Genomic DNA, 144,179 nt, shown 5'->3' with positions numbered 1-144,179 from the left:
TCACTAATGTAGAGTCAATCCCCTTGAATCTATTTAGTTGTTTCTTTTCTCAGCCCCCCTTCTTCCTTCCCTTACTCCACTACAGGGTCTTTCGCTCTCATTTAAACCTTCAACCCAGACCTAACATTGACTGGACTCCGTGCTGACCCCTCAACATTCCTACTGCCCAATCAAAGCATGGCTTACTGACCTGTCTGTATCCCCTCTTGACCAATCAAAACGCCTGTGAGCAGCCAACAGGAAGATGTCAGCATTCCTCTCCTCTGCTGGCAGGAAATCAGTCTCCTTAAAGCCCTGCTGGGAAACGTTTTCCTTCTTGCCATCTTTTCCTTTTTCCCTCTCCTGACAAACAGTGATAAACTGGTCATTAATATGGCTGCCATTCTGCCAAACAGAGCCTTCTTTGTCAACTCTGAGTCCCATGTGAGCGAGAGATCTTCCAGGGTATGTCATTCTTCATGTCCCCTCTGTCTGAAACTCCCCACCCTTGACCGCTCAGTGGTGCAACCCCACACAGCAGGAACATGTCAGCCATATGTCTCATTCTTTACTTTTTCCCATTTTTCTCCTGGCTGTCTGCAGTGCTGTCTGAGCTCTCAGGATAATCAGGACTTACCTGGCTGTGTTAAAATCATCTGTGCTGCTGAAAAGACAGAGGACAAGCATGTTTCCATGTAGTCTACATGAACAGTCTGGACAGCAGCAACGACTTGGCAGATTAATCTGAAACATTAACTGCAGAGTGGTCCCTTCACACTCTGTCTCAAGATCTGCTCATTCAATTTTCTTTCCCCTTTTTACGTGAGATGTTTACTTTTTATGGGAAGGGATTGGTTTGGGTTGGATAGTGGTTATCACTGCATGGAATAACAAAAAAACAACAACAACAAAAAAACATTAATGTCTCCACTGTTAAAGTAGTCTGCCAATAGTTGTCATCATTTGTGAAAGTGAAAAGATGTTTGAAACTATGAAGTGACAGCTCCCCCTTTTCACCCTGGCCTATCAGAGTAAAGTTACAGTGTTACTCAGCTTTTTAGGAACATCGAATAGTGCTGTGTCAAACACAATACTTTATGAGGAGCAGTGGGTATCTTTGAGTATTGTATCTGATGGTCAGCTATAAATGTTGAGAGGGTGTCTTAAGCCTATGGAGGTGGTTTGTGTGTGGGTGTGTGTGTATGTGTGTGTGTGTGTGTGTGTGTGTGTGTGAGTGCTTAGCGGGCAGTAGAGGGGCTTGGGGCAGTGCCATGCCCCCTACAGTAGTTTATCTTGGGCTTGTACATGCCCCCCTTGGCGGGGTCGATCCTCAGGGCGCCCTGCCCCAGCACAGCTCCATTAGCGGGTGTGCTAACCTTGCAACAATGCTGTGACACCCTCGTTTTTCATCCGGCCCTGCCTTCAGCCTTCTCTCTTCCCTCAGCCCGACCCCAGGGCTTCCCCGATGAGACAGAGGTGAGAGGGGCTCTCTGGTCTGGCTGTGAGAGACAGTCCATTGCCATGCCACTCAAGACCCTTAGCTAAGGAAGTTGGAAAGGAAGTGTGGTATAGTTTGTTTTCCAAAGAAGATAAGAGAAATATACTTAACATATTTAATATTGGTTTTGTACTGCACAACCTATCAGCACATTCATGCTCTGAGTTACTATGATAAATCCACCAATTACACGTATCTTTTAAAAGGTCAAGTACACACTCCATACTGTATTTTCATAGAGTTTCAAGTAAGAGGTTCAGGTAAAACAACAAAAAATAGCTGCACAGGTTCTTGATTTGCATGTTTCTTATCTATATTCATGAGCAGTGAGTGTCATTGAATCTGGATGAAAGAGCAGTTCAACCTTTCCATGTATATTGGAAAAACTGACTGCTCCCTATGTCTTCATCCTCTCATAAAAGAAACATAAAAGGAGCTGAGCTCCCCTTTATCGAGATTGTCTTTTCAAGTGTTACAGAATTGCTCCCTGCTTGCTCCTCTTCCTGTTACCTTGTTTTTCTCTCTTTCTCCTGTCTCTCCCTTCATCTTTGGTAAGGCGTGAGTCCTTCAAAATCCCAGTTTTAGACAAAGAGCAGTTAATTTGAAACTAGAAGGCTTCTGTTGGGTGAAAACACACATTCTGTGGTGTTAAAGGCTTGACATGTGGTACAGCACTCTTTGAATTGAGGATAAGAGACATGTTTACATTTTCGTACTGAGAGCAGCTACTCGTTCTGTAAATGAAATGCAGATGACATGTCCTGTAAAATCGATTTAAGACAAGATCTCTAATCATCATCAATCACATCATCACTGCGGAGATGTTTCTGGCAGGGCTGTCTCACAGCTCTTTTTTTTTCCATTCATGCAGATCACACTTCATGAATACATTTATCCAGGATGACCTTAATGGCCCAGTTTCATGTGGGTGTAAAAGGCTGTGAGTATTTTAACTCTGAGGTTAAATAAGGCCTAGGGCATCAAGACAGATACGTGCTCAGAGATCATGATGAGATTTTAAACCCAGTGAACACTTTATCATTTTTCCATGTTTTGGTATTCCTTCTTAATGACCTGCTTCCTTTTACAGGACTGTCATTCTGGATCCTCTAACTCTCTAGCTGTGCAAACTCTGATATCCTCTGACATTTCACCTCAGTTCTCTGATGAACTTTCACCTCCACTCTCTCTTTGAAGTATGAGGAAGCTGTCGCTGTGTCGGTTTTTTTCTCAACACTCCACAAGTGGCAGAAGATATGAGACAACAAATTTGGGTTTGGAGCTGTGACTTTTGTGTTGCTGTGCTATGGAGCCAGATTTTCCATCAGTACTCTGCATACTCAGAGCTATTTATCTGGGTAGCTAAGCAGTCATCCATTCTTTTCTCTCTGTCTTCTTGCATGCTTTTTGTGTATCAGTGAAAAAGCTTACTGCCTCCTCTTCTTGGCAGGTGTTTTGCAGCTATGCTCGCTGCTTCTCCGTACATAATCAATCTACGCAAAGCTTTTGAAGGCGGCAGGAATAGAGAAAGCAAGGCCCGCCTGCCTTCGTAACACGCGCGGATGATTAAATGGATGTAATGTATATTCCTGCCCGTTTTGGCCTCACTGTATTTTGTGTTGCATGTCTATTCATCCCAGACACCACCGTGATCCATCATATGCACTGCTGATGGATATCCATGCCCTTCCTAAGCTGCCCTGGACACATACTTATTGTATCCTTTTACTGAGGCGGAGTGATGAACTCATGTGGCCCTGGTACTACAGTGGCAGATACTCAATAGGTGAATGAGCGAGGGGGTTATAAAAAGCTGAATTACAGCACACGATACCCGAGTATAGAGCCGGAGTGCAGGAAGAAAGAAGGATGAAGAGACATGAGTAACATGACAAATCAAAGTGCTCTGAAATGGCAAAATCTCAGAGGAATTACATGGTTGTTACAGTTCTTTACTTGAGCAGGATGAATGAATTAGTTTCTTTTTTTCCGCCACTCAGGATTGTCTGTGATAAAACATTCAATCAGAAGTAGCCCTGGGTGATACTATTTTAGTGCTGGGTGCAGTGTCCTCCTGCATTCTTCTTTCTAGGGAATTTAGCCTGATTTATGGTGAAGCCTGGGCTACATAGATGAGGGCTTTCCTGCTGGTACGATATATCCATGTATGGCTATAATGAAATTCTCCCGCACACAATTCAAAATTTGTCATTGAAATGATAAAAGAACTAATTAGAGCAAGACACAGTTTTGTGATTTGTAAAAAAAAAATGCACCTCCATCTATTAGTCTCCATCATTTTTTAATACATGAAGCATTTACAAGGGAAAATACTTGAACACTTTAGTTGCTACTGTAGATAAATTAAAAACTTAAAATGAATATGACCTGTGCTGTGAGGAAGGATTTGCAGCAGGGATATGAGTCAGGGCTAAGCCTTTTATCTGAGGGCCTGCCACCCACTAGCTCTTATCAATAAAATAATCAGATCGAGATGAAACACTCAGATCTCTCTGCATTTCACACAAAAACCCTTTTCATTCCTTTAGGCGCTGGATTTAGCACATATATCTGACTCTATCATCCACAACTATTACAAATAGTGGGGAGGTGAGGGCCAAATCTAATATTAGTGTGCTGTCTCCATCTCTGTTTAAATTTAAGAGAGGAGAAGCACCCTCATCAGCTGCAAATGTAGATGTAAGCCCCCTAATAAGGAGGCTTAGGGAGCGATGAGAGAGGGCCACACAATGAATTAGCTCCTGATTATTTGGTATCATGGCAGTGTAATCTTTTATAAGCCGCCTTTTTGCCTAACCCCGTGCCGAACCTTGCTTTTACCCATACTGATGGGGTGACCCGACTCTCTGCTTCTCCTGCCTGAGGGCATTAGCTGAACTGATGAGGGGAATGGTATGTAAAGAATGAGAGGGAATACTACTACTGTATATGCTCAGGAATTAGAAAGAGTAGAAAATCCTTCTCTACTCACACCGACTTTGTGTTCTTCACGCTGTTTGCCCTTCGCAGACTGGCAAATCATGCATGTATCCTGTATGTTGCTCCATCTGGGGGGGGGGGGGGGGGGGGGGGGGGGCTGTTCCACAAGCATCTATATGTGGGTGAAAGGATGAGAAGGACAGGTGTGGCTGGCAGAGGACCCGGGTGACCTTGGCATGCCCTGGAGAGTGTGGAGTCTATGTGGGCACAGGTGTGGTTGGCACTGAGCTGCTGTGTAACAGTGTGTCTCATGCAGTCTCACTAGCTGGCGTGCCCTGGCAAGGAGCCGCGTCCTTCCCCTCTTCTGCCTTCATGGCCACAGATGTATAGAATGTGATGACTTAATTCTTGCAAGCTGTGTGTAATTAAATATGCTCCAATAGTGGTATTGATTAAGATAGTACAAATTCATCTTGTGATATCCATAGTCTTCCAAAGTATAACACATTTAATTGAATGGGGTGTGTGTGTGTATTTGGTCCTTTAGTACTGATGTTCTCACTTTGAGTCCAGTACTTTAAGTATAAGATGACGTAAAGGACTGAAAGAGAAGACAAGGTTTTCAGTTTACTTCACTGTGACAGTCACAGTTTTTGTTTCATGGACATAGCTGTAACAGTCTGAAACAATATAAGTGTCCAGTTCCTCAGCCAAACATTATTATGCCAAATTTTTTCATCCATTTTCTGCCCCACAGCTTTCCAGCAGTGTTACAGTATTTCTCATTTCTTAGACAGGGGTTAACATTAATTATGGCACTAACAATTAATGACTTTTACAGTGACATTTGTTCTCTGCCTGTGTGTTTTTTCTTTGTGAAAGACAATATCAAAGTGGGATAGTCATTATACAAGAGCAGCCCAAGTGTTGTACATCAGAGATTTAAAATGTCCACAGGGGATTTCCTCTTTGCTAAAGACACTCCTCACATCTAAAACTTCAAGGACACCCTTTTATTTAAAGATCTGCTATAAATGATTAATTTAATATTGATGAATATTTAACATTTCTTAATAAATTATTATGTATGCTATTAAGCACTACATGTATCTGCATAAGCAGGACTGTGAGCTGTTTGGATGGCTGACTGTTTGGAGCATGTGTATCTGCAGTTTGTGTATGTGTGTGCTTCATTGTGTGTGTGTGAGAGAGAGAGAGAGAGAGAGAGAGAGAGTGTGTGTGTGTCCATGTATGCACCACGGGAATTGTCTTGCTCCGGTTGTATTTTGACATTTGATTTATGTTAGTGTGAAACCATTTTCATGCAAGCCATTATGCAATCTATAAAAGCAAGCGTGTGGTTTTCACTGAGCATGGGGACCTGCTGCCGCATCGCTGGCATACCAAGTGGCTCTTCTTCGTAAATTTCATTACACTATAGACACTGCTGCAGCTCTGACCATAAGCTAAAGGTGCCATTGGCTAATGAAGGAGGAGGCTGCGGCTAAGTGCAGATGGATGCTGGCATCACCGTTGTGGGGTGTTATAAATATGTGTGCATATTTCTGCAAGATATGAGAGTAGCCTGACACTGTTGCTTTGTCCACAAGATGTGACTGCACTTTACTGACTTGTAAATAAAACAATATCAATTTGCATAAATAAAAGGGGTTGGGAAGAAAACCAATGAGTCCATCCAAGTATGGATACAGTGTCTAGTAGACCAAAAAAAACAAAAAACAGTGGACTCATCATGATTATGAATTAGAAAAAAGTGTTCTAGAGAAGTGATTTGGCCATGTTGAGATCTGTACAATTTGACGATTTTATCAAGGAAATTAAAATATTATAAAATATTTAATTAATCTATGGATTAACAGGTCATCATGTTGAAATTAGTTTAAGGAATGTCTTCTTTTCATATTTAATCATGAAGGAGGTTTAATATATACTGTGCTGAATAAGATTAAACTGCTCAACAGAGATAAAGAGAGTGGCCGATCACCTCCTGCAATTAGAAACGTACAGAGCGAGTCCGCTGTAAAATGGCCCTAGGATAAGTAGAAAGAAGAGCGAGAGAGAGGCGTCTCCTTCCCCAGATGACCTTGACTCATGACCTGAGATTAATATAGATACTTTGGTCGTTCTTTTTGTCTCTCACCCTCTTTGTCTTTCCTCCTTTGTCTTTTTCTTTGTCTTTCTTCATTTTGCTTTTTCACGAGCTCTGCATGTTGTTATTCTTGTCAAAAATTCTTTTTTCTAGCATTTTCAGCATTTTCTAGGTAAATAAAAGTCTCTCTGCAATAACGATGATTACTTTTCTGAAGTTTTTCACATTTTTAATAGGTTTGTATTTTGAATCCGACCTCTTCCACTTTTAAGCAGATTCTTGGCACTTGCGTTAGTTTGTGTAAAGATGCTGTTGAATTGGGATTAGATGGAGATGTTGGGCTTTGATTACTCCGCTGCATCATTCCAACAGAGCTCTATTGTGAAGCCTGAATAACACCACTACTCCAAAGTGCATCTTAATACTATACTAGACTGCTTTAAATCAGTTTAAAGTCGCCTACACAAGCCTCAGACCTATTCATCTACACTCCAATCCCTTCATGATACTGAAAAGAGATGCCTTTTACATTTGAAGGCAATACAATGACAATTAGATTATGGTGGCTGCACTTTGGTCGTCCATGCGGCTGCTCTGACCCCAATGATTGGTTAAGCCCTGGCTGCGTGGCTCAGCTGGGAGACAGAGGTGGTGCTCATGGCAGATCCATTGTTCAGTGGAGAACTTCTTTATGTGCAGCTGGTGTTGCCTCTGATGTGATTTGGCCTTTCTCTCTTCCTCACTTTGGATGATAAAAAGCTTTCCTTTAAGGGCTGACTGGAGTGGCTCACAGGCCTGTTGAGAGATGAAAATTAGAGGAAAGAGTGTGGTCAGAAGACGTGGAGGTATGGTTGCCCACTGATACTCTTTGTGACGTGCAACTCAGCTTCTAGGTGGAGTTAACATCATTGTTTTGACCAACCGTGAGCAATTTTTCCCCACCAATTGAATTGGTAATGTTCTGTCCGTGAGACTCTGAATGAAAAACTTATTAAGCAGTTGAACAGTTTGTTGATCTTCCTCCTCTCTGAAAGCAGATAAAGATTTTTTTTTTTTTTTTTTTAAAGACAGACCAGGTGAAATGCCATGAATGTAGTGTTTACTAAGTTTTTTGTTTTATGTCCTCAGTGAGTCAGTCCTTATCTACATTTGTCTCAAGCAAATATATCTGATGAAGAAAAATAAGGCCTCCTCTCTGATGCTCTACATTTACATGCTCCTCCTAACACCTACCTGCACACACACATTACCACAAGACCGAGATAAGAGAGCGTTGTTAGAACCAAGCCCTTCAGTTAGGTCACCATTTCCCCACTACTTACTCAGTATCATATCACTGAGGTTCGGAAACAGAAAAAGCCCCGTAAACAGTCTCGAATAAACCACATATAACCGACTGTCCCTCTTCAGTTGTAGAATATTGTTTCTTACTCAACCCGTGAGGGTTTCTTAGATTGGCTAAGCATCTGCCTGTGGTGCTATTTTGTATCTGGTGCAGGCTGTTCTTCCTCTCCTGTCAAACATACAGCAGAACACATAGGCCTGCTGTCAGGGAGTATTTTCCAGCAGCCAAAAGGTTTTAAGAAAGAGAGACAGAAGCCTCCCAGCATTCAGCCTGTTTGCTCCACACCTCTCAGAGCTCCACGGTACGTGGGAGAGAGAAGCTGTCTGACAAGACCACCTCTCCTGCCAGACTCGGAGAGAAGGTGGGGGAGGATGAAAGGAGGGGGGGGGGGGGGGGGTAGAGGGAGAGAGAGAGAGAAAGGAGCCTAGAGACTGTTTCCCTAATCTTTATGTATTAACAAAAACAACATATTCACTCAAGCTTGCCAAAGCTTTCACAATCTCCTGAAGGAGGAGAGTCATGGACAGGATTTGTTTATCTATCCGATAGAAAGAGAGAGAGAGAGAGAGAGAGAGAGAGAGCAACAGAGAAAGAGAGTGTAGCATGACTTTTTATTGGTTTGAGTGTGTCTAAGTTTACGTCTATCAAAATGCATGTGTTGTGTCCAGACAGCTGAGTTTTAGACTGTAATTGGTTCATGTTTTTGAACTCTGGTGCTCTCTGAATGGCGTCTAGGTAACAACGGTGTATGAATTTTTCATCGCGGGGAGCAGCCGCTGCTTCTCGCTCCTCTCTGGGCAGATCTGTGTTTGTCTAAACTAAACCTGGGGTGACATGGCATCTGCATCTGGGTGTCAACAGGAGTGTGAGAGTGTGGGAATTCATTACCTCCCCAATCCCAATCCCTCTGCCTCAGCATCAGCATGGGATACTTGATGCACCTCATCCCTGTTGAGCTTGTTGTGTTGTTACTCCAAATTACTCTTTCCCTATTGGCCAGGGTAGTTTTTACAAGCCGCTTAAAAAAACAAAGGAATTATGTTCAGAAATTAAGTCTTATCTTGAATGTAAATATGTACTTAATCTATTCTCCCCACAGTTCCACCTCTCTTGCTTTGATTTTTATCTACCTCTGTGTCTCTGCTTGACTGCATTTCTTTTTTTCCTCTCCTACCCTTTCCTTGTCTATCTTTCTCTGGCTGTGGCGATTCTCTGGGGCTCCTCATGTTATCCAGTCAGTTGATAGTGTATGCCTCCATGCATCACAGCTCCTAAGCTGTGATTGAAACATCAGACAAGGAGGACCGGGCCCTAGAGATGCTCCTGGCCTGACACGGCTCTCAGTGCCAAGTTTTATCATACCCGGTGCCTGGCTCCCACACACATCAGGTATGCTCTGCAGCACCAATGTATATTAATCAATGACAATATGATTACCTCTGAATGGGCCGTATACATTATTTAAAGCAGTGTCCCCTGGCTTACAGTGCGTCTGCCTTTCAAATTAAACTCAGAGTCAATAATTAATGTTGAAATTAACTGAGAGCACCTTCAGAGGGCAGGTGTTGAGAGCACATGTATGTTGTGTATATGTGTGTGTGTGTGAGACAGTGGGAGAGAGACACAGAGAGAAAATATGTATGTGTGTGTGTGTGTGTGTGTGTGTGTACGTACGCAGCCTATTGACATGGAACCAGTCATGTGGAGGAGTGATCATGATCTTGGCTCCGTTCCCTGGGGGATCATCTCTAACAGCCCCAGGCAGAGACTTTAAACTTCCCCACTTCTGTTTGGAGAGACAAAATTCCCTCCCTCTCCCGGACATGTGGATGACACTAACAGAAGCTGAGGAGATGGTGAGGTTTTGTTTTTCTCACAGTGACGTGGGCTGGGGGGAGTTATCTCCATCTTCCCGAGGCAGGGGGTCATATTGTCTGAGCGAGAGCCGGGGCTTTCTCACACGTGGATGGACTCTCTGCATGGTTCAAGGCCCCTGAAATCTGTCTGGGTGATAAGCTGCCAGCGCAGAGGGGAACAACAGCAGATAGGGCTTTTAAAGCAGTTCAGCTCGACTGGAGGGCTTCTGTCTGCCTGCCAACACCCTGATTACTCAATCCAGCTTTTCCGTTGCTTACAATCTGGCCAAAGAGCTTGCAGGGGTTGGAGCCTTGCAGCTACCTGTCAATACCTGATACTGGCATAAATACTTCTGCTCTACAAAAACGGTTCATGGAAGGTTACAGGAAGTGTAATCTCATGTAGCAACACCTTCGGCTCTAAACAACCTCAAACCCAACAGCTGAGCAGAAAAGGCTATGAGGTTGGCTGTTTTCAGTCAAACCAGTAAACTTTCAGCACTGCTGGCACTCACAGTTTACTGTTGTCAACCTAACAGTTAGTCAGCTCAACAAAAAGGGAAAGGAAAAAAAAAAAAAACTTTTTGACAACAAGAGGCGTAATACAGGTCGCTTAATGTGTGGCATCCTGTATATCTCCGGAAGAAAATCAAACTCTACAGGCTGAATTTGTGCAAGAATCAAACTTCCACCAAGGGAATTTTGTCTTGCTGACGAGAATTTATCTGAACCTCTGGCTGTCAAAAGAGGTGTGGTTTCACTGGTTACAGTAAGTGCAACCTCAGACTCCCGTAAGCTGTACAAAAAAAATGTCCCAAATTACAGCATATAAAGCTTCAGTGATAAAATAGAGGGCTACATTTTAAATGGATAACTGTAATCCCCAATATAACCTTTGAGTAAAGTTTATTTGAAAATACTTTATTCTCATTTTTGATTATAAAAATGTGAATTGATTATCATTTTAACCTCATGCTCATTTACAAAAGCATCTCAATAAACTGCCCCTCAAAATTAAAATATGAGGTCTACAAACAAGAGGGCATGTTAAAGCAACAGAAAAATTACAAAGTGATTTGGTGTGGCTGATTTTAATAAGACCACACAGCTGAATTGACAGTCACAGCCACCAACAGGAGGCATGTTCTGTTTCAACAGACCAGGCTGCAATAAAAGGCCAAACATCTCAGTCAGTGGTAGTCTGTTAGATAGAGGCAGTCAAACATGAAACACATAAATCTTTTGAGAACACATCCATTATCATTCCCAGTTGTTTCATTACCTGCACAATTACAGTGCTCAGTGCAGTGATTTAAGTAAATTGATTTTGGCTCTTGAAAGTAAAGACTGGGTTTAACAAACAAATACTCTCCACATGTAAATTACATAATTTTCCACAAAACAGTCTTGAAACTGAAGGCCAAACCCTGGTTTAGGGTTTTGGTGATTTAGATTCTTAGAAAAACATTATTCTTTCCACAATGTGGAAAGCAAAATACATTCGCAGACACCCCCTCGCCGCCCCCACCTTCCACTCCTTCACACACACAAATCCCACACACATACCTAACCACGCCACACACACACACACACACACACACACACACACTTACTTGTGATCATCTCTCGGATGACCTCTGCTTTCAGTGTATGATGGATCATCCAGAGTTCCAGGGCATCTATTTTCCTGCCCAGAAAAGAGACACCAACTTTGAGCTGGGACAGTTAGGACCAGATGTATGACTTTGTTGGGATGAACTTAAATAACCAGAATGACCAGTAAGAGCCTGTTTTTTTTTTGTGTATAAATGTATTCAGTTCAATTCATCCCTTTCCAAAAATGAAAGTTAAGTATAAACAGCAGGCTAAAACAATTTAGGATTAGATGTAGATGAAGTTCACTGAAGTTGGTGAGGTTAATTTTAAGCCCTTAAATGATTACTTGAAAGGAGGAAGATGTCACTTCAAAAAATGCCAAAACAGTCATTATGCACCATTATGTATCATTACATATTGAACATAATGACTCATAATGAAAGTAATTTTAGTATTTCCATGCATGCGCTGAATCATTTTTATGTGTATTTCTTCCCCTAATAGACTGATTTATAGTTTGGCTCTTAAAACAAACATCTGAGAAGTAGGTCAAACCATGGCATGTAAAAATATTATATAATTCTTCTTTAATGTGGTCTAGCGAAAGGGTGAAATGTCAGCCAGCCCACACTTCTAAAAACGTGATGAGGACCAAGTGATAACGTAAACACATTACAATGAAGAGGAGAAGAAGAAATAGCTTCCTTTTCTCACCAAAAAGGTGACACAGAGCATATTAAAGGGGAAACACCGGGGCTGTTCTTAACATATAGAAGGGCAACATCTTCCTTCCACTGAGAAAGCTAGAAATTAGAAATGTGAAGATGAATAATTACTGTACTACCGCAGTACTACTCACGCACTACTATATCCCACACATGACTGACTTCAAAGTCTGCATGCAATTTGTAATGTGAATCAAAACGCATGTTGTTTTTTTTTTAAGATACGCAGAATCCCATGTATAATAGAGAGCAGACTTGTGTATCAGTTTCAAATGGGGTGTTAATTGACAAGTTGATGATGTGAGGTTTTCGTCTAACTTTCACATTATCATGTCACTTCTGTAAAAGCATAAAAAAAAGGTTAAATGGCAATATTTAACAGGACAAAAACAAAAAAAAATTGTGTGTTAGATGAAAGCACAAAAGACATTTCAAATCATTTAATTTCTATACTTGCCATGGGATCTTAATGTTTTTCAGTAAGCCTTATTCTACATCATAAATCATTTAAAAATATGTTAAGGCTTTTTTCCTGACATTTTCACGTGATGTTCAGCACATTTCGACATAATTATGCGTGACCTCTATAATCGATCAGTGGAAATATGTCCTCTGCTTGTTTGCCTTGCAGAGAGTGTTGACAAGGCTTGGCGGAAGTCTGTAGTGGTTTATAACAGTGTATAGAGGCACTATACACAACATGCACAATTTTCCAGGTTTCTTCCCCGCCCTGCTAACCTATTTTTTCGATCGCAAAGGTATGCTTGTGGTAGCAAAACAGACAAACGGCACATCTATTTTTGACTAATAGGACAACAATTGTCCCATTTATTTGTGGTAGCAGAATTTTCTGTGAAGGCTAGCATTTCTCAGCTGAGGAGTTAGACATCGTGGGGCCCGTATAATTGCATAACACAATACAGGCAGTTGGCAATGATGCCTTGTTGTCCTTTTTATCTCATCTTTATGCTTTTCTGTCTTTTGTCTTATTTGTCTTCAATGAACCTGAAGTGAAATATGTAGAAGTGAGAGTTTTTTTCTCCTTCCACTGTAAATCCTCCAAGATACAAACAGCTTAATGCCAAGTTATGAAGTCATGTCTATGCCATAGACAGCATGTGCTGTTATTTTATTGCTGTGTATCAACATTGGGACTGGGCTGATCCCTGAGCACTTCAGACCCTTTCCCTGTAATTACCTGCCTCTCACATTGTTCTGGAAGAGTTGAGGTGAGCTTCCTCCTGCTCCTCCTGCACACTTTGGGGCATTATCATAAATACGGCACATTAACACTTGTTCCTGGCTTGTCAGGATATAAATTAAGTCTGCAGGTGTCCCACCGAGGTTTACCCCTGATACTAATTAAGGCATGATAATTAGGTTTGTTAAATTCTGTCCTTTCAGCCCTGATACCCCCCTTGGAATACAACAATCGCAGATTGCAGACAAGAGAAGGGCTTAGAGGATCCTCCCCTAGCTAACACGAGAACAGACCAATGGGTGCCTGATAAAGTCGCTCCCCAGTGCTGGAGGGAATATGTGGGCTTGTAATTATGATTTTGCGCGTGACAATTCTCATTCATCTGACTTGAATGTGGTCTCGTTTTGTGAAGGGAAAGAGCACAACATTTTGATGAGGTTCTCCCTCTTCATCTAGAGAGAGATAGAACTATTCATTTACACCAGAGAAATACCCCCCAACCCCCCTTCTTCTCCTCTCTCCTGTCTCCATGACCTTGGCGGCTGGCATGCCTTATCAAGCAAGAGACAAGAACAAAGAACTAGAAGAATAACAGAAGGTTATGGCAGCTCTTTAAAGCATTTCAGAGGCTTAAGCATAAGTTCTGAATCTTATAAGAGTGAAAACAAAGTCAGTGTTGCCAGTGATGCTGAGCTCATTAGGTGAAGCCAAGATGTAGGCGGAGGACTGTGCACCTTTACAAAGAGGTCAACAAAGGACAAAGTTCTGAATATCATCAATCACTACTTTGCCTCCGCAAAAGCATTCATGCTTATTCTAAAAGAGAAATGTTATTCATATTTACTGTATTACATTCTGGAAAAGACACGTACAAAAAGCTTTATTTCTCAGTAGACTGGTTGATGTTTTTCCATTCTGGAAAGTAACTCACTGTGACACTCAGCACTGATTAATGACCTGAAGGTTGTTGTGATGTGTCATCGTGAACTGCGACTCTCCTCTGAGACTGCACATGTAGTGTGTCCCTCAGCTCCCTCACTGAGTAGCCCTGCCAGACTGGTATGAGGGAGAGGTGAACTGAGGAGAAAAAAAATGGGGGAGAAAGTGAGGAAGATGAGAAAATGAGGGGAACAAGGGGACAGTCCTGCTGCTAAAGAGTCAGCTGGCTCAGTTGTAGAGCTGTTCATCATCCTTTCCCTAGTGACTGTGACCTGTGGACCCTTCTGTGGAAGGATGGAGAAAAGAGAGGAGAGAGGGAGGAGAGAGAGTGGGAGTTACAAACAGAGAGAGAGAGTGAGTTAGAAGGAGAGGTTGTAAGATTTTTTTTTTTAAATCAGAAAATTCAGGAATGATCCCTCCCTCCTGTGTAGTCCAGATGTCAGATTGTGTGCAGGCCTCCCAGTACAGGCCTTTGGGACAGGCCCAGCCTGGTGAAGCCTACTGACAGCCCAGGGAGAACAGCTGTGCACAGGTCCTTGGCTCTGCTGCTCACAGCTCAGATGTGGGACAAACAGATACCGCTCTTTGTTTACACATGGTTGTTGTGTACGTATTATGCTTGTTTACTTGCTTTCTGTGTACGCGTTGTTTTTTGATGGTCTCCCACGACAGTCATTGTTCTGCATGGTCATCATTTTTTGAAGTTTGAGCGTCTGGCAGCTGATGGCCCTCCAGAGGTATTATGGGTGCACGCCACAGTGAGCATTTTGAGGAGACAGCTACATTTTAGGCCTCTTATTGAACAAGACTGCACCTGATGTCTGGGCCTCTGATTCCTCTATCTGATATCTACTGTCATTGATTGCAGTTCATGGTGTATTCTGTTTTGTTTTTTCTGTTTCCTTATTTTAGTTGCATTCAGTGTTACAGCCATACATATTAACCATGGTTAAAAAGTCATCTGGCTTCCATAACTTTAGTTTGCTCATTTGTGATACCTTATTTGTTATCATTAAGCCAGTATCTGGAATCCCTGTGTCTTTTTCTTTCCAAAAAAGAAAGAAGAGAAAGAAAAGAAAACTTAATCTGTCCTCATAATGAACATGGTGACATCAAGTGGATTTTATGTCTGTAAGTGACTGCTGCTGTCTCAGAGATCCATAGCTGGATTTTCAGTCATTGATAGACTCTTGGTGACAGCAACCCAAAGAGCTATCCATTATGAATGAAGCAGCGAGAAAGAAGACTGAATTGAGTGAAACTGAAGAAGGCCAGGCAGAGCGCCTCACATCACTGCACACTTGACTGAGACCAGAGACAGGATTGCTTTAGTAATGTCGTACAAAGAACAATGAATGTCTACACTTTCCCCTTATGTACTGGAATGCGATGGGGTCAGACGGTCCTGGTGCCTGTTGCAACACTGTCTCCTGGGATTCCTTTTCAAGTTTAAATGCTAAAACAGTTGTGCAAGTATTAAAACCATAATGATGTTTTGGTCATTTTTGTTTTATTGCATTGTTTACAGAGTGGAATGAAAGGAAATGGGAAGCAGGGGTGGGCTGACCTACAACAGAGGCCCTAGTCTGAACTTGAAAGGGTGTCAAAGTTATACAGTTAAAGCACCCAAACAGTTGAGGATGTCTGAAGAACAGGACTAACCTTTTATTTAGGTATTTCTTGCATTAAAATAATTTAGTTTAGTCAGTGAATTGCTATTTCTTTTTTTCTATCCAATATATACATCCAGTATTTTTGCATGCAGGTATTTTTGTGTATTTCAGTGTTTATTAGCAGCTGTGTATGCATGTATTGTAGCAAACTTTACACAGTGCACAAATACATACAGTATGCAGCTACACAGTAAGTGGCTGGAGAGAGAGGAGAGAGACCAAGAAGTGCATTGTTGCAGCTAAATACCTTCCCTAACCATATTATCAGTGTGTGTGCAGGACCTGAGTGGTTCCTGGCTTTCTCCTTTTCAAATGTGATAACCTGTCCCACCACCCCCACCCCCTCCCCCCATGATAACTCCAAGGTCTGAGGGGCTCTGCCAGCACCGCATCCTTACAAAAGAGGGGGGAGCTGGGCCACAGGCATCCTGAAGACCGTCTTTATGGAGGGGAAACACAAGCGAACAAACAAAGGGGTCTGCAGCCAGGAAGCCTTAATCACTGCCGCTGCCATTAGAGTAATGAGGCCTGATGGACGCACAGTCTAGAGAGAGATTGGGGGGTGGGGGGTGGGGTTTCCTCACAGATGAGGGCTGATAACCTCCTGCCCCCCCCCCCCTTCTTCTGCTACTGCCACCGTACTCTCAGGGGCATATTAATGAAACAACAGTGCCCCCCCTCTCTTTCTTTTAAGGGTTTCTTTTTCTTCCTGAGATTACTAGGGTATTGTTTGAAGGAGCGCTGTGTTGTTTTAAAGGAGGCCCTGGTGAGACATGTCAGTGTAGAGTTTGACAGAGATGCATATGAGAGAAAAGGTCCCACCTGTCATCAGAAAAATCAAGATCACAGTCACTATTAAAAACTCTGACACTTGGGCTGGAAAAAAACAAGCTCTTTTCTTTTTTTTTATCAACGACTGACAAAAGCATACCAGTATGTTAAAGACACTATTGATTTTAGCAGTAAGCTTCAGAAATAATGCTTAGCTGCTGTGATATGTGACCATAGAGCTTTGTGAGCTGTGTTGTGACCATCACTATCCGGGGACTGCCACTTGCGTACTCTCCTGTTTATGGATCTCATAGCTCTTTACAACACACTTCAAAAATTAATCACCCCAGAGTCCCATACAAGTCTCTGGCATGCATCTGCTGAACTGTTCTGGCCAAGCTTGCACACACTATGATGCAACTGCCAGTGAACAAACTGCTGAAACACCGCAGAGCCTTTTCATTAGAAAGTGAGAGAAAAAAAAAATGCAGATATTGCTCTTGTTATATGAAATAAATAGCAATTAAATCACCCCTGAATTAATAAGACTCTCATGTGTTTGGGGTAATGTCACAGAGCAGAGCTGACACTGACGGCTTGTCACAGCACTGTTTGCTAATGCTGCGTGCTGCTGGATCTCCTGTCTGCCTGTGTTGGCTAATATTTCCAGCAGGTTTCAGTTTTAAAGCCCTCAGGTGGGCCTTTAAGCGGTTGCTCAGACGACGGTGAAGGCCTCCCTCCGATTTTCCATCTCTCTCTCCTCCTGTCCACTGTCCTTTTTTAATGGCTGATTTATGGCCCACATAAGTGTGCAAGAGACGCTGAGATTTCAGAGGAAGTCATAAATAGAACAAAACCAAGGAAGAGAGGAGGGAAGAGGAAACAGACTGAGGAGGTGACAGGGACATGCCGAGTGAAAGCAAGAGCGTGAGAGAGAAAGACGGAGAGAGAGAGAGAGAACTTTTGACTGATTATTTCAGTCACTTTTGCTGTAGAGAGAAGGCTTTCTCTGCTGCTGTATCTACTGTACTTGCTGTCTGTCTAGCTGCCTTTTTTCTTTCCTTCCTGTCAGCTGACCTTTGAACTCCTGATGGTGGGTATGCCTCCCTGTGGTTTGTTCTCCTAATTGGAGTCAGGATGCAGATGCTCTGGCAGCTTGAGAGCGGCATATATACACACCTTCTTTTTGAGACTGAACCAACACAGAGGAGGGAGGATGAACAGTGTAGGAGGGAAAGTAAAGGAAGATGTGAAGATTGAAGGGTGGGATATGTTGGTTTGTTTACATTGGCAGGGATTCCCCCCCTTGCATACCACGCAGGTAAATGCAACTTTTTGGAAAGCAGTTGGCTTTCTAAGAAATTATGCTGAAGATCCCCTATCATGAAAAATATGATAGCCTGTGGCACAGAGAAATCTCTTGCAGATCAGTTAAATAAATGTGAGTTCAGATTTTTTTATGACTTCAAGAAGAAACCAATTCACCTTGAACAACCCTTCAAAAATGGGCTTAGCCTGGTAATGATTCCCTGTTTCTGGACTCAGAGAGACAGTTGGCTCCATATCACTGCGCCGAAAAAGGGTTTCACTATCAGATAACCTCTTTATCATAATGATGAGGAGGCTACAGCTCCTATGTGTCCAATAAAGCCATAACTAGCCCACCTATCATCTGTCCCACTTAGGCCCTAATCTAGGGTGGTGGTTAACAGAATAGCTGGTAATCACTCACACACACACACACAATCTATGTATTTTTCCCTGTAAAATAGGCCTGGACATGAAAGTTCTTTTACAGAATTGTTTGTCTATGTAAACACATGCTTCCAGGTCTGTGGTAAAAGTATTAATGTACTGCATATCCCGTTAAGTTAGAAATTATTACTCATTTTCAGAAGACACCACACTTCAGGCATTTTTTGTGTTGAATAGTGCCGAATATTCTGCTTTATGTGCAGTATTAAGAAGTTTAGCATGGAAAACAATACCAGCGACATTCCACTTAAAAACATCTGACCAGTTGCAAATTGCAAAATGTGTAATCCTGTGATTTTCAGTGTAACACAGCAGTAAAATTCTTACCACTTTAATACTGATTTATTTGTGCTTCGAAAGCAAAACCACCTGTGCAAATCAAGACAGAAAGAGATACCTCTGGCACACCAACACCTTGCTTATGAATGTGGGAACCTGTAGGTCACAGTGACCTTTTAATGACCTTTTTATAATAAACAGCTCTGTTCTGCATGAGAGGAAACTGCTCTTCCTTTTCTTGTCTGGTTCATTTGCAGCTGTTAAGCCTGTAGCTTGGTCAAAACTAGTGCAAAGATATGCTTTCTCTTTCCCTCATGCAAAGATTCTCTCTTAACCGTGCCTAGGAGAACTTTCACCTGTATTGTATTATATGGTGAACTGTGTGCTGAATGCATGTATGGATTTGTGTGCACATTGTGTGAATGTCTCTCCAGCATCTTTGATTTATGGCTTTACACTCCAATCAACTGCATTCCCTGCAGAGAACTTTTTCAAAGGGAAATGTGAGTTTTGTGAGCAATGATATTGTCACAGTGATTATTGTAAGATCATGCAAAATTCTAATCTCCCTCACAGTATCAAACACCAGGTAATGTATTTCATTTATATTGGTAATTATAGGCGTAAAAAGAAAAATAGAAGACTACTTCTGTAGGTTGTTCTGTGAGGTACAGATTTTTTTTGTTGTTTGTGTGTTACTGTTTTGGTGTATGGTGTGTGTGAGTGTGTGTTTGTGGTGCGCAGACGGCCCATACATCACGTCCTCTTTACAGTGTTTCCCTGTGAGTCATTTGCATGTCATTACAGCTTTGTTTTATAAGTGAGTGGCTATTAAGGAAGCTGCTCCATAAAACGCCTGTTAAAATGGAGGAAGGCAGCAATACGGATCTTAAAAAGCCAAGAGCATTCTCCATTTTCTCAGCTTATGCAGTTGATGAAAAGTGTGTGTGTGTGTGTGTGTGAGAGAGAGAGAGAGAGAGAGAGAGAGAGAGAGAGAGAGAGAGAGAGAGGGAGAGAGAACCCAGATGTCTTTCCTTTGGGACTCACACATCTGTTGGGTTTTTTAATGACAGCAAAATTCATGCAATCCCATTTCTCTTCCCACTTTCTCTGCCCTCCCTCCTGCTGCAGTCCCTCTGTTCTTCCTCTTTTCACACATCTGGACTTTGCTGTGTGAGCCCTGGTGTGGTCCCCATCTGTGAAGGACGACACAACTGTTGGCAGGATTCTTATGAGTCAGGCCCAGGATTGGACAGGGCATCTGGGGAGTCTGTGCTTTCAAACTGTTCCACCTTGACAATTTAGTTGTGTGTCTGCATTAATCTGATTCTCAGTCCTTCCGGTATCGAGTATTGCTATTATTGTTGTGATTAAAATATTTGTTTTGTTCTTTTTTTGTTCAAGTTTATCTTTTTTTTTTTAGAGTAAGAGTTTTGCCATAAAATGCCTTCTATAATGATACACATACCCATAATGACTTTTCTGTAGTGCATGTGTCGGGACTCCTACATGTCAAGTTAGAACTTGAATTATACAATCGCTAACAATGTTCTCGTACAAGGACTGGATCTTTTTGTGCAGTGTACAAGAATAATAATACTTAAAAATCTAAAACAATCCAGAGCATAATGAGCCCACAACATATTTACTATGTACAGTAACACAACTCAAGAGCACAGGAACGCAGACTGACTACATATCTACATCTCTCATATGTTTGTTTTCTTGTGAAAGGCGAAACCCCTTTTGCTAATGAAACACCAGTGACTGGAGTGTGAGACCTGATTCCAATTGTCAAGGGTTAGGTGGTTTGGGGGTGTAGTAGGCAAACCTCAACTTTGGATTGGAAGCATGTGGCTCACATCTGGATCTGCTTACAGTGTCAAGGAGGGCGCCTTCGTGACAGCCAGGCACGTGGCAACAAAGTAAAACCTTTGCAGAGAAAATGTCCCTGTAACTCACTCGTGAAAGAAATGTTAGTATGGCAAGCAATTTTGACAAGCTTAGCATTGTATTTATAACAGACAGAGGAGGGAGAGGTTGCGCAAAGTTTAACAACTTCTGGCACGAGAAGGACAGCTCTCCACTGCCAATGCAGAGATATGAGGTGTCGTTTTTGATTTCCATAGCAGATTCTGTTTCCATCATACTTCAATCCAGCACACTAATTAAAATTGTCTTACTCCTTATAAACCTTTGGATGTATATTTTGAAATTAATTGCAACAGTGTTGCTGTGTAACAAAAATACTTTGAGAGCTCATGAATAATTATGTGCAATCTTTTGCCTGCTGGCCAATACATGTTGTAAATATGTAACTACAAATCTTGTGGCCTTAAAACAATACTCTCCATGATTATACATATGTTATTAGGTGTAAATTGATGTCACTGGGATGTCTTAAGTGCTGTTTTTTCCCTTAATGGGCCTCTTCTTTCTAATTCCTGTCTTGTCGGAGAGCTGTGGTCAGAACAACTGGTTCTCATTTGTCGAACAAAGACTGGCCTGTTTGCAGGGGTGTATTTGTGAGATTACATTCCTTTCCATCGTTACATGCTTATGGTGTATTAAAAGAGGGATTTTAAAGGGTTTGTTACCCCTACAATGCTTTTTCCTCCCTCAATCATGTGTGAAAACTCTTGTTTGTCGGGCCAATACACTGCTGTGTGTACTACATACTATTCATATGTCTAGTTTACACTTTGTCCTTTCATGACTGTTCTTCACTAGCACTTTCTCTTTCTCCTTCCTCTCCCTCCAGCTCCTCTGTCCTTCTCTCAGTCCACTCTCTCTGAACACTGTTTCTCACAGCTATTTCTTTCCCTCCCCCTCTTGCCCCACTCGCTCTCATGGACATGACAGTGTGGGGGGATAAGGGAAGAGTAATTATGGTTCAGTGAGGCTGCCAGGTGTGATAAATGACTAATAAGGGGAGCGGAGCCCTGGGTCCTCTAAGGAGGACTATTACAGTCTTATCAGCACAGGGCTGCAGCTCACAGCCTGGCCTGGGACAGAGGCCCTTGTAGCTGTGCTCGCTCCTCTCCTAACCCCTTCACCTCAGTCATCCTCCACAGCCAGCATCAGTCCAGCCCACCCCAGAGACAAGCTCCAGCTTTAACGCCTTAGCTGCTGGTTCTGAAAAGGCTTCTGAAAGTGCACATGCATTCCTTACCAGTGAGTTTTCATGCCACATACATTTTAGTACTAGCAAATTAAGGTGAGGAGACACTATCAGTATGGTTGTTGTGCTGTTCATCTTAAACCTAAGAAAATGGGGTGAGATCCATTCATCCAGTGTCCATCCGGTACTACGAGTTAAGGTGTATACTGTCTTTTAAAAACGACAGGCTTGAAGTACTGTTTATGTGAGTTTGCATGTCTGTGGAAGTGTAGAATAGTGTTTTCCTTAAAACTGCAGATACTACCTCTGATAAATGGAGAGACCACCCTCTGTGGCATGAGCACCTCCAGCGAAGCAGTGCTAACATTTTTATTGGCCTTTTAAGAGCTTAGATTCCTTGCAAATATATAAAGTATAATCTACATTACCAATGACTTTTGCTTACGAGTGACCTATTTTTTCCACTGGGTGGTTATCATGTATCTCTGGCAATTACTACATGGAATAGCATTCATTTTCCATCACTTTGGTAAATTAAATTATATCTCTATTTATAACTGTTGAGAGCCTTGCAGCTTGTAGCCCTTAAAGGAGATTTATAGGTTGTGAATGACAATTGAGTAGACGACACAACCAACTCAGGCTGTGGAAAATGTCCCTACAATGACCTATTGCATGCAGCAAAAGCATGGAATACCTTCACATTCAGCCAAATTGCAAAAGCTGATACATTTAAATCACATGTTTCCTGTTTATGCCAGTCAAATTTTAATCTCATCTCATGGTAAACAGCAGGAAGAAATTTTGTTTTCTCTTGTGCCTCTGATACAACTAAGCCATACAAGTTCCCCCATGCAAAATGCTCATGAAGGGACTGCTGCTCAGGGCACACAATGTGTACATTCTTAGGCAACTGAATGATATCACGTCTGGTTTAAATTGCCTTGCTGCCAGTTTTATCTGATGGTAGTATGGCTTTCTCTATGCATAACAACAGAAAGATGGTGTTAAAACATGATAAGGCCTCACTAAAAAGGCTTTCAATGTGACTAGTTGTGCTGTATATTCATCTGCGTCTCCTCCCTTCAGTCCTCACAATAAAGAAATTCATATTCCAACCAGTATGTGCTTTTTACCAACTGAAAACAGCAGGATCATTCCTTAATGATGTAATTTCCTCTGTCATTAGCCTTGCTCTACTCCCAAAAGTCACATGTTGTTATAACTGAGGCCAAGGCTCCAATATATACAGCTTCATAGAGCCTACATTTCCCCACCACAAGCAAATCTTTAATCATTCTTAAAAGTCAGAATGAGATGTATCTACAGATTGTAGAACGACTTTTTAAAATTGTTTTTATTTTTTTAAACATAAGACAATTTAGAAGTTAAGAGTAAATGAAAAAGTAAGTGTGTGAGAATGAGCAAGGCAGAGACTAAATCAAATGTGAGAGACAGATGCAGCAAAAAACTTCAGTCCATCCATTGATTTTCCACTGCTTTTGCTATTCCATGCTGGCAGCACACTAAGCAAAGTAGCCCAGACGTCCTTTTCCTCTACCACATCATCCAGCTCCTGGGAGATCCCAGAAAGAGCTGGAATTATCCCCTCCTCCTCTGAGTCTGTCCTTGGGTTGACATCAAGTGGGATGTCCCCAGAATACCTCCAATTCATCTTGATTATGTCTTTATCACCTCAACTGTGTCTTTTTTGAGTCCAGTTGAGCTTTTGCATGAGGAAAAACAATAATGTGCTTTTTGATTTGTTCAGTCACTGTGGAAAGCCTACACTCATGTCACCCAACTTCCTTTTTTCCTCGCATAATAATTACTACGGCCATTAGAGGTTGCCTTAACTGCTTGCACTGACGACCTATGAGCTTGTTTTCGCAGAAGAACTACAGGAGATCTAACACAGAGAGAGAGAAGTTTATTTTGCACAAAGGTTGAGGGACACTTACTCTGTGGTGGTTTGTTCAGTAGTTATTTATTGATGAAGCATGTTTCAGATACTGTTGGGTGTTCATACTGTCATCTCTGTCATCTGGGGAAAGAAATGTGTGTACACCCTTCACTGTTTCCCTGGTTTCAAATGCCATCAAGTGCCAATGCCTTCTCCTTTAACAATAGGTTTGAGAGCATAAAGTCACTTATAGCATCCTCTCTGGGCTGATGTTTTCAGAAGGAATGAACGACAAATGAGTTAAACATGCGCCCAATCCTTTAACCCCCCATCTAAAACTCACGGCTAATTCATAGCCCTGTTGATTACCCAGGGGAATTCTTTTATCTCCCCCATTTCATTGCTGAAGCGCTCGGCGGACATTTTAATGGCTGCACTTTCATCGTCTGTCAGATATTTAAATGGAGAAGCGCGTGTGTGTGGCGAGGAGTGAGGCAGCGTGAGGGCCCTCTCAGATTCTGCATGTCAATCTTTAATGCCTAGAGATATGGACGGGCTCTGACCTCTTACTCTGTCATTCTACCTCTCCCTTGCATAAATTGACCTCCTGATAATCATTTCCTGCTCCTATCTGCTGTAACGAGTGTTCCACAGTACTTGGCAGTCACATGACCCAAAGAGCCATTAGGGTTGAGAGATTGACCCCTCTGCAGTGGGTAGGCCATAGAGCTTCCCTTTGACATATGGACTACACTAAGACTGTCATGGCAAGTGAATTTCACTCTGCCTGTTATGACCATGAACATCACAGAATTACATGTAATAGAAGGGAGAACCCATTGGTATAATGAAACTGCAAGAGCAAGTCATTCGCCATCACTGCTATCTGTCAGTAGTTAGAGCTAAATGATTGTTGGGCTAAGGAAACTGACTGAGAGGGAGAATGAAGGGTGAGTGTGTAGTTTGATAAATGTTAAATTCTATGTCAGAATTGTGGACGTGTTCATATTGTTTGCATTACATTGCTATTGCTGAGGTATTCTGTAATATTTTTGCATGAGTACCACATGGCTTTTAAGAAATTGGCCCCTGATGTTGCTTCCTACTGAGGACTGCTGCTTACTTGGTTTAGCACCAGTTTAATGAGGCCCTAGTTTCCTGTCTTTCTCCTTCCTAGGCCACGCTGCTGCAGCTGCGTGCATATGGTTACACACCTGCTCCGCAGCAGTGGCTCTTCACAGCTGACCACACACTTCCAACAAGGGCTAAGGCCAGCATAGCCAGTGTTAGCTCTGTGTTCTTTTTTTTTTTCATACCGACTTATCTGTCTCTCTCTTTCCTCCCCGATGATACCCTTGTCCACAAAGGTGTCCATATGCTCTGTTTGACATTTTGTGTTCCAGCCACAATCCTTTAATTTCAGCTGATCTGTCACCTGATGTTACAAGCCTGCCTCTCTGGCTTTAAAGCCACAATTTTAAAGCACACCATTTTACGCCATCTGAATGGTAAGAAGGGAGGATAAAACAAATCCTGATCTCTGGATCTTTCCCATTCTTGAAATGTATACAACCACTTAGCTCCAGATGCAAATTCTGTTTAATTAGTTTACTTAATCCTTTCAAGAGTAATGGCCACATGCCGGTGGTCCTCAAATGAACATTTAATCCTTTTGGGGCACCTCTAATCTTTTCATATTAAAAGCTAAATAGTCGAATGTGAGCATTGATCTAATTACACGTGGAGTGCTCTGGAGAACACTGAAAATTAAATGTGTTCACATGTAGCACCCAGACCCTGTTGATATGTCAGACTGTTGCCAAAACTGTAGTAATACTGAGCCAGATTGCATGGCTAGTATTAATTTAGACTTTAGTGCTAATTGAGCTTAATTGGGAAAAAAATAAATAAAAAACTTTACTGCTACCTGCATACATATTGTATGAATTGCTATATTTATAATTTATAATTATAATTGAAAACATGCACAATTTATTGTCAGGTGTAAAATCTATTGGATAAAATGCTGTCTTTTTGAGGATGATACCCATACTAATGATAGAAAATGAAGAAATCACTCACTCAGGTCTATAAAGAAATTAAATGGATATTAAATCAAGAATCAAATAAGGTATATTGAATTTAAATTTCTTTTTAACCATATACCTTACACTTAAGATACACTCACAAATATGTCTCCAATTTCCTTCCCTTTTACAAATATGTAGATTTTACAATGGTTTGTCGAACATGGTGCTTGGTCGCCATCTTGAAAATCCCAAGATTGACTGAGTCTGTGGTATAGAATGAAACCACTGCTAGAGAGTTTGGACATGGAATATGCAACATTGCCTGATTCATTTGTCTTGATGTGATGACTTTTTGTCATTAAGACATATTTGTCTTTTACATTCCTTTTGACTTAATTACGGTCATGAGCATGAGGGACGCTTGACCCCTTTCCTCCCAGTGAATCCACTGGTACATTTTCACATCATTTTCATCATGTCATGAGTGAACTCTGCCTCCGGTTTTATAATGCTGTATGTAAAGCATTTTGCTGGATATACATTAATTCATCCAAGCATTTGGCATGAATGGAAGCTCTATTGAGATTGTGCTGTGCAGATTATTACGTTGGCTTTATATGAACATTTTTGTGACCTCTTTTGCCTTGGTCACATCACAACAGCAGAAGTATCTTATAAGATATAAATATCAGTCTCCTCAACGAATCAATATCAGCTCATGCACAGTGTTGCATAGTTTATCAAACTGATTTTGTTTCCTTTGTGTATAAGAGATGAAGATTGAAATAATACTTTTATTCCAGTGATCACAGAGGGCCAGAATAAGGTTCACATTTACTCTCTCTCTGCATGTTTTACCTTGTGCTGCTGCAACCTTAATGTTAATCTGACTGCTTTCACTTCACACTTCAGTGTTGTGTTGAAAGTGGTAGGAAAATGTTTCTAGGCCATACTTAATGAGATTGCTGTTGTGACTTTTACATAAAAGTGATTTGGGTGCTTGTTCAGACGTTAGGCTGACGTGTTAAATTGTCATCACATTGACATAAAGAGGCACATGTCTGAAGTGTTTATGTGAAATTGTTCATATACGGGTATGCAAGTCTGTATTCAAATAGCCAAGGACTTACAAATAACGTAGGGGATTTTGTTGCCTGTGAAACATTTTGTGCAGTGCTAAAGGACACATGTTTTGTGCCCTTGGTAGTAGGTGGTGCACTGGACTGGAAATGTAATTGGTTTTGTTTATTTTGTTAGGAAATGCAGTTTTGTGCTTATGTAAGTGAATAATTTTTAGACAAATATATACCCCCAACTTGGCTGGCTCATAGGAATACCACAGCTGTGCTGTTGAAAAATGGAAGCTTGATATAATCGCTGAGTGAGAATAAAGCGTAGAGGTGAAGCTCAAAATCTTTTTAAACAACTGTGTTTGTTCTTAGCAAGAGGGCCAAACGCATCAACTGATCTGGTAAATGATAGCAGTGTTTTGAAAGAACATTTGGTTTTCTAATTCAGTTTCACCTGATCTGATAAGTGTTTCCTGTTATGTGATCGTGTATGAATGTGTTTTCATTTGTTTTTGTTTGAGTATCTCAGTGGTAAAACTGTGTGCTACCAAGACTTACTGTATGTATATCATGTGAGAAGAACATAAGGCAAGGGGGATGACAAATACCTCAGTGCCAGTGTTCCTGTCTGACTGTTTCCTTTAGAATCAACAAAGTCAAGTTCAAACACAGGGTCCAGTGTATTCTCTATCCACAAAGCCAGTCGAGGAAGCTGTGTTTCAACTTTACATTTTTGCTGATCATTTTCCAATGTGTAGTATACAGTGTAAGAATGCTGGATATATTCTGTATCTTTCTGTTCTCGATGGCTGGTGGTTTTCATTCATTTCTGTATAGTGTAATAATCAATTTGCATATTACTGAAACTTGCATGTAGATATGCAACAAATAGTCGATTGACAGAGAATTAACTGACAGCTATTTTGCTAACATTTTTCAAGCAAAAATGCCAATTATTTGATGATTACAGGGTCTCAAAGCAAACTGAATATTTTTGGAGGTTTTGTACTGTTGGTCAGGCATTTAGTGACTTCATTTTGTGCTCTGGTGCGTTACAGTGGACAGTTTTTACTGTTTTCTGATGTTCTGTAGACCAAACAATTAGTCAAGAAAATAACCTGCATGTTGTATATTCCGTAATGAAAATTTGAAAACTCTTCCATGTATCACCTCATGACAACAATTTAGTTGTGACAAAAACAACAGCAGATCTCTGTGATAGAATACACAGTTCAAGAGTGTCAGCTAACTGATTTTCATACAGTACAGAAATTAATGGAATGAAATCAATGCTTATAGTGGAAGAAAAATACATTTACGTCTTTAGAACACAGCAGAGTGGTTTGCAAAAATGATTCACTGTGATGTAGAGTGTATGCGAACTGTAGTAAATGGACTATGACATGCAAAACCACTAGTATGGTCCTTTCAAGATACCAACCATGGGATGCTGATGAGGTCTGATGGGAGTTGTGAGAAGTCTGCAGCTTTAAACTGTTGATTCTTCCAGCCTATGAGAGCTCCTGGCCTGTCAGTGTTATCTCCTTCTCCCTGGTGGGAGGAGACATACTCCATGGGAAGGGCTATCACCACGGGCTGGTGTGGAATCAGATTCTCCCATCACAGCCCCTGACCTCACTGTTATATGATAGAATGTGAAAGTTAACCTGGATCAGTGCCTGGGGACAGTGTCTGCCTTTGTCGAGGGAATATGATGTTTCACTGAGTTCTAAGACTTCTCTGTCCTCACACTGTCGGGCTTGCACTTGTTAGAACGCATACACAAACAGACACATACATATAACATATTTGCCAAAACTAGACCAGTCTAAAGAGTATCTGAGTCATTGCAGGCCACACTCCTCTGTGCACTTAATTATTTGTCAAATCAAATTATGTCTTTCATCACACCCTGCTTACTCACCAAAGGACATACCTCTTTCAAAAAAATGCTTGCTCATGGAAAAACTGTCTAAAACCACTTGTTTTTATTGCCAGTTATTTCCTTACAATAGTGATTCAGCCTTTAAAATGTTGATATTTGGTGCTTTAAACACCCACAGTAAGAGTGGCACTTCTTTATGAGGTACAAATCTTCTTCACAAAAAGGGACAGTAAAGGATGATCCAGCTTGTTCTGCTTAGTATCCTTGAGTTTGGCTATTGTTTACTAGCTGTAGTCTTTACTGAGTACTGCTATTTATGTCGGGCAAGTGCCGCAACTGAGTGCAGACCACAAAAGCAGTGAAGGTTATCACCAAAGCTGCAGCCAAAATCTAGGAAAAACAAGAAGAATGCAGTGGTAACTTGTAGATGTGTGGGAGGACTCGCTGCTTATAATCCACTGGGAGGATTTGTACATGCACTGTTCTGTATAAAGGTTAATGAAATTGACCAGGGGGGTTGGTACTACAGCTGCAGGTGTCCTCTCACACATAGGCACACTTAACAGAGAGATTTGCAGGCTGCAAAATCTGCACATCTCATGGTTTATACTTGCAGCACAATAAACTGGACTGAAAGAAGGGAATAGACAGAGCTGCTATAACTGGTACTGTAGACATGTGAGACTGTGACACTGACTATTCCCATAATGCCTTGATGACAGCAGATGTTTGTGCAAACTGTTCATTGTTTCCCTTTAGTTTCTGCTTTCTCTTTCTCTTTACCTCCTCTGTTGACCTTTCAGACCTTTTCAGAGAGAGTATGTGTGTGGGTGTGTGTGACAACTTGACTCATCAGTGACATGTTACCATTCGCATGTTCTATGTAGTGCTAACAATGCCACAACTAGGAAATGTGTGCAAAGTATTTTCAGTGTGTGTTCCACATCATCAAGGTCCACTCACATTAATTCAGTGATTAACTTATCAAAAATATATTTAAGCCAAACATAATATTGAAAACATGGGAAAGTAGCTTTTTTACAGGCCACATGTTTCATGATGTTTTTCTTGGTGTCTTAGTTTGCTGCAGCAGGTCAAAGGTCACATAGTGATGATTGTGTCTGTACCCTAGTGGGTAAGAGTGAGCCAAGGATTAGAAAGAGCCAAGATACGAAAAAAGACAGCAGGACAAAGATATTTAGTTTCACTGTCTTCAGTCTGTTCTCTATTCTTAAAGCTGTTTACAACTATGTCTGATCCCAGGGAACAGATGGCAGCCCTCCCCCCGCTCTGTTTTTCTTTTTTCATGTATATCACCATTTGCTCATGCGTGTTCAAATGTTCATATGTGTCTGTGTTTTTGTGTGGATTGTTCAGTGTATTTATTACAGTTTTTTAATTATACTTTTTTAGAGCTCAGAATTTTTAGAGCTTGAAGTTTAACTGAGATCATTGTTACACTGAGCCACTTTGCTACAGATGTATTAAACAGTTTTATATTTGAATCCAATGTATAATTTATTAGCAGGAAGAAACATTTAGCTTCACGACATGAGGTCCAGAGCAGGTGGGAAAAATAAAAAGAGAAAGTGAATTTACTTTCACAGACAAGACTCTAGCAGTATGTGATGCAATAGTTGATGACGAATTAAAAAATGAAACACATGGCATTGCGAGAAAAAATAAAAGAGATTGCAGAAAGCAAAAAAATGAATAGATGGAAGGGGAGGGTGGTGAAAGCAAAAACAAATGAGATAGAGTTGCATAGAGAGATCGAGTTAGAGACAGGGAGGGCTAGAGGGATACAGGCAGTGTTCTAATGACTTCACACCCCATTAGCCACTTAGTCTGATGCGTCACACCTCATTATGCTGCTGGGGCAGCAGTGCATGAACGCGTGAAACCGTCCACTCAGCCAGACCTGTCCACCCGCTCCAAACGCTCACTCACTTACAGCAATTAGAGTGTGTGTGTGTGTGTGTGTGTGTGTGTTTGCGTTTCTGTGTTGTTTGCATGGTTGCATGTGTGTGTATGTTTGTGTGTTAAGTTAAAATCCAACTGCTCTCCCTGTATCTGAAAACAAACGGTTAAAATTGATTGTTTAAAGTCCAATGAAGACCTTCTCGACAGAGATGTAGCTGCTCCCACTATGTGGCATTTCAACACAAGTTCGCCATGGCTACCCCGCAGCTCAAGCTGGAAATGCTGTGGACAGGCCAGAGCAGCGCTTTCTTTGTCAGCCTACATAAGGGAGGAGGACCGAGTAGCGTGCTCCAGAGGACTCTCCTTAATCACTCTCCCTTAAACACGCGAGTGCACATGCACACACTCTTGCACAATGATGTGCGCACACACACACACACACAGGGATAAAAAGATGGGAGAAAAGAGAGGGCTCCCCATGCCATTCCCTGCACGGGCAGCCCCAGTTGGCAGAGTGTGAAGTGTTCCTCTCCAGGACAAGGCCTGCTAACTCAAATCCCTGGCTAGCAGCCACACTCCTCTCCATTACAAACACTGGGCCCATTTATCCCAGTGTCCCCACTCTCCAGTCGCATTGCCACCCCAGGGGGAATGCCACATAATGGCTCTGTAGCCACTGTAACTGACATCTCTATTCAGCTAATGTTTATTGTTTTGCTCTGCTTGGTTTGTTGATATTCAACAACAACAAAAAAAGAACAGCACACAAGAAAAACCAAAATGAGTAAATAATTCTATCATTGTGCCAAGCTTTGTATAATTCATGGATCCCGGACAAATATTCCATATTTAATCTGAGTATAGTCTCCTGTTTCCAGCCAAGTTAGACTGTGTTAATACCCAGGAGATGATATTTAATTGTCCACCCTGAATGTTGTTCACCCCCATGCCAAATCTGAATGGCTGTCTCATATGGCTTACATTTGGATTTCATTCATATGCCAGTTTGATAATATTTAAGCATTGTTTGCCTGATCTCAGCTGCCTTTGCTTGCTTAGCTCATGCTGTGAGCACGATCCTTCTCTATCGGGCTCCTCCCAAGGTGACTTTCAGTGTTTTTTTTGGTGTGATTTCCCCCCCCCCCTCATTCATTCCTTTGTTCTAATTGAGGGTTCAGATTTGTTGGTGTCCTTTGTATTATTTCCTAATGTACACTTAACTTGATGTATCCTGCCATCAGTTGCACTAAAGAGCCAGTTAGATTGCGTTCATCAAAGTACACATGACCTGGAAACAGGAAAAACCTTGCTCTTCACACAGTGCATAGACTGTACAGTATACACTCATGCACAATGTTAGCTTTGACTGCATGTAATGACAGTGAAATGCATGTTAGGCTAACATTGGTGTATGTGATAACTGTAAAAGATACGTTCAGAGAGTGACTATGTGACTGGCACAAAACAGTATGTCATTATGTTTTGACATTATGTGACATTATGTCTGTGTGTATGTGTGTGTGTGTGTGTGTTACGGTTAGTATGTAATAGCGTAATGACTTACCCTCAACTGTAGGTGTATCGTGTGTTGGCAGAAGAAATGATTTGTAAAAGTCAACGTCACATATTTTGCCTATATCCAAAACCACAAGGCGTAGCATTTCTAAACATGATGGGTGAATCAAATCAAAACTCAGAGCACTTTTTTGAGGATTCAGTTCAGTCTTTTGGTAAAGTGTTTGGTTTCGCTCGCCAGCTGGGGCTCTCCCCTGACCTTCAGCAGCGCACCAAGATAATGTAATCATGGTCAGGGAGTTGCTGCTGTCAAACACGTCTCCTCCCTGTGATGAACGCATGCTGTGTGAGCATGTCAAACATCACACACCTGAACACCTGTCTGTTTCTGTCTCCAGCCCCGTCTCACCCCCGTCGTACAGGACGAGTGAGGGAAAGGACAAAATCGGGGGGGAGGGGCTGTTCAAAAAAATACAATGAAAGAGGTAAAATCCTCCTCTGCACTCAGAGCCAAAAAGGATCTCAGCACACAGTAGATTACAATGCATAATTATTGCATTGTTAATTTGCTGAAATGGAGGTTTAATTAAAGAGGCTTCATCAGTGTGTGGTTCACATGGCGGGGTACATGAGTATCGTAATTTGTCAGTTATCAAACCTAGCTGACTGGCAGCTGTGACAGTGAGCACAGCTTGGAGTGTGTTGGCCCCTGTGGTGTCCTGTTACTGGGTCACTGAGGCCTCACTGCGACGCTGTGCGCTGCAGACAGGGGCTGGCCTTTAGTGTCAGAGTCTGGTGTGACCTCCCTCTTGCATCCTCCCCTCCCTTCACCCCCTTTATCTCTGCATTCTGACCTCAGGGATGAAATAGGGCTTTCTCATATCAGCTGGAGGAACTGGCATGCAAAACATGTCTCGCATTTCACGCTGGGATAACAGTTTAGAGGGGAGTGGATTGATTGCAGAGCGCGCACACGGATGCATGTCTGTTGTTGTGCAAGTGTGCGAGTGTGTTGAATTGGGAGTGTAAAAAGATAACGGGGTGGAATAAGTGGTATCGTGCTCTGTCATCTCCAGAAGTCCTTAACACAGGCAGGCTGTGACTTCTCAACCTCTGAACTCAACCGTCGCTGCTGGGAAGATCCAGCATCAACAGACATGTGATGAACATGCCCTTGCCCCATCCAGATGTCCACAGAATAAATATTACACTTTATTTTGAAGACACAGGCGAGTGGGGGTGGGGGGGTGATAACTTACGATGGTCAAATATTCTCATTATCCCTCTCAGTTCATTATTCCCTCCACTGCCTCCATTCAGCGACCCCAAGCCTGCTCTCTCTCTCTCTCTCTCTCTCTCTCTCTCTCTATCTCTCTATCTCTCCACCTCCCCGCCTCTCTCTCTCTCTCATTCACTCTCTTACTCTTCCTTTCTCTTACTCCCTCTTCTCTTTTGGACAGAGGTATGGGTAAGATCATAATTATGTTTTGACACATGGCGTTAGCCCCTAGAGCGCTCGGATTTTAACTCAAAGTGGGAGTTGTCAGTGCGACAGCCCTTACTGCTCTTAATTGGAGGGGAGGACCAGGAGGCCCGCCCACAGACCAGGGTGGCAGTTTTAATGAGGTTATGTTTGTACAGGAAGTCAGAGTTGTGACAGGAGGAAACTGTCATTGGCCCGTTAAAGAGAGCGGCTGACATCTCAAAGCCTACTGTGTTTGTCAGTGAGAGGGGAAAACCTCTCCACTCCTCTCTCTACAGGTGGAAGCAGGCAATTAAAACAGAAATGAGTAACTAAAAAACACCCAGGGCAGCCACACCAACTGGAGTACATCGCCAGTAAACACCAATCAGAAGAGGAAAAGCTGCTGATAGAATAATAATTGCTAAATGAAATACTTATTAACCCCCTTGGCCTTACTTCAACAGGACTCAGTTGAAAAGAAGCAATAATTACCCCAACTAAATGGCAATTAACACAAATCAGCAGGAGAATGTGTGTGTTTCTGTCTTTTCCCATGCGTGCACTGTTCATCTCTGCATGTCCGTGCATTCTCTATGTTAATATTTCTATAGGTATGTGTATGGTGTGTGTGAATGTGCAGTTTAGGGGCTTTACAGTAATGTTTTTCAGCCTTTGCTTCAGTCTCACAAAAAGGAGGAGAGAAGGTGTTGAAAGCAAATCTGCAGACTTCTCTGGCCAAAACACTGGCCTCAGTGTTCTCCAGGTGCACCCTGTTGAGAGAGGGTGCTGTTGCCAGAGTTTTGTGGCTGTTGGTGTCCTGCCCTAACAAACAGGCAGTGCGTAACCTTTGATCTGCACCACCCTCAATGTGAGAATCCCCCAAGCTCCCACTTCTACGAAAAGTCCATTTACAAAATGTATTCCGTTCTTTCTCTCTGTAACAACCAAAGCCAAAATACTGGGCCCAACCTTTCATTTCAAACAGACATTTATTTGGAATGGGAGCTGTATTTATTTTCCTAAGTAGTTTTTGAACAGGTTTGAGTTTCACCGGTGCTTTTAAGCACACACACGATGTGTGTTGGTGTCCAACCAAAATCATCACAGAGATCATAGCCATTTCCTCTTGGCGTGTCCCTCCACAGACCTCTGCATGTTTCAGGCACACCAGTTTGTTTTGAAGACAAGACTAACTTTGCAAGCCAGGAATTTTGTGGGATGTAGAAAAGTGTTATTACAAAAATGAAAAAGAAAAAGAGATGATCCAAGTTTCACACTGTTGGTGCTTTGTTGGGTGTCGTTCAGTTTGTGGGTATTTTAAGAGAGGGATAGTTTCCTTTGTGCCTCTTCATTAGCCATAAAAAGAAAAACAATTGTGGTATAAGTGGAGAAATTTGAAGACAAATTTACATGGCACATATTTGTAAAAGTACACACACACACACACACACACAGAGCTGATGCCAGCTGGCTTCGTTTTGACATGTCACCCACCATCTTTGATTTGCTTCACCTGGACCTTATATCATGAACGTAATAGGATCTCTTTGTCCACTGTGACAATATGTGGCTTCACACAATTAGAGAGGACTCCTTCCTGCCATACCATAGATAAGCATCACCTGCTGGCTGTATAGATTGGAACAGGCTCTCCAAGGTTGTCTGGAGGTCTTTCTGTGTTCAGCTCCGCATTCACACAAACACCACAGAGCTTGCTCCTTGGAGGAGACAGAAAGGAACATGGGAGGATATGTCATGACCTTGTGTGGCATGGGTCATGAGGGGTGAGGCAGGGATGAGGTAAAGCATTTGGTCCCAAGCAGAACAGGGACAAGGTCACCATTTTTTTTAATTTTTTTTATTTTTTATTTTTTGACAGGCTGTAAGAGGCTGTTTAGTTAGTTGATGTGGACCACAGCAAATGGGCTTATCAGGAGGTGTGGACACCAAGGTGAGAAGGGGCAAAGTCCTATTTAAATCCAATCTGAATTTAATGCTATGGTGAACATGACTCTTTCCCATGTTGCACATCAAAGCCTTCTGTGAGTGTTTTCCCTGTGATCTGATCTGAAAAACAAGCGAGCAAGGTGCCTTTTAATAGCTACTCCATCTCATAAGATCTAACGAGCCTATTGAGTGGCTGCTACCCTGAGGCACGCAGGCTCCAGTGATATCATTTGGTTTCAGCTTGTGACCAGTGTTCTGCTGTCAGCCTAGTCTGTGAGAATTAAGAAATGTGGGGATGTGACTTTTGAGGTGAAACTGCAATCATAGGGGGCGTATGCCACTTGGGCTTGATGTGTGTAAAATCAATGTATGTGTGTGCCTGCATGTGAGGAACTCGTCCCACCTACGAGGTATCTGTCAGTGCACTGTGATCAGGTCTGACTGTAATCTTACCACAAATGAAGCACTCTGCTCTCATTCACCCCCGGAACATTGTCATGAGTTTCAGTGGAGAGCATCATTACCTAACTGAGTGAAAATACAAATGCTTGCTGTGAGAGGTGCTAGATCGTGAGAACTGACATGCCAATGCTGTTGCGCAGCACTTCCTCAGTGTGTCGGAGACGGAAACGAATGTGCTAGAAACACGAACACCAGTATTATGGAAAGTTCTGAATGCTTAATTTACTTTACAACAGGTGAAATAAAGAGCTCTCAGCATTTGTTGTTTGACATGATCAAGAAATGGTTAAAAAAGTTGTAACTCAGCAGTTGCAGTTGGAAAAAAAACACCAAATGTCAGGGTTTTCTTTTTTCTTTTTTTTTTTTCACCAGGAGTTCAGGTTGAATCATTGCAGATTCATTAGTCTGAAGGTTTCCAGCAAATCCTTGTGTCACACTGTTGTAGAATCATGTTGTACAGTCTAGAATTTGTGAGTCTCTACAGTGATCACCTCTGGTTAAACCAAGAATCTGTAATGCTCTAAGGTCCACTTAGCTCGGCTTCTCTAACATTAATAATGCAGAACATTTTCCTAATGAAGGAACATATTTTTTCTTTTCCATTTTTCTTTCAACATGTTGGATAACTGTGTTAATCAAGGCTTTACTTTCAGATTTCCTCTCTAATGGCATATCCAGTGGAGGGAAAAGGTCATGGTGGTAATAGACTGATCTGTAGTCCTCGGGGAGATTCTCGCACTCTCTCTTTTGCTCTCTCTCTCTCTCTTTCCTTCCTCTCTGCACCTCTCTCTCTCTTCCTGCTCAGTCCCAGACAGACAGTCTCCGTCCCAGACATCCTCATCTGCTTCCCACTGCGCTCGGCCCAGCTCGCCAGGATTTCAATCACAGGGCCAAGTGAAATTATTAAGAGGTGTTAAACTTATTAATCATTAAATTAGCTAAATGATTCTCCAAGTACAGCCCAGATGAATGACATGTCATTCACTAATGCAATTTGCCTCTCCGGCAGGTGAAGGTCAGGAGAGGGCCCACGGCGTGGCAGTTGATAGCTTCTTTTTTTTTTTTTTTAAATTCTCATTTCATCTCATTCTCTCTGCGTGTCCACTCTGAAGCTTCCTCTGAGCTATGGAGGAAGACTGAGAAAAGGCACACAACACAAAAATGCCTTGAAAATGTAAAACACAATACCTAAATATGGATGCACACGTAGCAGCAGAAGCAAATAACAGCAGAAAACATTTATTTTATAAATATCTGACACTTCCTGTCATCATTTCCCTTTTGATTGTAGGCACGTACCAAACCAGTTTGAGTTTCAGTTTCCTTCTTATCTTGATTTGATTGGTGGGAAAGTAGATGAGCATATATGAAAGACACTTCCTACTTAGCACCTAGTGTATGTTCTTTGTGTTTGATATGCGGTGACATTCTCTCGATATCACATGTATAAACATCCCATGAGAACTAGAATACAGATACCACTGAGCTAATAACAGCTACCTCCTGATGGCTGATTCACCTTTCAGGAACACCAGGTGTCGTCAAGCACTGATGTGGGTTTATGTGGTTTTAGACATGCAACATTTTAAGGCTCCCCTGCCAAAATTACTTAGTTGGTAGTGTTTCATTCAGTCATTTACACAATGATATTGTGGATCTTTTCTCCTTTTACCCTCCCTTTTTTGATTCATTCTCAGTGTAACACAGCAGAGCCATTCAAAATACAAAAGTGTAGAGCAATCAATGGCATTATTACAGAATTTACAGAAGGCTAACAAAGCGTACCTCTGCTTCACCAATTACAGCCGCAGTTAAGGTCAGTGCTGTGGATGAGCAGGCTGAGTGGATGGGGGTTTGAGGAGGGACACACAAGGTCAAATCAGCCAAAACATTAGAGGCTTTGTAGCCATTTACAATTAAGAATTTTAATTTCAACATCAATGTAACAAATCATAAAAATGTTGTGTATAAAATGCTTGCTAATTGTTTTTGTTGACAATACTACAGAGATGTGCTCTTAACTCTATAGCTCCACAGATGTCCTTGCTTAAGCTCACAGGTCACATGAATATTTCTGCTTACCTGCAAATTACACATCTTGCCACCATCATCCATTGCTTTGCAGTGTTAGCTGGTATACCTCTGTGTGTGTGTGTGTGTGTGTGTGTGTGTGTGTGTGCGTGTGTCTGCATGTGTGTGACATACATGCCAGTAGTGCAGATTACAGTCCTGAGGGATTTAAATATCATTTTAATTAATCTGCTCACCTGAATTTAATGAGACATGTCCAAGGGGCTGTATGCATGTGCGTCCATATACAGTATGAATGTGAGTACTGCATATGCATGTGTGTATGTATGTTCAAGTGTGCGTGCCTGTGACTAATGAAGTTCATTGCTGGACTTCAAATGACCTCCTTCATTTGGTCTCTTCAAGGTTTTTTACCTGAATCTTAGCCAGAACGACAGAGACGGGATGAAAATGGAATCAATAACGAGGAGACTTTCTGTGTTGACATTAGAATAAGAGCTCCTCCACAAGGAAAGCTACGCTAATTTTATATAACAAAGAAGTATCCAGAAATCAATTCCATCTGATATTAATACTAGTATGATTATGTAATTAGTCTGTGATCAATAACACATCGATTCCAATGCAAACAAGGGGATTAGAGCTCCCTGTGTTCTCTGGACAGTTCAGCAGACATGATCTGGACATGTTCGACAGGCTGACCACCTGGCCTGTACAACCTTGACCAAGTTTACATCAATACGTCATTGAACAGGACACAGAGGTTATGGGAAAATATAGAGTTGAAGTTACAAAAAGCAAATGTCTTTTTAACATCGTGTCAATACAAATTCAGATTGGTCTAATTATATGATATTTACTGATTGTATGGTTCATGATAGCATGAACTCTGTTGAAACAGTCATAACAAGTGAAAAGTTGCAATGCAGATCATTGCTGGCATTTGCAAGATTTCAGCCAACACAGGCTTCTTTATAGCACTTTGTAAGATTGTGAGATCTGCAGGTGTGCAGGTGTCTGCAGTGTATTTTTGCAGATGAACAAATGATCTATATTCTAGTAAGAGCTCGCTTTGATATTACCACAATAAAATTGGTTTGTTTTTATACAATTCTTTACCTTCCTCTTGAAAGATGCAAAATCAAGGGAGGGGAAAGGAAGGAAGGAAGGAAGGAAGGAAGGAAGGGAGAGAGAAGAGAAGGCTGTTGATAAACTGATGCAAGATTATTGATAATCATTTAAAAGATCTATCCAACATGGGTCATGGCAAGAGATAACTTGCACCTGTTTGCTGTATGTGTGTGTGTGTGCAATTTTTTCTTATTTCCAGGCCTGTAACATTCTTCGCTCTCTCTCTCTCTCTCTCTCTTTCTCTCTCTTTCTCTCTCTCCTTGCGTGTGTGTGTGTGTGTGTGTGTGTGTGAGAGTGAGTGAGTGAGTGAGTGTGTTTCTGTTTGTGTTGAGTGTGTGAAAGACAACAACAACCATGCAAGCACATTGCCAGACATTACACAATAGGCGCGCACAAACCCTCCCTCTCTCTATCACAATTGCCTGTTTCTCTCTGTTCTGCTTTTGTTTTGTCCGGCCTCATTTGTGATGGTATTTATGTCGGTAAGGGATACAAAAACCTCGCTCTTGTCTGAAAGAAGAGTCATTTACAATCATTTACATTAACAAAAACTGTATTTTACCATTACAATAACCTCAAACAATGGCATATATCTGCCTCGTTCATTTTGTGCAACAAATGAACAGAGGTACACACGCCTCCATTGTTCTGGGTAAAATGTGCCACAGACGTAATCATCTCCCCCTGCACTTGGTATATTAGATAATGAGAAGATGCTGATAAGTTCCTCAATACAATCTGCTCCCCGTTGGCTAATCCACATCATTCAGTATTGTGAGGATCACAATGATGGTTTATTATTACTCATTCAGAGCTCAACAATGATTTAAGCATTTACAATATGGGAACAAACACACTGTCTCAGATCACTCATCCATTTAAGAGGATGCCAGTTCTGCTTAGTGGCAGCTGTGTCTTGCTTGGAGGGGCGCAGATGATTGTTAGTCTCAAAGCTCTCCAGTTGATACCTATCTTTGAAAAGCTGGATGATGGACCAAGAGAATGTTTTATAAAAAGAAACCATTCCAAGTAGGCCTGCTATACTGTACAGTAGGTGTGCCTGTGAGATGAGGTTCAAGAGAGCTTAATTATACACTTGAATACATATAGATTTACAGCGAAACACAGAAAATGAGTCAAGGAGGGAACTTGGACATGATGTGGCCGCAGTAAATGTTCCCATTTCCCCAGGATCTTATAAAGAGAGAACATCTTCTGTTTAGCTCATCTATCCCTCTTCTGTCAGGCACCTGGGGTATTGAATTTCACTGACACTCGGGCCCTTAATGAGAAGCAGAACGACACCTTCATATTATAGCTTGTGCCCTACCTCTCTCCATTTCTATGACTTGCTTTAATAAATTACTGTCCAATAAGAACTTTTATGATCTTGGCATATGTTGCCTTTTATAGGTGAAAATAATTGCGTTCCCAGATCACCCTGCCCATTCTGAACATGAGAATGAGACTAGCGGAGCCTACAAAATGAGATAGTTTCACAGTGTCTGCACAAGTCCTTCTCATTTGGGTCGTTACGCCTCCCCCTCCTTTTTTCTCAGTTTCCTGGCATACCTTCACAAGCACCATCCCCCCCTTCGCCACTCTCAACTCCACTCATGCCTAGAGAGGCCTCCGCTTGCATGCCAACAGGCACTCTTAAACCCACACCACCATCCCCCAATCGACTTCACATGCATATACACACACACACACATAGAGAGTCTTGTTTTTGAGTTCCCACTGAAGTGTGACAGAAGCCACTTGACAGGTGACACACACACACTTGATGTTATCGGGTCAGGGCCAGAGATTCAGCCTCTTGAGTGATGAGAGACTGTCACTCGCATTGTTTATCTGTGCTAGAGGAGGGGAGAGAAGGGAGTGACAGAGAGAAAGCAAGTGCTTCTTTCTTTCTTTGCCATATATCACTCAAGGGGAAAGGGTGGGGGCAGAGAAAAAGACAGAACTATGTTCCCCACAGAAACCAGATGAGCCTACATGTGAAATTTCTGGCCACAACCAGTGATTCAAGCAACTTTTGAGAGATAAAGTCTGAAAAGATTCTCATGGTATATATAATAGTACACGTTAATTATATGGGCTTCTGCTAAAAAGCCTGAGCAAACAAGGACTCACTGGGGCCTAAAAAAGAAGTGCTTTTCAATCATTTAGAGAAATGTGCTGGAGTTGGCTCACAAATTGATGTGGCTTTGTTATCGGCATTGTCAATTGATTACACCTAGGGCGTTAATGAAATAACTAATTGAATGTGTCCTCTTGTAAACAATTTGTTGAAACATACAAAACACAAACAGCCATGTCTCTCCTCTTTCTATGAGAGTGTGAGTGGCTTTTAATTAATTGAAGACTGAGTCTGATAACCTTCACAAAATTATTCGCTAAGCTTTTAGTTGCAGGCAAGGAGTGCATATATGACAAAATCCCTATTTGTATCCAGCAAATAATCTAATGTGTGGTGTCATGTTCGGTGGTTGAGCAGCAAAAGCGAGATATAATAACTGACGACAGTCTGTTTGGCCATGGCCAAGGCGAAGTGAAACTTAACCTCTTTGCGGCATCTTACGCAGCTGGGAGCCAGGGGTCAAAGGTCATTGTGTCTGAGACTGTGGTTTCTTTGTATTTCATCATGGATATAATGAGTGAAGAGAGCAGTTTACCAGGACACAAATTCCCCTAAAGGCTCGTTATAACTAAACCTCATTTGTTTCTCTCTGTCTCTCAGTCTTCATTAATATTATCCTTCAAGTCTGTACAATATCACCATGGGAAATATGCAAAGAGAATAGTTCAGAGCATGACACAATGTGTTTTCTTGTTACAATAATTATTTATTAAATTTAAAATATCTTTAGCACAGGTTAAAAATTAGACACTTCCATCTACCATGAGCGCCTTGGGATTTAACACGGTTCTAACATGGTTGAAAATAAACACTCTTAGAAACCAAAAAGATTTTCTCCTCACTTCTTCCATCTCTTATCTTCATAAAACGTCACATTGGAGTTGCTAGGGCAGAGGCAAATTTGGCATATAGATAATCGTTTTCACTGGACATAGTATTACAAATGAGAAAAAAACAAAAACTGTCAAAGTTTTCAAAAATCTCTCCCTTGCATCATGATTTGGAGAATTTGGAATGAGTCACAATTGCTTGTTCCAGCTTCATAGTTTAGTTAGCGGTTTTGCATTCACTTATCAGAAACAAACGTATGCCATTTTAAAATAACAGCACACTTTAAAGCTGGTGATACGTCTTTTTGGTGAGATAACTCAAATGGCAGCCCATTCTCTACTGCTTTTAAGCTAAACGGTTTTGCCATGGCATTTTATTGGCTGTGTTAGACACTAAGGATATGTAATTAATTATTAAGTGAGTGCATGTGAACGTGCAGTGGCAATGGAAAAACTACAAAGAGTATGGTCAGACTGCCATCCTTCCCCTCATCATATTATTCCCCAACCCGACTTTTCCACAAACCAGTGATTTATGGTCCTTTTTGCCTCAGCCCTATCTTATGAAACATAAAAAAGATAACAAATAACATGAGCAGAGCACTGTAGTAAATGGCAGGCCAATGCATTAGTCATCAGTAAGAAAACATTAACAGCAAAGACATATATTTTCCAGTTTTGAAGTTGTTTACAAACCATATCTGTGTTCACAATTTATTATGTTTTTTCCATGTTTGCTTTTTTTCGTCATTACATGCCATATGAGAAGTCTGGATTACAAAAGTACCTGAACAAATTGCTTGTATATTAGCATGCATAGCTGTTTGGTATTTACATCCTATTTACAGACTTGAACTAAGAAGAGGAAGATCTACAATACATTTTCTTTCATGTGTTTCATTTACATTTCTAGGATGGAGAACAAAAAGCAGCCTCATACCGCTTTGCAGAGTACACAGGACATGCACATAAAATAAAACGTTTGTTTGACTGAAGTATGTTTTATTCTTTGTCACTGAGGAAGGGAATAGCTCAATTCTGTAACAGGCTACGTCTCTGACCAGTGCTACAGCATTGCATAACACTGATCTTTTTTTCTTTTTTTTTTCCTTTGTCTATACTGCGCACCAGTCTCTGAGCGCAGGGGGACTTGAAAAGGTTAATTTACGATGTTAACCGTGCCGTGAAGGGAAAAGCAAATAGGAAAGAGCATGCACAGCACCAGAGAAGGACATTAAGCTGCGGCTACATCTTTCTCTTTCTCGCTCCCTCTATCTGTCCAGTGACAACAGTAGGGCCCCCTGATGTGTACAAAGACACAGGGCTATCACCATCCATCACTGCAGACATACTGAAAGGATCTTTCACCAGTGATCAGGCTGGAAGCAGGCACACACCACCGACACCTCTGTATTCTTTTTTTTTTTTTTTTAAGCCTTGTGTCGTTCATAGCCACAGGAAAATGCCCATATCAATGTAACACGTGCAAGGAACTAAAAAAGACATCCATTTGACGATTTAGTCCACAGAATCAGCATTAACACAAAGGAGAGGACAGTAAAGGAAGATTCTGTTACTTACAATACACAGTAGTGCTAACAGAATAAATAACTCCAAAATATATTGTTGCATCATATCTATAAGAATATGTTATGTTTCTTATGTTTAGTGTCAGTTTTTGTAGAAAGAATGGAAGACGTGGATATATTTAGATTGCAGACAGTATTTGTAATCCAGGGGTTAGTAACCTGCTCATGGGGTGCTGCAGTCATTAAAGATATTGCTCATTTAGTGAGAATAATGTCAGTATCGCATCCTCAGTTCTCCCCATGACTACAGGTCCTTTGTCCACCTCCAGCTCATTTACACTCAACCTCTAATATAGGCAATCAGCAGCACTATACCCTCACTGGGGGTCCATAAACACTTGATTTCATAGAACTGCCTTTGATAAAGGAGGGAGGTGACTGCTAGAGCATGTTAATGTGCTTTCCCATAAAGCTTATCTCTGACTGGGGTCACGGAGGCCAAGTGGCAAGGGGCTGATCGCCATAGCAATAAGACCCTTGAAGCCGTTACTGCAGCTTACGACCCCTCTGACAATAACAGAGCCAACCGTGGCCTACCTTTGGATAATCAAACCCCTCATCCAGGCCCATGTGGGAAATAATGTGGACATTTACTACAGTACAATTGAAATGAGGGGCGAGCACAAATTAACCTCTGGTAACAGAAGGGGCTCATTGCGATAAGAATCATAAATTTTTAATTGTCCACCAGCAGCAGTATTTTAAAAGCATGTAAATACAAAATCATGAGCTGACCCACGCCACTGGGACATGATCAAGGTTTAAACAAAGTTGACACAAAGTAATTCCAGGCGAAATGTAAACACCCCTCCACTTTTCAAAGGCAACACTTTTCGTGAAACATATTTTTTAAGAAATGTTTTTTGTGTGTGTATGTGTGTTTGTACACTGAGCTGCGTAATTATGTTTTTTTCTATTTTTGTCAGGTATATGTGATGATACTGTATAATTTAGTGGACTAAAGATGGGAGCTTTGAAGAACACTTTGATAGCATATGGTTATCCCCTGCTGTTTCCCACTCTCCACTCTGTGGGGGGCCCATAAGGGATGTATGCGTAACTTTCTGGACTCTACAAACTTTTCACTTCTCTAAAACTGAAGGATTACACCCTGTTCACAGCAGGAGGAACAGCATGCATCCTAGCATCTCCCCTTGAGCCACTTTAAATCTCCATTTTACACCCTAAAGACAAACCCTAAAGTCCCCCCCCCACCCCCACCCCATAACAGAGCCAGGCTCAGATGGAGAGTAAGGGTGAATCGCATCAGTGCTGTTGCTTTTCTGACTGTGCCTTGCGCCTGACCCTAAATGAGTATGCACAATCTTTGTCTGATCACAATAAGCGTGGTACAGCTACCAGAAAGTCCATTCTGTACATTAGCTTCATCATTGTGTTTCAAAGCAGGCAAATTGGAATCTAGTTAAGCTGTTTTTCCTGCCGTTAATTTTCTCTCTTTTCTGGCTCAGGTGCAGGAGACTAAATCAAGCTGTCAGAAACCAGACTGCACAGCTAAATGGTGCAGACTGAAATGCCACCTGTCCACAGCTTCTGGCGATTTATTATTTCCCCATTTATTTATTTCTATAATGGCAACTTGGGTATTTGTAAAAGTCCCTGCTGCTTATAACAAACTCTACTTGTATGTGTTTTGATGCAAAGGTTGGGCTATCTCACCACAGCTAATGGTTGCTAAAAGGATGTGTTTTCCTCCTTCCTAATCAGATGTTAAAGATTTGGTTTACAGCATTTATCAATGGTATTACACTGGGGGTCAGCCCAGAGCATTTATTCCAATTGAGGCATTTTGGTTAATCCGATTCTCTCCATTCCTCCCCAAATCTTCTTGGGAGCCCATCTCATCTCAGCGAGGGGCTTGATGGCTGGCTGCTCACCCAGCTCAAGCTTATGTGCAGGCCAGAATGAGGTGGGAGTAAGGGCTTTAAAGGCTCTATTATTCATCCCTGTCATTAGCTATGTGACATAAGGAGGTCTGCTCTGTCTTTGCTTCTGTCTGGCTATTAGAACTACCCTAATCCAATGTATCTCTAGAGCAAAATCCACGCTACTTCACATACTACATTTCAAACATTTTTACAAGTCCTCTTTAGCCCAAATACACGTTTCTGTGAATAAGATGGTTATGTACGCACAATATGTTGTGACTCATTTTTCCAGAGTCTCAGGTTGGCTTTGAGGTCAGGATTAGAGCAGAGCAGTTGACAGGGGTTGCCTCACTGTAAGCCTTTCACCTTTGGCCCCACACCCCACCACCCCAACCATGTCTGGCTTGAGGTCACTGTTAATCATGACACCCCACCAGACACAGACACACACAGGAACAGCGGTGTGTTTGTGTGGCCATGAGAGAGACAGAGAGAGAGAGAGAGAGAGAGAGAGAGAGAGAGAGAAAAGACATTGAAAAAGAGAAAAGAAAAGACATGAAAAGACATGTTTCAAAGTGGAAGGAGCAACGTAAGTGTTTTTTTCCCCCATTGTGTACTTCCATTTCAGATTTGTCTTTTAATAATATCCTCAACATTATTTAACATGGAACCACAGGATAATGTACGATGCTATAAGTTTATGTTATAGCCACCAGTTTTAATTATTACAACTCAAATTCTGCAAAATAGTGTCACACAGTTTTACATGGTGGCCTGCTCTAAATACTACAATACCCATGAGCACAGTAACACTTATAGTTGCTGAATTCATCCAAAATCAATCTACAATCCAAACGTGAATTCATTTAAGCTGCAAATTATATTGTCAGTTATCTGAAGTTATTTCATGGGAAAAGAATATATTTTCAAATGCTGTTGTTAATCCTTTGTACTAATGATTCAAGCAGGGGAGTTTCATGTCCATTCAAGCTGCACAAGTGCTCCAACTGTGAGTCACATAACACTGTCTGTGGGAAAAGAAAAAGAGTGAGACTTTTACTTCCAAAACAGGAGAAACTGTTCCTCCCACTTCACAACTCTATTATCTTTTGTGAAGTGAATCTATTTGACTCACCTAAAATGCTACAAATTTCTTGTACATCTTAAGCCAGTCTTGACTGTTGCTGTCATCATCAGACCTAGCTACCTTTGTACCTATTGTCTGTCTTACAGGTTGTTTTTCTACCCAGTGTTCTGCCTCTGTGTTTACTCTGTCACTTGGCCCCAAAGTGTATCTGCTTCAGTGGTCCACAGATGTATGCAGTACACACACAAGCTAGCCAGTGATGACACTAATGGAGTGTTTAGTCAGGAAGACATGGACTTATTAACCAGTTGAGAGAATGGGCTAGATGGTAATCAAATAAAGTGGAGATAAGTTAATAAGCTGTATGTGCAATGGAGTAAGCTACACAGGATTTATCCTGACTGACACAGCACTTGTATCCTGCTACTCATTGAGACGCATGAGCATGGCACTTTCAGCGTAGTTAAGTGGAGTGTAGAATGAGCTCTATCAACTATGTAGCTGTTTGATTTATTATATTTTTCATAGAGATATACACATATATATGTGCATGATATATATATGAATATCTCTTGATGCTACAAAACACTTTCTGTCTTTTCCTTGCTCTTTTCCTGTTGTTTACAAATCAGGCATGGATGAAGGACCTCAGTGGTCCTCACTCAGAACCCTCTTTGCTTAATCCAGAAACAAGATTGTAGAGCTGCTTTATCCTGCTACCACACTGACCACAGAACTTTGCTGAAAGAGATTATATCTATCCAGAACAATAGGGAAATGGGAGGGGAATGAAGATAGGAAAAGACAGGACTGAGGTATTAGATGGGGAGACATGGTTAAAAAAAACAAACAAACAAAAAAAAAAAAAAACAAGGGAGTAACCTAGTGTCTAAGAAAAAGGTGGGTGAATGGGGGAAGGAGCAATAAGAGAAGGAGGGTGGCTGATTAAGTGGGGCCAACATGAGGGAGGTAGAGGAGAGAAAGGCAGCGGACGGGCCCAATAGGGGGTAAATCTGAATCGGTAGAGCTCTATATCCTTCATATCCCTGCCCCCTCCTCTCTCCCACATATCCATCATGTTAATATACCTACAGCGTGGCCCTCTGGGTAATATATCTTTGACCTGTGATTACGCTAACAGCTTATTGTTTGCACACTGAACAATCCCATTATGTCGACGATCTGTTTACATACAGCCTTGCTGTTTAGATTAGCATGGTGTGTGTATGTGTGTACGTGTATGTGTGTGTGTATGTGTGAGAAAAAGAGCATGAGGATGTGCCTCTATTCATTTTTGTCCACTTTCACACATTTTGTATATGAACACATACATCTGCGCATGTTTACGTACATGACCTAATCCTGGTCAGGGTCATTGCCTGATAAAAGCACACTCGCTGACTGACTATCAAGGCACAATAACACAATACTACTTGCATTCGAAAACATATGAAAACAAATCCACCTGTCACAGATTGCCTGCAGCTGTGCAGAAATGGGGCTTTGTTTCACATCTAAGAAAGTGGAAAGCCTTGAGGCTCAAAGAAGATCAACACGTGCTCAATGTCTTGTTTCTTACCACATACAACGTCTCGTGTTTGAGTGACATCTTCATCCTTCCTGCATTTTAAATCTTCTTTAACTAATCACTTCTCAAGTCATACGTCTTAATTTCAAGTTTGTTTACATGTTGACTGTAAATACGCTCATGAGATTCAGTGTGCTCTGACAGTATTTGATTTAAGAAGATTTCTTCATATAAATTGGATGCACAAGGGGACATTCAAAGTAGGTAACCATGTGTATTCTGCTATAATGACTGTTCTCCTTGGTGTGTGCTGATTAGATTTTAATGCACTTGAATTATTTTGAATCAAAAAGGAAACATGCATGTTATACAGAGCTTTAAGCTGCAATTCTTTCCTCAACAACTCATTTTTAATTTGGTGAAGTTGTTAGGGTAGCTGTGTCCAGAAAGAGTACAGCTGTAGCAGGCAGGCGTTAAAGAATCACTGGGCCAGAAGGGTAACCACAAGGCTGAACATCTGGTTGAGCTGAGGGCCATGCTCATTCACTCAAAGTTAACCTCAGACAGGACGTGAGGTCATGACAGCCCAGAGAGCTGCATGATGGGGTAACAGTTTGAGGTCAAGGGGTTACTGAACTCTTCAAGAAAAGAATATTCTATATGTGGACAGACCAGGATAACACTTTGAACATAAGCTCAGTACAACCTCATAGTTTGCGTAAAAATCTGCTCTTTTTCTCTCCGATCCTTTCTCCTGAGCCTCGCTTCCTTTCTCTGCTCTCCTCTGCTCTGCTCTGCTCTCGGACTTCTCTGGCAGCGCGTAGACTCATTGAGATGTGCAAATCCCTTTGACATAGGATGAATAGACAGTTGCTGGCAGGATGCCCCATGCCATTTTGTGCACTGCCACTTAATTGGTGCGCCCCAGTTTGCCTTCCATCTTCTCTTCTCCTACCCACGCTCACTGTGGCCAGGTTCTGTCTGACATCAAAGGCGAGGTTATGTGTCCCTTCAAAGAGTTTAAAACCCATCAGTGATGCTGTTTGGCTGACGAGGACCCTTTCACCAGAGGTTTAGGAGCGGTAAAACTATTTCAGTTATGTTAGTAGTAAGTTTCCTGAAAACAAAGTAAAGAGATGTAAAACTGACAAAGAGCTTGCACTGGTTTAGAGAGTTGATCCACTGACTAGGCCTACCTGCACAATCTTTTCTATGAATAATGGTCAGGTTCCATCTACAAGTCAACATGCAAAGTATAGCCTCTGGGACTATACATACTGGATATACTGTACATATATACAGCAAAATATTTGAGTGGCGCTGTGTATGATTGTGCATCTGTATGCATGCGCTTGTATTGTGTGAGTGTGTGTGAGTCAAAGTGAGCAGGTGTTTGTTTTGTCTTCCCCATTGCCATTTATGTCCACCAGTAGCATTCGATGCTGAGCGACACTCCCCTCTGTGTGACCCCCCCTCCTGTCTGCACAGTAGGGGGGGTCACCGAAAAGTCATGGATTCCACGATGCACAATAAACACTGAGAGGTAGAGGATGCACAATGATGGAGATGAGGTGTACAACCAGCTAGTATTTTCCCTGTTGTCCATGCAAAGGTTTTTCTGTCTTCACCAGTGAGGGGGGAGGCGGGGTTACCTTTGAGGTCATCTGTTCAGTGGCTTGGCTTATTCTCTGTCAGTCTATTTGGTTATCTTCATAGTCCATAGAAGACTGAGGTCAGCGTCCTCATGTCTACATTGCAATCAGTGAGGTTTTCTTTTTTCCCCATGTGTAGGCTCAGGATCAGAGCACCATGCAAAGAAAAAAAGTGGCCCTCTCAGGCTAACAGCTTCAGCAGTTCCAACCCAAACATGGGGAAGGAGAGGGCAATTATTATTGCAGTGGGAAAGAATAAGTAGGTAGATGCTGGGAGAAAATTGCAAATCATAATGTACACAAAATTTTTAATGTTACAAATAATATTTAAGAAGTGCCAAGGTGGACTCATGGCATCTGTGAATTGCCTGTTTTTGCTCTTCAGTTTGACCATTTGTTTCCTGGTGGAACTGATTGATGATACCAAAAGAATTGCTGCCTTATAATCCTTGCAAGGTACTCAAACAATAACATTACCTATAGCTACTGCCTTTATGCATCTATTCAAATACATAGGAAAATGTCCAGATACCTGGGACTATGTCTTTAACTATCAGAAAACGAGTTCAAGTATTTTAAACTTTTAAAAAGGTTGTCTGAAATATCCACATACTGAGATCTGTGATCTACTAGGGGAGTGGTAAATATACACTATAGTCTGTTCCATGCTGTTGTCTTCATTCATCTCTATTTACATGTACTAGCGTGGATATTGGAGAGGAAGACTAGGCCATTTTGTAAAGAGAATAAGAAGAATAGGAAGTACAATTTTTACAGTCCAACTAACTCCAAAGAGTAAAGAAATGATATGGGAAATGATAATTACATGGTCTCTGAGGAAGTAAGAAGAATACTGACTTCATATGGAAAATATTGAACCATGAGTACTCTATCCACAGTCATGAAGGTTTATGAAGTTGGTGAGAGCGACTTGGTATGCTTCCTATATTAGGAATAAGAATAGGGTTTTATCATGATCTATTTACAGAAGCATGCATCAGTGATCTCCCCACCAAAGAGAAAATAGTCCTTCCAGTGTCTGTCGTTGTCAACCATCTCATGAGTATGAGTCTGTCTGTTTTGTTTTGTTCTTTTTTTCTTTTTTTGTGTTTTGTAGAAAAAAGCTGGAGGTAAAATATCAGGGAGGGAAACAGGAGTAGTAAGAGGCTTTCAAGAATTTCACTGTAGGGATTTTGAGGGATTTCAGCGGGTCTTGTCTTTTGTTCTTCAGTGAAGTCATTTTTGAATGTTGTGCTTTGTAGGTGCCTTCGTGCGATTGGTCAGCCGCTCTGATGTCGTCACTGCTCAGCCGTTAGGTTATCTGTTGACGGAGAGAGAAAAGATGAGGAGGGAAGAGAAGGGAGGAGGGGGTTGGACAAGAAAAGAGAAAAAGAAAAAAAAAAGTCAGTAAAGTGTGAGTCAGACTGCACTTCTTTCACACACTTTAGTGTCATGCATAGACACACATAACGTGCACTATTAGACGGTGAGTGAAGCCCACACTGTGAACTATACAGGACCCTTGTCTAAACTCCCGTGCTGGGTTTATGGTGACACGCAGTGAGTCACAGCCACAGTATTTGGGGGGTTGGGGAGGGCTCTGCTGTCACTGTTGCCAGTGTAAAAACAAAGGCAGAGTGACCACCCTGTGAGTGTACGCGGTAAGCCCATTCGGCTGAGATTCAGAGTGACAGTGGCGTCAGCACGGGGGGTGACTCTTTAATCAGCTTCAATTAAGGCCAAGGAGAGACGAGCAAATTCACTAACAGTGTGGGTGAGTCTCCTCCATGCCCACATCCCTTTACATTAATCAATCTGTTCGTGTTTTACTCCAGTAAAACACAAAAAATAATAGGTCTTTGCTTTTGTGTCTTGAAACGCACAAAGTTTGGTGAGATGCTTTAGCAGTGTGTGCACTGAGTAAGAATGAGTCGTGTAGTTAGGAGTGTTTTGTGGGTGTGACATTAGACCCACAGACTATAGTGGAATCCAGCTACAATCTACGGGATATCCAATTGCATGACTCTACTGTAAAGATGCCTCGCTGCACCCATTATAAATCAATATAAACAAAGCAGGTGCTTCACTCACACCTGTAAAAACTGAAGTTATTATCTTAGATGTACAGTTTTCGCTAGGTTGTTTTATTTACTTGTTACAGGGGTTACCAACCTTTTGTCTGATTTACCCCCACAGCCTCATCACACAAGCTTCATTATCACCACTTGTTATGTTCTAAAGGAATTGATTTTCTACAGGATCTTATTCAAAACTATTAATTATATAAAGCTGATATTATTATAAGATTGTTTTAGAATACGAGACAGAGTTAATTCAAATGTACATGTTACTACCATTTTGAGTGGCAGAAGCTGGATATTTTAACTATCTCTAGCTATTTAATTGGCCTCTGCTTGCTAGCTAACTAGTTTTCAAGAATTCTTAATCTGATGTTAGAATAGAATAGGCTTTTATTGTCATTGTACAGTAAAGTACAATGTACAATCTCACACCAATTAGTTCATTTTCTTTTTAAATACAAATATGTAGGTATAGATATTTTGACAAACCATAATTAAAATTATTTCTCATTTTAGCCAAATTAGTATTTCAGAATATGCAGAAAGAGCTATAAATAGTTTGTGCTGTGTTGATAAAAGAAACTTTCAAGACTATAATTTCATTCCTACTGTTACTTAAGAACTCTAGACACTGACTTGAGATATTATCGTTATTTATGTATCATCACACACACACACACACACACACACACACGATCCAGCAGTGTCAGTGGCCTCTCTCCATGTGACACTGTCTGTGTTTGCCTTACACTACTTAACAGCACAAATCACTGCGAGCTACATGTCTCTGTTTTGTCCAGCTTTTGCGCAGCAGTGAGCCATGCTCTATGAGCTAATATTCTTACAACTGAGATCACAGCCATTGCCCCGGGGCATGCTACATCCACTCTGAGAGAACAGCAACAGTCAAGTCTGCAGCCCTTCAAGACTGAATGCGGTCCCAGGGTGTGTGATAACGGAGCATGTGATGGGAATGCAGGGCTATTTGGACCTCCAAAGCCAGGTGTTAGCACTTCAGATCACTGCCTCATCAATAATTGACAGAGGCAAACCAATCAGAACAATTTGCTCCCCACAGCGAAGTGCTAGAGCAGCCTAACACCGGTGAATCATTAATGAGGCAATTAGATGAAATGGTTAGACGGTTAGCCCTCGCTGGCAGCGCTCTTGTGAAGCTACTGCGACAGGGTCCATATACAGGAGCTGCACATGATGGAGTGATGTACGGGCCAACACAAGCAGAGGGGGAGAGAGAGCAGAATCACGCAACAGCACTTGGAGACGGAGCTGAGCCTCCTTAAGGTTGGAGTGTAACTTGTGTCAGTGGTGCCAGCTCTCCATCTGTTGACCACGGCTCAGAGGGCCAATAATGGGAACAAACCCAATTGGCCATTACCATGGGAGATTGACCTTTATTGGTTGTTGTTACCATTGCACAGACCAACAGAAGCCATCTCCCGGGTGATTCAAGTGTGGGAGAGCCTTTATGGACATGGATAAAATCGACCTCAGTGACATCACTCAAACATTGGGGGGGGGGCAACAACAACAATAACAGCAAAGATGGAGTTTGCCTTTGAAGAGCGGAGATCCTGGATTGTTGTTTGAGAGGAAAATCAAAGTCCCAAGGGAGCCGCTCACAAAGCCTCATCGATTGGCCATATTGGAACCATTTCATAGTTTATCAATGCTCCTCTGCCTGCTCTCTCAGCCCTGGGTCCAGTACAGGCTCAATTAAACCAGCAACCTTGATCTCAGGAACAAACCATGCAAACCCTACAATCTGCATGGATTATTCCCAAACACACACTCCTTCACACTCTTATCTAAAGCAAATATTTTACACACTGTCCATTTTGTTTAGTCCAGATGAGATTAAAATGAGGTTGTTTACAGGTTCTCATTTACAGCTTTCCCCTGCGGAGAAAAAAAAAGAAAGAAAAAAAAAAAAGACAATTTCCCTTTAATGTTTTAGCTTCCCAATCATCCTAATGCATTCTCAGTTTCAGTATATCTTTGTGATGGAAGGATTCAGAATGAGAGTGGAAGAGCAAGAGAAAGGGAGGAGGCAAGACTGAAAGAGAGGAGGGGGAGGAGTAGATGCCAAACTCTTAGGGTTCATTGCTGTGCAGAGAAGGTCCACGAGTCTGCAGGTTTTCACTCTGAATAAAGACTATAGAATTAGGTTTCAGTAATGTATACTGTATAGCATGCTTTCACTGGTGGCATGTAAGAAATCAGAATTGGTTTGTACCAACTAGAAATGCGAAGATATTCCTTGAGTGCAGTACTTTCTTTATTTTATTCCAAGCATGCATGCTCACTTTTTCAACTGTTTTGTGTCTTTTGCAGTGTGAACATACACCATACTAAAACAATTTGAGTTACTTTAAATTGAAGTATGCCATTTAGCCAAACAGTGATGATGACAACATCAACCAAAGTGAAGAAAAAAAACAAACACAATCAACTGTAGAATCACAGGCCTTCATGTTGTGATCAGCTACTTTGAAGATATCACAAGAACTTTTGGCCTTTGGCTGGCTAAGTATGTGATCCTTCACTAACACACTTCTATCAGATTAGTTATGATGACATATTCTGACGTCATTGTAACAATCTTGGGCTCAATTTCCTGCTTTAGTTAAAACAGATCTGGTAAACCTGCAATCATTCCAATCATTGACTTTGTCCCATTTTGATTAGATTTTTTCTGATAATGTCTCATACGATAATTAATTGTAGCATCTTTCAAGGATTAAAGCAAAACAAGGACTAATTTTTCAGTTGACTAAACAGACAGAGAAAAAAAATCAGACCATCTGGAAAATTAAACAGCTTTTTTTAAAAAAACTGAAAATTTGATTGTTGTTTTATTGAAGCACCGATTCGCTTTTTACTCAACAAAACCTTGTTTTTGTTTTTTTGCATAACTCTTTCATCTTGTGTTTGTCTTGATAATGGTAGCCTTTGGGGATGAAAAAAAAAAGAGTACAAGTAATTGATTAGTAGCTGGGTCAACCTCGGTTGCTGATATTGACACTTGTGCAGATATTGTAGACAGCTAGTCTCTGTTTAATGATTGCTATTCACTTTTATAGCCCTCTCAGGATGCCATCCTCAATAAATATTTGCAAACAGGAAATTTGCAGTATGACTTGAGAGAGTCATAACTCTGGCACCTATGTGTTTTGAGATTAACATGTAATTAAAATAGTAAATCAATATTTATTAAGCAGTAGTACAAAACAAATGAGAAATGTAGTCAGGTCATATAATGGATGGAGGAGGGTTGTTAAGGGTAGTGTTCTTAAGTTAGATTTATTCATAAAGATATAATCAACTTAGATAAATACAAAATTACTTTAATAAAAACCTTTGAGATAGACCTATTTTAAAGAATATGGTCTAGACCTGCTCTATATGAAAAGTGCCTTGAGATGACCTTTGTTGTGATATGGCACTATATAAATAAAACTGAATTGAATTGAATTGAATTGAACTAAACTAACACCCTGCCCCACCCCAAACACACACACACACACACACACACACACACACACATATACACATGCATGCACTTCACACTTAAGCACAATTGCAAATGCAGGTACAGAAACCTCACCTCACCCTGAGACCCCCTTCCTTTCCAAACCACACTGTTTAAATGTGGAGTCTACACTTTTTCATTTACTCACCACATCTTTCCCACAGTTATCGTCTTAAGACTTTCATGCTTGCAGTAGCTGCGACTGTGGAGAGAAAACACCCAAACCCCCTCCACCCCACCTCTCGCGCTGACTACAAAGCACAGAGAGAGAGAGAGAAACAGGCCCCGCTGCCCATACTTTCCAGCATCTACTGGAGTATGAAAAAGAGAAGATGTTAAAAGCTTAATGGACTGCTCCTCTTATTGTTTAAAAATTGCTCGACATATAACTGGCTGAAGAAAACATTGGTTGGCCTCAATTATGCATTGAAAATAAAGTTATGAGCTAGTGGCTGAATTATTGATGCTGGCACCGGGAACAAGAGCATGTTGGCAATGTGTCACCGCTTTTTTGCTGATGCTTCATCTTGTATCGATAATTTTTCATCTAAAAAGCCCATGAAGTCTTGATCTGTGAAAGATGGAAAAACACACCATGAATATTGGAAATCTAATGCAATGTTACTGGAAGAGGAAAACAGATAACATCAAGTAACATAATGGAAAAATAAAAATAATAAAAAGAAATATGTAGCTTAGAGATGGGACTTAAATCGAGCCTGTTTGAGCAGCGTAAGCTTCCGGAAACTCTGCGTTTTCTCCATTTACAGAGCTGAGACAATACATTTTCTAACCACTGCATTCCATGCCTCACACAGGTGTTACATTAATGTCAGTATTACTCAACACTATGTCTGTATTCTGTATGTGCTATATATAAAATAGGGCATAAAAGCAGAAAAGGCTCTCGGCCTTGGGACTGTCCCGTATTGGCTGACACACTTCCTGAAATGCAAATGCTTGTGGTTCTTCTGCCGATAGCCTCTCTCTATCCTATTTGTTTCACTGACTGTCTCAGTTAGGTATGCTTACACACACACACACACACACACACACAATATACACAAGCATAAAGCATGTGCAGCACAAGAAAAGAAATGTACTTGTAAAAAGAATAAATAAATTGAACGCTTGTAATATGACTATTCTTACACAGATAAAGGCATGCAAAAGAATTAATTGTGACTCACTGTGATTCCCGTTGTCATCACATAATTTTTGGACATTTTTGCATACAGAAGTTACTACTGTTATTTCCGTTTGAACTGTGATCAACACCGGCAGACATGACAGAGTAAGGAAGAGAAAGAAAACAGAAAAACGATGTTTGATAATAATAGTTGTGTGTGAACTCCTGTCATTTTTCTGCAAAGTGAACTAAATTTGCGTCTTACAGCAGCGAGGTTGGTTAAGCAGATGATTTCATGTGTGGAAAATTCCAGATGACCTTCCACTGATCTCTTCAATAAAAACCTCTTAGAGTGCGACATTTACTGATGAAGTAGTTTTCCTCTTTTTTCTCAGATTTTTTTTTTTTTGTCTTTCGAAATCATCACCATCTCTGCATGTTAGAGTGCACACAGAGGTATATACGTAAATGCACGTTGTGCTGTTTATGTCCTCGCTGACTGAGAGAGTCAAACAGTGTCTGAATCTTCGAGTGGGAAAGCAGAGTTTTTCAGTCCGTGAGGTCAAATCAAGCGTGACTCTCACTGCAGGGAATCGTGTACTTTAGCTCGCCTTACTGACTCTTTGTTAGTCATCCTTTTAAGGTCACCAAATCTGTTTTCCCCTTAAAGTGAATCACATGACCCAAAAATATCACTGATTGGATGAGATAACCGTTACTTATCATGATGGACTTTAGAGGTCCACCTATACAACTGCTGTGGAAATTCCCTGTTAATATTAGTAGTGAGTCAAGGAGTACTCAGCTCTTATCTCTGTGGATATTTTGAGAGTTTTTCTGGAGAGCTCTCTCCAGTTCACCAGGGTAAATTTACTGTTCAGGAGACCATAGTAGAGACACAGATTACCCAATAAGATCATATGTTTATAGACTAAGCCACAATGAGAGCGGCACCGCACTCATTTAGTGTTACACAATCTGTGGCCGTTTAGCAGAATCTGCACAGCCAAAAACGTTTTGTCCTTTTTGTGGTTGTTTAATTTTATTTTTATTCAGTGCAAACTGAGCTGCAGTTTCTCCAGTTTCATTTCATCCTACACAGTTTTTGTATGTCGAAACATAAAAGCAGTGTTTAATTAAATTTCCCACATATGCATACTTTCTAAGTTATGATAAAAATACAGTGTGTATCACATTTCTCTCCCTTCCAGTTCAGTCTAAAAAAAAAAAAAAGTAGTCAGCATGATTATAGAGGCAAATCTGCTGTTAAAACAGTCAAGTTGTGTCTAAGAGACTTAAAATTCTATTTCTTTGCAAATTAGAGAACATTTACTTTTCTTTTTGTTTTACTGTGTATCAGTCTGCATGAAGTTCATTTTTTATTTTTATGATCAATTAGAAACACGCTGTTATTCATTAAAATTGAAATAGTTTTTCATTAATTGTTTCTAAATTTCTAAATGCAAATGTCTTTCCTAAAAACACTTTCTGCTGTTAATTATACAAATGTATACATTTAATTATATGATCTTGAATTTTAAAATAAACAGCAGTCATGTAAAAGAAAAGAGGCAGGTACAACTGTGAGACCTAGGCAGCTGACATTTTCAGCAGGCATCAAAAAAAGCTCAATGAATCACCTGCCAACGTTTAAACACAGAAAGGTTAAGAGATTGACAAAGACAGGGAGATCAAAAGGAAAAATACAGAAGTGAAACCGAGCTGTGAGGCAGGCGCCTGCCTGCAATATTTCTCACGAAGCATTATGACTGGCCTCAGTCGGCAGGCCGAGTTTAGGCCAGCCACAATCAAACATTCAGAATATCTCCTTGCATGATTCACTGAGCACCACTTCACGGTTAATGTGGTGCTACAGGCAAGAGGATGCTATGGTGGATGTAAAACAACCACAGGTCACATCTACGTGTCAGTTGTACGTGCCCATACCTCTCCAACCTACTCATGTGTGACTTTGGATGTGCAGCACAACTTAAAAAAACAGTATGTGGATATCTTTTCTGCTCTGTGTCAGTTTCATGCTGCTGTGACTCAACTTCTGTCATGCTCTGGCCTTTCATCTCCATAACGGTGACTGCTGAGATACTCTTTACTTTTATTTCCGATAAATGACTGAATTTATGTTTAACTGGCAGTCGGAGGCCACTGTTAACCTTTCCACACCTCCGCAACAGAGTGTTTTTCACCTCATTTGTGAGGTGTGAGGTGTTTGCTGGTTGAGAGCCGCCCACTCTCTTCCCTTCCAGGATCCCATAATGGTACCCTGTGGAGGAGCCGCTGAGGAGATCAATACCCATCAGACTGCTAAAATAAATACATTTATCACACCCTGATACTTGCTACACCATGCTACTACAGCGTGTTACAACTGATTGGAGGCAGAGATAGAATCCACCGTAAAACTCTCGGCTACTGTCACTTAACACGCGGGTTGTCATTTTCTATGGTATGGAAGTGGAAGATGACAGGCGTATGGCTCTCTCCGACAAAAAAAAGGAACAATACTTTTCAACTGCGTGCTTCGTCTTTTGCTGTGGGTTGAGCGGGCTCTCCGGGTTTTAAAATCTCATCTGAAGAAAATGTTCCTTCTGTCCTCCCTCTGCTGCAGATAAAGAACAGGCGTTTGAGTAATTATGGTGCATTATCGCCAAGGAACGTTTCATTGCTACATTTTAAGCTGTGTAGTGAGCGGTGACAAACGAACGACCATTTTAATTTCTATCAGGAGGAAAAACACATGGCTGGAGCCAATGAAGTCAGCTCTCTCATTCTGCCACTGACTGAGACCATCTGGACCAAATAAAGTTTTTCCCTTTGAATCAACAGCTGTTGGAAATTACACAGGAACACTCCTTCTCAATATATCACTCTTTTTTCTTTCTTTCTTTCTTTGCACCCCTTTGAAAACCAACCATGTTTGTTTTATGGTTTTAGTTTAGTGCCAGATTTGATCAGTGCTCACAGAAAAAAACAAAATAAAACATGACTTTCTAAATGCACCTGTTTCCCCTCATTCTCTCTCTCTCTCTCTCTCTCTCTCTCTCTCTCTCTCTCCATGCATGTCTTTCGTTCTTTATCTTCACCCTGCCCTCTCTCTGGTGGTGATCGAAGGGCTGACCATGTCAGTCAATCTGTCAATGGCTGACAGTTTTACAACACATGCACTACACTGATGGGTACCATCACTCACCTAACGATTGCCCTCCTCGGTGAAACCAAAAGAGGAGTGAGCGAGAGGGTTGGAGAGGATTGAAGTAACGGAGGTAAAGGCAGTTGAGTAAAAATAATGGCTGTGTGTCTAAGAGAGACATACAGTGAGAGGAAAAAGAATCAATTTTATCTCAGTTTCATCTATGAAACTGTACAGCCCTTTTTTTCTGAAGATTTTCATAAGGGTTTGAACTCAGAGGTAGATTTTTCCCTCTGTGCTGCAGAGATGGAATCACAGTGGTTTTCTCTTTCCACTGGCCAGAGAAGAATTTGTTCCACTCTGTTGGCAGATATTATGTTTAACACTTCATTTTGTCCTGCTTTATCAAAATAAGGCCAAGTCATTAAAATATTTTTTGGCAATAATTTTCTTGAAACCCTAAACCATCTCATGTTTTAAATCAGAACTATCTATGTTAAAAACACTTTTGCATGTTGAGCATTTTTTTTTTTTTTTTACTATTTAATTCCTGATTCACTCTGTAAACTGAACTGAACTGAACAAAAGCTCAAACATGAACTGAGACACTGGGCACATACATCATTTATACTGTTGTGTGTTCCTCTAAGATGGCTCATACAATAATTCTGTCCACATATACATATTTTAATCGTTTTTTTAAATGGCATATTTTTTTCCCACCTGCTGGTTGACAGCAGACAGTGACGGGAAAAGGTTCTCGGTCAAACCTGACGGCACACGTCCTAGACGGCTGGGTCAGCAGGAAGCCACAAGTATGCACATTTGAGCCTGGAGATTTACTTACATTTAAGCCATTTTGAGGATATAAATGACCTGAGGGTTTTTCAGAACAAGAAAAATATGTTTTTTTGACGATTTAATAGAAAAAAGAATTAACATTTAGCGCACCATGAGGAAGTGGACCAATGTTTTATTTTTGCATCAACATCAACATTCAACCTCTTGCCGACTTATTTATGTTTCAAAACAGGAAAATGGAATGTCTAATATGTAATTCAATTCATGCTCATTTTATGACATTTAAGAAACTTACCACATACCACATCTGTGTGTTTGCACAGGGGTCTGGGATAGGTTCGTGTATTTATCTCACAGGGGACAAAAAAATCTACATAGTTTGCTCCTTTGAGGAAAATGAGATAAAGGATAACAACTATTTAACATGCAACAAACATGCAAACAGTTCTTTGAATGAAACATTTTTTAATTATTTAGAACATTTCAATCTGTGAAATTCCTAATGAAATAAGTTACATTTTGAATCACAGCTACTTACGGACTTAATGGTTGAGATCTGCTTTCAAAGTGAGTTTGACAGTGGTGTAGATTAATTAAAAGAAGCCGAGCAGGAATTGAAATACGGTGCAAGCAGTAGTCTCTCTAGAGACCCGGGGGAGGAAAGTCCTAAGTGTTCCCCAGAAAGCAGGAGGCAAAAGCTGCCCAGAGGAGAGAGGCAAACGAGCCAATCTGTTTGTCTGTTTACGGAGAACGGCAGCAGAAGCATCCTGCCACCCCGCACTGTCATATGGGAACCAGGCTCCCACAAACACATGCTTAATGACTCGATTTATTCACCCCGTCACTATCTCTTCATCTTTGCCTCTCTGTTTTCTCTAATGGTCCTGCCCATATGCACCTCCAGTTTTCCCTCCCCTACGGTATATTCAAGTTATGGGTGTGAGGTCAGTGTCTTGCCTAGTGTCTGTAAAGTGTGGAGGAGCTCTGAATTTGAAAAGTGTGCCGCTACATGTCCCACTACAAACTCAGGGCAGGGGTTTCTGGTAGTTCCCAGAGCTGCGGTCACAAAGGGGTCGGTTGTGTTTTGAGCGGCCGTGTGATGCGTGTCAGTGACATCTGGGCTGGCGTTGCCAGGGCATCGATCAGACTGTAGCTCTGGAAGGTCTCTCAAAAGCTTTATTCTTAAATCTATGCTGACAGGCGATGACATGATGGAGACGGGGCTGCTGAATTGATTGTGTCCTCTCTCTCCTTTCACTCTCCCGCTCGCACTCACACTTCCCTCAGCCTCTCTCTTCTCCCTCGTCTCTTTGTCCCATCACTCTTTGCCTTCTATCTCTTCTTCCCCTCCTGCCTCCCCCTTTATTTTTTCCTCCCCTCCCTCCTTCCCTCCTCATCGCTTGGATGTGTTGAGCACAAGATGTCAGATTATTTCCCAGCAGACACTGCGCTGTGTGACAGAGGACTGGAGCTGTATATCACTGGATGACACTTCCTCTGCCTCCCCCCCTTCTCTCCGCAGACAACATCAAATATCGCCGGGCCTTTTTGATCACTTAAAAGGCTTGTATTAGGAGAGGAGCCGGTGCTTAAACAAAAGCAAACAAAGTGTTTCATCTGTCATGTTTGTCAGTGGGCCATATGTGCGGCGTAACAGCTTTCCTATCAGAGAGGTGGTAAACCACATGATATTATGGGATTCCAGAAGCAGCTCAGCTCTGACACTCTGAGATGTCAGAAGTAGCAACATGGCCGTTCTTCAGTAACTTATATTTCATGCCTGCATTAACTCTTATGTGATTTTTTTCAAATTTATTTTATATGAAGCAGAGAAATCTTTTGAAAAACGAAATTCAAACTTAACTTGTAATGATAAGACATATAAAATCCCTTCAGCCTTCAGGTTTTTTATGTTCACTAAAACTGGGCTTCAGTCCATACCTTGTAATTCTAATTGAATGCACTGAGGGCTTTGGCACGGGTGGGGTCGGCCCAGTATCCAGGCCAACCGCTCAGCATATTGTTTCTATGGCACCTGTCCCCCCAGATTAATAACTCCAAGGTCTGCGCTGGCAAAGCATGCATGGATACCCGAAATTACAATACTAATTCAGCACTAGGGATTTATACACCAGCCTCTCCCAGGATTTATGACAAAGCGAGCAAGAGATCAAGGGGGAGAGAGAGAGGGAGAGAGAGGAAGAGAGACTAATAATGCTAGCAAAAGTGATTAGCTCAATGGGAGAAATTGTGCGTTTGTAGTCCTGCGATTATTATTGTGTTTCTCATCACATAATGAGTTTGAACAATGCAGTTAATGGTATTATTGGCGGGCCACCAGAAACGGGGTGTATATAAGCTTGATAGCACTTTTTCATCAATAAATCACTCCAGTGCACATGGCAATATTTAAATCTATGTTATTAAAATTGTTGGAACAACACTATCAGATTTATGTTCTGTTATTTTATTATGGATTGATTATCATCATCACAGGCATATCTGATTTGCGTGGAGGCAGCTGGAGCGTGGTTGGTTTAATCCATTTTGATTGCTCTGCAGAGGAATGCCACTGCTTTGCTTGAATGGACAGCGACTTGCCGCGTACCTCTAGTGATTGGCTCAGAGAGAAATAAAATAAACAAAGCGTTTTTCTTTCTTTCTTTTGTTCCCACATATTTGTATTCTCCTCTAATACAAATAGATGCGATAACCTGTTATAAAAATCATGGAAATATACCCATAAATCCAAAGTAAATTACAAATGAGAACACAATACTGAAAACAGTACATCTGCTCTTTTACTATACTGTAGGTCATTTATCTTGGTAAGAGTTGAGACATAGGGAGTCTTTATAATCATTATTAGTTTGATGAAAGCATTATAAATCATTAAGAAAAAAATCCAAAAGCCAATTGTATTCAGCAGAAGGAAACAAATGGAAATTTTTTGTGTAAAAGGCACACTGGATTATCAAAGTAATTTCAGTTGCATTAAAATGGAAAAAAGACAGTGGGAAGAAAATGTGTTAAACTAGAGAGACACAATGAGATAGAAGGAACATTAGTGTGACCGCTATATAGACACATACTCTACTCTCTGTTTACAAAGCAGTCTAATGTGAATGTGTTTATAATCAGTTTGTTTATTGTGATTTGAGATGAATTTCTAAAAGAAAGTAGTCTGGACAGTGAGGGAACAGATCAGTCTCAGCACAGAGAGGCATTCAAGTGCGTACGCTCACCGATACGGCGGCGGAATTACCGGCTCTCAGGACTGTGACAGCCCTGAAATTACAATTGAGTTTCACTCTTTCCCGCTTTCACACCTACCTCCTTCTCCCCTCCTTGTTCTCCCTCCTTCTCCAACACTCCCTTTCTCTTGCTCTCTCTCTTTCTCTCTCTCTCTCTCTCTGACGGCTCAATAACAGGTGCCATGCTAAGAGAGCTGTTACAGCCGTCCCTGAGTGGTTGTGTCAGCAGCAATGTTAGGGTTGAGCTTTCCAACCTGCTCACCATGCAGGAAAAAGGAAAGAGAGAAGGAGGAAAAAAAACTCTCTCTGGTCCCCAAATGATGCCCGCTGGGAGCCATCGTGCGCTAAATTTCACCGGGTGGTTCTCCCCTGTTTTCTGTCTTGTGGCCCCCGGACTCCGATTTACAGACAGAGCCATATTGAGCCTTTCTGCATGGTGGGGCTCAAGCAGCTGTGTTCAGCAGAAAAAAAATGACAACAACAAAATAAAGAAATAAATAAACAAATCAACAAACACATAAGAAAAGCTTATTTCTTTGCAAATGCTCGAATAAGGACTTTTTGTGTGCCATCTGCAGAAAATGAACCGTACAGTCGGACCTTGATTGCAGTTAGACAGGTTTGGCCTGACTATTCAAAAAAGCCCTAAATGTTGTGGAAAATCCACTTAAGTATTGGAAGTCCTCCCATCTGCATCAAAACAAATTCATAAAAGTTTTTTGTGTGCCTTCCCTGACTTGAAGAGCCAATTTACCGCATGCGATTGGGCTGATACTGATATTGCCTTCCTTTAACACAAACAAGGCGATCTGTCGTTGATGATTGCTCGTCTTTAACTCCTCTTTAAGCACACCCCTTAAGATCTGAGAGGTACTTGGCAAAATCTATGCAAATGAAGCTGCTTTGTGAAAAGACGCATCACAGTGCATGAAGCCTGAAGCGGGCAATAATCACAGACGGATTGTGTGCAAACAAGAGATGCTAAGCACCTCAAACCTCTGCGAGCGACAGAAACACAGAGAGAGAAACACACCACAGGGTGAAAGAGATAAGTCAAACAGTCAGGTGATTGCTCAGTTTTTTTTTCTTTTTCACTGATGTGAAATGGTGTTTTGTTGCTCATTATGTTTACCGTTGAAACTTTCCAGTACTGTGCATTGACATTCTTGAAGAAATGTGCATTATTTTAAGTACACAGCTGCAAACACTGTGACTGGGAACAAAAGAAAAAGACAAAGTCAAATGTCCAAGATCAGGGTTTTGATATTACCTGCCACAAGAACATGAACGTATGGACTCAGCATCTCAGCATAATTCATTAACCGTTTTTTCTTCTTTTTTTGAAGGGACGAGGGGTAGAGATATGTTAGCATATAGGTACTCTAAATTTAGCTTCCATACCATCATGGGGCGTTTCATTTTACGCGCACAAAAAAATGATAAATTTCAAAGGTGACCTGATGGGTTTCATTACAGCTGATTGATCGGCTTTATGTGACGGTGTCACGAAATGGACAGAGCAGACACAGTACACCTTCAGGATCCTACACTGGACATATAGGCCATCTAACCATGGCATCTATGTAAGCCACTGATATACAGCACATCTGAATCATATGTCTGCAGGTTTCTTGATGCTTGGCTTTTCTGAAATACTTGATTTTAATAAAGTCATCTGACATTTTATAGCTGAAGAGTTTCCATAAAAAACACTTTGTTTTACTATGTGAAATTCTTATAATAGTTTTAAATCATTTTCAATTTAAAGCAGAAAAGCTATGATGCTGCATTGCATCACAAGGTAATAGAAATGTGTCTCTGATGTGACTCAAAAGTAACATCACACAGTACACAGAGTGAAACATTTATACAAAACCATGACATACCATCTTAGGAAATAATTATTGCAACATTAAGTGTCTGGTTTTTTAAAAAAATTTAAAAGGTGACACACAGAAGTCAGGATAGTTCAAGTATTTATCATTTCTAAGCAACTATCCCAGTTGATGGAATAAATAAACTCATAGAAAAAAGCACTTGTACTTTTACAATTAGGAGTGACGGTGAAAGTTCCAGAGCAGTTATTTTTATGGATGTCTCTGCATCTTTTGCGAGTGTTTGGGAACAAAGCAGCGATCTGTGCATCTCTCCTATGAACTAGTAAATAACCCCTGCAATTCATCATAAAAACAAGAAGGAAATGTCAAGGGCACAGGAGTCCCTTTTTTTTTCTCGAGGTCACACACACAAAACATAAACAGCAACACGCATGCAAAAAACATACACACACATTCACATGCTGCATTGTGATCACACTGCGCTACATAGAAGTTGAGGCATTGACAAATCACTGAGACCTGAAAGTGGGGCCGAGGTGGGACTAATTGAAATGAACTTTAGAAAAGGGGGGACACCTAATTAAAGATGAACTTTCTATCCCGTGTTTGTGTTGACATCATGGGGCCTAAATTTAAGCACATCTTTGTTTGGCCAAACCTGGTGATGCAGGCAAAAGGATTCTGTATGTGAACACGGAGAAGGAATAAGGTCATTGCTTTTCCTCAGTGAAAACATATTTTTTCTTGTCTCAAGTCACTTGCGACACTTTTCTGGAGTGTGTGAGGGGGCCCATTCATTATCTACTGCTTTTCCTCAGAGAGACCGCAGCGCATATGGTATCTTGTGTTGTGTGTGTTTACGTGTTTATCTGTGCTTGTTGGAGATGGTCATCACGAGCGCTATGGTTATTGGCATACATACAGCGCATCCTTATGCACCCGTGTATGTGTGAGTGAGTGTGGGTTGAGGATAGACGAGTGTGTGAACGCGTGCATTTGTTTGTTGCCGTTTATTGCCTGTTCTATTTTCTGTATTACTTAGTCGGGGACACGGCCCAGTGCAGGAGCTGTGAAGTTTCCCAGTAACAGGCTAATTCCTCAGTGGCTGTTTAGAGTGTCTCCAGCAGTGCTAAGTGTTCTCCTCTCTGTGCCTGATCAGAAAACAGGACCACTTTAGTCAGTTTGTTTAAGGTCCCCTGAGAAGGCTCTCATATCCTCCCTCTACTCACCCCTTCCTTTTCCCTGCTCAGTCTCTCTCACACTCGCACACACACACAAACACACACGCAGTGCTACTTTCATGCTCTGTAACTTACATTGCAAATTAAACTGACAGAATCTAATATGTGCAAATAACTCAGTTGATCAAGTTTGTTCATATTTTAGCATCACCCTTTTTTCCCCTCATATTAAGCTTTGTTTGAAATAAATATGAGGGAGGAGAGAAAAATAAGACCATGATTTTTTAGTTTGTAAATCATTGTATGCTTATTAAAGCTTGATTTGCTTCAACACAAAGCATAAATACAGATGGTGCTACACCAACAGAGAAAAAATCAGATGTGCATCTTGTAAAAGCAACTATTTAAGCACTACATTTAAAGCAAAGCTATGAGTAAGCAATGTATTCCCTGAAAATAAGAAATCTTAGTATGAGGTTTAGAACAGACTGCAGCTAAAATTTATGCTGAAGATAAATGTTTATGTGGGGTATATTAAACAATACAACAAGACATAAAACGATGCATAAGCCTTGTTTTACTCAGTAAATTATACTCCACAGGTGTTTCTTTCCCATAAATTAACAGTCAAAACTGGTAACTGTTACATTTTTTGTCTCCGATCATGCTCTTATTACAAATTAGAGCCTGGTCACTGCAAAACTTCATAAAGAAACAGGTAACAATTTAAGATGGAGAATATCAGATGTATGCTCCTAGCAGGTAGGCATGATAGCAGCCCTGTGTGAGGACCTGGCTCGTGAGTGCGTAAGGACTATTAATGAAAAACAGTTGACATCAGGACATAATGAATTTCATCAAGGTGGAAAAGGTGCTGTTTAAGAAGCAGGTTTAATGAATTTCATGTTTATACTTCCCTTCTCCCCCTTATTGAATTAGATACCACCTGACCCATTGTGTGAGAAGTGTGTTTACACGTATATGACAACTTTACCCTATTTCACTCGTCTCTATATAGTGCGGTAATATATAGTGCCCTGATTACAGCTCCCCCTCACAGCTCCCTTACACACATTTACATGCCTGCATGTATGTACACCAACTTATTCACTCACAAAAAAATGCAAGTAATTTAGACATTCATTTATTTGTGATTTTGGTAATATGCACTGTGTAGCTGTTAATTTAAGGGATTGGCACTTAAGACTGTATGTTGTTTAAAAAAATGTTCAGTATTTGAGTGTAAATTCTGCTCTCTTTTAGTGCAACTGAGAATAGGATATATTTGCAAGGGAAATTCTCTGCATAGAGAATTTATTCCACAACATGACGACGTATTCTCTCTGTTTTCTATGGCCTGGCCTGTTCTGCTATCCTTGTGTAAAGGTGAAGTTTCCTCACAAGAGCTGACAAGTGTGAAATTACGATAGGAAGTGCTTCATACCCTGCCATTTACCTTCATTCATTACCAAGCTGTACACATACACACCTATGCACACACATACCTACACACTCCTTACAGTCCACAGCTGACTGGCTGATATGGCAGTCATTGCTTTAACCAGGAGTCTAGGAAAATATCACAGATATTATACATGACAGTTTTGCCTTCTAATTCTCTCAAACTTTGGTGGAGTTCTCAAAGGCATCAGCTTGCCTTTGGAGTGGTATTGAATGCAAAGGTACAAAAGTACAAAGGTATTGGAAAGGAGGTTGGAAGAAGAGAAAAACCTACATGGATTATAGCTCATCTATACATCTATACCACTAGTCTCTAGCCCGGCAACTAGATCCATATGACGTTCAAAGGAGCGCTGGACCACAGAGGTTTTCTACCCAGAGGTGAGGCAGGTCACAGGGCATGACATTGTCCTCTGAGGAAACTCACTCTGCCTTTCAATTCGATTGAAATTCAGATTACTTAATTGGAAAAGCTGCAGAACTAGGCACACAAAGAGACTTAATGTGGTGTATGGTATAGCAGTTCATAACAAAAGTGAAAGATAAATCATGCATTGTTTACAGTGTCATTAGTGTTAATCACGATGTCATAAATCACATTGTGCTCACGTGTTGTATTTACAGGCTGTAGATGTGGTATCATTCTGCTTTCCAAATAGGGAAGCAAGTCTCTCAGAATGAATAAAAATCATCATTATGTCTTTCTCCTCCCTAGTTAGTGTGTGTTGTCTGAAGGTTACCCTGCTGACTCTGTGGCCAGAGGAACTGAGGAGACACTGGGCGGTCATAAGTCTTTGTCTTTGAAGACCGCACGCTGTGTCCATATCGCTGTTGCAGCGTAATTGATACAGGCTCACGCTGTTGAGCTTAACGGAGCCCCATCATGGCCTTACACTCAGATCTCTCACAGCTGTAGGGCTCAGACTACTGAGCTCTCAGAAAATCACACGATTGTGTGCAGGCACACACACACACGCAAAACACCCAGCTGGCTTCTGGCGAGATCACAGCTAAAGAGATCCAGAGCGGAGCTGGTTACACTAACACTAATGGAGATGAGCTGCCTGGTTAGCTCAATGGAAAATTGAGCGGAGTTGATGCTTATTTCATCACAGCAGTTGTCTGTTCCCCAGGGAATACACAGTCAACTTACACTGATTTTAAATCTTTCTGAAATGCAGAAAATTGTAGTGTATATTGTAGTGTTTGTGAGGGAGCTGGTTGGCCCACTACAGAGAATGCTTTATAATCTGAAGTGTTCTAGTATATGAAAACGCATGTGATGGATGATTTTCTTCTAAGTAGCTTGCACAAAGGATACATTTGTAAGGGCATGCTGTGCTCAATCACTACTCTTCCACTGACAAGGAGCTCTTCTCACTTGGCTCTTTAGTAGCAAGTGCATTAAATCATGTCACCAGCCGGTCCGGTGAAATCTGGGCCACACCTGAGTGCATATGTCCTGCCCGGCAGCGCTGTAGCATAGTAAAAACTACGGAGGATCACTGGCAAGCAGGAGGAGGTCCTCTGCTTTTATCCCTCCGCCTGACATTCTGTGACATTTAAGAAGTCGTTAAAGGTATGAGCATGTGGAGTGGGAGAGCGTAGCTCCTCAGGCAGAGAAAGACCCTCAGTGCTGTCACCAAATAAAACCTTGTTGGATGAACTGATTATGCCGTCAGAAAAATCACAGCATTACATTACAGTCTGCTGGAAAGATGTGTTTACTGTGTTGACAAATCATTTACGGTGGTGTGCACTATAAAGACGGCTAGATGCCTGCGGCAGTGTCGTATTATAATTCTGCCCTGTGGCCCATGCAGATAGGAGGATGCACTGCAATTATCAGATTGAGTGCAGCCCATCTCTGCACTGGACTGGTCTGGTTGTGTTTCATTGTGGTCAGTGCTGGCTGTGACACAAACACACAGGGTCCGCAGAAGATAAGAGTCTCCTCTTTTATGAGCCTCTTCCTCTCCACCAACAAACAGCTATTAAAGCGCAGCCAGATCTGGCTCCTGCTGGTGCTGCTGACAGCTAATGTCCTGCTATTTGTCCATCTCTGGCATCTGTCTCCATAAAGGCCTTGCTGTAAAAAACCCTGCTGACCTACATCGTTAGGGGCCGACCCTGTCTTTACAGCAGTAAATGTTTGTTTAGGGGCAGTCCCCTGTTCTGAAGTAGCGATTAGCCTCTGGTAGCGAGAGAAGCCCTCAGGTTCAAAGCCCTTCCTCCACTGAGAGGCTGTCAGCTCCAATACAAACAGAAAACACAGACAGAGAAATGCAGAGGCAGAGACAGGACAGTGATTACCCAGCCTCAGCACTCTGCTCTGGGCCCTGTACTGCTTCTCTGGAGGAAATAAAAAACACTACTCTGCTCAACCCAGTGAACTGACAACTGGATGTGTACCGGCACTGCATTGGGGAAGTGGAAGGATTATCTCTACCAGAATAGGTAGGTTGACATAGTTTACCCTGCCAGTACACCAAAACACACAGATCTTGTGCATGAGATTGTGAGAATGCTGTAGAATATTTGTAATAATGCTGCTAAAAAGTATCCACAGACCAAAAATTTCACACACTCTCTCACCAGCATCCCAGTTCTCTCCCTAAGTCCAACACAGACTCATAACTAAACAACTAAAATTGTCCCCACGTCAAAGTGATCTTTCATTGTAATACTAAGCTTATGACTAGTCAGAAGTGAAACTATTATTAAATGTTAGATCAGAACTTGTAAGTGCAACAGTGCTGTTCCGCCATAAAAGGCTTACTCATGTTCAAGCAAATGTGTACAACCACCCACTACCCTAACTACAACCGTCTTACTTTCCATCACAGTATTTAATGTCAGACACGGTTTTGAGTCTCCTTCAGGTGAACTTTCTTCCAACGTTTGAGTGCACTTGAAGACATGGTGCTCATTTAAAGAAATTTCAGGAGCCATGCGCTCATAAATCTGTTATCTAAACCTTCTCCTTTTACAACATGTATCCAGGGACTTCATTCTCCTCTGCTGTAATGCACAAAAGCCCCATGTCTGTACCATGTAAATCTGTCTACGTGGTAAGAGTGAAAGTCAGCCAGGTCACAGCTAGACCTCTGCCCATCAATCTGAGACACAAGCTCTCCACACAGGGAGGTCCTGACATTCTTACAATACACACAGAGGTAATAGAGTCCCAAAGATGCCTGAGGCGACATAAGTTACAGAGAAAAGACATGGTGACAGAGTGACAAAAGCTTGCTACAGTTGGATGCCTGCAGCTTCAGGTACAGGCCCAAAGCGAACAGCTCTAGTCCCAATTCCTTTGTGGTGTCTGGCTAAGTCTTGAGCCACATCCCTCGTCACAATGGAGAGGACAGGAGGGCTGTATGATAGATGTTAAAAAGTTGATGGCTGGAGGTTTGGGGGTTTAAATGGGGAGCACATCTGTAAGATTTAAAATCTCTCTGTGTGCCTCTGCCCTGTCTCCAGTACAACAGCCACAGGCCTACATGCAGCTCTGTGAGCAGGTACAGATCAATCTTGCTGCTCTTCCCCACAAGACAGAAAAACAGAAACCCGAGGAGGTTCTTTATCTGCACATAAACATCATCTCCCACCTATGACTGGACACGTACAAATTTAATAGCATCTTTGTACACCATAAGCAGCGGCACACTGCTGTATGCTGCAACTACAGCATGTAGACATAGTGGCAACAGCACTGAGCCCTTATGTGCTTGCAAAGGTCTGTATACATTCACATTATGCATTTAGCCAGGCATCAACAAACCAATACAGCGATGTCTTTTACAATAAACACATTTAGTCACTACAGTAAAGAACATTAAAACATGGAATACGGCCACATTGAGAGCTCCCTTGGCTTTATAGCCACTTTTGATGAATAATTCAAGTAGCACTTTAAATTATTTACATAAAGGTTATAGTGTAATGTTATGCAAAAAAACTAGCTTGCCTGTTAGTGTACCACTGTCTTGAAGTTATGGGGTGATTTTTCTCACCCTGCATGCTAACATATGCTGTACTGCATGCTCTTGCTGTTATGATATGGTTTTCATTATTGTAACTATCAGCACCTGGGAACACCATGTTTTCTAACAGAAAAAGAAACACAATTTTCAGGAACATAAATTCTGTTTTTTTTTTTTTCTTTTTTTTTCTTGGAACTCACCAACTCAGTGTGACCTGAACCTGTCTGGGCTAAAGCCAAAACTAAACACACAGACATCTGGTCCTTGTAATCCTCTTACAGCTGCCCCCCACACATACAGTGGTCCTCAGGTCTGGCAGGTCTGTGGTGTCTGTGATATTGTGACATGGCAATTAACTTTAACTTATGTCCATTGATTAGCCAAAAGCAGCTTATCCCAGCAAGGGTCAAGGAATAAACTTAGACTCTAAGCATTGAACAAGACAAGGGAAGACCAGGTCAAAGGGCAATCACACCCATCTGACCATGTGTGTGTGTGTGTGTGTGTGTGTGTGTGTGTGAATGTTGTACATACAACAACAATAATGACATTTCAAAATTACCATCCAAAAATATGAAGAGCATTTTTGAAGAGCATGAGTGTGTCAGAGAGATTAAAAACACAATAGAATATGAGTACTTTTCTGAAGTTTGAAAAATATTTTATGTGCTGTCCGACTGATGATATAACTTTATGAGTCTTTCGAACATACCATAATCAGCATTGTTTGTGTTACTGCCTGTCCATTAGGCCTCTGTCATGCTTGGTATTGGTAAGGTGAATGAGAATGACACGGGTGTTCTTCTTTTTCACTTTCTGTCTTCCTCTATATTAAAAAAAGAATATTTAAATTACTGTGCACCTGTGCAGTGGCCTGTTAAGCCCCATTTTTCGATAACAGTTACTCACCACAACACATGCAAATAAAAACTACAGGCCTCTGCACTTTTGAGATCATATATGCTCATCAATGTTTTCCTCTGACTGAGCCAGTTGACTGCCCACGTACACGAATGACATTAACGTTGCATGTTGATACCGCTGTTTGTGACTTTTAAATCTATATTGGACATAACAGCTCAAATTTAAAGAGCTTCTTTTTTAAATGGGTCTGATGTTCATTATATTTTCTTCATTGTGTTATAGTTATTTCTATTTGTAATGGTTGTGTATGACAAAAAGTCAAAGAACTGTTGCACAGCCCAGCATTGTTTCTGGGGTTTTGGCAATTGATTTGTAGTAAGCAGTGGCTAAGTTCAGGCATTTATTAATATTGTTCAGAGATTATGTTACCTATAATAACACAGTGCTACATAGTAGAGTTTCAAGAGTCAGCATAATGACCTTCACCCTAATAATGAATCTATATCCCCCTCTGTATCTATAAAGCAAAGGCACAGTTCTTTCCAAGGAAGAGAAGAAAAGAAAAGGAAGGGGTTTGAGAGCAACAGGAAAGCTCGAGTGAGAGGTTTGAGATAGCAAAGAGGAAACTGCAGTGTCCCTGCCACGGTATACGACCCTGCTGTCATCACTCACAGGAACATCCTCCATCATCCAAGTTTGCATCTTGTTGTTCTTAATTTATTACATGTTCCACATGTTAAGTGTGCGAACCTCCAGGGTGCAATTTTAGCAGCAGCAAACTATCAACAAATCTTTGTTTTTCCCCTGGCAGAGCGCTTAGTAGAGGCGATAAAAGCTTTTTGAGAGAAACAGACTGGAACAATGGTGGAGACTACGCTCTAAACGGCTTCCTGTTGCGCTGCAGCGCAAGATTGAGCACTGCTTCAGAAGAGCAGAGAGAGAGAGAGGAGGTGTTTCATATCATGCGCATAGAGAGCTAAGAAAGGGATACACAGAGTGAATGAAAGTGAGAGAGACACTTAAAACAAACAGTTTATTGACTCTGCTGGGGAGAGCTTGTGTGTGAAGTGAGAGCAGTGCAAAGATGCATGCGTGTCTACAGAGGCATGTCTTTAGTCCTCTACACAAGTGTCTCCCACTCCTCTCAGCCACTTAGCACACTGCCTGAGGGAACTCAAGTGGCTGTTGTTGCGACGTCTCTGGGGTAAAAATACTAAAGAGCCATACACTTTGGAGATAAAGAACAGATCTCTGCTTTTGATGTCTCTGTATTTTTAAATCATAAAGGACAATATGTACTTTTTGCTTCATTAATGGAGCACTAATCAGTGCAGAGTCACTTCACATATTCATAGAGGTTAAGATTTGCTGAGACTCTGCTCTCAGATGAAAAGATGAGAGGCACAATCAGCTGTATGTCTTGGTGTAGAAGACATGCAAACGCTGCTTCCAAGAACCAAGAGCAGCTTTCTGCTCTTTGCATCTTTTTTACTCATCCTTTAGAGTTTTGAAATCTCAAAAGTAACTCAGGATTCACATTGGAGTTCTGAGATTACACATCTCTGTGCTTATGCAGATTCATGTCCCAAAAAAGTATGTTCACAAAAGCTGATGCTGGCTGGATCTTGTATTAATATAAGAAAATGCGCACTATGTATAAAAATGTTTCCATACACCTGTTTTTTTTTAGCATGTTTGAATTTGTACATTAAAAAATAAATCACTGTGGAAATGCTGGTATTGTAGAAAAGGTTTTATACGTGGCTATGGTGGAAAAGTTGCTGTATCAATAAATCAATAAAAACAAAATACAACAAAGTGAAATACAAACACACTTGGCAAATAAATTATGATGTACACAAACCATTTGACTTAAACATCCACTCAAACTGAATAGATGAAAAATTGCTTCATATGAAAATGTCATATCTGTGAGAATTGATAAAGAGACTATAACATTTCTCAGATAATTCATGAAACCAAAATACATACCATATTTCCATCACTTTTGTCACATGATTTTCAATTGGTTGAGGGTTGACTGATGCTCTTAATTATATAATGTTGCACTCTCTTCTTCTGCCATTGTTTAAGGGCACTTGACTGAATTAGCGCCAACAGTTTATCTCAGTACAATACTAATATTCATGTAACAATAGTATCTGGAAACACGCATTAATTCTAATTTCTTTTTGCCAGTTTTATGGACATTGAGTTAGTATTCGCTGACGAATTCCATTTGTTTTCCCTAGAGACATGATTGATGATTTTTATTCATGTTAAGACAACTTAAATCTTTTGGTTAGGGTGAGGGAAAGATGATCTTTCCAATCAACCCATCAAGCAAAATCCTGTTACTCTGACTTCAAGGACAAACAGAGACATATTGATGTATTCAGAATTCATGCAAAAACCACTATCTTTCCTTAAAGTGTTTCGGTAGCCTAAATCTAATAACATGTAGGACACAGGATGCGAATCCCAGTTCCAGATGTCGTGTGCTACATGTGCCCAAACACCCACCCCAAATCCTCTCTTCGACATTTGTGCAGTATAAGAATGTTATCGTATCTCTTTCTTAAATAACACAACAGGGAAAAAAACAAAAAAAGCATACCATTGAATGGTATCCAAGCAGGAATCATGTTCATCATTAAAGTATACATATCAGTATTACATAAACGTATTTTGTATCAGACAGGGTTGAGATGAACATGTATGGTATAAGGATACAGTAAGCTATGACTGATATAGCAGTGTAGACTCATGTAGCGACACAGTCCCCTTCCTGATTATAAATGGCAACAGTTGATGACTGAAGGACTGGTATATTCTAACCCCCATCTCTCATCCCAGACTGGCAGAATGTCCCCATGTGGGCACCCATTGCCTTGAACCAGCACCCTTGACAGGGCCTCACCTAGCTCAAATACAGGGTGTTCCTTATTAGCACAGAGCCCAAGATAGGACCGTGAAGTCTGGATAGGTGAGAACCCCCTCAGGGGAAATAGGAAGGGATAGATGACACTTTGGCTTTGACACAGACCTATTTGGATTTAGTAGCACTTTGTCACTGTCTTGACTTGCAGTCATAAAAATGGAGCTGCCACGAAGACTCTGTGAGGGGAAAAGAGCATGCATGCACCGGCTCAAAAAGAAGAAAAGAAAATATCAATGTAACTTTAATCAGATCCAGACCTATAAATGTAACTCTGAGCTGCGGTAATGGTAATCAGAAACAGAGTGGTCCCGTCAGGAGCCAATCCACTCTCTGTTTTTCATTAAAATGCTGGCCACTACTTCTCACATCTCTGTGTGCATTTAAATAGTTAATGGACTGCCCATCCGCCCGGCTACTGTAAGCTGGGGGGGTTGGAGGAGGTGGGGTGGAGCTCTTCAAAAGTTTCTCTTTCAGATCAGAAAGAGTGACTTTACAATCTTGCAATATTCATGATGTGTTTAGGAACTCTATACCCTCTCCTGGCTTTGAAGTTAAAGCAATACCAGATTTCATCCGTTTCTCGAAAACCCTCAAAGTCCTTTGACTGATCAGTAATTGGGCACCAACATAAACACATACATTACTTCTTGTTGCTTTTCTTCATGCATTCAGAGAAAGGGTGGACCTTCATGTGCTAATACCAGTTTTCTTTGCTCAATCTGAGCAACCAGGACCTGTGAGAAAAATGTTGATATGCTCAATGCCAGTTTGACTAGAACTTTTTTAATGTGTTAACTGAGTCCTTTCCTCCTGTTTCTTCATCTAACCTAGCTAACAATATGTCTGGCCATTTGTCCACTGACCGTGCTTTGGAGGATTTCTGCTCATAGGTTCAGGTGGACTGCGCAGTCACTATGTTCTGGAGAGATACAGTAAAGTGTGTGAGGAAGGAGATCAGTATAGGGGAGAGGGGTAACTCTATACAGGTCCAGGATACCAGGTAGGAAGTCTGAATTCTTGCACTGAACCCACACAGAGACTTTTGCACAGATGGCAGTGCCTCTTTGAAGGAAACCATAAAATATTAAGGGGAAGTGGATACCTCACTTGACTTAATGCGGACATGAGTCAGGCCACACACAGGCTCATAAGATAAATCCTCTTTTTTCTCCCTTTATCTCTCTCTCACTTATTCCCCACCTCACTCTCTCTCTGGGTCTCTCTCTCAGTCTGGGTGGTATGAAAAGGGTCATGGAGCTTTGAGCTACACTGACTCCAAGTGTGTCTGTCTGCTGTTGGCAGTCCTCCTACAGGCAGGGGGTCACGTCCCTCAGCCACTTCAATATCAGTAAATATCAGCTCCACCTCTGGTTATTTCTGGCCATTTCTCTTAATCTTATTCTTCATTTTAGAGTAATTAATATTTGAGCTGTTTTAACTAAGTACAGTAAACAGAATAAATAGGTACTAATTTAAATTCAAAACATTTATTTCTTATTTGTCTTACAGCTTTTAATCTAAGGCTACACTGTAAATAAAATTTAAATGGTAACATTTTGGATAATCAAATTAATATTTTGTATAACATCTTAAAACCAAATACCCAAAGTTCATTGCTTTCAACTTCTGGAAATGTCAACATTTGCCTCTGTGTCTTTTGTGATAAAACTGAATACTTACTGACAAAACACGCAGTATGAAGATGCCATGCACAATTATTGAGATCAACAATTAATCTACAATAATTGGATGATTAATAGATAAGGAATATAATCATTAGTTGCAGACCTAATACTCCTACCTAATATAGTTTGATTTGGCAATGAAAAATCTCTACCTAAAAGATTAGGCAGATAGTGTGCCAGTTTCAAAACCGATGAGTTTACTGTCTCAGCACAGCAAAAGAAAAAGATAGAATGAGAGAGAGTGAGAGAGATGGAGAGAGAGAGCACTATACAGAATACATCCATCAAATCGGTGCCACTGAGCTCTGGCTGCTTTTAACCCTACAGCTATCTCCCCCTCTGTCTCCATCCATCCATCTCCCCTCCTCCTCTCTCTTGCAGGACTGCTCAAAGTTACTGATACACAGTATGCCAAGCCAGATGGTCAGCCGCACGGTCGAAGCATGTACCACTCGGTTTCAACACCCCTCTAACAAACACTCCTCCCTACTCCAGATGGCATGCCATGCCTGGTTCTAGTGCCACAGGGGGACTGCGACGGTATCAGTGTGACTCAAGTCCCTTGGGGCATGGTCCGTGTGCATGTGTGTGAACGTATGTGTGTGTGTGTGTACATGCTTGTTTCGGTATTCGGTGTGTGCTTGTCCCTTAAGTGCTCCTGTTTGGTTATGTGTTTTAGAGAGTCCCAATAATCAGATGCCTGCATCTCTTGGGCTGCTGATTTCTCCCCTTTGGCCAAATTTGGCTGCTGTGGTTCAATATGGAGTTCCTTCACTAATAATCCTCCCCACTGAGCCTCACTGTTTAAGTAAGTGATTTCAAAGGGGAAAATAGGGCTTGTGAAAACTTCACCGCTATAAGTAATATTATATAGTACTGAATATAAAGAACAGTGTCCTTTACTGTAATTCCTTTCACACCAGCCTATCTAACAAAGAAATAACCAGAGTGGCGACTTTTGCAAATAGCACTGATGAGTGAAGAAATTTATTTTCATTGTTACGGCTGCTTGTGGAACGGCTTTAAACCTAAAAGAATCGGCTTCTGTCAACACAGATACAGGAAGCTCTACATCTCATAAGGGATAACTAAACTTGTTATCACACCTACTCACAATACTGTGCTTTAAGCAACCAGTCTGTCTACAGCTATGGCCGTTGTACATTTATACTGTACAAACATAGACAGATATGGCAGAATTACTGACCAAACTCCCCCGGGGCCTGAGACCTGAAGGGGCCCCAAAGTACACTGGTTTGCTCTGCATCAGTGGAGCGGTGTGCCCATCCGTGCAGAACAGTGAAGTCACATTTGAGTCACCTGTTTGTGCTTTACCATCAGTGGCTGATCTGCTATCAGTTGACTACTGACATGCAGTAGTAAACTGAAATTATACTGTGCCTTATAAGGCCTCAAATATTTGAGGCAAAGGCACCATGTGTCGAAATCTAGTGATGAGGCTTCTACCTTTGTTCTTTATATTTATTTCATATTTATTTAAAATAACACAAACCAATTTACAAAAGGTGATCATAGAATATTGTTCAGCATAGGCTGCTGCTTGATGCTGGAGCCTTGGGTAAGATATAATTTGCTGGGGCATAATAGATTTTTGTCTCTTGTCACCCTAGGGTTTAATTCGGCTCTATGTGCAGCAAACACATTACACAGGAAACACATGATCTTTAGCATTACATGAAAACGAAACGCGCCAAAGGAGCTGCACTGTGGTGTTTGTGTTTATTGTTAAAATAACAGGGAGTGCTCTCTTCTGCTGTGTTTATCCTCCTGCTTCACCCTGAATGTCAAGGGGCTTTGAAAAGCAGTGAAAGGGGAAAGCAGAGGGGGGACTTCGCCTCTGATCTGGGGAATATTTCTGCTGATCACCCTTCTAAATTAAAAAGCAGTTATGAATAATCCTCGCTGGAGACTCTACTTAAATTAATGCCTCAATTAGATTGGGAACATTAAAGGTAGTAATGATTCCACTCCTCTGTATTGTAATTTAAAGCCTGCTTGCTCTTCCCTGGGAAAGCAGCTCTTTGCAGTGACTGTATTAGAGTAGATTAATGAGGGAGGATATGGAGGTGGCTAGCAGCGAGAGCCAGGCCACTCTGCAACCACTCTCCCCACATACCCTTAATGGCGTGAAAAGAAGGGGTTTATCAATCATGCAGTCTGTGTCAATCAGAGATTGATATGTAGGCCAAAAGTTTTGGACATAACTCTTAAATGTAACCTTACATAAACTGTCCTAAATGCCAAACTGAGCCAAAGTGTGTACTAGAACATGTTTTAGCTGCTGCTTGGGCAAGGGCACAATTCAGTCAGAACCATCACCTCTCTGTGCTGCTGTGAGTCACTCCATGGCTCCACCTGAGAGCTGGGGTGGGGTTGTAACGATCGCTGCGTGTAAGTGATCCATCCCTAATCGATCCAGACTGTCAGCATGGACTAGACATTCACCTCTGCCTGTTATCTCTATCTGTAAGGAAGCCTGCCTCAGTCACGGCAGTGACCACAGCCTAACCTAGCTGGTCAGCTCCAGTCACAACCTACTGTAGTGGAGATGAGTCACCTATGACTCCCAGCCAGGTTCTTGTGGGTCTGGGTCTGGGTCTAAAGACAGATTTAACTTTGGTGAAATTAACAGCAGAGGGATGTTGGCTGGCTTATATTGCATTAATAGGTTAAATCTATGGTGACCTTATTTTTGGTGAAGCAGCGTGATAATTGGAAGTCCTGCACAACATTGGGGATTACCATGTTTATCCTCCTATAATCCCCATAAACATTAAGACACAACGAGCTACATGCTGATTAGCTTCAGACAGAAGCAATCAATCAGAGAGAGATAAATAGCCCCCTGGCTTTTTATGCACATGAAAGAAAGATAGGTAAAGAGCTAATATCTTGCTGCGCAGGACTTTCTGTGGCTTTACCACCTCTACAGGCACCATGTGAACTCAATGAAAACCTCCTCACTAGGTGACGTCTACAACAGAGCCAAATCACACTCATGACAATAAATCTTTATAATGCTGCAATTTCAGTAATATTTTGGATGAAGTTTGTAACTTTAAATTAAAGTGGATTTTTTATGCCAGTAATTCAAATAAATAGTCAATTCTTTCCATAACTCCAAGTTGACAATCAAAAGTGTAAACATTTATCACATGCCCCAGACCTGTGGGTAGGATGGCTCCTTTGGCAGACAGGAGGCCATTTTGCCATGCTGCATATTTGCCTATTCAGACAGGGAATGGGCAGAACCCTTCAAGCAGAACATATTCAGGAGGTGCGTTTTGAGGACTTCATGTTTGCAAATGACTTACAGGTACACACATAAAACCCCCCTACCTGCTCTCGATAAAGAGACTTGTTGAAACCCAGACAAGCGCGGCTGCTCAGCGACTCTAACCAGATGCAGGATGGAGGAGACAGGTTGTGTGGTGAGATGGAAGAGGGAAGGAAGGAGGGAGGGAAGGAGGGGGGCAGGCATACGCTCTTTCCTTGTCCGTGCGACGCCATGATAAGGAGACACTAGAGCTTGTTTACATGCGGCAATGGGAAAACAAATTGAAAATTCCTGCCGGGACGCAGATGCATATCAAAACAGGATTATTTTAGAAATAATCGCCCATGCCACAAACTGTCACCAGCTAATCTCCACTTTGTTAGAATTCAAATTACTTTCCCATGTTTACATTGCCATTACTGCAAGGGCAGGGACCAGGGACTCTATGGGGGCCTATTTGCACAAGAGTAGCAATAAAAAAAAAAGATAAAATAAACTTTCCATAAATATTCCAGACCAGAGAGAATGCTTAGGTCCTGTCGGTGCAATAGGAATGTTGAATAGGAGAAGCTTTTAGAATAATGGAGACTGAAAGACCCAGCTTTAAAGCAGAGGCAACAGACAGATTGAAATTGTGATGGTCTGTCTATGTGGGGATGAGATAGAGTGACAAAGGGAAGAGCCAATCAGAAGTGGTCAAAAAAAAAAAAAAAAAAAAAAAAAACTGCCTCCACTGACCTCCACCTGGCCAGGCCGCGTCAGGCTCAGCAGGGTTGAGCCAAGCAAATCTGGACTTGGCTAAGAAGAAAAGAAGTGCATTAAGTTTGAACTCTGTCGGAGGCAGAGGCGTCTCTTGTCTCTGGATCAGGTTGCCGGTGTTTATCACTTCTAGCTGTGCTGGCACTGAGGGCAGACACACTATCCCTTATCCAGGGCTGTCAGTCAGTCGACTGAACTGTCTCACACATAGCGGCATGGAGCATCAGCCTGCTTCAGCACTGGAGGGAGCCATGGAAAAACAACACAAGGCTTATTGCCCCATATCCAACCGATCAATGGGGCTTGTCCTTAAGTGAGAACGGAAGTGCAAACCTGTGTGAAACAGTTCTCATGTATCAGGAGCCTTGCCGAGTCATTACGATGTTAATTTGGAATATGCAGGAAAAATTTTAAAAAATAAATAAATACAAATTTTTACCAATACACATACAAATTTAATTGAAATGAAGGCCACGAATCAAACTGTGTCATAAGTCTGATTTAAAGAGGCGAGCTTTAGATCTCTGTACATGCAGAGGCAAGTAGTCCTTCCTTAAGCAGCATTAGAGATACCACTAGTCTGCCTGTTTCTCTAAAACTCCTTACTCGCGGTCAAAGTCTCTGCACTAGTCTATTTGTTGCTTTGCCGTGCTGTTATAGAGGTTGGCCTTATGGTTCCCAGAAGGATAGGGGATGTGTCTTGTGGTGAAAACCACACTATGTGACAGACACAGAGGAGACATGAGGAAGGCAGTTCTCATCCATGTTCACTGCAGCAGTGGTCACATCAAAGACTATTAACTTTTTTTCCTTTTGTTCTCCCGCGGCTCTGACATTTTTGTCCTACAGTCTCAGCAAATTCGCAAACAAATGAATTTATAAATCACGCATTCACAATGTGCTTGGACAGGAAAACTAGTGCCGTTTTTGAGGCCAAAATATATCGATGGGTGACCAAACACATATTGACAGAGTTAACCCGGGGTGCTCGGTTCACAGTGTGGGCCTGTTCCTGTGAAGCAAAGCATGCAGTCTGAGAGGAGACACTGTGGTGGTGACTCGAATCTACGGCTCGGCTGTGACTTTGCTCTTATGTTCCCAGCCCTTGCCTGAGGCGGCAAACGGCTTTGCTCACTAAGGGAGGGAGGAAAGGGTGTGGGGGGGGTTGGTGGTGTGGGATGGTAGAGGAGAGCAGACAGAGGTAGGTTAGATTAGGTTTGACAGAGTAATGCTTTGAAAAGGGGCCTGTTGGATGATTTATTCTCAAACACCTCTCCATAATGGGCCAGTGCGTGTTTCTATTAAGGTTGATGGAGACGGTGCAGTGCTCACTTTCTTAGACACACAGTGGTCTCCGGCACTGTCTGTCCCTCCTTCATAACTTCACTCTCTTCATCTTTTTTCTCTTATCTCAACTTCTCCCCCTTATGCACTCCCTTAGAGATGCACACATGCGAGTTCTCCTCCTCCTCCTTTCTGTCTTTAACATTACTCACTCATCAAAGATTCCCAACAGGTATTTTGTCAGTTAGTTCAACATTTGATCTTTAACAGCAGAACAGACACGCAACATCATAGCTCAGGAGACAGAGCTTTGCTTGAGCTCACGTCCTCAGTCCTCAGACTCAGCATGAGATTTAGCGCCTACTAGCTGTGTGTGACTGCTCGTGAATCTAAGCCAAAGGAGGGCCTGTCTTTTTAAATTTTTTTTACTTGTCGTCTCACCCCTCAGCTCCGTGTGGGAGTGTAGTGGTTTAGAGTACACCAGCGAAGGAGGAGGATGGAGGAGACTGTCAAATAGAAAACATCTCTGAAAGCGTGAATGAAAGATGTTGTTTATACCGCAGATAGACTCCAGAAGCAATCAAAACCTTAAGATGTTTGTTTAATCTAAATGGGAAGAGGACTGCAATACAATACATACAAACCCATACCATGCAACATAAATTATATATAGCCTAGAGAAACCAACGTCAGTTTGTCTTGTCTATCACTTCTCTTTATTGCTCTGTTTTTATTTTTGCATAGAAATCTTTTGTTTTTCTCTTCCCCTCTCTGAGCTCTTCTCTCTTGACAATTATCACTAGCAGAGCTAAAAGTACACACTTGTGGTACTACAGGCCGCCTCCATTTAAAACATTTACAAAGAATCTTTGTTATATGCTCTTGCTCTGTGTATTTTCACTCTTTTTTACCTGCTTTCATAATCATGCTCTGAGTTCAGAGCATGACTTCCTGTGACTGGGGCGAACTAGGCTGATAGCAGTGGTTTCAGTTAAGTAGGGTCAAAGTTGACATAGGAACATTAGAGCAGCCAGTAAGAGAGAGAGCCAGTACTGGTTGGACAAAACCAAACAGGAAACAGCGTTTCACTCTGTGTGGCTGACAAAGATATGGGTCTAGAGAGGACTATGATGGGTTTATGGTAAGATATAGATGCCTGCTCTAAGCCATGGCAGGAAGGAGCAGAAATAGATACCATTCTTTCCGCAATGCTGGGAAGGTGCATCTCATATCGGACAATCGCATTACAGAGGAAAACAAACACAACTGTAAGACAAGAAATTAGACGTTTGAAGGTACATTCTAGACTCACAGTGAGTAAGTAAACCTAATAGTTCTTTAAATAAAAACTGGATATAAATACACTTCTGTTAAAGGTGATCACAGATTCCCTTTTTCGCTGCACCTGTGACAGATCCAGCAGCAGCAGACTGCAGTCAATATTGACCATCTGCTGTAATCTGAGGATTGAAGAAACAGACTAAAGCAAATCTTGTAGTCCTACTTTATTTTGGTAATAAAAGTAGTGATTATTCGCTTTTTTTCCCCAAGTGAGTTTATGTTTTATTTTGCAGCTACTTGGCCAGTCTTCACTGTATCGATTATTTTCTTCTCACTTCTGCTTTTATTTACACACACCTTTGCATCCCCTGTCTCATACACACCTATACACACATTCGTACAAAGGCCATACTTCATTGCACTCAACGCCTGGATGAATCGGATGTTTTATTTTCATCTGTGTACTAGGCGGGAGGTGTGGGTTGTTTCTTATGTGCGTCATGAGTGTAGAAGGTGCCAAAACTGCCTGCGATGTTCAGCCCACAAATACTACACTCCATCCTAATTCTCATGTATCAACATTTGTTTATGGGCCTGAAAACAGTACCTCCAAAGCAATTCAATACACCCATTTCACAAATAATACATTTTTAGAAATGTCAAACAATATAACCATAAATAAAACACCTTCCCACAACAAACACAAATGCACACGACTACAAAGGCATCTACACCTACATAACTGGATGCATTAGTGTTTTGTCTCTAACAGCAGAAAGCTTGGGTCACTATGTACCATCGCAATAAATCCAGTTAATTCATTGTCAAGACAGTTTGCTGAAAACCAACATTCATTATGTAAGCTCGCTCAGCGGAACATGTCAGCGGGCATTTTAGATGTTTGGAGTCTGTTAGTGTTTTTGTTTGCACAGCAGCGGTAGTAGCTGCAGTTTCCCATTCCGGTGACTTTTGAGGTGCTGAGAAATGATACATTATCTGTGGCAACAGAAACTTCATTACCTTCCTCTCTCTCTCTCTCTCTTTTTCTCGGCCCCCCACGGATGTAGGTTTGCGCCTGCAGGTGCACACAGGCGCACGTACACAAAGACAATCGAGCTCTCTCGCATATTTGTGAACCTCAGTGTGACCACCTTCACCACAGGTTTTCTTTGGATCCCCCTTGCCACCCCGGGTCTCAAAGAGGAGCTGTGGTTGCTGTTATTAAGTGTAACAGTGAGGTGAACATTGCAAACCACTCACGTGATAATTAGCATTTCCAGTTTGCATGCTGAGTGAGGGGGCACTGTCCTCTCTTGAGTTTTAGAGAAGAGACCTGATTCATAATTTGAAGAGAAAGTGGGGAGACAGGACAGATAAAACGTGTGTCTTGGGTGGCTCACGCATTACTAGAAAACGAGGCTGGAGCGCTCACAACCCCCATACTGTGTTCCTGAGGGAGGCAGAGTGTGATGATGATGAAACAACTGATGATTCACACTTTACTGTCAGACATTGTAAAGGGAATGCTTGCTCACATGCCTAGAAAAACAGTGTGCGATTGCACCATCGCAGCTGGCATTGACTCACATGCATCTCCTCCACCATGTCATTGGACCAGTTGAATTTAGTCGTGACAACAGGGATACACAGTACAGCACTGTTGTTTTTAGATTTACATTACTGCAGGTTTGTCCTTAAACAAAATGTCTTTCAGCGCTCGTTGCTCTTGTTTCATCAGTTTTAATCTGCATACGTGACTGTGCATATACGGTGCAGCATATATAAATGTGTGTGTCTGACTGCACCTGTGAGTGTGTGAGTTTGTGTGTGTGTGTGTGTGTGCGTGTGCGTGCATGTATCCCTGTGCCTTCAAGCTGCAGATGGTGAAGTCTCTGCTCTCCATCAGTGGGATCTCAGTCGAAACAGATGCCCATGCAGGCCTGTGTGTGTGTTCCCATTGTGTCTAAACCTGTCTGTGCTCCTCGCCTTGTCTCTGTCTCCTCCTCAACCTGGTCCCATTAACTCCTCACCATGAGCAGGTTGGGACAATGAGGATTACTCTATAAAACACTGTTAAACTTCCTGCCAAGTGGGCCACCTCCAGTCACAATGAAAGCTCGGCAAACAAGGGCAAACACACACAGTAAAAAAAAATCATTGGCCACGTTAAAACGGTCCTCTGCCTAATGGTATTTGTTAGCAACGACTTGGGCAGGGTTTACCACCAGTCCATCCAAAGAGTCTTAATAAGCTGCGCAAATTACAGCCTAATGTAAAAGCATATTTGGTACTTACACTAATTGAAACATTCCTGACACAGTAAAACTAGAGTTTTTTAATCCTTAAATTATTGTTATTTACTAATTGACTGTACTATGTAACACAGCATTCAATATTGTAATTGTTAGGAAATGGTTTTTTCTCTCTCTCTCTGTGTGTGTGTGTGTGTGTGTGTGTGTGTGTGTGTATGGGGGGACTTTGTCTCGATCTATGAGCAGTGTCCTGAAGGCTGGGGATAGTGTATGTGTGTGTCTTTCAAGCCCAGTAGTATCTGTCTAAACACTGATACAGCTCTCCCAGAGCTTCCTCCTGTCATCCAAAGACCTGGCTGCTAAAACAAACACTGACCCGTCCATCTGTGAGCCACATGCCGCAGGTATGCGAAAAGGAGGAAATCGTCTTTTCTTCCAGTGTGTTCATGCATGCATTTATTGCCACTTGTTCGCATTAAATGTGGTTGTCTGTTCATGTGCATGTAGATAGGTACAGTCTTCATTTTACTGCATGGGTTTGAGAGTAGTATGGCTGCAAACAGGCATTGCAATTATTAATCCAAGCCTTAGTGGGTTATAGAAGTAACCCACTTTCACTTGTGCTACTGTGGGAAGACACTACTCAGATAAGAATAAACTCTGACCAAACAGGCATCCTGCCCCCCCCCCACCACCACCATGCTTTTCTAACCCCAACCTAAGGAGCAGCTGACTGCCTGGAAGCCTGTGTCTTTATGATCCCCCTGGGCTCATAAAGCTGCCAGGCCCAGGATGCAGCACGCTCTCACTCCACCGACCATGTCACTCCCAGCTCCCTACACATGAGTAGAGTCTGCTCATGTCAAGTGAGGGGCTGGATGTTTGATGGTTGTCTCTTGCATGCCGCCGGGTGTTAAGATAACAAAAGCAGGTAGTTTCTCACCCCCTCACTCTGCAGCAACCCTCTAGGAAGCCATTTACTATCAGTCATTTCTGTGACAGAGAGAGAGAGAGGTAGGAGTTGAAAGGATGAGGAGGCAGAGTAAACAGGGTCATAAAAAGTTTTAAAAGTAGGCAGACAACAAAGGAGTAATGTCTTTCTTAAATGTCTTTCAGTTTCTTATGTGCAAGTCCTCCAGCGCACACCTTCTACTTTCAGTGACTCCCATTTCCTTTAACACTGTCTTTGTGACCTAAAGCTTGACTAGTTATGTTTTAACTTCCTGAAGGGGAAACAGGAGAAACTTTGGTCTTCTTTGGGAACTGTCTCAGTTAGAGAGGAGCGTGTTGGCCATGCAAAGCACTCAAAAACCCCTCACAAACTCCTCCTCAGATGAAGTGCTGAATGCTTTAAGGCCACAAGAGTAGAGCCAAGAGCCCAGAACAGACTCCCATGGACCAGGTTAAGTTACAGCACAACTGGGGACGGACCTATACACTTTCATCACATACACACACACACAATCACATGCAGTGATAAACTGTACGCAAGCCTCACAACCGCAAACCAAATACTTGGGTTTGGTTTTAATGAGTGTACCAGCTTCAAGCTTAAGATGGAATGCTGTTGACTGACTGACTGAGCGGGGGATCCTATTGATAGAGACCTGTGTTGGGTTGCTCTCCAATTAGCATGCAGGCAGAAATGATCTTACACAGGTATTGTGTGTGTTCTGACTCTTGCGAGGTGATTTAATAGATAATATGCATGGAGGTGCTTGTAGAGAATAATTTTGATCATTTTTGGAGTGATTGCACAGTCATTTCATTAATTCAGTTATAGTAAAATGAAGAAAAACAACCACACAGTGCACTTGTGCACATTTATCCGAGGATCTGTCACTGAGAGAAACAAGAACAAGAAAAAAAAGAGACCACACAACACGCACGCAGGAACCAGAGGGTCATGTCAGGGTCAACGATTAGTATTTATATATTATCAATAGTTGGAATCTTTTTTGTCACATAGGAGTATGGTTAATGCATGCATATATATTGGTGCACTGGAAACACAATAGAGTCAGACTGCAGTAAGAGAAGCAGATGAACAGAGAGAAGGAACAACTGAAGGCCCAGAAAGAGTACAATTCAGGGAAAGCCTATATTTCTGAGCCTGTGCTTGGCAGCCTGTGTGATCAATATAAATAGCACCAAACTGGCTGTTATAAAACTGTTGAGAGTTGTAAATGATCCCCAAAGACAAAACAGAAATATAAAAGGGCACAAACTATCATGCACAAGCTCAGACATGCAGCCAAACATATATTTCCAGTATGTACCGCCTCCCACCCCCACCACCACCACCATTTTCACACTCAAACACCCACATGCAGTTGATTTCTGATTGGCTGAGCAATCAGAAATACTATTACTGACTTTTGTGTGAAAAAAGAGAGAAAGTGAACTCAACAAAATATGCTTTTCTTAAGCAAATTACTTTTTTTCAAGCAAAAAAAAAAAAAAATAATAATAATAATAATATATATATATATATATATATATATATATATATATATATACTTGGCAGGCGCACACCTAACTGAACATGTATTTTTAAGAAAGCACGCATGCACGCACACACCACTGCTTAAAGCTGACCTAAGGCAATACTTTTCCTTCAATAATGCAAACAAACATCTTTATTGCTTTGTTTGGTGGATGGCATGATTTATGAGAAAAACTTCTGATCAGCAGTATTTCAGTTGCCTTATACCAGGGGACAGTGAAAGGGCTGACTGTGGGGGAGAGGAGAAGGAGACACCGCAGCCTGGTACCTGAGACAGACGTCCTGTACACACTGTCCCTTGTGGTGATAAGTAGCATATTCAATTGTAAAAACTCATTAAACATAAAGGTGTTTTACTATTGTTTATTTTGTCATGATTAATTTTAAGTTTGCATCATTTTGTTTTTCCCCTTTTCCTCTATAACCCCCCACCCCCACCCCTTTAAACCTATTCATTTATCCCAGGTAAGTCGAGAGAAGGAGATCCAATGATTATAGGACTTATTGTATTATAACTCAGCCAAAGATTAAAGGGAGAAACGGGGGTGGAAGGATGAGAGAAGGCTAAAGTGCTGCGCTGGCATTTTATACACACAAAGACTTTTTAATGCATATGCATCCCCCAATTCTTCTTCACAAATGGGTGCACCTTGAGCGAATATATTCCAAGATATCTTTCCAACTAACTTTTGAGGTAAAACAAAAAAGGAGGGGAAAAGAAGAAGAAGAAGAAACGGGAGTTGGATTCCGGCTGACAACAGAGGAGCGTGTGCGTAACCACTGGATGCACCCGCTTCGCCAGAGTGCTCCCGGTGACGGTCGCTAACAGTAGCCGTGAATCGCCGGATATCACACAGACTGGCTAATGAGCATTAGCATTATAGCTAAGAGACGCACAGGTAAAAACACAGAGAAAGGAACCTCCTGAGGATATGTCTAACTTCTTAAATCCCCCTTTTTCCCCTCTCCTTTATTTTCCCCCTACGGACCATTAGCCAGTAGATCCCTCCCACCTCCCCACTCTGCCTCTCTCCCTTTTTCTTTCTTTCAGCGCGGTGCAATTAGCGCTCTCATTGAATATTGAAGGTATGAAGAAGAATGGGGCTTTTTAGCCGTTTCTCTTCCGCTAAGACCATAGCTCCGCTGAGGGATGGCTGAAGGCTTCGACTAAATCAGGATGCTGAGCTACAGCAACAGCACTTAGAGCCAAACAATCACTGATCATTTATTTAGTCAGCCTTATTTATTCATCCCCGTTTGCTGTTGCTCAGAGCTGTGATTATTTCACTTAGGATTATTCTCATGTGATTCTCCCTTCTTGAAGCAGACGACTGGTCTGAGCTCCTCAAATTAATGAGAAACCGTGAGCTTAGTTTTGCCAGTTCAGATGATTTTATCACATCTGATTCTTCTAGGTAGAAAAATCAGAAATGTGTTGTGTGAAGTGTGTTGTCAGAAGTGTGTTGCATCAACTGAGGGGAACATTTTATTGCAATCATAACCTTTTTATCTCCTTTGTGTTTGCAACCTATCATTATGATCTTATTTTCTAAAGCGTGTTGCTCTTGTGTTACACAGTGCTTGCAGGATGTATCATATCTCTACTCTCTGTAATTCAGAGCAGAGAATAGCCCTACTGTACTCGTTTGTGTTGCATGGAAGTTTGCCCGAGGGCTGTATGGCAGGTTACTGGCAGAGGGGCCAGTGCAGATCTGCCAGTAGACTTTCTCAGGACCCAACACACCAGTCTACCAGCACAAAACACTAGCATTGTCTATAAACCCTCCATGCCCTGTGGCCGCATAATCAGACATGATCCTGATTAACACAAACCTGCCCCAGCCATGTATAAACATCGACACACGCAAACACATACTGCATGAAAGAAACACACACATACACAAAACACATTTTATCCGAGACCTTGTACATTCACACGCACAAATACCAGACATCGATTCTCACACATGCTAGATTACGTCTCATTCTCTCACAGTCTAATACCCGTTCCCAGCTCACATTGCACTCTATAAATACATTTACAGTCCTAACAGGACTCAGTATCAGGTCTGGTATGCTGCTGAACTCCACCACTTGTTGGTTGTGGGGCAGATCTCTCTGGGCAATGCTCTGCAGGGCACGGTTGGGTGAGGTAGGGTGGAGGCAATTAAATCCTTCTTGGATCTGTTTGGACTTGTCACTATGAGCTGTTCTGCTTCCTGTGGATTTATGTGGCAAATGAAATTTATCATTATTAGTATTCAGATTTGGCAATCACTGCACGTACACTTATTTTGAATCTATTTTAAACCAAATATTGAATTACTTGAATGTGTTATTGTGTGTTAATTAAGCCAACATGTCTCTAGGTTTTGAGAAAATAAAGTGACAGCAAGGTGTTAATATCATGCTCTGATGTTATGCAGCAGTGCTGGAACACACACACACACGCAATCATACATACACACATATACACTGATAAAGAAAGGAAAGTATCGCCGTCTTATGTCTCCTACCACTTCCTTTCATATAGCGATGCTGTGGTAAAAGTCATAATGCAGAACATAAATGCACCACACACAGACAGTGATGCAAATACAGGAATCAAATACACACACAGAGTCATTTCCAGGAAGTCGCGTCTCACTGCTGAGCAACTGGCCACAGGCAGAGGCAGACACTTATCACTCTCATTTCTTGAGATCTGATGTGTCTCCCTGAGCAGCAAGTGCTGCTCAGTGTAAGCTTCATTCAACCACATTCAAATAACCACAGCTGTAGCAAAGATATAAATCACAAAAGGAGGGAAAGAAATTGAGAGGAGACAGGTTACAGTCAGCGAAGAGTCTTGGTATAGGCAAGGGCCAGACCACAGTAGGAGACAGGCTCCCGCCCTCCCTTACAACGCCATCAATGTTTAATGCCGTGGGGCAGAGAAGAGGCCAAGACTGGACTGCCACCCTCATAGAGGAGGTCAGCCCTGGAGTCGGCAGGCTCGGGGGGAAGACCACAGCGATTTTAAGGGAGAGTGACAGGAGACAGGGGTCTGTCACACGAGGCGTCTAGTGGGAGGCACTCCGTCTCAGCGCTCACAGTGTTTTTAAAGCTTTGTCTCAGCAGAAAAGCCCTGTCTCCTGAAAGCTATGTTCATGTTTAACTAATTTCAATTAACAAACGTGTTTTGCAGGAAACTTAATAGCACATGAGAACATATAAATTACAATGACAACATTTTTCATTTGTTTTCTGTAGCTAACAATATCTTCTCCTGAATACATTTATGACTACAACAAAAGGCAGACTTTGTTACCTTTATGCTAAGCTAAACTTATTACAGATAGGGACACTACTAATGCTCAAAACTGACTCAAAATCATATATGACTGTAGTGTATATAAAGCTGTTTGCCTGTTAGCCAAAATGCACCAATAACACGCACAGATAAACAGTATTAACCCCCTGGCATGAACATGAGCATATAGAGGATAATACTTAATGAGTGTGAGTTAGCAAGAGGCTAGCAAAGTTTGAGCCTGTTTGTGAAAGTCCTGTGAAGATAAACACACAAGCAGCAGCCTGTGGCCAGCCAGACACCTACTCTGTGATCAGAGCAGGAAAAAGGCCTGCTTTCTCCAGGTCCTCTCCAACTCAGTGGGATGCACTTCACAGTCATCTCCTCTCACAGTATGAAAAGCCACACACACACTCACAGAGGGAGCAGCATTTCAGAACACACACACACACACCTACAAGCTGTGATTACCTGGACTGGAGTCTGCCTTCTCTGTCATTGGGGCCATTGGCAAAAAGAGGGTTGGTTTGTTTTGTTCTGGGGGGAGCAACATAAACACAGCTACATAGTGACCTTGATCTGCTGTGCCAATTGAGACGGCCGTGGCTGTGGGCTGAGATAGAAGGAGACATTGACGGACAAGAGTGCAGGTACAGATGGGTGAGCAGCAAGGAATAGACAGTGAAACACACTGAGTAACATGCAGATTTCACGAGAGAAGAAACTTAATTTCATTTAAAAACATGATTTTTGATTTTTACTACATTTCTAAAATATATATCAAACTGGCAGCGTCAGTGACACACCCATGTTCTATGTCAACACACTAACATCCAGCAATGTACATATTAGCTCACGCATGTGTCCTGAAGGGATGTCAAACCTGCGGCATCTGTGGTTGGCAGGCAGGGAGGGATGGAGAAAGGGAAAAGGAGAGGGGAACAAGGGAAGAGGGAGGGAAAGTGCTGACTCTGACACCGTCTCTGTGTGCTGCTAACACAGGAACCAATTAGCTGGGAGCCAGCTTCCGTTGCCTGCGCTGTTATAGGACCTCCTCTCTCAGTCCCCAGGGCTGACTGCAGCTTCAGGGCTATGGTGGCATATATACTGTATACAGTAGACAAGCTATAGGAGAGACACAGATACTCAGCAGACAGGCTTCGGACAGGGATGCGGTGTGGCCTTCCAGACGGAAAGGGGCGAACAAGAGAGCAGACGGATGCAGCAGGTCAAAGAGGTTGAGGGCGACGTGTGAAATAGCAGAGCCGGAGTTATAACACAAATGAAAACGATGCAGGGGAGCTGCAGGCTGGAGTTAAATTCAACAACACACAGTGACAAACCAGCGTCGCCTCATCCTTACAGCAAATGTTTTAACACATCTAAAAAACACCTCACAACCTCACATACCACACTGTCTGCAACTCATTTCCTTTCACATAACAAACATATTTCACATTGTCTTAAAAAATAAACCACTGACACTTCTTGTCAACTCCATTCCTTATCTAATTTTAACATAGGAACAGATACAAACACTTACTGTAATAACATGCACACTCACGCAAATGTCCCTTTCATATGGCGTGCATTTGCACACAAAGACATAAATATTCCCTCATTCTCACTGTACATGCTCGTATGTCTAAATACAGCCAAATATTTATTCTTGCACATGTACAAACACACGCATACACACACCTCCCTAACCTACACACACCACCTCACTGTCCTGCTCAAAGAGGGCACCGGGTGACGCAGTCTTTTTATGACAATTATTGATCCTCTGGAGCGCAGTAAAAACTATCCCCAGACAGACAACAAAAATAACTGTAACCATATAACAGCTTCCTGCCAGGGGAACAGATCCCACAGAGCGGCCACGTGACTGGACTATTCCTGGAGCATACTGTAGACCCCTAGCAGGCCCAGGGCACTGACCAGGCATACGCTCACATACAGGACAAGAGGAGAGGGGAGGAGAAGAGAAGGTTATGGAAAAGTATACATTTAGACTTTGTCAGTTCTTCTGGCTGAAAAATGAGCATTTCATGTATTTCTGTTCACTGAAAGGCTTTCAAATTGATTGTTTATGTGCAGCTCCTCTCCCTCACCATATGGTGCTGCTCACTTTTAATTATGATAATATCAAAGTCTTTGTCTTGCGTAGTCCATTTGTGTAATAACATTTTCTCAATGCACTACTCGCAACATGCACCCCTGTCATACCCACACGCACAGATGCCGCACATTTCTTCCAGTAGAGACATAACTTACCAAATCAATCCTCTTCGAAAAAACCCTAAATAACTTCAGAGCATTACTTTGACAAAACACAGAAGGAGAGGAAGCTGAATACAGAATACAGGCCTTATTTCAAGTGTAAAAATGTGCTCTTCTATTCATTGCTCTGTGGTTGAATTTGTGCCGCAGGGACAATGGACAAGATAAGTCAGTATTTCTCCCTCAGAACAATTTGGCTGTCGGTAGGGAGGAATTACTGTTATAAAGCTGTCTTTGATTCTGCCACCCTGTCATTAATAGAGTCAGCTAAAACACAGTTCCTGGACGAACAGTGACTACCTGAGATGAATTAGCGAATGACAGAGGGAGACAGATAGAGAAAAATGGAGGCCTAACAGTGGGATTGAAGTCTAAATACTGTTCACTGTGTACTCTGTATATATCAGATGGGCTCAAGTGCCCCTTCATCGCACACCTGGGATAGCTTCAGGGAGTCGTTCGAAAATATTTCCCAGCAGAGAAAGCACAGATGATGTGGTGGATCTGTGGCGGTACACGCGAATCCATGCAAGACATAGTGATCCAGGAATTGCCGGTGTTAAGACTTGGCTCTTGTTTCCTCAAGGTGTTACAACTGACTGAGGTCAATGGGAAGTCAAGGCATTTCCTGTGCAGTTAGCCTAGATTATCTGGACAATAACCATAATAAAGAGCAGAATCACACCAATTTGTAATTTTATTTCTGGACATACTCAGTTCTATGGAAAGGTTTGAGCACCCCTGGACAAATTACATATTTTGTTGATTTTTTTAAAGTGAATAGAAGTCATTACAATTGCTGCAGCAAACAGACATTAAAAACGAGAACAGTAATTGTGGCAAGTACAACAGTTTGGGCAGCCTCTTTCTGCAGATCACTTCAAGTTTTGAGATATTTTTACACCGTCCTGCACACACAGCATGTTTAAGATCTGCCCACAGATTTTCAGTGATGCTCAGGTTAGGAGACTGTGAGGCCCATTTGAAAAGCTTCAACTTGTGTTTCTTGAAGTAGTTTGTGGTGGATTCTGAGGTCTGCCTTGGATCGTTGTCCTGCTGTAGAGGCCAGCATCTTTTCAGTTTAACTTTCTTGACTGACTGCAGGACATTTGCATCCAGAATTTGCTGATATTTAGTGGAATCGATTCCACTAGTGGAATCGATTCCACTAAATATTCCTCTATCCGTGCAATGTTTCCTGAGTCACTGGCTGCCACACAACCCCAAAGCAGAATATTTCCACCCCAACACTTAACACTTGGCAAGGTGTTCCTTCCATCAAATGCTGCTCCTTGTTCTTGTGTGTGTGTGGCCAATTTTGACTTAATTTGTCCACAGTGCTTGTTTCCAAAATAAATCTGGCTGTTACTTATGTTACTTTACATATTTCAAACATTGACTGTTGTTACAAGGTTGCAGGTCAAGTTTCTTTCTGATGACTCTTCAAGTACACCTTATTTGTGCATCAATGCTGCACAGTAGAATGGCTCAGGGTCTGTCTGTAGGTCCTTTGCAGTCATATGGGGGTTTGGTTTTGCTTTTTTTGCCCAATAGACATGCAGTTTAATCTGAAAGTTTTCTTGGTCCTCCACATCTTGTCTTGACTTCCACAGTTCACCTTAACATCAATTTTAGACAGTGGAAATTTCAAACTGGAAGCACCCTAATATCTTTTTATACCCCACCCTTCCTCAGTTCGGCATCAGTTAGCTTCATGGTTGTTGAGTGTTAACCACAAGGTTTGAAGAGTCAGAGAAACTCTCAGCTCCAGAAGTGTCACCAGCTGACAGTTTCTAATAACAATTCTTGACCTGCCTTACAAGTCCAGTCAATAATGTCAGTCCAAGCATTTGCACAGGTTGCAAATTTTTTTCTGTGTGTGTGTGTGTGTGTGTAAATGTCTGTTTACTTATTTTCACTTCACAAATGAACAAAATATGTAATTTGCCCAGGGATGCACAAACCTTTGCATACAACTATATACTGTACATGTATAAATACATAACAAATCAAATCCTGATTTCTGTATTATCAAATTAGCTGAGCTATTTTTGTGAATCACTGAACAATGCAATGTAAGGGAGAGTTAGAGATACAAAGAGTTGGACAACAACAACTGAAGAGCAATGAAAGAAAGATCTGAGGGAAAAAATATGGAGGTGAACTGCTTTGCAAGACTTTGTATAAAAAGAAGAGAGAGAGAAAAGAGAAGAGAACTCAAACTCAATCAAAAACAAAAGGAGGAAAAAAAACATGGAAGCAGAAGGGGTCTGGATATGATCTGGTCTCAGATACAGAGCAGTAAGTTGGCTGTCAGACAAACAGTGTTCAGTCTTGTCAAACTCTAACACTCCACAGTCCACATTAGGTTCTGGCTCCCAGCCAGCCCGGTGACAGAAACCTCTCATCAATGCCATTCCTCATTTGTCCTCAGAGTCCCATTGTCTGCTGTGTAGACCACTTCAGCTCCGATCTCAGTTCAGACTGACGTATAATATAGTCACTGAGGCATTGAAATCATATTCTCTATTCATGTAATGTACATGTAGAATTTACTCTGAAGGATGTCATTAAACACTACACAGTGGCGCACACAGACAGAGCAAAGAAAAGTGACTTCACTAATCTTATTTTTTCCCCTAATAACTCATCGTCAGTCCGTGTTATCACCTCGTTAGTGGTTGCGGCGATGCCTCCACTAAATGAGACATACACTGAGTAGCGCTTTGCAGCCCTCCGGCCCCTCTAGGGGAGCTTTCGACAGGGGAAGGTCTGTTTGATCTCAACACTTATCTGCTTCATTTCTGTTCTCTTATGTGGTACTCACCAGCCATCACTCTGATTTGTGGTCAGGCTCAAGTCAAGTGCATTAACCACCTAACACACAGATGTGCACATTTAGCTGTGTAAACACACACACACAAATACACTCACCATCAAAAAGAAATGGTCCCTTTGCAAACCTCAGACAGAGTGTAATGAATGTGCTTGCTTGCAGGGCGTTTGAGAGCATTTCAGAAACTGTTTGTTTAGACTGTATTCATGTACTGCTGAAGAAAATACCGACATGCTGTCGGTGCTGTGTTATGTATTTCAACAGGTCCGGAGCCCAATAGATTTTTTTCTTCTGCCAGAGTGACTCATTTGCTCAGTATTCACTCTCAGACAAATCTGTAAATTGCTCCCTTTCTTGCATCCAGATGTCCAATCCCATAATTATTCCAAATTAGAGAAAAGATCTACACTAAAACAGAATGATTCACAGCTCTTTTAACGACTCTTGAAGATTTTAAAAATGAATCACTTTAGACCAGACAGAGAATAGAAGCTGTAATCTGAGCATCAAAGGCATTGATTAAGAGGCGCTCCTTTAACAAAGTACTGGAAACAGACGTTTTGGTGTCATGCTGTACAATGTTTACCATAACATGGTGCATTTACATTAAGCATTGACCATATGTGTCTATGTGTCCAGCTATGGTATAAGAAGCAACTTCAGGATTTTTGTCTGTCTTATGCTGCATTTGTACAGTGTTTGCAGAATGGGAGGGACAGGAAGTCGTTATTTCGACTCGTGTTCGTGCAATATTTCTGAGATGGTCACCCCAACTGTAAACTCAGTCACACCATTTAAACAAACAAAATTAGCTGCTTTTGTTGAGTTTTGGTCTCTTTAAATGAGCTGAATCAAAAGAGAGAAAGATGTGTTTAAAATAGGTGCCATGGTATTTCCTCTGGTGTTTAACATTGTATAAAGAGGTAAAGTCCTCAAAAGTAATCAAAAATTGAAAGGAAAGAATTGCCTTTAAAAAATGTGTTTCAACACTAGTCTTAAACTTACCAGACAGTGAAGAAACACTCAGATAAATAGAATTAGACAGCGGATAACCATGGCAAAATACGAAAGAGGGTCAGTGAAATTGAAAACACACTATTTCCCTGCTCTATATCCTATTCCTGTACGCTAGCCCCTGTGCATCTGTATGTGAAATAGATTCCTATGCCATCCAGAGTCCTTCACGCTGCTTGGTAGCGACGTCCCTAAATATAAGGAAGGTAAGTATGCATGTAGATTAGGTCGGGCATGGGAGACGCTCCCCCTAGAAGGAGTTGGCCTGTTTTAGTGGAGAAAAGTATTTTCTGTTGGAGAAAGAGAAACACTGCAGGGTAGGCTTTTCTGCAGTGTCTGCAATAACGGCGTTAATTTCTGGAGGTGTCTCCTTTCAATGGGGTTTGTTGTGAAAGACTGGAAGGCACGAAGAGGAGGTGGGAGGGTTTGGGGGATGCTGGGGGCTTCTGGTAGCAGGTTATCTGTTTAAATAAAGCCCTCAGAAGCTGTGTGATCGTGGAGGAAAAACACACACACAGGAAGAAAAATGTTTTAAAGGTATCCGTGCAGACACACTCTCGTGCTTGTGCATAAAAAGCCACAAATTTCAGGAGCTAACATGCAAGAAGTCCCATGCAAGCAAACAAACAGTCTTTTTCTGAAGCGTTATGACTTACTGTTTCCATCTTTTAGAGATGATGTGTTTTGTTTTTCTGTTGTGTGTAAAACATGTTTTATAGTTGAATAATAGTCAAGGACTGAGTTTCTGTGAGAGCCGACCGAGGCTGCAGTAGGAAACACCAGATTTCTTCTTGTGGTTTTGGTTCTGGATTTTTTTTATTTTATTTCACTTTAACAGCTAAATTAGCGTAATAAGCCTGAGTTTACCATTACAAATGAAACACAGTCATACAGATAAAATGTTCATTTCATCGGCTACAAAAACAAAGAAAAAAAAAATCAAAGCTTCTGCTGCTTGTTGATTTCTGAGTGTGTGAAAGGCCATGAAATGAACGTGTTTTGTGTTTGTTCAGTATCCACACACAGTATCCAAGAAACCGAGGAAGAGAAAGAGAGATAGCGAGAGAGGGAGAGGGAGAGGGAGAGACACTGACAGACAAACAGAGAATGAGTATGAAAGTACTGTAGATAAAGAGTGGAGATTTCAGATATAGCCGTTAGCAGTTCAGCCATGATGGTGGCTGAACACAGCTGTCAGACCCAGATGGTGAGTTGCTAATAACATTCAGAGTTTTGCAGCGCACCGTTTATTTTCTAATAATAAAACTGTTAGCGCTCGCTAATAGCATAGCCACTGCCTGCCAAGCACACGTTCCGGCTGACACTCACACCACTCCGCTGCCATTTACGTGCCGTACTGCCCAGCCGAATGGGTCCATAGTAGGCCCTAACACAGTAAGACAGACAGACGCATGCTCGGACCAGAGAGCTATTATGTGTAACCAAGCAGAGCAGAATGACCTAGGGTAATGGACAACTTGGTGTGAATGTTATAAACACGAAGAAACAGATATACATGTGGAGGTGAATGTAAACACACACACACACACACACACACACTCATACACATCCTTATGAACATTTCAGAAAACCTGTCTTGTAGAATGTGATGTTTAAAAGTAAATGATTTTCAGAAACTTGTTTTAAACATAACCCTGCATTATGCAGACAGCTTCTGGCTCTGGGAATACATCATATTTAAAGGAACAGCCTTTGCATATTACTTCAAAAGTAATACATGACACAAGCGTCAATTCAAATTGACAAGTCCACATTTAATACAATGTTTATATGACTCCTGTTATTTGGTAGTTTAATCACTAGACCATGAGGCCTGTGATCAGATGGGTGGTGTGTTTGAATCCTCTCATTCCCTGTTAAATGTTAATGAGTTATTCATTTTTTAACAAACGCTGTTGAGGTGTCCCCCCAGCCAAATCCACTGCAAAACTGCATCAGTCCCAAACTCTGACAATAAATGTGTAATTTTTCCAAATTGAAGGTTATGTTTTAAAATCTGCATTTTAAGAGTAGCTTATTATTATTATATTCAAGTTTAGTGATTAAATAATTCAAGGAATAAGAAGTGAATGGAACAGTTATCTCAATAGGTGCAAACTGAGTGAGATCCCTCTGATGACATTCAGAATACCACTAAGAAAATCAATACAATTATGGAACAAGCAATAAACAAAACATTTTTAAAGACAAAACTAATTCATGAATGGGTTGTGTCTGGACAGTAGTTCTGGGCAGAACACACAGACTCCCAGGGACAAAAACAAAAGGTGCTATTCTGCAAAAGTGCTGACTCAGCACAGTGCGTCCTACAATAGAGAGCTGCTGTGGCGTGACACAGTATGTCACTGACCCTAAAAGACTGCTGTTTCCTTTTTTAGACTTTCCCATTTTAGATTAGATCGACAGTGAGCACCCACACCTAATTTAAAATAATTTCACCTGCCTGTTTTTTCCCACCAAATTTACACACAGTTAAAAAAAAAAAACCAAAACAAATAAACATGTATGCATATTCTGGCATTTTTACCGTTCTTCAGTATCTGACCATAAGCAGTGACAGGAAATATGAGGGGAGAAAAATGGGGGTGATATGCAGCATAGGTGACATCATGGTTACATGCCATTGCATATCAAACTATTGGCTCGTATGACACCACTCAATTTTTCTAACGCCTTACATATTTCTCATAAAAGATATAAGGTGAGAAAGATAGACGTTTGTCATGAAAGGAGACTATATGTGTGGGTCTATATGAAAAAAAAAACAAAAAAAAAAACACAGAAGGAGCAAGCCACTCTTGTCAGTATCATACAAGGTTGTTTCACCTCACAACTTATTTATTAAATATTTCAACAGGAGCCAATTTCCCGTTAAGTGTCATTACAGTGTTTCTGCACACACGTACGCCTGCAAAGTGCCACAATTAATTGGACTTCATTTCCGGGAGATAATTTCCGACTGTTAGGCAGGCTGTAAAAGCACATCACCATGCACATAATTACATAGGAAGGCAGGAGCAGCCTGCAGAATTTATCTTCCACCCCAAATATGAGAGGCTGGTGAGTGGGTCTCTGCTATAGCCTTTGAAGAGGCATTTATGTCTGTGTGGTAACGGGCTGTAAATGAGCTAGCACTGTCACATTACTGAGATGAGGCTTCATTTAGGTTTAAACTCACTGAGTCGGGGCTTCCATATCTCTGACTCCCTCAAAATATTTAGCGAATGAATAAATTACAGAGATGCTGAATTAAATTATATCGCCCAGGTGGACAAATGAATTAAAAAAACAATACAGTACAGGAACAATAAATGAGAATAGCAAAAACCAACATGAATTAACTCCAAATTAACTCTGTATACTGTGCCAGGTCTCCAGCTGTCTCATGTAGCTGAAAGCAGAAACCTGTGTCTTGGGTAATTGAGCTCCCCTCTGCCAGAGTTATCATTTTGCTTATTATGCAGAGATATGTAACACAGCAAAGCAGCTAGACTCTCTTTAGTTGGCTCAGAAGTGAAACCTCCCCTTTACTGCAAGGTTTTGAAATGTGCAACACGAAAGACAAGATGGGGGACGTGTGGAGGACAGGGGGCCGCCAAGTGACACAGCAGGGGTCTTTTGTTAAAGGTCTTTCCAGTCAGAGTTGGTGGAAAACTGGAAGAGAACAGACAGATGAGAGAAGGAGTGTTGACTTAAAAAGGAAATTAAATGATTCGTGGAAGTCTATGAGGTGGATGAAGCAGTGGTAGGTTGTTAACATGGAAAAATCTAGTCTGTGTGTGTGCATGTGCCTGTATGGCTGAGTGTGTGTGTGTGAGTGAGACAGAAGGTTCCGGGGCTGCTGTGTGCAGTACCGGCTGGCAGGGTGGCTGTCAGAATGGCCCTGTTTCCTGTGTCAGCTCTAAAATAGGTCCAAACACAGCAGAGATGCACGACACACTCTGGCTATTTACAGCACTCACACAGTGTGTGTGCAGGATGCTGCCAAGTGTATGGAACCAGACGCTCTCTGTGTTGTACTGTATCTGCTCACAGACTGGAAAAAAAGTACTCTACTTTAAATAACATACGATATGACAAGGCAAAGAGATGTTGCAAGAAAAATTGTTTTAAAATGGATGACACAGACTGTTCATATTCTTTTGTGGAATGTTTTACTTAACACAATAAATGAGTGTGTGTGTGAGTCAGTGTGCGCATGCCCTTGACCCCTCCATATGTAGGTGTTGTGAGAGTATCATCTATGGTAAGGGCGCAGCGCCCTGCTTATGTCATTGCACCCACCTCCTGTTCACTGAAACGTGGCCCTCTGTCCATGACAACAACCGGCAAACCTCCCAAATGACGCAGACATGCTGCTACCTTGCCACTTAACTCTGAGCATGCACAAGAAAACTTTCCATTGCACACTACAGGTAAACAAGATACTCAGCCTAGTGCATAGTGCTAGATTTTCCATGTGGTCCATTTATGGTTACAGGTTTTCATCCCAACCCAGGTTGGTTTTTAACAACGGACACCTAATTTAATCTCATCAGACAGAAAGAGCTAGTTCTCTATTTTCTCACTTTTTTTTCCTACACTTCTTCCATCTCACAGACAATCACACTTCTAACGGTGGTACTTTTGAGCCATGTGTTAATAACAGCAGCAGGCCACTGGTTCACACATGACACAACGCTCAGAAGCCAGGTTACCTGACACACTGTCTCATTACCCAACACACACATACACACTCATCCATAACTGCCGCTGACCATTTCCTGCCACAATTGTTTATGCAGCAGAAAGCGTGTAGTCAGTTGTCACATCGCATCAGCTACCAAGAACAGTGTCAACAGTTTGACCACAATTCTACTACACACCATACATGAGGAACTGAGCAGTTGTCTCAAATGAGCTTCATGTATCTCAGTGGGGATACTCAGGTTATCCGTCTGTGCACTACAATGTTGTCTGTGCACTACCATGTTGAAATCCTTATCTGCTTGCTACCTTAAGACTTTTCTTGTTAATGGAGGCACACGTTAACAAACAAGGATGACTCAAGTCAGGTTCGACACAGGCTCAAGTTAAATTGTCAAGATACACATTTGACAGTGCCGTTTTGCAGCCCCATCCGCCCCCGCTGTTCCCAAGCAACACAACCATGACTTGATCAATCCGTCCGTATCAAACATGTTTAAATATCTGCAGGTAGCTTCACCTATTGTGTAACTGTGACCATTTACACTTTAGCAGTGTTTGCCATTGCATGCTGCCTGCTACCTGAATGTCGTGAGCTTTACCTGCAGCTATTTTTAGTTTAGCAAGTAACCCCCGTAAATAGAGACTACATAACATTAGGTTTCGGTCCTTGTTTGGTTTTGCTTCGCCGCTCGCCCACACTTTCTCAAGTGTGCGCTCACTCTCCTCTCTGTTTCTTCTTCTTAGTGTATTTTAATCAAAATTTCCATCCCTAGTTTCAATTAGGAAGCCAAACGCTTAACGATTACTTCTCGGTTGAGGTGAGAAATGGAGAGAGACGACACCTGTAAACCCAAACATACATGGTTTTTGAAAATGCATTCTACGCTCTATGAAAAAAACTACATGCACACATTTTCCCCAGAATAGACAGGGAAACGCACAAGAAACATGACAAGCTCACAGTTGAGCCGGTGCTCACTTTCAGATGTGGCTGCTGCCCTTTCAGAGTCTTGGTACTCCCTGTTGGCCCACCTGCGCGTTCATGTTCATGTGTGTGAGTGCGTGTGTGTTAGTGCAACTGTAACTGCTTATGCAGGAGGAAGAGTTGCAAGTGACAGGAATTGAGTGGAGAGGAGGCGGCCATATGGTAGCAGCTATCAGTGTACACTGTGTCAGTTTTCAGTCACGGGGGCCTCTCACGCATTCCGGTTGAGGAGGAGGAGGAGGAGGAGGAGAAGGAGGAGGAGGAGACTTATCTGGAAATTGATAAGACGGCTCAGGCCTTTCTCAAATTATACTGAAATTATTTTAATTGCCAGTGAGAGCAGCAGAGCTTTGAATTTTATCTCCTCGTTTCTCTTTGCCTGCATCAGTTTCTTTGTCTCTCACTATCCTTCCCCATATGGTTCCTCTTCCCTCCTGACTCACTTCACCTCATTGTCTATCAAGTTTTCTCCAAAATATCTTTTCAAACACATGCACCCGTCAACCCCCCATCTGTGGCTGTTGAGAAGGGAGTGTGACTGCTTATTTTTGTCAGTGTTTTGTATGTGTGTGTGTGTGTGTGTGTACCTGTGTGTGTGTGGAGCGTGTTAAAAAAGAGAGCTCATAGGGTCAGTGTTTAACACCCAGGCCCTATATGACCAGGCTTTGAACCAGAAAAGTGGACCAAGAAATCCTGTCTTAGTCAATTTGTGTATGTGTGTGTCTGTGTGTGTGCATGTGTCTTGTGTGCACTTGTGCTCCGTGAACCAGAGAACTCAGGTCAGATGCCTCCAGTGTTGGGCTTAAAGCTGCTTTGAATGGGCCAGGCTGTGCTCATCTTCTGTCTAATCTTCCTGCTCTGGTGAGTGTAGGGAGGAGGAGAAAAAATCCATAGTCTTTTCATCCTCCTGTGACCACTGTGCCTGTGAGACAGCAGCCGTGGGAATGGAGATGGATACAGGCAGCCCTGCCTCTGACCTCCCTCTATACTCCAACACAAGGGTGGAGATAAACAGGGCCACAAGGATCGCTAACATCTTTCTTTCTCAGGCGCACACAGAAGCATACACACACACTCATAGTGACACACACACACACACAACAGCACAGACATCTCATTAAGGCAATAGTAGGTGAATGTTGCAACAGCAGTGTGCCACTGGGAGAGAGGTCTATTAGGGATACTATCAAGAGACGGGGGAAGGAAATGAGAGTCAGTGTGCTGGTCCTGTGTGCATCTAATTCTGGTATGACATATGTGTTTGATGTATGTCTAATTTTGACCCAGGGGATCTGGCCAAGGAGCCAGTTGTATACTTGGCTGAATCATTATGATAATGTAGTGACTGGAGAGTTTAGAAAAACTAGAAAGAATTCCTACAATAAACGTCTACCCACCCCAAAGTGTGAGTGTGTGTTAGAGGGAAAGTGACTCATTCACATGCGATTGTGTGTATGTGTCTAAAAGTGAGAGAGACAACAAAAACAGACGGCCTGAGAGTGTGTGTATAGCAGGCAGTTCATCCTAAATTACTCTTCCCTCCTCTCTGTTTCCTGGGGATTTTGGAGTGATACTCCCCTCTTGCTCCCTCGCTCCCTCAGCTGTCAAAACCCGTCACCACAACTATTCCACTTCAGCCGCAGGGACGGAGAGAAAGCTTTGTCCCTCTCCATCACGCTCCTTTCACATCCTTCTCACTAATGGCAGTTGTGGCATACTGGGTTGTATATTGAGAATGCATTTGCTTGTATCCTTACTTTTTTACTTTTTCTTTTTTTTAAACCATGACCTATTGGTTTAAGGACACAACAGGAAACTAACGATGTTTTAGTTTTTGTTAACAAGAGTCTTATACTACAGAATGTTAAACAGCCATTCTTTTGGTCATGGCTTGTATCCATAGAGATGCATGTGTCTTATTATGGTTTGTCAGGGGTCATTAGTGTAATCCAAGCAGACAGAAGTTTATACTGAGAAAAGCGCACCATAGCTTTTTTTTTTTTTTTAAATATCTATATGCAGCCACTTCCGATAATGTCATCCTACACTGCTCTCCGCTCCTCGCAACCAGAGACTATCAGCTGTGAACTCATCGCTCTCCTTTAATGGCCAGGTCGTGTAGAAGAAAAATGAGGAAGAAGAAAAAAAAAAGTAAGAGCACTGCAGACCATTGAAGATGTTGTGTAGTTTCAATAGGGAGGCTGTAGAAGTGTGTGTGTGTGAGGGGGGAAACATAGTTTCCTTGGTTTGGAGAAAGAGCGAGTCAACCAGAACTGTGGGTCTATCTTGATTTCTGTTTCTGTCTCTCCCACAACATTCTTTCCCAGGGGTCTCACACCCTTCCCCACCAAAAAAAGATGGTCTGGCTTGTCGTGTCTTCATGACAGTACAGAGTGGTGACATGCAGAAGTGTGCTGCTCCCCAGCATCCATGCTTTAAGGCCCAGTCACTACATTGTGTCTACAGAAAACTCTTCTCTGTCAGGTCTCTGAGGCCTTGTGCTCTCCAAGGGTGACACTACCCAAACTCTGTAATTATAGAACGCAAAAAGCATTCTTCAGCCTGGTTAACCAGAACTATGAGAGAGAGGGACAAATATTTACTCCCCCCCCCACCCCTTCCCTCTGTTCCTCCTCCTTTAACGCGCCCCCACCCCAATAATTTAACAGTAAGAGCAACTCAGCCTTGTAAACACAATAGTTATGTCTGCGCTCATGGAGCCATGAAGCAGACATACAGGCTCCACTACCCCTGCAGCTACTAATACAGGCTTCTCTCCTCTCCTCTCCTCTCCTTTCCTCTCCTCACTCCATCCTCTATACATATGCTACCACACCATAAAGCAAATGTTTAGGTGCCTTGACATTCAGCCTTCAGGATACTTTATTTATTTATAGATTAAAATTTCAGCAGTGTACATGTTGTATCAGTGATAGATTTTAATTTTTCTCTGTAACTGACACAGTGTCTTTCACAATGTCTGGAAAAGGAAAAAACTCAATAGAGCTATAACTTTGTTTTTTATCTTTCTTCTCTATCAATATTTATTCTCACATACTGTATATTTAGTCCACAGAGACTGCAACAGACCCTCTGGGAATCCACTGACTGCCAAAGTTGTCAAACAACAGCAGTTGGCACAAATAATGGCTGAGATACTGAAATAAAGCACAGTGCAGCACTTACGCTGGGTCCTACATGCTTCTCTCTATGAAGTTATTCCCTCTTGTCTGTATAAACTAAAGTTCCAGTCATTTTCTAATTTAAAGGTCAAAGGGCAATCCTTTTACTTTGAAGAACAAAATACCTTCTCTATTATACAGTGAAATATTCAATTTCATCACAGTAACACATTTGTGTTGTACACTGATTCAGTGGGAGAATCCTGTGAAGCTGAAATCAGTAAATGAGTGAGATGTCGGCAATACACCGGCAAATTAAGGAAGTGTATGTCTTAATAAAATCTGTATGTATATTAATATGATACCAAATATTGTTTTAATTGTTGGAACCAAGGGAAACATAAGCCTTGTAGTGCGTGTGTGTCTCAGACATGTATTAATAGGATACTCCACCAGATTGTTTGTCTTAACACTTCGTAAACAGTGTGATGATATTTCAGGCTTTAATTTGTGTGTCTGTGCATGCATTATGGTGATACCAGATTCCTAACTCATTTTAATTAAATACATAAAATAGAGAATAACAACTTTTGGTGCAAATGTTCCTGTCTGACGGCAAAAAAAAAGAAAGAAGAGAAAATGGTATTGTCTCAAAGGCTATTTGTGTTTGATGTTAACGTGCAAGTGCAATGCATTAAGCCTGGAATGTAAGTAATGTGCACTTAGACATAGAGTACCAGCCACCCTGTGTGGACAGCATCGTTTAATGTGTAGCCATAACTCTGTTAGGCTGCTGCTTCTCATCGCCTCTCTTTCACCCCATGTCTTCTCTATCTCCCTTCCTATTGTCACTCTCTGTATACATTTCTTAAATGGTGCACTAGTGTGAAAGATGAAAGATGAGAAAGGACGCTGCAGGTCTCTCCAGAGCTATTTACTTTGTACTGTTCTGTCTCCCTCTGGTCCTGTTTGTCTGAGCGAAGCTAGATACTGAAAATGCTCCTGAAACATTTGATACGATGCAGTGTGATGCTGGACGTCTTTTACTCGTGCTGTAAAAAAAATAAATAAAATACTGAGACATGTTGTGACTAAAGAGTGGAGCTGAACTCTATCAGTGTAAATGCAGGCCTGGCCTCCACAGAGGACCTGCACCCCGGGTGAATGACTGTGAGAGTTGCTGTATGGCAGGATGAAGTGTGTTCATTTCCTTATTTATTGACTCACTTGCTTTTCTCTGAGTGTTTGAAATTAATAACAGCCAGCAGAAATCAGACAGAGGGATGAAAATCAGCACTTTCCCTGCAGTGAAGCCATTCATCAAGCTAACGAGGGGGAGAATAGGAGTGGAGGAGGCGAGGAGGGGAAAAGTGACGTTTGGAGAGGGAGCAGAGAGAGCGGGAGAGAAGCAGGTGCAGTATGAGTCGGGGGGAGGGAGGGAGGAAGGGGGGGAGGGAAAGTGACGTCGGGAACAGAGGCGAGGGGAAGGAGGCTAAGTTTGTTTGTGAGGAGAAGGAGGAGAGTCATTTGGAGGATAGCAGAGCAGACAGAGGAGGAGGAGCTGTGTCACTCTAAAAACAGGGGTAGAGATAGAAAGAAAGACAAGTTTGACATTGGAATATAAATAGAGAGGGAGGAGAGAAACAGAGGCAGTTTCCTCTGGACTGAATGACTGAGGGATTGGCACAGAAATCAAGGCAGTACAGAAACAAACAATGATGTGTTTATATGTCTTTAAGTCTTTGCTAATTGCTAACGAGTGGCTTTGTAGACTTTAATAACATCTATGGCCATAATGACTGGGTTCTTTAGACCTCTGCAAGTGGCATCTGGTCTCCACAATCAGCAAACTACCAGCTCTAACAGTAATGCTGCCTCGTGATGATGAGGACTGAGGCAGATACAATACAGAGCTCTTATTCACTGTCCCCAACAGCAGTATTTTACACCCCTTCCTTTCACTGATGGGTGATGATGGGCCTGCCCTCTCCCAAAAGCCTTCGCCCTTGCAATGACTTGGTCCCATGCTGCTCCGCCTCCCCGACAGTCCACCAGAGACCCAACAGTATCTCACACCCAGAGTAGGGCTGACTAAGCACTTACCGCTGAGCCTCTCTTCTCAGAGCGGGAGAGGAGTGCCATGCTGAGAACTCTGCCACAGGAAAATAATTAGCAAAGTGGAGCTCTGCCCAAACACACTGGGCTAAATCTAGTACCACTTCACATACAAATGCAGCCATAAATCTTTTTTCTTTCTTTCTTGTTTGCTTTCTTTCTTGCTTTCGTTTTCCTTTTCTTTCTCTGGAAAGTATCATCCTCACAATCAGGTGTAAAAGTTTAGTTTCTTGTTTAGGTTTTATGTTTATGCATACATATTTGAGTGTAATCATTTGTAGTACGTACCCTGTAGGAAAAATGTAGAGTAACTCCAATGAATGTGGCTACCACTAAGTATATACAGTCTGGTATATACAAACAAGCATAAAGCTGGTTTGCACTCTGGCCTCTGTCTGAGTCAGTCCAAGCTGAGAAACTGGTGCTTGGTACCTCGTAGTGACGCAAACTGCACCCATCTCACTGTACATGGATATCAGTATTTTTAACTTTAAAGTTAGACCACAGTGTCTTTGGTCACCAAGGATAAATATAGTCAGCTCCTCCTGAGCAGTCTCCAGTTTCTCACTCCTTTCCGAGAGGCAGGTGGAGCGGAGAGGGCGAGGAGGAGGAGGAGGAGGAGGAGGAGGGATAACACCCAGTCTTGAATAAATCATCCCTTGACTTTTGACCCATATGGAGCAGGAGGTTGTTTTTGTACTTCTGCTCTGCCACCCCACCACCCCCCCTTCTCTCTCCAGCCTCTACACCCCTCCTCTATCTCATTCATTTTCTCCTCCACATGACAGGTCAATCTGGATCGATTTCATCTGCCCTCAATGACTGAGACCAACATCCTGGCACCCAGAAATAGAGCTCTGTGTGATAGAGGAGCCTCCGACAAACCGTTACTGTTAGCATGCAGCTCTGAGAAGTGTAGCGTGTGAGAGGATGGACGCGCAAAAGTGTTTTGAAAACATTCAATTTACTCTACAAGATGAACTATGTTGATAGAAGGGGGCAGTTGTGAAGATGGGAACTGGATCGTTATGAATAGTTGCAGTGTGTGGGTGACACTGTTTCAGCAGCCGTCACCCAAAACACCCCGCTATGTGCCAGTCACATGGTTGGTGGCCTTGCCTACCTGTTACAGTGTGCTTAAGTGATCACACACACACACACATGTGCACATGCACTCAAAAACACACACAAACACACGCCATCCTGCTTCCCCAATCTATATTTGCACTCCCCTCTCTCTTTCTCACCGTCTCTCACACACACTTACAGTGCATATACACACACCTGGCGTTTTATCTTTGTCAGCATATTCTGGGTGCTTCAGATCCCTGCTGGGCTCTGAACTCCAGTGTCTCTTTGCATGGCGAACCCCTGAGGTGTGCCTGCCTTCCAAACACACACACACAACAGTCGCAGGTGAGACACACCAGCAGTCTCATACAGCGTTAACCTCTCTTTATCTCCTCGCCAACTCGCACATCTCACAGAGTAAATACATTTGTGCCATGCAAAATCTTTTTCTTTAGCAGCGGTGGGGTAGAACCGTGGTGACACAGTGTCCTGGTGGTGTCTACGTTGTCCAGGCCAGAGTCAGGACACTCTTTCCCCAGGCAAGGACACCGAGACCTGGCTCTCCGTCTCCATCACTCAGCCTGTCCTCCTGGAGCTACGTGGCCAGACTGCTCATCGCCCCACCCCACCCCACCCCACACCCCCTCGTCCTCATATGCATGGATTTGCATAAAACAAAGACATGGCTCAGCCTGCCACGTCTGCCATGGCTGAAACTGCTAAGAACGGGATCGACCAGACCACGCCACACGCAAGCCCCTTCCGAGCTCGGCTGGCAGGCTGTCAGAGCGCAACATCACTACAGCGCAGCGACATGGCAAGGGGAACTGAGATTTACGAGGCCGACTAAGATAGACACCCTCATGGTTTTCCACTTTCATTCGTTTAACATCCGTTCCCTTGGCATTGTTTATATTCTACACCCCTTAGCAGTGAGCAGAGGGCACCTAATTCACAGTGATGACGTGGGAGGAGAATCAGAGCACTTAAAACACTTCATCTAAAGATGATTTGTCCTTGTCTTCCCTGATGGCTTTTGTCCTGCTTCCCCTCCTGAAGTTAAGTGGAGCTGGAGAAAGGCCAGCCACTGATCCCACACCCCACTTAGACACAATCAAGTAAATAACACTGGGTATAAATACATGTACACACAAACACACATGCACACACGCATATTCTACTCCACCAAGGTGGGCAGTCATGAATACGAGCTCGAACCTTCTCTCATTCCTATGTGTCACGACTGAGCACATCACAGAGGTTTTGCTATGGAAGAATCAGCGAAACCATTACAAGAACAATTGGGTTTGCAATATACATTTGCCCACGTTCCTCTCTGTTTCTGTGAATTGATTTCAGAACCAGAAGCTTATTCTTCACTCTGCCTCCCTCCTGTTGTCCGGAGACGCTCAGCCTTCTCTCTCTGCCTTTTTCACACAAAATCTGAACATGTAATTTACATTTGAATGCTATAATCTGCTCGTTGCCCTGTTGATCCAGGACAACTGAAAACTTCTGTGTCGTGTGTGTGTATGTGTGTGTTTTTTCTTTGTGGATTTGAATAAGGTGGGGAAACGCATACGGTATTTGGCAAAGTTATGGAATTGGGAGATAGGGAGAGATGTGATGGAGTAAGAGATATAGAGAAGGTGTATGCTCTTTAGCATTTGAATAGGAATTGACACTTTGGTACATTATGTACAGTATCTGTTACAGAAGCTTTACAGACATGTGCAGTATGCTATAAAATGCTCAGTACTATTTGTAGTGACTATATCCTGTCTCTGTTTAGTCTAACGAATAATTAATATGAATTTCAGTGTGTGGCAATATAACAGGAATGACATGACCAGTAATAATAGTGTATTATTCTTGATGTTCAATGTATGGCTGTGTTTTACAAATCTGACTTTACTCACTGTTATGAAGTTGACATTACAGGGGAAAAACAAAAACACAGAAATGCTTAAAGAGATCAAGTAAGCAGTGTTTTACCTCAGGAAGCCAAGGGCACGGAGGAATGGGGCTTGAAATCACAGATGGAGGAATTTTCTCGATGACCTAAAGGAGCAGATAAGATTGGACAAAACGCATCAGAATGGATAAACCAATATCAACATTAATACCAATGGTGTCTTCTTCTCTCCCTCCTCTGTTTCTTCTCTATTGTATGTCACTCTCAGCCACCCTGTCAGACGCACACTCACACACATACACACACACACACGCAGACGCACACAAACAATCACAAAGAAACAAGTAAGATCCATTCCTAGCGAAATTCACTCTCACCTTGTCTGTCTGGTGAAATACAGTACATGTATCATAGTAAGCGTTTGATGCGGAGGGAAATGTAAAAATTTGCATGCAAATAGATTCTACAGGCAGAACCCATGCATCAAAACACTGTAACCACAAGAGACAAAACTAAAATATCTAAGCATACAGTGTGTGCTGTTGCACAGAAAAGGCTAAATAGTTTTTGCCAAGGTCCTTTATTCCTGCTCATTTCATTAAATTACACAATTAATTGTTCTAAAAGGGAGAGAATTTATCGCACAGACAAATAAAAAGTGGAGGATGGTAATGTTTGCCCTCCCTACTATCTCATGAGCGACACTCTCATAAGCACCCAACCTTTAAAACACACACAAGTAAGCATGTTGCTCAGGGCAGGTCCAAATAGAGTTATTCATATTCCCTGTAAAAGCTGCTACACAGTGAAAACATTAACTTAGCTCTTAGCCTCCTGTGCACAGATGCCAAGCAGGGTCCCTTTAAAACGCTGTGGAAAATGACAGTTGTGGAAATACTTTGCCCGTACACTGCAGTGAAGGAAATTTTAAATCATTGGATTTTCAAATAAATGCCACATAACTCAGCTCTACTGAGTATACAGAACTGCAGGAAAACAGAGGTGATGCAGCACGATGATATTTGTACCGCAGCAGTTTAAAAAAAAAAAAAAAGTCATTGCATCTGCATAGAAGCTTTCATCAGTGTGACATATCTTGGTTTTGAAGAGGATTTTAAAAAGATGTTAACTGTGCTGAAAAAGCGAGAGTTTGTGTTGAAGAAAAAGAAAGTTGAAGGTTGCCTCTTCACTAAGAAATATTAGAGAGTAGACGTGGGTGCCTATCATCTGAAATATATGGAAATGTCTAGTTCATGTTGTAAGGTTAGCTTTACTTCTCCTGTCATTCTCTAACACTCATTATACAGTTGAGTCCACTTAAGATGCTAAAGAAGAGGGCATACAAAAAACACTCTATTAAAATTCCAAATTTAAAAAAACTCTTGCTGAATATTGATTATTGTTTTTCCATCAATGACTAAGTCGTCGTTGGATCGGCCTCTTGTGTGTCTACATTTAATGAATAGCATGCTTTAATACTTATATCTGTGGAAAAAGTGAACTTACATTACTACTAAAACCCTAAAAGGCAATCCACTTCTTGAGAGAAACTGTTTGAGCCATATATGAGCCATATATGTTTTTTTTTTTTTTTTGAGATATAAAACTGTATGCCATTTTCAAAGACAATAATCCCTCTTTTATTTTTTTTCCCCTCTGTCACCTTTTGTGTAATGGGACTTGCTGGGAGATGGTGTTGCATTTATTTAAGTCACAGGCTCTTGGTTTGGGTCCATTTACAGACATATAAAATTACCCCAGCAAGTCCCGACCACCTCATTACCAACATAACCTGCAGCCAGTCTTTCAAGGACAACTCTCTAATGACACACTGCGTATCCGCTTAATGTCTATTTGGAGCACGTAGTGACTTTCTGCCACAAAAAAGAAAGGAATGTATAGAAAGAAAGAGCAAAACATACTCTGATAAAATACGCATCTTAACTGATCCCTGATGTCCGTTAATTTCTGAAGAAGTGACTGTTTCTGTACTGTGCCTCTCATATACACTGTGAAGTGAGAGGAGTTTTTTTGTCTGTATCTACTGTGAATCTGGACAGACTATTTGCAGATGTGGCCGCCACCTGGTTGTGCTGAGACACCTGACTACTGTTACTGTTAACTCTCTGCATATCCAGTATATCCTCTATCAGCATTACTGCTTTTCAGAACCAAATTCATAAATAGTCAGAAGTTTTATAATTTGTCACTGAGAAAAAATGACATTACAAAACTCAAACCTTATGTGATGCTTAGACTGAAAATAAATTACTTCCATGATTTCTATAAGTATGAGAAATATTTGTTAAAATATGAGGCAACGGTGGCCCTGCTATGGGCTTGAAACAACATTTGGATTATGACCCTAACAACTATGGAAAGGATGAAAGGAAAGAATGAGGTAAACTTCATGCAGAGGTTAACTTTTAAGAATCAACGAAGTAGTGTTACAACGTTATCGTAATTATAGCGCATTTTGTTTGGCTGACTTCTTGTTTTAAGTAGAGGAACAAGCAAATGAAAAAAAGGTGAAAGCAGATATTTTTTTACTGTGTTTTAATTATTTTGGATTTATCACATCACTTGAGGAATAATGAATAGATTTTTCTCTTTTGGAATTTGGAATTGCTTTGACTCCTCTTGTCATATGTTTTTTGAACCTTAATTAAAGCATAAGCTCGCAACTGACACTGAAAATGACACAGTTTAACACACTCAGTCTGACTCGTGACTTGTTTTGTTGCGTCTTTGCAACACCCAAAATATAATCCTTGCATAATGTGGGTGTAAAAATGAAATTAACTGCTCCGTGTGATCATCAAGGGTGCCACAAACGCTACCAAACAATCCCCATTACACCTCTGTGATTAGTTAAAGTAGTACAAAGGCTGCCTTATTTTTGCCGTCTTTATTTCCAGTTGACAGTGACTCAGTGGCTTTTTCTGTTCAGCCACACGGGGTGAAAAAAGAAAAATGTTTGGCAGCGTGAAACTAAACCTGCCAGGCGTCGGCCAAGTGCCATGTCTGGCCTGTTTACACAATTTAAGGTAACAGTTGTGCTGCATACATGAACACCTTCTGTGTCTTTCAACCTGCCATACATGAGTCATCTACTTGGAGCAAAGTCATGTTTACACTTTAACTAATAATATACTATTTCAATACCAAAAAAAAAAAAAACCCTTCTAAAACACTTCTATGAAAAGTTGCTTTTGACTTAATCGGCTTTTGTTCAAATCCTCACAAACATACTTGCGTAACCAAAAAAAAAAAAAAAAGTGTGTAGCGAGAGTGTAACTAAGACAGTGGTGAAATACAGGAAATGGGTAAAAAAAAAAAAAAAAAAAATTTGGCAGTGAGTAGTCTTGAATTTACTGTGTGCTGTACCGTGTCGGATGTGCATGTACATCTCATTCAGTGAGTTCTGGGCAGAGGAAATGAGCATGAGCTCCCCAGGGCAGGGATTACTCTAATGACTTTGAGAGCAGCCTTGTGTGCCGTAACTTTTGACCTCTGCTCATCCTCTTCTCCAAAAGACGACAAGAGAGAGACACACACACACACACACACACACAGTATGCGTTTTATCTACATGGGCAATAATCGACCTCTCACACACATGCACACGAGCCGGTGTGGAGTTAAGAGATGCAGAATCACACACAAACAGCAACACAGCAGATCCTCTCCAACCCTTTCCTCTGGCACCATCAAAAGCCTGCAAGACTCCTGACCCCCCAACCAGCTCTTGTTTTTTGGGGCTGTCAACTGGCATGCTGCTACTTGAGTGAGCATTGTGCTGCATCTCATGCTGTCAGCCCACATAGCGCCAACGTTCCATATGAGTGCATCATTGGAAGATCGATAGATTTATCACTTACATAACCATTGCGCACTGGTGCCACAGATATAAGGGGAAACATCTTTTGCAAATTAGATCTGTCTTCACGCAAATGTCATTTAGCTTGGAGACTGAAGTATTTGAGTTATACAAATGCCAGAATACAGAGAAAAACAAGGACTATCCTGCTGTGAGACGAAAAGCTGGGGCAAATCTATGCAGGACCATTTATTGTTTGCCTGTGCATTCGTGCTAGTGCTGGTGTGCGTAGGCTGGCAAGTGTGTTTTCATTTCTAGTGTTTGTGTGGTTATTGTGTTTTCAGTTCCAGTGCATGGGCATTAGAGGTTTAACTGATCTCTCCCAATAAGGAAACAATCAAAATAAACAAGCTAAAGAGTCTAACAGGGCAGCCTTAAACATAAACCAAATTTTCATTTCTTACATACCACTCAAAACACATCAAAAAAACCCACTACACAAATGCATGGCCTTCAGAGAAGCAAAGCCTAAATCCTAAGTAAAGAGGAAATTATTTTCTCTTTGTAATGGCAAGCACAGAAACATGTTACTTGGGGGGGGGGGGGTGGGGGGTGTTCAAAAGCAAACAGTTATCCTCTGTGAAGTCATTTAATACATTGTTGTGGTTAATATGAAATATCAAAATATAGCAGCACTACTGCTCCGATCAAATAGATGTAATTAGATAAATTGAGGAAGAAGGAGAGCGGCTTGGCTGTAAATTGCATGGTGTGTGCATGCTAAGACCCAACACTGGCACAGCTGCACGGAGCTGCACTCACGATTTATCATCTCTACATCGCAGGAGCCAGTGGCCCACACCACTATTAATCATCAGCAAAATCATTTAATTCAGCCCAAGCCCGCCTATTGTCTCAGTTTCTCCCCTCACTCTGGGCAAATCAGCCACCACAGCAGCAGCACGCACCTCAGAGGAAATCACACAAAACAGAGTGGGATACAAGTGTTAGGTTAAAACTGTTTTTTTTTCCTTCCTCTTCTTCTCTCTCTTTTTTTTTTTTTTTTTTTTTTTTTTTGACAGGCTATGTAGCACATCATCACTGGCAGATGGTGCAGAAGGTGGCCTTTTTTGTAAATTTAACAAGTTTAAAATTTATATCTACAAAGACTGCTGTTCACAGTGTAAAATAACAGTTGATCACTGACTGCTAACACAATGGCAGTGTGGTAAATTTTTATGAAAGGTGCCCTTTGTGTATGTCCTTTCCTTGCAGCCGTGCACACACAAACTGTGGCTAAGTTGCAAAAAGCTGACAATTCCAGACTGAATCTGTCCTCAGAAACCTTAGTGTTTCTTCAAAGTGTATTTTGGCACATTGGTCTTCCTGTTTCAACAAACAAATTGTTCTGGAACAGTGAAACAAGATGCCCACAAGGCTATTCCTTGTCCCAGAACTTACAAAAGAACTTTTCCTCTTGTGTTTCAGAAAAGTGGCCCTTTTCAGTTGGTGCACCGGCACAGTGAAAAAAGTTATGTTGAAAGACATCAAAATGAGATGTCTGAGCGCTGGCTGAAACGCAAGATTGGGTACAGCAGCGCTGAGCGTCTTTTGTTCACTGCAGGGGCTGACTTACACTGGCACCTTCTCCAGCGCCCCCTCACATGCCTGACATGACTGCGCCCCTCACTGCACCCCCACCACCACCCCCAGCCCCTGTCCGAGAGCATGTAAGCCCCAGACCAACATCCAAACAGGATAAAACGGGGTGAAATTGGGAGAGCCAAACGGTGACATGCAAATGACAGTGAGCACACAGTGTCCAAAAAAACCCACAGACGCAGACAGCGGGCACACTACACACAAACACACATCAGGAAGCGAGTGATGTGAAAAAGGACAAATGGAAGGTGCAAATATGAAAACATGCTTAGCCAGAAGAAATTCACATAGAGATGTCAACTTTTTATGCTGTCATTCAAGGACAATACACACGCTCATATTCATACACACAAGGACACACATGAGCACACACTCTTGCACAGAGAGACAGAGAAAGAGACACACACTAATCACAGGTCACATTTCACAATAAAATGAATAGGATGTAAGTATAATAAATGAAACTGTACTGTATCACAAATGAGGATGTAATTCATGGCCCAAAATTTTTGAAATAGAAAATGCAAGGATAATATTAATTATACACAATGATGCTATTGCAAAGATGATTTAGAGTGGAAGTGATGACACAAAAATGGCAATGAATAAGATTTCATTCTAAGTCCTACGCTTTGTGATCATTATACTATGAAAATAATTTTTCATTCAGTTAATTTGGGGATTTAAAAAAAAAAAATTAAGCCTCTATCAGACAATAGTGTGTCAGAACAAAAGAGCATTTATATGTAGGTCACTGCGTATCAAAATCTTTGTTTGTGGTTTTATCAACTTATCTCTATTAACACCAGACATGAGCCTCCACATTTTTTTACATGCTGCACTCATGCGTCAAAGTGTCTCAACCTGAATTGCGCTTCACTTTTTCCCCCTTTGCTTTACCATTTTTGGGGTGAATTTATGGATAACTTTGTTTTCAAAATCGTGTTTCTGAATCGCTCAGAATGTCCGGTTATTAAATGAGTGTTGGAGGAAAACAAGGGCGTAAACAGCAAACATAAACAAAGATGTAGTGCAGTAATTTCCATCCTGTTTTGATTCTAGTTTCAGTATGTTTTAGTCACAAAAGCAAAAAAATTCTCAGGACAAGTCAAAAGAAAAGTGAGAAACTTATTGAAGACAATTACATACATTTATTGCATATCATTTAATTGTATGAAATAAAAAAAACGAGCACATATGAACATCACATATGGTTAGTGAGTGAAATAATTTTGCACAGCAAAATATATATATATTTATATATACTATATATAAGATGAAAGATTAATTAACATATTTTCAAGATTTATTGGCGAATGATACTCCCTCGTTTTGTACATGCAGGGTGTCAATCCCTGACGATCTAACAATGTCCAGACATTATTGATTATAATAATTGTTATTGCTTTGCGAATATTGAGTTCGCTTAAGACAAAACAGCAGTCTCCCCTGACCTGACGATAAAGTATCAAAACGTTACGATTAAGTCGTAACAGAATGCCAGACTTTATCTTCTTGAGCTGTAGAGAATACTGACTTTTCCTTAACTTCTACATGATAACAGGCGACTTTTCTTTTACGCTGAATTCAGTCCAAAATGTGTCAGTTCGTTGAGGAAACACATTTCCAAAAAGCATGGCAAATCTACTGTTGTTTTGGCTGTGAGAATTTAACTCTCCATCAATACTTTTTTTTTTTAATACATTAAGGAAAGGTGTGGCGGAGACCAGTAAAGCTCTCACACTTCTGTCTGAAGCACATGCTGCAAAAAGCGCTGTTTATGCACTGCACAATACTGCTCATTTTGGAGCCGAGCCAATTCCTCTAAACCAATGTAAAAAAAATACTTTTGTGCAGTAGTCTCCTTATTAATCATCCTAGTAATCTATAGGCTTCAACCTGTAGCACATGTTATCTTTTGCAACTTAGAATATAAAACTTTGTACTTAAATTACGCTTTTAAAATTATTCAAAGGTTGACAAATGCACAATGGAATATCTTTTAAATAACAATATAGGCTTCAAGCAACAGTCTAAACTTCCAGGAAAGGGGGGGGTGAAGTGAAGTCTTTTCTCCCCCCCTCCCACCCCCAACTCGCACCAGGATCCCCGCCGATCAACCTCCATCAGGAATGTATATAGCGCATTCACTGCAGCCTATAATGACAGCCGATGGTGGTGCACTTCAACACAGCTGAAATGCACTTGTATAGATTACAAGAGCGGGGGGTGGGTGGGTCGGGGGTTGTGGCGGGGGAGGGAGAGAGGTGGTGGGAAGTCCTGTCACTTTTTTGTTGCAGTCCCAAAAAAGTGAGGAGGGCCATAAATGAAGAATGAATGCCATGCTGGAGTCATCCGACAAAAAGGACATCTTCAAGCACAGAAAGAAAAAAAAACCATACATGTCCAGCATGCAGGGCAGTTCAATAACACATCTCTTTTAAAAACAATGAATAGTTTGTAATGAATATAGTCTCTTTTTTTGTTGCTCAACACAATAACAAGCAAACGCATGAGATGAGGTGGCGTCAAACGGCAGGCTCGCAATCCTCCAAGTTTGGCAGACAAAAAAAAAGAAAGGTAAAAAAAGACCAACATATTGTCGATGGATGCAGTTTTGACAGGAATCTGTACACTGAATTCAAAGTAAAATGATGAAAAAGGGCAAGTTGATGAACTTCAAGTGAGTATATTCAGTGCTCGCATGCACACTTCGTATACTGCGGCGTAAAGTTGGATCAACTTTCAAAAAAATCATATTTTACTCAAACACTGCAAATCTAATGAACAACGATGAAAAAAATCTTGACAAACAGTCTATGCATAATATACTGAGTATGACAGCAAAAAAAAGTAGATGAAAGTTTTCTGAATATGCCTCTCTCCAAAATTAAACACACGGATGACAGAGCCTTCCAAATCTAGAAACAGTCGCAGACTTGAGCAAACTCAAGTTTGTTTTCAAAAAATGTATAAAATAAAAAAAAAGAATCAAAAAGTTGACAAATTAGTTCTTGGTCTAGTGGGCTTTGCGCCAAATGAAAAAAAATGTTTCATAATGAAAACTTTTTTTTTAAGCGGAGGTGAGTAACTCATCTGATATTCTTTTTTTTTCACGATAATGTCGAGACTCACATGAAAAACTCCGGGGATGAAGGGTTGTTGTCACTGCTGGATCCATTTTCTCTGAAGCCGTTGCTGATGAGCTTCTCATACTTTTCTTTGTACGCGTCCCTCTCCCGGACCAGCCTGGAGATCTCCTGCTTTAGGTGCTCGACCTGCTGCATGAGTTGCGTCTTCTCTCCCTCCAGGACGTGCCGCTGCTGGACCCGCTTGAACCGGCAGGACTGAGCGTAGCCTCTGTTCTTTAGGGTCCTCCTCTTCTGTTTCAATCTGATCACTTCTTCCTTGCTGACCCCCCGTAGCTGCCGGTTGAGCTCCCGCACCGACATGGTCACCAGCTGCTCGTCTGAAAACCGCTCCTCCAAGCGCATGTGTGGGTGATTTGTCCCAGAGGTGCCGTTGTTCTGGACGCCCGGTGCCTGGTGGTGGCTGCTGCTGTGGTGGTGATGGTGGTGGTGGTGGTGTTGCGCTCCGTTCTGAGCGGCTGCCGCAGCGATGACTGCCGACACCACCGCCGCGGCGGACCCCATCTCTTCCCCGGCCATGGTGCCTCCTGCTCCGGCTGCGCCAGCAAACTGCTGGCTCCTTGCGTAGCCATCGAATGACTGGAGCTGGTGACTGCTGTTGATCAGCGCCTCGACTGCGTCTTCGGGGCTGAAGCCCAGCGCCTCTGGATTCAACTGCTGTTGATAACCGGACATCCAGTAGAAATCCTCTATGTGTGTCTTCTGCTCGCTCCCCGAGCCCGGACTGGGCGCCGAGAAGCTTGGGGAAGGGGGCACCGAGCTGCAAGGTGTGCTCATCGGGGTGGAAGACAAGGATCCCCCGGCGATAAGGCGACTGCACTGGCTGATGTTGCGATCGGGCTCCACCGGCTCCTTTTTCACTTCAAACTTCATCAGATCGAAGTCATTAACATATTCCATGGCCAGGGGACTGGTGGGCAGGTCGGAGTTGCTCATTGCCAGCTCTGATGCCATCCTCTTGCTGCTGACAGTCCTCCAAATGGGGTGAAGAGCAGCTGTCAAACTGGGTTGGTTGGGAAGAACGTGAGCCAGTTTGATTTTTGAGCGTTTGTCTTGAAACTGAAAAATTAGGTTTTCAGCGTCCCTTTTGCAGCCGCGGACTTGCAGGCGTGTGAGAGTAGTTTTTCTTTGCAGAGTCTATTGCACAGACACACCAGTGCCGCGCGCACGAGTAGCGGAGTCCTTTTTCAGCATATGAAATTCGGCGGTTTTGTATTTCAAACATTTAACACTTTACGATTTCTTCATGAATACATTGCGCAAGCGGAGAGGGAGAAGAGCCGAGAGTAAAGGGAGTAAATGCAGCCTCGCACGTTATAAGCCGCTGACTGGTGGGGCGATTTTTTAGAGGGATCACACAGATGAGTTTAAGAGCATTGCTGCCCTGACGTCAGGCTGGAATGGGAAATTGACTCGGACGAAGAGCCAATAGGGTCGCACACTGAGAGAGCTAATTAACATATTAGTAACCTACAGAAACAAAACTTTTCTCAACTGTCAAAGGCCATCAGCTGACTGTCAGCTGGGACACAACCCCTTAACTCTTTGTCTACTACAGCCGTAATTTGAATCTCCGTTTTTATATGGAGCGACAATTTCTACCAGTTTGATTTATTTTGATCTTAGTGGAATGAAATGAAGCGTGCGCGCTGTAAAATTCTTTAACATCAGTACACGAGTCCTAATGCAAAGCACTTAGTGAAAAGAGAGAACACATAAATAGACAGATGATAGATAGATAGATGGATAGATAGATAGATAGATAGATAGATAGATGTTTACATCTCTAATATAGACATAAGTGTATCATAACTCTGCTTCTAATGAGAACATTTAACTATTTGCTTATGCAGGCTACTTAATATTATATTTTTGAATATATTTGACATTTTTAATGCAGCATATTAAATTAAGTTCGCATCTGCAAGAAAAAAAAACTTCAACTTATTCATGTCATATCTGATAATTCTGTCATTTTGTAGCATAAATAACTACATAAAACGTACGTGTCATATACTGACGATGTTGAGAGGTAACTTAAGAGACAACTGACCAAAAATATGAAAGGTGGATTGAGGAGATTTGTCATGCCTTTGGCACCATTATAAAACTCAACACTGCCACCTTTTGGACACGCCAGTGCATGGGGTTCCCCTCTCAGTCACTGTAATAGGCCATGCACATTTCAAACAAAGAATGTTTACTATAAAGGGATGAAGAACATGCTGTTTCCAAAACACACACATACAGATGAAGTCTATCTTTATCTTCATTATTTTTTTAAGGATAAGATGCCAGATACTCCCCATGACTTCCAAGGAAGTTATGTAAGAAAATCAAACCCACACTGCGAGGAAGAAGGCATGTCAATGGAAGTGAATGCCAGTGAACCCAGTGTTCCATCCAAACTGATATTATGTCGTATACAGCCATAAAACTCACTTTATCTGAGCGCTGCCCCGGGTGTTACAGTGGAGTCATATAAACCACTCATACTTGTACTTTGCCCTTTAGCTCAGTTCAGAGGTCTGCTGCTTTTAATTGACCTGTGTACAACAGTAACATAGGGCAGTCTTGGTATTCCTGCTTCCCATATTATTGTGTGTACTGTCTAGTTAAGTGGCCATAATGGGTTTATCCATGTAGATCAAATAGGTTTTCTTTTGGCACTGTGGAGTTTATATGAATATTTCCTTTTGGTTGGGGTGCACATGGACCATTGTGGTGCTTTTTTTTTTTAAAAAAAAAAAACAACTCTTATTTTATATGTTAACAGAACAGGCAACTTAGTTCGGTGCTGGTGTGAAGTGATAATGATACATATATAGTGAACTGGCTTGTGAGTGTAACTATGATTGAGTTCCTGATAAAGAAGCACATATTGCTAATTTAGTCTAATACATGAACCTGAATTCATCAGCAAGGATAATATTACAGTGGGATTTATACCCTCAAGTTTGAGTCCCCCATTGCATCTGCATTAATGGCAGAATGCAATTAACTGATGACACATGGCAGTTTACTCATTCAATAATAATGCAATTTGTTTGGGAAAAGAGTGATGTAAGCTGTACTAAGGCCTGGCCCGTCGGAGTGTTGATTTCTTGTGGCCTATTTTGACATGGTGCTGACAAATAACCATTTCTTTCCTGTGACAAAAGCCTATAATCATAGTCTCTCTCTCTCTCTCTCCAAGCCTATGATCTCATCATTGCAACGATGTGTATTTTTAGATTCCTGGGTGCACACTATTTAATGATAGGCCAAATCAGTCACGTCCCTGCTGCCAAAAAAGCTATGGAAGATGATCCTGACAACCAGCCAGACATTTTCATAACCATAAGGAGTTAGACACTTCCCTATGGGGTGTCCATAACTGTAGCTCAGATTGTGTCTTTCTGTTTTCTCTATTTGAAATTTAGTGGAATATTTTGTCTGTCTGCATTTTGTTTGTCTACATGGTGTCACAGTTGCTGTTGTAAATCCACAAACCCTACCTACAGACTCTATATGTCAGCGTCTTAATAATGAAATATTGATCACAACGAAGACACAACTGTGAAAAATGGAATGTAATGTTTGCTACTGTTACTTGTGTAGAGGAAAGAGTTGGCAGTCAGCTTATGAAAAACACAGAAATGAAGTTAACCCAACACACAAGCATCATTGGCAGTTACTAAATGGTCTAGTATAGGGATAAATGGATGCATCTGCTTGCGAGTTAACACAGCGCTGTGCGTGTGGCTCAAACAAACTCAGATAGAACCCTATTGTTTCTATTTCCATTCTGTTGCCTTGTCATCTGTTTGGGCTTACCTGTTCATGGGAAGGCACAGCAGTGGCCCATTCCCTGGGGTATGGCCACAGCAGAGCGAGACTAATACACAAACGAAGGGAGAGCTCATTAGTCATGACAGAAGAAAGTGGCGGACCTAATTTAGCAGCTTTTGTGCCTTTGAAGTTATTGATGATGCAGAGCTGAGGGAGATGTACGTGGAGAGAGATCGGACCGCTGTGAAGAGAACTTATCAAAACAGGAAGGAAGAAGTTCACACGATGAGGTGGAAGAGCAACATAGGTGCTGTGAAACATTACAATATCATTGAAGGGATTGATCCCTTTTTTTTAGGCTTTTCGGTATTTGTAAAACGAGAGATTTTTGAAACCATAGCAACCACATGAAACAGAGGTGTGTGGTTGGTAGAGCGCAGAGGCATACATTTTCAGTGTGTTCAAAATTGCTGTGTCAAATATTGGACTAACAAAAGGCAAATTATCATCTGGCACTGAATTTAGATTTGTATAACATCCTCAAGAGTTACTGTGGAGCAGCTTATTGTTATTAAAACCTCTTTAAAATAGGCCATTAACCCTTTGGGATTACAGAAGGCATTATGTACATTTCTTGTTAGTGTGATGTTGCTTTGACACAACAAGATAACTTCTGGTTTTGTTTTGCAATGGTGTATGGTCAGTTTAAGGTGTTTGTACTTTCTGGACAGCCTCTAGTCAATTTATTGACATAAATAGTGTATTGTAGGTAGAGGCTTTTAAAGTGACCAGAGCTAAGCTTTAATGTCACTCCTTGTGCACCTAACAGACGTCTGATCTGTCCACAAAAGCTCAAGGTTGTCTTACCACGAAAGTGTTTGACAGTCTCTTTTTGAGGCACACAGCACAACGCACAGTTTCCATAAGTTGGCAAACCCACAGTGCTTAGTACTGTGGCAATAAATCGCCAAAGACAGTGCAATTGTGCATCATGAAAAAGAGAGACAGAGAGGGATGAAACACAGAAGGACCTGGCAAGATGATATTGCCTTTTAATTATGACACATGTTGTTATCCAGCACTATGAATGTGCACTTGTTTGTCCTATGTTGGCAGGATGGTGACTTCCAAATATTCGCTTTGGTTCAAACAGGAAGCAAACAACAAATACTTCAGTTCAAGCAAACACTCCACACTGTCAGGACAGTACGTCAAATACATTAAACAATTCCACATACAATTTCCATTGTGCTGAGTGCTTGTCTATAGTCACACGTAACTTATTTTAAGTTTTTCGACATATGCAGGACATCTGTCAGTAGCTTGCTGCAATCTTCTCAGAAAATAATGACTAAATATAAATAAATTCTCAGCAATAATGTGAGGAGTGTCATTTTGAGCATTTCAATCTGAACTCCACTTTCTGGGGAGCAATAGAGGTGACTGAGTGGAAAGAGCAGAGATCAGTGAGGTGTTTGTTGTATGTCTGTCAGGCTGTGTGTATTTGAGTGTGTGTGTTTGTGTGGTGGTGATGGTTGCTCAGTTCCAGACAAGGCTCGATAAGGCCATCTAATCAGCCTCTTTGCATTCCAACACTTTTATAAGCCGCCCCCAACCTGAGCCTATTACTGTATCCATGTCAGCACTGGTGAATACCTGAAAGCTGATAGCACCTGCAAACACACAGGTGACATAGGTGAAAGAATGGAGTCACATAGTTTTTTAATATGACATAAACACTTTTTTTGAGCACTGCTTTTAAGTTTTAAATGAGGAAGACAACAACACCACCAGTGCTTTACATCTCTACTAACATGAAGAACCGGCATTGCTCCGGGGCAATGCAATTTCATCAACAGTTTAGTGAGAACAACAAAGCTGGAATATCAATTTTCACCCCACCAGCAGAATGTGGGCACAGCCATGTCATAATTACCTTAATCCATTAGTCAGAAGGAGGGTGAGGCTGAGAAGGGTGCGACAGAGGACAGAGCAGACAAAACAAGGTCAGGAGGAGAGCAGATCCGTAGTCTGAGGTGGATCTTGGATGGCCTCTCTGACACTGGTGGAAAGTATTTGGTAGCCCACAGCTACAGTGGGCTTTGTGTGACTGGAGAACTCTTGCTTATGACCCCAGGCAAGTATCAGCTCTGTGGCTTGATGGCAGGGGACCAGCAGTAAACCAGTGAATGTGTTACAGTGCTGTGAACAGCAGAGTCACACATGTTTTCTAGACTGTCTCAGTGTCACATGGCCCAGGGTGACACAGCGTTTTGAGGTTTAATCTCTCATATTCATTCCCCTTCCCCTTCCAACTGAATATTTGTCAAGTTAAATAACATGGTTGCTAATTAATACTGTGTGGCCCATAAATGTAGGCTATACTCTGCTCACCACATGTAGAGTAATCGAAGAAGACTGGTCAATATTGCACAAGAGTTGGCAGAGTGGCTTGCATATTAGCCATAATTACATTCACATGAATGTAATGTATTGGTTTACTGTCACGTGTAAGGTTAATGTGTAATTTATTGACATATTAACTGTTAGATAGCTTTCCAGGGTTATCTCCTTTGGACATCCACAATGCTTTCACACGACTTTCATCTTTAAGTCTGTGTGTGTGTGTGTGTGTGTGTGTGTGTGTGTGTGTGTGTGTGCTAGTGTTCGTGTGTTGGTGCATGCATTTCTACGTATGTGTGTGTGTGTGGTGTGTGGTGTGTGTTTTTTGAGTTCTGATATGACTTAATGTTAAAACAAATACCTACGGTACAATGACAGTTTTCCACTAGACTAAACGTAAATGTGCTTTACATAAAATATTCAGGCAGTTCTGAGAAACCAGAGTCATTCTGAGAGACATATTTTGCATCAGGAACCATTAAAAAGTATTTTTACTTTCATCAGTGTTTGCATTTACTGTTTTAGAAGTAAGTATCTGGTATTTTAGAGTACAGTCAGGACCAAAATATTGGTGAAGTAATGCAATTTAAACACAATATGGCCACAAACTGCCTTAAATTTACTAACACAGGCTTAACAAACATTTAAAAAAGTACTTTGTTGCAGGGATCCTACATGCATTAAACTATATATGCATTCATGCCATTCATGCATTACGTTATCTATACAGGGCTAACAGGAATTGCAGCGCTGTTTGCAGGAATTGTCACCTCCTGCACAAGTCTCTGGCAAGTTTCTAGCACCCATCCCCCCCACCCACAGCCGCTCCTGTGCCCTCAAGCTACTGCAGCCTGGAATTGACACTAACAATAAAGTATAATTTTCACAATTACAGAGAGTTTGCAAGCTCATTAGAGCAGAGATCCAGTAGAAATATCAGAAAACAAGACCTTTCAGCCTCCCTCGCTTAGATGGCTTATAACACTCTGTCATCTGTTGTTGAACAGATGATGGTGGTAGTGGTAGAAGATAACGCACCACCTCATACTGAATATTATATCTAACCACAAGAACCCATATAAATAAACAGACAGTTGCATTGGCTCCAGTGATTTGGTTTTGTTGTTTTTTAACTCATGGATTTCTACTTCATCCATGGTGTTTTCCCATTCACTCATCATTTGTTGTTGTACATGGTCATTACACTGAACTTAATGAGAGCATCTTTCCATTGTGTTCAACACAGTGTTTGTCAAATATGCCAATACAGACTATTGACTTAGTGAAGATATACAGGAGCAATGGCTGTCTGCCTACACCAAACCACAGTTTGATAGGAGCCAGAGAATTTCTAGATGGGCAAACACAATCTGTCAAGGAGCCTCAAGTCCTTTTCCTTCTCATACATCAGAGAATGCAGTCTTAGATAATTTAGAGAAGTAATAACTTTCTTTTTTCTGTTTGTCAGACAAATGGCCACTCAGTGATGGAGAACAGATGGATGTCTCATGTTCGTCTGATCATGGATCTCTCCAGTCACAGCGAGCATGTACATCACCCCCACGCTAACAAGTAAATAGAAACACACAATCAGACACAATGACACAAACTCATTCCCAAATGCATACATGCTTACAGAAATGCACATAGAGGGACACACGTGCGCATGCTCATTGCCTAATGAGAGATTTTCTGACCTTTCTTCATGTACCCCTGGAGAATATTGATGAATCCCCTTTTAAAAATAACTCTCGCCTTGTAGGGTCATTAAATGATTTACAGTTATTTCACCAACACATAATTATTACATTTATTATGTTGGACTGTACAGGGTTGGGCCATTGTGGTGGAGGGTGGACCTTTTAACACACAATAGAGGCGATTAAAAGTTTATTTTTCGCGAATACACTTTACTCATGTTCCACTCTGGAGTAAACATCACAAGAAACAGTTTACAGCTTTTAGCCACTATAAAACTAAACCTTTAGCATTTATGGTGCATTGTCTGATGAGTGAAAGAAAACCTTTTAGAGGAGAAGGAGAGAACACAAAGTTTTAGTAAGGGCTGGGAATAATCATATTTAACTTTCTCTCTCATTATGTCCTGGTCCTGAATTTCAACCATTTCTAACTGCAGGATTTGAAATGACATTTAAGTCTTTTATTATCATATAGTCTAAACCTTTAAGACAAAAACCTTTGTCACAATGAAACGTGAGTGGATGAATTTTGTCCCCTCTCAGATCATTCCTATTATCCATGTCAAATCAGACATAATCTAACTCAGTGAGCTAAGTAATCACAGTTAATGTCACATTTGCTCTTATGGCAAAAAGACTAATCGCCACATTCAGATTGCAAGGTTATGGAATTATCTTAATCAGAGCCGTCTCTGACCTGCAAATGTGCATCACTTGCTTCACTGTGCTACAAATACCAGAACCAATACTATTCATGGCCTTTGTGTATTTGAATCCTGCAGTCTGGATCTGCTCTTAATAATGATATCTTCTCTTGTTGCTGGTTAAAATGTCATCTGACTGTGATTGTGAGCATGGCCCTTCAAATGCTCCCAGTGGGTGAGGCGCTTAATGTTTATGTGAGCCCTGCGTTCAGCACCCGGCATTAAAAACCCGACTGAAGCCCAAATGAAGATGATTTAAATGAACTCATTTGAGGAACATTTAATTACCATTGGAGCGTAATTGAATGTTTCTCTGAAGTGCTGAGTGATTCCTAATGAAATGAGAAAGACCGGGGAGATACTGACTAGGCTGAGCACAGAGGCTGTGATAGTTGGGCATGTTCTCCTCAGCCTACAGGATGGATAAAAAGATCAGAGAAGCATCTGCCGGACAAATAAATCCATCACTGCTAAATTATCCTCCAGATGGAAAAAAAAAGCTTAAAAAAAACAAAGCTTAGTGATGGGTTTACTTAGATGAGTAAGGGGTAAGACAGTATTTACAGGGCAGGTGTGCTGCTTGGCCAGTAAAAGCCCCCCTCATCTGGACACTTGTTGTTGAGCTAAGGCTGCTATTGGCCCCGGCCACTCCAGTGTGCATATTTCTCAGCCTTTGGAGATCCCCTCATTGCAACATCCTCACACCTGCACCATCTATTACAGGGAATCTCTTTCTCCCACTGCTCTTTAAGTATGTATTTGTGCATGTGTCTGAGAGGAAGAGAGAGACAGTGAGTGCCTCCACATGTGTATGCAAGTAAATATGTGTCAGTCTTTACGAGTGGTAGGAGAAGCAGCAGCTGCTCTCCCTGTGGCTCTCTCAGTGTCTGGAAGCCCAAAGGCCTCAAGGCAGAATATGCCAAACAAAGCTACCTTTTAGCTTCTTGTAAGCTTGGAGCAAACTGTCAAAACAAAGATACAGATAGAGTATTTTGTTTTCTGTTGCTTCCTCACTTGTCCCTCCTGTCTCTGTTGAACTTTTCTGAGAGTAGCCTAGCTAGTCTTCGTTTGTCAAAGTCCATTTTGTATTTGTAACAGGGCTTCGGTGTAAAGCAAACGGAAGCTGGTTGGTTAAATGCTGGTGACGCTATTATAAGGTTAAATCTAGAGTATACAAGCCTGCAGTCTGTATGGTGAGAGCATTTCCTGTAGAACAATGAGTCTCCAAGCTTGTCTGACAGAGACAGACACAGAGGGAGATAGGGGAGAGAGTGACTGAGGGATAGAGAAGCAGAAAGACAGAGAGACTGTCAATGAACAACGTGTGCATTTACATCTACTGCTTGGCAACGAATCTGATAAAGTTCAAATTTCTTTAATGGCAAACGTGACACGCAACAACTGCTCTGAGTCACTGTGGTGATACACATGCACACGCACTCTGCGTGTAAACTTGAGCTCGTCAAGTTGTCAAGTAATAAAAAAGAAGGTTGTCGTTATTACTAAGATCTTTCTAGAACTTTTTCAAATGCAACCACAACCTGTATTCACCAACTCAGACACAGATCTGTGAACACGATGGCAAGCACAAGCTCTACAGCGCACTTGACACACTGTACATTAATGCAAAGGGGATATGACTAAACTGAAAATCATCTACCTACTAATGTCTATATATTTGCATGCTTGCCAACCTCAAGAAAATAACAAATTGTCAGATACACTTGTGAATCCATCGGTGACCTTATTTTTCTCCAGCAAATGTGAGCAATACTGAACAGAGTTGTTGTTGAGAAAAATCCAGCTGCAGAAATGTGCTCAAATGTTTGTGTAAATCCCATGTACGCCCATTTTTATTTTTATTTTTTATTTTGCTGAGCCCAGTCCTAATTATGAAGATACTGTCTGCTCACAGAGGACTTGTTTTTGTCTGAAACATGGGAAAGTGTGTACTATCACCCCAACAGCTTGGACTCTGGCCAACCATTGATCCACAGTAGCCTACCTTACTCCATGCAGAGTAAACGATGAAAGAGAGGATATTTAGAATATGTCAGATATAGTCACAGTAATATTTGCAACAGTTTGTGTGCAAAGATTTGATTCACTTTTGTAAATATGAGTAGCCAACAACAGTGCGATTTATGACTGACCAAATTAAGAGCTCTGAGGCCAACCACAGATTAATGTTCAGTACAGGTTAGAAGGCAGAGAACTTACCATCATTATTTCTACCTTACATGTATCTTAAGTCAGTAGCTCTGTTGTAGCTGTAAGAAACAGATCTCTGAGGCTACGCGAGGCAGGTCTGGATATGACATGTGTGTATCAGGTATTACTTCAGTAGAATTATGGCAGGTATTCAACTTCTTGTCAGCACACACGCATCTATCTCCTGACCTTACACATGCCGTGCTACACATCACTTGGAGACACTCATATGTATAAATTGGCAAACACTTAGACACAAGTATACTATGCATTTATACAACAAGAATTAGCTTAATTCTCAAGATAGACGTCACATGGTTGTCGTACATTCAGACCAGTCAGACCAGTCAGTCAAATGACTCTCTGTGCTGGATGCTCTTCCCATGGAGACACAGGGACTAAATTGGCTAATAAAAGCCCATAATCTAAATTGTGGTCTGTGACTCCAGAGCTCTGGCGTTGGAGTGCACATGGACAATGACACCCAGTAGTCAGAACACATCCTCTAACCAGGCTGACATTCCAAATAGCAATTACAGCACCGGGCCCACCAATCCAGACCAGAACACCTACTCACATAAAACAATGGGCATCACTGTTCGCACACAAGGGCAACCCTCTCTGGACCCTCTTCATTCCTCTGTCCCCTACTCCCCCTCTTTTCCTGGTCCAATCTTGTTATTAATCTTAACTCATTCATTAGAGAAATTCTCAGTCATTGCATGTTCTCACATTAATGTAATGGCCATGACAACAGGTCAAGTCCTGGTAATGTGTTTGCTCTCAGGGAAGACTCGACTGGAATGGATGTGAATTGGTTGAATGGAGAAAGTAACTCTACAATGATTTGTCCTCAGCTCCACCACATGTGCATGATTCGTTGTGTTTGCTTTTGGTTTTCTGAGTTCCAACAGAGATAACAGAAGGCACATCTGTCTACTCTTAGTAGCATCTGTCAGAGGTCCTGGTTGATAGAGTCCTGTTAAATATCAAAGTATTTGGTATAAAAGTGTGAAGTTGGGATGTTAAATAATATGGAGACATAGCATTGTAGCTTTTTTGTCAAAACAAATTTTCCAGTTCATATGTGCTTGGACTAACTTTCCCGACAATTCCCAGACATATTCCATTAATTTTCTCAGTTTCTTTAAGACACATAAAACTAGAAAAAGTCAGCGGTGTCCAAATGCTTGTATTTCATACACACGGCCATTATTCACACCACATAATTATGTGTTAATGGCCTGCGCTGCAATTTTGTGAGCAAAATCTGGTTTGTAAATTAGTGTGAGATGAAATATCCCAGATGTAATGGAAATAACATTAGTCCTACTGAAGTCTTTAGAAATGCTTTTGTACCTTTTCTCTGAAAACCATACATGTTAACCAGACATAGCACCATTAGCAGCCATCTTTGATTGCTGATTATTACTAATTTCACAGGGTGTAGATTTATATATATATATATATATATATATATATATGAACATATTAAGCTGTCAGAGAATGTAACAGATGATGACATTATGAGGCTGATGTGCTCTCTATTAACTGGGCAATGTCTAACCTGCTCTGATCAATACAGATCACTAAGTAAAATGATTTGGCAAGTGCTCGGCCACAAACAAAGTGAAAAATGCAACAAAGCAAACATCTATCCCACTCCTCAAGTTGCATTGCATCACAAATTGATGGAAGAAGTCATGTTTGCCACAAGCGTGTTTGTTGGTGGCTGCTTTTCAAACCATCTGCAGCAAAGCTAGCTCACTGCTGGGCCGTGCAAGAACCAAGTCTTGTGCAACGCTCCCTCAAAAGAACATTTGTTCACCATCTGTGACTGCTGCTCCCACTCCATGCAGAGCTGAAGCAAAGATGCAGCACTCCTCACTTTCTTACAATGCAGAACATGTTGCCACTGGATTTTTCTAACCTTCTGCCTCCCACAAAAAAAAAAAAAAAAAAAAAAAAAGAAGAAGAAGAAAACTCTAAATCAAATCTTTCAAAGACAGTGAATCACCACACTTCTCTGGGATCATGAAAACATAATCACTGCATAAATTAAACCCCCATTTTTTTTCATCGTCAAGACCCCTGGCCAGTAGAGTATGTTTTGATGACAGCTATGTGTTTCCTGTTAAGCCCCATTCAGGCTGCAGCTGGCTGTTAAAGGCATTAGTCCTGGCTGGAAATATTGCAAGGGTGCCAGGTAGACTCACATGTCCACACACAGATCACAGACAAACCTCAGCTACAGAATGGCAGGAGACCACTACATTTTATTAATATGCACATGATTGATTAAATGAGTGATTAAATGCCTGGTGGACCTCAATATTAATTTCACCTGCAGGAGTTTGCAACATTATGTGCAAAATGACAGAGTAGGCTTTTACTTATTGATATTATATTTTAAAGCTTTTTCATTACACTACACTACTTTAAAAAATTGCTCTTTTAACAGATTTTATTAGTAAGAGCACCTTGAAGTGTAGTTTTACAGTCAAAACAAGTTGTTAGAAAAGAAAAGCTGGTGTTCTACTATTGTGAATAGCTGGAACTCAGACTAGGGGACCTAATCGTGACTCAGACTTGCATGACGTTTCTGTAACATCAACACAGAGAGCTAATACAGACATGCCTTATCTCTGTTAGCCACCTCTCTTTTAGCACACTCACATTCACACATGTCCAATCTACACTGTGTCATTGTCCAGTGCTGTGGAATCTCTCTGCTCATTTCTGTCTCTCCTCTTTTGTTTGGTTAAGCGGGGGCCAGAAGTTTGGCTCTGTCTGTGTAGGTGGAGTTTTGAGAAATCCGACTGGTTTAAACTGCCTAGTGACAGTTAGCTGTACACCCAATCGGAGGCTGTGCTTGGACTAGGCATATAACTTGTTGGACATACATGCTAGAAAGTTTAATCCTGATTCTGCATATGCTCTTGGCATCTGTCAGTGCCACACTACTGGAATGCCAAGTGGAGAATATATGAAGCTTGGAAGTTTTGTCCTGTGGATTGTACAATAATTAGATTGCCCAATAAGTCCAATAATAGTCAAGCATACTGATAACAGAATTAGCAAAGAAAACAACCAAAGTTCAGTGATCAGTCCAATGTATTGATTCTTTGATTGTGTGGGTTTGGTTAATTGTTTTTTTTTCAGGGGTCACATTCTTCTTCATTTGTAGTTATAAAGTTGGTTGGATGAATGTATGAATGTCTTCCCACCTGACAGACCCCATGAAAAAACCCTCTTTGTTCCTGTGGAGATGTTGACACATCAGAGTTTTCTCAGTCAAAGGAATCTTTCCCAATTTCTCAATTAACTGTGGCTGAAGCTAAATCACCCTGTGTTAATCAGAATTTTTCTAAAAGAGGAGTTGTGGACGCTAAAGGAAAGGCTATGGTACTTGTTTCATATTCAGGGCTAAAAGTCTTTACAGGTTCAAAATTTCAGATTGATCATAATCAGACCTTTAAAAAAAACAAACACCTAAACCAGAATGGGACCTAAGGACAGTTAAACCTGAGGATAATTAGACCTGATGCAAAATGCAGTTGACTCAAACAAACCCAAATAATAATAATTAAAAAAAAACGACATTGGCAGCAGCTGCACCAACTACTGAACAGCCATGGTCGAAAATAGTAGCAGTAATAGCAGTTAACTTCACACTCACCTAAGAAATTATATGTGATCATAAAAATGCAGGACTTGATCAGAGCTGATAGTCAGTCTGTGTGGATCCATCCAGACATATTGACAGACAGACTGGAGACTCAAAACAAATCTGGCAGTACAACGTGACCCTATCCGACCTGATTACACTGAATGTAATTTGCCATGTCTGACTCAACTATAATTTGGATATGCACAGTTGATCATTGTATAAAACATTGTAATAAACTGGCATTATACCCTTTAAATCATCCACATTAAAACATGTAGCGTATTGACTGACGTGTGTTGTACATACTGCGTCATGTGGAGCCATGTGGAGTTTTGCTCAAGGGCAGGGTTACAGTCAAAGGCAACAAAGTCTGAAATTCAGGACAGAGGAGTAGGAAGAGGCTAGGAAAGGAAACCAGAGCTGGTTTAATGAGAGGTCAAAGGTCATTCTGGGTCAAGTAGCCTGCCTGGGGACTGCATGTTAAACACACTCCCCAGGGAAAAAGAGGGACAACACAGAGTCTGACAAGATCAACAACGCTGGCCTAATTAGAACAAACACAGACGCCGGGGACCAACCATATCTCTGAAGAACAAAAGGAACAAAGAAAGTCTCCTTGTGCGTTGTTATTGTTTTGAAATAAACTTATTTCGTTGAATTATTCTTTCCTTTCCAGTTAGTGCAGTAGTCTTCACCACCAACAAGGATTTACCGTCTGGAGTGTAATTTGGAGAGGCTCCTTGAGGAAACAGCCTCCTCAGGGGGAAAGACAATTAGTCCTTCAACAAACAGCACGGATCAGTCGCTTTAATTAAACACCCTCCCCCATCATTGCCTCATCCCTCTTCCCTCCCATTCCCTCCCCTCCCTTTCATCTCTACTTTTTCTCCCCTCTTTTTATATTCGAAGGAGTCTGGTTTTTAATCCTAGGCCAGATGACACCCTAATAATTTGTTGTGTGGCTTGGTGAGCTCCTAACCAGTGGATTAGATGGATATCGGTCGGTGGGTTAGTTTGTGGAGTTAGCGCTAACAGGATTTACTATCTACTGAGTATATCAAAGGCAGAGTCCTGCGCTAAGCACTGAGCACTCCACCAAATTAAAAAGTGACCCACAGGTGGCCTCTCTGCACTGTTTGTGCCGATGGGCCATGACGCTAATTGCTTTCTAACTCTGTTACGAGTGCCATCAAATTACACTCGTCAATTAGAGTGAAGAGGGGTGTATGGAAGGTCTGAGAGCTTATCCCACTGATCACTGCTGTGTGCTTTACTTCTGTCATTATTGCACACTGGGCATTGAGTCAGATACAGACAAAGCAAAACTCTCTTTCTCTCACTGGATTAAGAGTTTCATTTCTATATTTCTCACTACATTCTGCAGTGTACTTGAAAGAAGCATTTTAATTTTGTTCACTTTTTTATTACAATGTAGGCCAATTAGGAAGATCCATGCTAAGCAATCTTTCAACTTTTTCAGATAAATGCTGAATAGAGTTCATGGTCTACATTATTCGCGCTATATTCCAGAAGATCAGAAGGAGGTTAAAGAGGTTAAGCTGAAAACAGACAGCAAAGAAAAAAGCCTAGAAAGTAGGTGAAGTACAGTGGCAAAACAAAACTGAAACACCACAGGAAACTACTCAATTCATCCTTTGTGTGGGAATGTACTCAAGTGTATGTGTATCTGGTTGCTGTGTGTCTTCGTGGGCGTGTGTGTGTGTTTGCGCGTCTGCCTGAGTGTGTGCATTTTCTTCAGTGTGATGTGGTAAAGCAGTGAGAGGAAGGCAGGATGCGATGCCGCATGTTCATGTACAATATCCTGTATGATGTTGGGGATCCCCACTGTTGTCTTTCACTTATACAAAGTGGTAAGACACTACAATATTTCCTGTGCTACTGTGTAAAATGATCATTTGTGAGCAGGTGCCCCAGAAAACAGCACAGCATTTGTTCTTCTCAAGTGCCCATGAGCAACATTCAAGATCGAACGCTGAACCTCGCTGTACCAGCTTGAGCACCACAGAAAGCTGCAAAGAGAAAAAAATAATAATAAAAAGATACATTTCCAAATAAATGAATCACCTCATATCTTATCAAGAACTAATATTTCCTTAGTATTTGTGATTACTGTGATTACAAGTTTGTCTGCTTTGGTATGTGTGCTGTATCTTTTTTGGTTTAGCTGATTTGACATAAAGACTTTCTGGGAAGTTTTCTTGAAGTTCATTTAACATAATCTCAGTTTAGTGTGTGACTTGAGCTGGGTCGACGGATGGGGGTGTGACATCTGCACACGATGGTTTACTGGCAGCGCAAGGCGTACCTTTCCTGGAGGAGTAACAAAATAATGGGGGAAGAGAACAAAGAGAGAACTGACTCCCTCAGACAACCAGATCAGACAACACACCTGTAGCAGGAGATGAGCGAGTCGAGTGGCATGGTCAGGCTAGTAATTCCACCTGTACTCTACCCCCCCCCCCGCGGGCACAAAATGACTCCAACAGCCCACAGCAGGGAAAAGCATCGAGTCGGCGATACAAATACATTTCACAGGCTGAAAACAGTAATCCAGTTCAAAGTCCTTCATGTTGATATGCTCTGATATTTTAGGCCAGAGAACTACCTCCTCTCAGTTTTCTCAGTTTCACTCCAGCAAGGCGTATGCACAACAGCTGTTTCTCTCTGCTGCTTTCAAGTGCTGTGATTTTAATTTACTTGATTGCTGCAGGGCACTACACCTCTAGTGTGGCATACCACACGTCTGGCATAGAACGCCCTAAATAAACAAAAGGCCCCTGTTATACACTGCGCAACATTTCGTTCACATTTGGAAAGTAGAAGAGAGAGAGGGGAGGGACAAGAAATCAGTCTATTGGCTAAATTAGTGGATTACTGGAACTAACCATTCAGTTGTGACTTTTTTTTTTTGTAAAAGGTATAACCTGAAGTATTAAGCTTTCAGTTTACCAGTGCTGATGTAGACTATAATAAATTATTTAATATAACTCTACCATAGATCATATTCTAATCTATAGAGGATAGTATGCTGACATGACACTGCAATGTCACTCAGGGAGATGGTAGATTCAAGAGTCCTGGGGTACAGTGTGGGACAGTAGCAAATTACTGGGTAATGTGAAGGGACAGTATGTCTTACAAGCTTTGCACAGTGGCGAGGATGCAGGGTCAGGTCACTTCGTTAAATTGGGTTATGTATATAAAATTTGACTGGACTTGGCTTTGACTTGTTACACCATGCCATGATTTCTCATTTTCTATTTCTACATGTATTAAATACAGAAGATATGATGCGAGGGGCTTGTGACTTTGGAGATTTGTAAGGGCAGCCTTTACAAAAATATGCTGGGTCATGGAAAGTAATGTAATGCAATGTTGTTGTTTTTTTTTGAGTAATTAGTAAAGCAGCATAATTATTTTTTGTTGAGCAGTAAGACCTTTGGGAAGAAAAAAGCAAAGTAGAAATAATGATCTTTTTTAAACACATGCAGCTTTTGGATATGCTTTTATTAAATAATTATTTCAAGACGATTGAAATATAAGCACTAACCTGGCCACGCAGTCCTTCATCTAATAAACACAACGCTACAGCATCTTATTTTCTTATTTCATGACATGTAGAGTAGCTCCTCCGGTCTCTAGTTTCACATCCCTTGGCAGTTTGCAGTATGAAACGCTGAGTGTTCTTGCGTCAGATTTGGTATAAATTGATGAGTCACACGAACACTGTTATCTTAGCATCTTGAAATATGATAAAAGGCAAGCAAGAAAGAGCATTTGTGTGGGTGTTTTTGCACTTAGTGTGTATGTGTGTGTGTGTTTCAATGCTCCTACACAGATGTTTCACAGTCTACACATCTACATGTACAGACTTGTCCTAGTCTGGGATTGCTGCCAAGATAGGAAGTCTCTGTGTTAACCCTTTGTTTGTGTTCTGGAGGCGCTAAGGGGATAGACACATCCAGTGAGTTTTAAATGAGGAAGGGTCAGGAGAATGACATTTCCAGTGGGAATGGGAAGGGTTAATTTTTACACTAACTGCTGCTTTGACTGAGCTGATGTTTCTTTGCTTTCTGCAGCTGGTGCAAAGGACCTGCCCTGACTCTTGAAGACAATGAGGGCTTTGCACAGGTTGCATATAAAAATATACAGTGGATATGATGGTCTAGAGATGTTTGAAATCTTTATTATTAACTGAAAGCACTACCAAAAATGAAGAGCATAGACTAACATTCACACTACTGCCACTATTGGCCAAACTCTAGTTAAAGACTGTAATAGGTTGAGCTTTTAACATCAAACTTATAATCTAATATCATTATTGCAGTTATGTAAGTAGTTGAAATCAGGTCAGGTTTTCTGTGCCAACATGGTGGACAAAGCAGCTACTCCTTTCCAAACTCACATATCAGTTTAAGGTGATAATGCTCATTTTAAACCATCACATTTAGCTACAAATCATCCATTACTCATATCGTGTTTAGAAATATTACTCTTATTGTAGTAAACCATCCACCTGAAGTCCCAAACAGATACTGTCCAACCTTTATGCTTTCTCTTTGAGGACTTTCCCACACTCTTGGCCATGGAGAGACTCTTTCCCCTTCCCCTCTCTTTGCACACTTAAAAATTCTTGTATCTGTGCCTGCTCTCATGAGTGTGCCTCTATCAGTGTATAAGGAGTTTATTCAAGTGCTCCTTCCACCCTATGACAGCCCCATTTCTTCACCCTGCTAAGAATGACCTTGAACGATGTTGTACCTTCTACCTTGTTAAGTCACCAAATGTTTATCCAGAATGTCTCTAAGATCATCTAAGAGTCATCTTCCAAACCTTCCCAAGCTCTGTGCTTTCACAGTGAACGTAGTGGTGGTCTCTCTAGACTTTAGATACCTCTCTGCTAAGTCTGAAAGCAGTCAGGCCTCCAAGGTCTCCTGCTGCTTGATAGTCTCCAGTTAGCCACCATATCAAGCACATTTGTGTCCTGGCCACCAACCTTCTGGCCTCCAAGCAAAAAAAAAAAAGTTTTGCATTAGTTTAAAGAGTTGAACACAAGCTGCAGTGAAGCTAGAGCTGTCACTTTAACTTAGACCATTGTATGATTTGACCTTTTGCATATTTCCTGTTATTGCTGGCATTGATGTCTGAATTATGTGACACCCATTCAACTTTCAATGGGTTGGCTCCTTTGGAGATGTGTTTCAAACAGTAATAGTAAGGTAGAAAAATCATGAGTGGATGAGTAGACAAATGAAGGGATAGACAGATGGATAATCTGATGAATGTCTGCTTGCCTGTTTTAATTTGCATGCAACTGTGAGTTGACAAATGACCTCGCTGATTGATGTTTTGGACATTTTTAAGCATTTTGGCCAGATTGACCATGGAGGGAGGCCATGGAACATTTTCAGACTCTGGAGTCTCAATTTTCCTTGGTTCTACACACCATGGCAGAATTTCCCCCTCCATTTATTTCAAAAGAACAGGAAGCTGGTGCTAATTAATACTACATAATTATTAAACAAATAAGTCTGAAGTGAAACAAAAACAAAGAGGCATATAAAAAAATCTATGCTGTATGCAGCTGTAATTCTTTTGGCAGGTGGACAAGTGATTTCATTTTCACCTTCATTGCAAGAAAAACATGGTCGGAGAAATGAAAACATTATACAGAGGCAGTGGATGTGAATTGGACGTTAGACAAGAGAAAGTTCTGATTTACAAGGATATGCATTAAATTTGCAACCAGCCGTGCTACACACCACTGGGACACATTCATCTCACACCTACACCTGCTCCCAGGCAGAAACAGGAAAACAGAAAAAGAGGGAGGACAGAAATATTGCGCAGAAAAGGTACCTGTGAGAGGATATTTAATTTTCAAACAGTCCATTTATAAATTCATGACTTGGCAGAACATGTTTGTCCATTTGAAATCGAGCTCAAAATGTTCTTTTTGCCTTGTATAATCCAAAACATGGAACAGTAACAGTCACCGTACACTGCACTTTTAAGCATGCACACAAAAAACTGAATTAACTCATGTATAGTTGGATTCACAATTCACAGATACAACAGTTTAATTGTTTTGTGTGCACACTTCCAAATCTCTGCTCCATGAAGCGCCATGTTCTGCCTACCCAGAGAGAAGTGTGTCTAATTGAAAAAGACATGGTGTTTGTCCTCACGATTTGGGCCAGGGCCAAATGCTGAGCATCAGGGGGCAGGGCCCCTTCAGGCCATAGAGACTCTAAGATTACCTCCCTCTGCTAGCTTACATCTTCACTAGCTTTGCAGCCCTCCCCCTACCCCTTTCTTTCTCTCTCTCTCTCTACATGAGGCCAATTTGTTGTGGCAGGCGTGCGTCTCGAGGTCCAGATCGTATTACACAAATTTAGGTTTTGCTAGAGGATTTTGGACCTGGTCCAGACCAGATAGACGAGGCAGCGTGTATCTCTAAGGAGTGCCAGGCAGAGAAGACATGATATGGGCTGTTATGTTTGATGAGATTTAATAGGGTTGCCTTGTGTGGTGTACAAACAGCATAATCTGTACACTATAATGTTACAAATCACTTACTAAATGCCATCTGAAGAGCATTATTCCACTGTTTTCCACTTCTTGGATCAAATAACCAAAAAGCTCTGATAACTGTGCACAAAATTACACATGCTATACAAAACATGAAAATGATCAATCTAAATTAATAGTTATTCATGTTGTCATTTCAGCTGCTGTTCATTTCAGCTCTTTTCATGACAGTCCCATGGTGCTCCTTTGCAGCAGAGTCAGGCTCGTCCCACCAAGACAAAAGTAGGATTAGCTAAGAGAATACTCATCCTTTCCTGGATGAAATCCTGCTGCAATCTCTGACACGGGAAGCGGTGGCCATGGGTTTTGTGCTCAAGAGGAAGAGAAGCTGCTGTGGTTTACACAGCGATGCCTTTATCTCCCCTATTGTTGTTTTAGGGATTGGTTGGTTGATGAGGGTGAGCATTGGTTGAAGTGTTGAACAGGGATGTCTGGCGGTGATAACCATCTCTAAGCTGCAAATTGCAAGTTGGATGATGGTAGTGAAGCCATTACAGATGGGATAACTCATCTTTCATGGTTCAGGAGTGTATTCTGAATATTTTTATAACAATAGTAAAGATTTGGCTCTGTACAGAGTTAAAGACTCAAACTGCAGTAGGCATGAATGTCTACACAAATACAAGTCTGCATTAAGGTAAAGCTCTAAATTTGGGTTGTAACCTATGTTAGACAAACTGTATTTAATATTCATAAACATGCACAAATGTAAGTCCTTTTAGGTTTTGATAAAAACAAAGACTAAATCAGTTTTCTCTCAACATTTTTTCAAAGTTGTCACATCTGTACTTTATGTCCTGAAATAAATATTTTTGAATGAAACTCAATGACAAAGAAAGTGAAGTGAATAATATTGCTGATGTTAACAATATTGAGAGAACTCAGTCTATTTAGATGTCTTTTCTTGCCAGACCAGTGCCACTGTGCATAGCTAAACCTCCACACATCTTTTCTATGTTTTTACAGGTGAGTCTAATCCAAAGAGATATGTATGGTTGTCAGCTCCAGTGCTTGATCAGGGAGACCTAGACGTTGTGCTTTCTAAATATGTCTATATCTTATAGTATACCATAGGCCTCAGTGTCATCAGGACATTCAGCAGCTACTCCAGTCTCCATTCCTCTCCTACAGAACAGTGGGCAGCAAGGCTGAGAACAGAGGGCAGAGAGAGCCTTTTAGAAAGTAAACAGACACCGAATTGAAGCAACAAGGAAGAAGGAGGCATCTGAAACATGTGGGCATTATGGGAATGTCAGATTGGATGGACAAAGGCTAACTGTGATGGCTGGAAAGTATGGAATTGTCTCTCCTTGTTTGGAAAAGATTACACGATTATGACCCAAGTCATTTTCCCACAGACCTTAGGTAACGCATTGTGAGCCTATTTCACTGACAGACCTTTCAGTATACAGGCAAAGAGTGGGTAGACGTGTTGATAAACTGGGCGTCCATTGTGAATGAACTTGCTAATCAGTTCACAGTCATAAAAACACTTTTTCTTTCACTTTTTGGGCTTCTCCAGGCCATATCAAATTCTTCCATGTAAATGCAGCCTTTGGCCTGACACAGCCATTAATGCAGCGTCATGTAAGCTGTTTTCGAAACAGCTGAAGACTGCACTGGGACACAGTCAAAAGAAGCATGAAGGTCTGCTGAAAAAGTGACATATTACTGTCATTAACAGCATTATCATGCTGGACTATAGTTATAATGCTGTTACACTGGCTGACAAGCAGAGGATTTAAAGAGAGCTGTATTTCTCTGCCAGACTCTTAAACATCTCATTTTCCATTAACATGAGACCTAGAGCAGCGTGTGTCACAGAAGGACATAAATCTCCTGTTTCCCTTCCCCCTCCCTGGCCCCCACACACTGTGGAGGAAGAGAATACAATCCAGCCAGAGTAGCTCTCTGTTTAACCCTGCAGTGTGTTGCTGAACAAGAGAGCAACACTCGCTAAAACTTAAAGC

At 41.5% G+C, this 144,179-nt stretch overlaps 1 protein-coding gene across 2 annotated transcripts; it reads right to left on the bottom strand.

Annotated features, from left to right (window-relative positions):
- Positions 1–43,536: 43,536 nt before the first annotated feature.
- On the bottom strand, positions 43,537–122,491 carry mafa (v-maf avian musculoaponeurotic fibrosarcoma oncogene homolog a (paralog a)). 2 transcript variants are annotated; one of them, XM_018667993.2, is made up of 3 exons: positions 121,125–122,491; positions 112,588–112,653; positions 43,537–51,186 (listed from the first exon to the last, which is right to left on the bottom strand). In XM_018667993.2, the coding sequence occupies exons 1-2, from the start codon at positions 122,090–122,092 to the stop codon at positions 112,626–112,628; spliced, it is 996 nt and encodes a 331-aa protein (XP_018523509.1). In that variant the 5' UTR covers positions 122,093–122,491; the 3' UTR covers positions 43,537–51,186; positions 112,588–112,625. The 2 variants fall into 2 exon arrangements, with proteins under 2 accessions (XP_018523509.1, XP_018523510.1); XM_018667994.2 differs by lacking the exon at positions 43,537–51,186 and adding an exon at positions 101,409–102,264.
- Between the last annotated feature and the right edge of the window lie 21,688 nt (positions 122,492–144,179).

The sequence above is a fragment of the Lates calcarifer genome, linkage group LG2 (genome assembly GCF_001640805.2).
Source record: "Lates calcarifer isolate ASB-BC8 linkage group LG2, TLL_Latcal_v3, whole genome shotgun sequence".
Classification (NCBI taxonomy): domain Eukaryota; kingdom Metazoa; phylum Chordata; class Actinopteri; family Centropomidae; genus Lates; species Lates calcarifer.
The sequence above is the reverse complement of the archived record's forward strand: the minus strand, read 5'-3'. Positions and strand labels throughout refer to the sequence as shown.

Coding starts and splice junctions, on each gene's coding strand:
- mafa (XM_018667993.2), bottom strand. CDS start 122,092: ATGGCATCAGAGCTGGCAATGAGCAACTCCGACCTGCCCACCAGTCCC. Junction 112,654..121,124: donor TCATCCCCGGAGTTTTTCAT/GTGAGTCTCGAC, acceptor CTGCTCCTTTAG/GTCATCGAGAAAATTCCTCC.